Genomic DNA, 125441 nt, shown 5'->3' on the forward strand with positions numbered 1-125441 from the left:
ACTGCTTGAGATGGTGAAAAGCACACATGCATGGTCCGCTCACTATGCCGACAACCCGCAATGCCAATCGCCCGGTAGGGTTAGGGCGGGGGTAGGGTTAAAGGTTAGCCCTTCCCAGGACGCTGGTATGAATCCAGCCTGGATTCATAGCATCCTCTTATGCTTCTTATAGCAAACTACTAGTTTTTAGGCTCTGCTTCTCATAGCATCCTCTTATGCTTCTTATCCACCTTATTTTTGAATGCCCCACTGTAAAAAAAGAACCGTGGGTACAAGGTCCGGTTTAACGTGACTCATTGTTGCCGCTTGCCATTTCCTTTGTTATACTCTGGCTGCAGACCCGAATTATAAACCGGAAGCTGGAGTCCGTTATAAAAGTTATAAATATAGTCACGTTATAAACAACTAACCAACGCTGGAGGTCCGTATGGAAACTCGAAATGTGTGTTACTCGAAATGGTTAAAAGTTAAATCAATTTGGTGGCGTTTTACTGTCATGTAACATAGCTAGCTAGGCGCTAACATTAGCCACAGTAGTAGCCGAACGACACGGCTGTAGAGCAGAATGGCTCTGCTGTAAAAGGGTAAAATCCTCATAGACGCTTTTTTTGTCGGGGCTGGGGGGTTATCTAAATTGGTTACACCGGAAATAGAACCCATACTTAATGTAAGGCAAAATGGCTGCCAAAAATAAGGTGGATAGCAAACTACTATTTTTTAGGCTCTACTTCTCATAGCATCCTTTATGCTTCTAATAGCAAACTACTATTTTTTAGGCTCTGCTTCTCATAGCATCCTCTTATGCTTCTTATAGCAAACTACTATTTTTTAGGCTCTACTTCTCATAGCATCCTTTATGCTTCTAATAGCAAACTACTATTTTTTAGGCTCTACTTCTCATAGCATCCTCTTATGCTTCTAATAGCAAACTACTATTTTTTAGGCTCTGCTTCTCATAGCATCGTGTTATGCTTTATATAGCAAACTACTAGTTTTTAGGCTCTGCTTCTCATAGCATCCTTTATGCTTCTTATAGCAAGCTATTTTTTAGGCTCTGCTTCTCATAGCATCCTCTTATGCTTCTTATAGCAAACAACAAAAGATTATGAAACAGTGAAGTTTGTGTTCAGCAAGATAGTCTTCACCTTCACAAATGGGGACAACTTTTATGATGAAGCCTAAAGATAAACGTCATCCCTGCGGTACTCTATAGCATCCTAGCAACAACAATAACAATTTTTAAGCTCTGCTTATCATAGCATCATACAAGTATTACATTTCTTCCTTTTGATGTGAATGTTTATGTTAATCATTTTTCTTCTTCTGCAACATTATGCTGTTGTGACTGTTTGACATTGTGATGATGGCCCCCTACTGGGTTGTCATATACTGTACATGATGCAGACACATCTTTAAAATATTAACTGTATACATGTAAAGAACATGTGTTTAATTAATGTGTTATTATGTATGTATAATTTTTTAATGTACACATCTGTCATGAATGGCTCAAAATATGCAGCAAGTATGCATTTTATATTTGAAAATAAATTATGGAGTCACAAACTTCTTTCTTTGAATGTATTTCTTTGAAAGTATTTTCTGAATGCAATTTCTTTGAATGGATTTATGGATTATTTTATGAAAATTGTTAAATCATTCCCCGTTAAAGACACTCACAGTTAAAGCTAAAAGTGCACCATGGATTGATGCATCATTAATGAATGTCCCAGAGAGATGAGGCCAAAAACGTTGCTGTTATTTCTGGTTCTCCTGAAGACAAGTTAAGAAACCAGCTGACCAAAATGGAACAGATTGAATAGGCGAACATATCTACAGAGAATTTCTGACAGTGGTAACGACTGTAAAATACTATGGAATGTATTGAATTAAATTATGGGTAAGAAGAGGACCGACACTTCTTTTGTTGAAGCGGATGGTGTCTATCTGACTATAAGCCTCTTCAGATATCATTATTTTAATGATTATTTTGTCAACAAGTTTTCCAAACCTGGATAAAAACCTGGATAAAAATGTTAAATCTAACTGATGTGGTTATAAAAAAAATGCATTATGAATGATAAAACTTGTACCTCGGGTTGATGGTGGAAAGATTGTTGAGATCTCTGCCAGATGATAAGTCTGCTGGCACAGACCACCTTGATAACAAATTATTAAGAATATCTGCCGTACATGTTTCCAAACCAATCTGTCATATTTTAAATAAATGTCTGATTAGTGGTGTGTGTCCAAGATTATGGAAAGAGGGAAAGATATTCCACTTCCCAAAGATACAAAATCAACTTTCTGAGGTCCCAACAGGCCTATTAGCATTTTGCCTGTACTTAGCAAATTATTAGAAAAAATTGTTTGAGCAGGTCCAAATTTATTTTTCTGGTTCAACAGTTTAACTACTATATTGTGGGTACAGTAATGCTAGATTTCAGTGCTGCATTTGATGTGATCGATCACAACATTTTAATTTCCAAACTTATTAGTTATGGTTTTACCCTCAGCTATTCTGTGGTTTAGGAGCTATCTATCTCTAGGTGACCAGAAAAAGTTGATTTCAAGCCCTGCTGTATATAGTATATAAAATACTCACAATGTAGGCCTACTGCAATTTCTAGTGATCAGCAAATGTACCCTATATTTCTCCCATATACAATGCAATGTGATTGTGTTCACTGAAGGAGAAGAAGAGTGAGTCCAAAAATAATTTGATCATTCCTATAGTTCACGATAAACACATGGGGAATAATAGTGAGTGAATGAGTGAACCATTCTGAACATGGCTAACGAGATGCTAACGAGTGAGTGAGTGAATGAAGTACAGTGCAGTGCCCACTGTACTACACTGCACTATTGGGTGATTTGGTCTAATTAAACATATATCAAATCTATCAAATCGGCATATAGAAAATTCCCTCTTCCCACTTTGCAAGATCCGTTCACATATAATAATAATTTAAATTGCCTAAAGGTCTCATTATGCTTTCCGCATCAGCGAGGAACGCGAGTGTCCGCGCGGAAAAGTGACGTCAAATCAGCAGACGCGCCCCTCCGCAAGGCTCCGTGCGGACGGTTTTCGACCGTCCGTGCGCACGCCGAATTTTGTAACTACGCGGATGCGGACGGGCGGACAAAGTGGAGTTTTCAAGACTCGCGCTCAATTCCGCCTGCAGAAACCCACACAGAGTATACAAGCTCCACACGTTTCCTCGTCGGATTCCGTGTCTCTCATTTCCGTGCGGCCGGCCAAAGCGTCAAGCATATTCCAGGCTTAAGTGGGCGGGCGGTTAGTCTGGCAGTGTCTGTGTCATGATTTGTGACATCATCAGTGATGTCATAAATCAGTGAATTGTGGTGTCATCAGTGATGTGACTTGAGCAATTGTGATGTCATCAGTGATGCCACCGGTGATATGTCACTCATGAAATTGTGATGTCATCAGTGATGTCACTCCAGCAATTATGAAGTGCTGTAATATTCCTGGTTGAGGCTATATAAGTGATGGGAAGAGGACATGGGTGAGTGCTTAGTGTTGCAAAATATCCCAACCCCCGACAGTACTTGAACGCAACCAGCAAGAGGATACGTCACCGGGCAGTTGCGCACGCACCGCGGCGCACTTCCCATGAAGTTGAGCGAAACAATATCCGTGTTTACAACTGGCAGATCATAAAGTACTGAAGCAAGACACTACACCTGTCACATGGCTCGTCCCCAAAATGATTAAGACGGAGAAGATCTTACACCTGAAGAGTTCCCGCGGGCGGAAGGTTCGTGTTGTCCGGGAGCATTATCTGAGAGAGGAGGTTCCCTGCTACAGCTGTCTCTGTCAGGCGGGCTGTGCCAACGGTAAACAAAGACCCAAAACCCCATTCAAGCACTCACTGTTTTGCTTACCTGGCGAAATATCTAACTGTGTCTTTGTTAGCGGTAACGTTAGATGTGATGATAACTTTATACGTTAACGGAATTACAACAAAATAAAAAAGCCAAATTCGATAGCACACACTGCTGAAATTCACCGAATCGTGTGTAAATGTAAGAGGAATTACTGTAACGTTATTGTCTTTCAGTGGAATCATAACCTTGTCATGTTATATGGTGCTTTTCGGATAGGGATACACTGAGACAGTTCTGTTGTGACTGGTGATAACATGCACAATTGCAAATTTTATGTAAAATACTGACAAAATGTTGAAACATTTTAAGGAATATTTATCTATCTCACACACATACACCCCTAACATTACCATTCAGTCCAATGAGATGCTGGCTTTCTGATCAGGTGGCAAGGTGCTGTCAGGAGAGGCGACCCACTACGTGGTGCCGGATGTCGGGGTGGCCTCCGACTACCTGGAGATCCTGGAGTTCAGAGAGCTGCAGGGCATCGTCTTCACCCAGACCGCCTGCCAGGCCGTGCAGCACAGCAAGGGACGCAGGTAGGCTACAGGAGCATCTACACGGCACAGTGGTTCAGTGGTTAGCACTGTTGCAAAAAGTCCTGGGTTCGAACTTTGAACCCAGGACCGTCCCAGGTTCTTTCTGTGTGGAGTTTGCATGTTCTCCTCGTGTTTGTGTGGTTTACGCCACGTGCTCCAGTTTCCTCCCACCATCACAAAACACGTCTAATACTCCTGTCAGGATAGGTCAAATGCAGAGGATACATTTATAGTATACAAAAAAGGGTCTGTTACTTGGTGTGTATGAGGTCCACAGATAGCCCTTCAGCCCAGATTATGATATGTTCAAACAACTATCAACCTTAGAAAACGGCTGGCTACAGGCACCTTAAAAGCAACATTCTCTGTTCTTCTGTGGTCAAGACCTTTCTCTCTGAAAGCCTCTTTTGCATTTAACCTTGATTCAAAAACTTACCTGCACAAGTGGGTGAAGAGTGCAGTGTAGTCAACCTCATTAGATCAAAGATATGCTCGCTGATCAAGCTGAACGAGATCCAACCTGTGAATTTAAGAGTGTTTTTGACAAACTTGATGAATAGTGTAAATAAGGAGTCCCACAAGACCTTCGGTTAGGTAGGGAGCCTTCCAGTTATGTTTTATTTCTGCTTATGCTGCCGTTCTAAAATGTTGCGTCAGTAATATGAGGAGGCTTCACTTTTCATACTGTTAGGTAGATGTGGCTGGCAGGACAGCTGATGCCATACTGCGTTAGTCATTGCAGAGCTCCATTCACTTCAACTCACTGGGCGCCTGCAGGAAGAAGCACAGACGTGTGTGTGCTCGTGCATCCGCGCACGCGTGTGTGTGAGTGAGAGAGATGGTGACTATATTTCAGTTTACAAGTCTTCTTTACATCCTTAGGTGTCAAACCAACTTATAACTATCTTCACCATCTATCTATAGCAAAATATGTCCAGATATTTCCTGCAGCATCAAATGTTTTCATCAATCAAAAAACATCCACAGTCATGATGACACCTTCTTCTTCTTCTTCTTCTTCTTCTTCTTCTAATGGCGCCTTGCGGCACATTGCTGCCTCTCACAGTTGAATGGTCTCACTCTAGACCTGGTTCTGGTGTTTCTCACACCTCCTCGATCTTGGCTGTTACAGCGCCTCGTCTCATGTTCCTCCGCTCCTCATTCCTCCTGAGCAACGTGCCTTCACCTTCATGAAGGGGTCCTGCGTTAATAGAGATTTCAGCCCAGGGGCGGAAGCCATCGTCTGGTTCCCACAGTATGTTCAACAGTCACACAGGGAGAAGCCATCGTCTAGTTCCCACAGTATGTTCAACAGTCACACAGGGAGAAGCCATCGTCTAGTTCCCACAGTACGTTCAACAGTCACACAGGGAGAAGCCATCGTCTAGTTCCCACAGTACGTTCAACAGTCACACAGGGAGAAGCCATCGTCTAGTTCCCACAGTATGTTCAACAGTCACACAGGGAGAAGCCATCGTCTAGTTCCCACAGTACGTTCAACAGTCACACAGGGAGAAGCCATCGTCTAGTTCCCACAGTATGTTCAACAGTCACACAGGGAGAAGCCATCGTCTAGTTCCCACAGTATGTTCAACAGTCACACAGGGAGAAGCCATCGTCTAGTTCCCACAGTATGTTCAACAGTCACACAGGGAGAAGCCATCGTCTAGTTCCCACAGTATGTTCAACAGTCACACAGGGAGAAGCCATCGTCTAGTTCCCACAGTACGTTCAACAGTCACACAGGGAGAAGCCATCGTCTAGTTCCCACAGTACGTTCAACAGTCACACAGGGAGAAGTCCATCGTAGATAAGGCACGTAGACCAATTTCTCCACTGACAGAGGCCTCGATAGACCACAATGCATTGCAGCCACAAGACACACTGTGTTTTGACAGATGCCCCAATGTTCCTGAACTAGCCTCTAGTCTACTCTGATGGTTGTCGAAAGCATTCTGGTTCTGGTTCTGAGAAAGTCTACTTCTAACTGCAGGAGAAGTACACAATGTAGGCTGAGAGAAGGTGGGCTCACCAAATTACGACTCTTCAATAACCCCACCCCCCCAAAAAACAACAACAAACAAACAAACACAAACACAGAATGCATTTAACACCAGAAATGTATGACATCAAATACTGTGTAAAGAGTATTAAAGGGTGGATTTTTACTTTTAAACCCTGGCAACCAACTCGCCGGATGTGTGTATTTCTGAACAGGCAGTACAACCGCCTGCGCAGCCTCCTGAAAGACCCCCGCCATGACTGTGTGCTGTTTGCCAATGAATTCCAGGAGTATTCCTACTGTCCGCGTGAGAAGGGACAGAGCCAGGACAAGTGGCAGACCAGGTCAGTGCTCACTGCTCAGTCATTCCCCCCAACATCACTCAACTTTAGTTTGTTTTCCTTTTTGCCTTTTAAGATCTATGCATAGATACACTGCGGAGCGCGTCATCATTCAGAAACCACGCCCAAAACGTGGGCGTTCTCCTATGTCGCGTGCATGGTCGCGTGTTGCACACAAAGATCATATATACGGAAGATGACCACTCCAATTTACTTCCTTGACAGCTAGATCCACATTTTTCTTCTCGCCAATTCTCAATGGCTTCCTTGTTTTGCTCGGTTGCACAAAAACATTTAATTGTCGATTTTTTACATGTGTTGTCTGCGCAGCCCACCACACAACAGCTTTTAGCTATGTTTAATTCAAGGAAAATGACGCTGGTGTGTGGGAGTGAATGTAGAGCTTTCCCCCGTGATGGGGGTGGCCTATTTCATGCAGTGTCTCTATGTCAGTCATAATTTAGACTAATTGAATACAAGATATCTGAGCTTTAACAGGAAAGCGGTCTATAACCTGACGCTGCCAGATGGTTTGTTACACAGGCGCGTCCAAAAAATACCTGGCAGGTGATTGGTTGAACAGTCTGTCTATCACCGGCTCGCTTCTCGCTGTCGTCACACCTAAATCCCGCCCTGTAGCTGCCTCTGGACACTGATTGGTCCGGCCCACTGCTACTGTAGGAGTTAAACCAGAGACCTTTAATGTTAGAGCGACACACGCCAACTTTCAGTCACTTCCTGTATCTGTGCCCCGGTGGTCTCGCCACCGCCACGCCCACTTAGGAGACCGGTCAGCCAATGAAGTTTCATACCATTGACAGACAGCCAATCACAAGCTGATGACCACGCGAATGCAGCTGCCTCACAAGGTTACTCTGTGTACCTTGAACTGTGAATTACTTACTGTGTGTGTGTGTGTGTGTGTGCGTGCTTGCGTGCTTGCGTGCGTGTCTTAGGTGTGTGTACTACGCAGCAGTGTGGTACTATGACCACCTGGCAGGTATGAAGCCTGTGGTGATGATCACAGAGGACCAGGCTGCGGTGGCTCAGTACAGCAGCCTCAACTCTGGAGTGTACGTCATCTCTGTCCAGGTACCTCTCTCACACTCCACCGCTCCGTCTGTCTGTAGCTAGTCTACACTACCAGTCAAAAGTCTGGAGGCAACACATGTTTGCTGGTTTCCACATTTTAGAATCATATTAAAGACATTTTTTACAAGCATTTTACGAAATGACTCCTATGGGAAAATAAATGTCAGATGAAACCTCTTGGTGCGCATGCTGAAGCAGGAAGTGACGTCGACTTTGGCTTTCTATTAAGGTAAGACTATGACCCATAATCACACTTGTTATCTCAGCTTCTGACATATCTTCACCTGTGTGTCCCGGTTCTGGTCCAGGAGTATTTACAGAGCTTCTGGCCGGAGCTGCAGGCAGCCCACGAGCTGTACGCCTCCATTTCCCAGGCGCTACAAGAGAAGGAAAGCGAGGGCACAGAGCGAGAGTACACAGAACATCTTCCCGCCGAAGTCCTGGAGGCTGGTATCAAGTCAGGACGATACATTCAGGTATAAATCCATCAATCTGCTTTGTGTCCGGCGAGACTGGCCTAAGGCCTTAGGGAAGCACACTTGGTTTATGAAGTTAAAGAAACCAGGCTTTTTTTAAAATGTTGTGCAAAAAACACACTTGAAATCCACCAGACAATTGTCACTGAGTTTAAGAGCAAAGACCAATGTTTTCTGACTTCTAAAATTATTCACAATTGAAACTGGTTGTACGCCTAGTAATTAGCGGGAGGGAAAACTAGAGATTGAATAGATGAGGAGGGAGTCGAAGGGGGAACCGGAAACGTGCTCTGTCCGTTAACGTCCCTGTCATCAAAATAAATTGAAATTTTCTCTCTTCTCATTATCAGGGAACTCTGAACGTCAACAAGCACCGGGCACAGCATGAGGCTTTCGTCAGGATGGAGGGCTCCACTAACAAGAACACAGGTGCAAAACAGCAGGGACCACACTAACAAGAACACAGGTGCAAAAGAGCAGGGACCACACTAACAAGAACACAGGTGCAAAACAGCAGGGACCACACTAACAAGAACACAGGTGCAAAAGAGCAGGGACCACACTAACAAGAACACAGGTGCAAAACAGCAGGGACCACACTAACAAGAGCACAGGTGCAAAACGGCAGGGACCACACTAACAAGAACACAGGTGCAAAACAGCAGGGACCACACTAACAAGAACACAGGTGCAAAAGAGCAGGGACCACACTAACAAGAACACAGGTGCAAAACAGCAGGGACCACACTAACAAGAGCACAGGTGCAAAACGGCAGGGACCACACTAACAAGAACACAGGTGCAAAGGAGCAGGGACCACACTAACAAGAACACAGGTGCAAAACAGCAGGGACCACACTAACAAGAACACAGGTGCAAAACAGCAGGGACCACACTAACAAGAGCACAGGTGCAAAACAGCAGGGACCACACTAACGAGAACACAGGTGCAAAACAGCAGGGACCACACTAACAAGAACACAGGTGCAAAAGAGCAGGGACCACACTAACGAGAACACAGGTGCAAAACAGCAGGGACCACACTAACAAGAACACAGGTGCAAAACAGCAGGTACCACACTAACAAGAACACAGGTGCAAAAGAGCAGGGACCACACTAACAAGAACACAGGTGCAAAGGAGCAGGGACCACACTAACAAGAACACAGGTGCAAAACGGCAGGGACCACACTAACAAGAACACAGGTGCAAAAGAGCAGGGACCACACTAACAAGAACACAGGTGCAAAAGAGCAGGGACCACACTAACAAGAACACAGGTGCAAAAGAGCAGGGACCACACTAACAAGAACACAGGTGCAAAACAGCAGGGACCACACTAACAAGAGCACAGGTGCAAAACGGCAGGGACCACACTAACAAGAACACAGGTGCAAAGGAGCAGGGACCACACTAACAAGAACACAGGTGCAAAACAGCAGGGACCACACTAACAAGAACACAGGTGCAAAACAGCAGGGACCACACTAACAAGAGCACAGGTGCAAAACAGCAGGGACCACACTAACGAGAACACAGGTGCAAAACAGCAGGGACCACACTAACAAGAACACAGGTGCAAAAGAGCAGGGACCACACTAACGAGAACACAGGTGCAAAACAGCAGGGACCACACTAACAAGAACACAGGTGCAAAACAGCAGGTACCACACTAACAAGAACACAGGTGCAAAAGAGCAGGGACCACACTAACAAGAACACAGGTGCAAAGGAGCAGGGACCACACTAACAAGAACACAGGTGCAAAACGGCAGGGACCACACTAACAAGAACACAGGTGCAAAAGAGCAGGGACCACACTAACAAGAACACAGGTGCAAAAGAGCAGGGACCACACTAACAAGAACACAGGTGCAAAGGAGCAGGGACCACACTAACAAGAACACAGGTGCAAAAGAGCAGGGACCACACTAACAAGAACACAGGTGCAAAGGAGCAGGGACCACACTAACAAGAACACAGGTGCAAAACGGCAGGGACCACACTAACAAGAACACAGGTGCAAAAGAGCAGGGACCACACTAACAAGAACACACATGCAAAAGAGCAGGGACCACACTAACAAGAACACAGGTGCAAAAGAGCAGGGACCACACTAACAAGAGCAGAGGTGCAAAACAGCAGGGACCACACTAACAAGAGCACAGGTGCAAAGGAGCAGGGACCACACTAACAAGAACACAGGTGCAAAGGAGCAGGGACCACACTAACAAGAACACAGGTGCAAAAGAGCAGGGACCACACTAACAAGAGCAGAGGTGCAAAACAGCAGGGACCACACTAACAAGAGCACAGGTGCAAAGGAGCAGGGACCACACTAACAAGAACACATGTGCAAAGGAGCAGGGACCACACTAACAAGAACACAGGTGCAAAACAGCAGGGACCACACTAACAAGAACACAGGTGCAAAGGAGCAGGGACCACACTAACAAGAACACAGGTGCAAAGGAGCAGGGACCACACTAACAAGAACACAGGTGCAAAACAGCAGGGACCACACTAACAAGAACACAGGTGCAAAGGAGCAGGGACCACACTAACAAGAACACAGGTGCAAAACAGCAGGGACCACACTAACAAGAGCACAGGTGCAAAACAGCAGGGACCACACTAACAAGAACACAGGTGCAAAACAGCAGGGACCACACTAACAAGAACACAGGTGCAAAACAGCAGGGACCACACTAACAAGAACACAGGTGCAAAACAGCAGGGACCACACTAACAAGAACACAGGTGCAAAACAGCAGGGACCACACTAACAAGAACACAGGTGCAAAACAGCAGGGACCACACTAACAAGAGCAGAGGTGCAAAACAGCAGGGACCACACTAAAGCTTCTGGCATACTCTTCGCGCACGCGCTGGAGGCGGGGCTCCGAGGAGGGCGCGCGCACTCTGCGCGGGCCAAAACAGAACATACTCAGTGCGCAGCTCCAGGCTCCAGGCAGTCTGAATGAAATTGAATGTAACGTTCCCAATTCTATGTATTAAATTATAAAAAACGACCCTCAACATTTGGGAAGGCTAAGCCACACAACTAGTTCGTTATAATCGAACGCCATGCTTCAAAGGCAACTTTACGACGGTGAGGACTCAATCACAGCAGATATCCGCTGATAGCCTACCACGGAGATCTCACAGGCACAGGCAGCAAAACCGACGCGCTGATAGAAAAATCTCCATGGACGCGCCGCGCTGCGCTCAGGCCTCGCCCCCCGACACGCCCCGTGCGATGTCGTCATAATCGCCGTGCGCCCTATGCGCTTGGCTGGGCGCGAAGAGTATGCCACAAGCTTAACAAGTACACAGGTGCAAAACAGCAGGGCCCAGCACAACATTCTCTACCGTTCATGATGATTAAGGACCACAGACCGTAGACAGATTAGGCCGTTCCCTTCATCACGCCCCGCAAACCATTTAAGTCTAACTACATTTGCAGCTCTGTGACGGCATCTTGGTTTTTGTAACTGTTTGTGTTTGCTCTCTCTCTCTCTCTCTCTCTCTCTCTCTCTCGTTTCTCTTTCTTCTCCCACCGTCTGGCTTGCTCTCCCCCTGTTGCCCCCTCTCTCACCTCCTCTCAGCTCTGAACAGCGACGTGTTGCTGTGCGGTAGTAAGAATCGTAACAGAGCCGTGCATGCAGACGTGGTTGTAGTGGAGCTGCTGCCAAAGAGCGAGTGGAGAGGAAAGATCACAGCGCTGACTGAGGGACAGGCGGAGGAGAAGACTGGAGAGGACCCCCAGAGCCAGCCCATGCCTACAGGTGTGTGCGTGTGCATTTGCGTGCGTGCATGCGTGCGTGTGTGTGTGTGTGTGTGTTGGTGTTAATCCTGCCTAGGTATGGATTCCAAGACACACAACTCTGTTTGGGAACCAGTTCCAATTGACCAAAGTGTCAGACTGTTAATTAAGGCAATTTTTGAACATGTCATGTCATGTCTGAATACTACTGTTTAGGTAGAAGTTCAAGTTTGATTATTCATGTAGCCTTTATCACAAACATGTCTGAGATGACTGTATAGAGAATGAGCCTCACTAAATCGATCAAAAATAAAATATACATTTACAGATCTAAAGGGACGTTTAGGGACAAGATCCCCTCCAGTGGCAAGGGCAGAACATACTCGACTATATAGAGCTGCTCTCATATTGGTTTCTGGTGACACCGGTATTTATTAGCCCTGGACTAAAACAGTTCCCTGCCTGCAGGCCGTGTTGTGGGGATCCTGCAGAGGAACTGGAGGGACTATGTGGTGACCTTTCCTCCCAGGGAGGAGACTCAGTCCCAGAGCAGGAACTCCCAGAGGATCCTGGTGATGCCCTGGGACCAACGCATCCCCAAGATCCGAATCAGCACCCAGCAGGCCGAGGCTCTGCAGGTCCGTCATCTACTTTCCTCTGGCTACGGATTTCTTCACTCAACTTGCTTTCTCTTCCAGACACTCACTCACCTAACCTGACGCTGCTGCCCCCATCTGGCAGCGCCAGGTTATCACTCGCCTACCTGGAAGGAAACTGGCACATTTCCCAACAATTGTCCTTGTCTTGTTACGTGATATCCTGGTTATTTTCAAGAACCCTTAATTAATTCAACATTCAAAATTAGCATTGGGGCCAGACTTTGAGGCCAGTTCTGTTGAAGTAAATGGAGCGGGCATGAAAGTCCCTATAAACCATCATATCTGTGCCGTTTCACCTTGGATTGAAAAATGCTTCCATCAGATTAAAGAAAACATATTACATGTATCATGATGTAGTCACATAATCTAGCTCTATTTTGAGTTGGGCTATATGCAGCTGCTGGACAGAGCCACAAATGATCTGTTTGGAGACCAATAATAAGATTAGATATTAAAATTAGATAAAAACAAACAAAAAAAACATCAGTCAACATCACAGAATGTCTTTTCTTTAATCTGGTGGAAGAATTTTTCAATCGAATGTGAAACAACACAGATATGAACAGGATGGAGGTCATGTGATGGCCTCCTCTAGCACTGGTCATAAGATCTAGTTTTTAGGCCTGTCCCCGTCCTCTCTGAATACCATTTTTGGGGTTCGAAGCCTCAGTGAGAAATATTTGAGTAGATTCGAAGCTTCAACAGGACGAGAGGCGAGGACGAAAATCACACTTCAAGTATTTTCCTTTTTCTTGAAACAAAAATGGATACAGAGAGAGCGTGTGGGCCACAAAACTATCACTTCTGTTAAATGGCCTTGTCTGAGAGAATAATTAATAATAATTGATGTTGATGCATAATGAATAATGTTGGATTACTATTTAAAAATACATGTAAGAAAAAGACTAAGCAATCGAATACTGATCGATTACCAATGGTACCGATTGAAGCTTTGAAGCGTTTGCGTCAGCTCTAGTAGCTTGTATTTATTTAAAATCCCAGTGAGCAGTGTCGACTAACTCAACCCTCCCACCTTCCTCCCGCAGGACCACAGAGTGGTGGTGCGCCTTGACTCATGGGAAAGCACGTCGCTCTACCCAAACGGCCACAGTGTGCGGGTGCTGGGGCGGGCCGGGGAGCTGGAGACCGAGGTGCAGACCATCCTGATAGAGAACTGCATCCACGTGCTGCCCTTCTCAGAAGCCCAGGTCTGTGGTTGCTGGGGAAGCTTCTGAGTTTAGTCATACAAAAAAAAAAACGTTCTAAATTGATGTTCATCCTCAGCATTTCACCTTCTGAAATACTAAAGTATAATTATGTTCATCCTCAGCATTTCACCTTCTGAAATACTAAAGTACATGTTCATCCTCAGCATTTCACCTTCTGAAATACTAAAGTACATGTTCATCCTCAGCATTTCACCTTCTGAAATACTAAAGTACATGTTCATCCTCAGCATTTCACCTTCTGAAATACTAAAGTACATGTTCATCCTCAGCATTTCACCTTCTGAAATACTAACGTACATGTTCATCCTCAGCATTTCACCTTCTGAAATACTAAAGTACACGCTGGAAGACCAGACTCACTGGAAACCGTTGATTACAAAAGCAAAGTGGCCAGGTTGGAGTGGGCAGAACATAATCAAGTTGATAGACAGGGCTAATGCTGATAATGTGTAACAAAAAGTAAATGAGATAGACATGGAGTGATTAGGTTTACTTGTTCCTTGGCGGAGGACACACATAGATCCTAAATACTGGGAATGACAGTACTTGGAAACAAAATGCATAGAATTCCTCCCTTGTGAGTGACATCGTGTGTGACTGAAAATGTATTTATGTGGCAAGTTTGTTGAAAAACCAAATATGATTCATTTTGGCTACTTGGCCCAATAGTGTGACGACACTGCCACCCAGAGGAGCAGGTTTCAAGCCGTCAAGAACACAGTGTGTCCAGTATTAGAGAGTATTATGAGACTTTTAAGATAATCTTTTTTCTCCATATTTCCCAAGTATACCATTACCAGATTGAACATTTATTTAAAGGACTTTGCAGCTTTTCAACCAGCTTTGTATCATCACAATGTCAGTTGTAGCATATGAACAGTGTTTACCTTCCCGTCATGTTTCCTGCGCTGAGAAATCCCTGTTCGTCTGCTTGCAGAAACTCTGCCCCCGCCAACTGGTATGGGTCATTAACGCTCGTTAAGTCTCTCGATGCGCACCCATGCAGAAAAAATATAAACAAACAATCTGTAGTTCGAACAGCTGCCCTCGAGCAGAATATCTGTTCACTTCCATCTCCAAAATGACGTAAAATGAAAGTGCCTTGAATGAACTGCAGAGCTCTCTGCACAGGAAACAGGAAGTGAAGGTGAACACTGTTCATCTGCATATACTACCGACATTGTAATACATTCAAAGTGGGTTGAAAAGTGGCAAAGTCGTCCTTTAAGAAGGAAGTGTAAATGGTTGAATAGTTTGCAGTGTAACTTGTGGAATGACCGTGTTGAAACAGGTAGGTGAGTACTTGGGTGACTTGTTTTCCTCTCTAAGTTACACATCACGGTGTATTTTATTGGTCTACTTTCTTCAAATGAAAAATTAAATAAGTTGTAAATAAGTTCAGCTTATACACATGCTATAAAAAGGTTATTAATTTGTCTTCCTGACGTCATATAAATATTTAGCATTATCATCCAATCAAATGTATTATTTCCCACTAAATGTTGGTTATTTTTTCTTCTTTGTAATCAATGGCTTCCAGTTGGACTGGAGTCACAGCACAGAAGACAGAATATCTGATTGTGTCCTGTTCTGAACCCAAATGTAACCTCATGTGTCTGTTTGCATCCGTGATCGGGTCTGTCCACACATTCAGCTGAGAGAGATGCCGGTGAACTCCTCTGAGAAGCCGTGGAGCGTGGACCCCGGCCAGGCGGCGGTGCGCCGGGACCTCAGGGGCCACCTGGTGTTCAGCATCGACCCTGCGGGCTGCGAGGACGTGGACGACACGCTGTCGGTGCGCAGCCTGCCGGGCGGACAGCTGCTGGAGCTGGGGGTCCACATCGCTGATGTCACACACTTTGTCACCGAGGGCTCACTGACCGACTTGGAGGCACGAGCCCGGTGAGAAGAGTTGTTTCTCAACCACTGGGTCGAGTGCCCTCTAGTGGACCGCAAAATATTTTGAAGTTGACGCTCAGAAAATGAGTGGGCTGCGAGCAAAGCGTCTGGTATTGGCAGAAACTAGACATCCAGACGATTACGTAGGCCCCAGCCGTGTTATGCGAGCTTGCTGAGAAGCGGGGGTAAAACGGCTTCAAATTCGGCAAAGTTTTTGACAAAGGTAATTGGGCATGACTATTTTCAAATGCCTCGCTTTACCCCTCACATCAAGATATCTGAATGGAATTGGGCTCATTATTTTTTGCTCACTGCAAGAGCTTTACAAGCTTTACAGCCATGTCTGAGATGTCAGCTACATAGGGTTTAAGAGCTACTCTATTTTTATGCAGTAGGTACTTATATACATATGTTTACTTACATACGTATGTACAGTATACACCTACATACACACATAAGTGTGTATGTAGACACACACATACACACATAAGTAACTAACACACATACCGCTACCTATATATAAGGCAACGCTGGCTTATTTCCGGGCCTTCCTAATGGCGATATTGGGGGATCTCTGTGTAAAAGTGGTGTCCTTGCACACACATAGACACAGACACACACACGCACACGCACACACACAGCCCAGCCACACTGAAGAAAAAAACTGAAGAAATGAATGTCAACAGTTCATTTTTGGGACTGTAAACTTGGTTCAAAATTCTATATTGTGAACTATGAACGTTCGCTATTTAATTTTAATCTGTGTGAACTTTGAGCTAGCTCTTGTGAAGTGTGAACTTGCACAACACTGCCGATCCATAGCCCCCCCCCCTCCTCCTTTGGTGGGGGACAATGATATATAGATGACCGATGGACAAAAGCAAGCCATGGAACCAAACCTTGAACAAAGACAATGGTGACATCCACTGATGTCTAGCCATGACATTTTGTCATTATGATTTAGCACTTTGCTCTTTGATTCAAGTCAAGACACCACATTGTGTTTGTTTCTTCAAATACTCCATGTTAAAGTTGGGCTGTTCCACGGAACTTTGCGTTCATCAGTCACAGATGCTAAAACTATCCTTTCTCTCTTCACATTATTCTGTCTCTCTATCCTCGAAGGGGGACGACCTACTACCTGGCAGACCGCAGGTACGACATGTTGCCTGCTGTCCTCAGCGCCGACCTTTGCTCTCTGCTGGGCGGAGTGGACAGGTGAGTGGACTCGACAGCATGCGGGTGTGTGCATGTGTTCTGGAGGGTGTCATGCGTTGATTCCATACATAGGGATGTCACAATATATCGTCCCACAATATATCGCAATATCAAAACGTGACAATATGTATCGTTGAGATGAAATCTCATATCGCGAGAAAAATAAGCTGAACATGGTGGCACTGATCTGCATCTGATTGCATGCTCGCTCTCCTTTTCATAGCTTTGTTTGAACAGACGAGGGACGTTACAGACACGGAGGATGAAAATGGTGAGATTACTCAAATTAGCGTGGAGGAGGCCCCCTCAACTTACAAATCGCTCGCAAAAAAATATTGTTAAAATATCGTATCGTTATCGTTATCGTGAACCCAATATCGTGTATCGTATCTTGAACTGAGTGTATCGTGACACTCCTAATACATAGACCGGAAAAGAGATGGACCGAGTGTTTGTGACGTCACCCGTTGGTTTGTGGACTCACGTTTTGGTATGTCTCCGGTTGGCGTTTTGGCTGCTGCCATCTTGATTTTCATTAAAGTCCCTGGAAACCAAAAATATTTTATTATTATTTAGCATTTTGAGTTCATCACATCACAGGACCCTATGTTAATAAGCCACCAGCCAAATTTGAACGATGATGAACGTCGCAAAGTATATAAATTTAGGTTTGACAGGTGTGGCAAAACGCATGAAAATCGATTATTTTTTAGAGTGTATTATCTCCCGCGGAATGTGTGGGCGTGTCCCATCTACAGCAGGGAAATTTCTGTCTCGGAGAGCGCGAGAGAGAGGGGGGAGGGAAACGGAGAGAGAGAGAAAGAGAGATGAGTGCACACACCGTGTGTGTGTGTGTGTGTGTGTGTGTGTGTGTGTGTGTGTGTGTGTGTGTGTGTGTGTGTGTGTGTGTGTGTTCGCGCGTTGCTCCCCTGGTTGCTCCGTGGCTCTGAGAGGAAGAGATCTCTGTCCGTTCTCTCTCTCTCTCTCTCTCTCTCTCTCTCTCTCTCTCTCTCTCTCTCTCTCTCTCTCTCTCTCTCTCTCTCTCTAGTCCGAGAGAGAGAGAGAGAGAGAGAGAGAGAGAGAGAGAGAGAGAGAGAGAGAGAGAGAGAGAGAGAGAGAGAGAGAGAGAGAGAGAGAGAGAGAGGAGCACATGGCTTGAAACCCGACACCTTGCCAATCTCACACACAGGCACAGGGAGACGGACAGCGAGGGAGCGCTGTCACTGGGGGCAAAGAACAGACTTGCCATAGGTGGGTGCGGATTGCACGCGTGTACAAAGGTTATATAGAGCTTATGACGTCATAAGCTCCTACATTTTAGCACCTCACGCGCTGCTCTCTTCAATGAGGAAGTATCTTGTAGAATCTTGTAGAAAAGTGTCGATTTTAAGGCTTTGGGTTGAAAGTAATGCATAATAATTTCGGAGGCATATAATTAGTAACATAAGATCCTAAATAACATAGTTAGAACGTTTTTGTGGATTTTGGTTTCCAGGGACTTTAACCTCGCGTCACCAGGCTCTCTCCCCTCTGAGAGAGCCTGGTGACACCTGGCATGCGTTACTGAGGCAGGAAGACGGAAGTAGACCCGCCCCTGTCTTCCGGTGTGCCTGTGCTGCAGTGTTTTCGTACACAGCACGGTCTTCCGCCCATAGCCGGGAAAACTCGGAGCGAGGTTTTTCAATCCAGGCTAGGTTTTCATGCAGCTCGCGACCGTGGGTTTTCCCACAGAGCCCCAGCTCTGCCTGCTATTGGTCCGTGATCGGCGAGCTGCGCGATCACTGGACAGGCGACCTGTCAGTCACGCCAAAAACATAGTCTTTTCTATCGTCCGTTTTATTTTTAACCAGGTTGTAAACATGTTTATTTATTTTACAGTGTAAAGGCGGCCATTTTAACATGGGGGTGAATGGGGATTGACTCGCTCTTGCAGCCTGTCTCAAGTATCCATTCGAGGAATTACACATTTGGCAACTCCTCCTCCTGGCGTCGATGCAGAAGAAGATAGCTGTCCCCTCGGTTGATTAGCATGCACTTGTGCACGCATCTAAATATGCTATCTATGTGTGTGTTTGTGTGCATATGCCTTCAATCGATTCAATTCTCCAGTATATATATCCAGTGTTTCCCATAGAAATATTTTCAGGTCTGGAGGGATTTCGAAAAGTACCCCCACGACCGCAACGGTGGGGGCCCTTGTTAGCGACGCTAAACTTTTAGCTAACCTGTTCTCATCGATGTTCGCAATGGCATCCCAAATATCATCATACTATTATGGGATGCGATGCGAACAGTTGTATTATGGGATGTACGTTTCCCAGGCAACGACACACGTTGACACATTTTATTTTATTTATTTATTTTGCTTTTTTTTTCTGGCGCCGTTGGCCTGACGGGCCCATCCTTGCACAAGAGCTTATTTATTGCACAGGGAATCAATAAAGTGCAGTCTTAACATATTTTACCTGAATCCCAGGTACGCCATGAGTGTGCTGTGGGAGCTGGATGCTCGCACCCTGGCAGTCAACAAGGTGTGGTACGGCCGCACCCTCATCCGCTCCTCCTACCAGCTCCACTATGAGCTCGCCCAGGCCCTGCTCGACGGAGAGGAGGTGGAGGTAGCAGAGCTGGCCCAGCTCGGTGCTGAGGAGAGGGACGCTAAGCTAGCCCAGCTCACCCAGGCGCTGGAGACGCTGACACACATCGCCAGGCACCTCCGGGCGCAGAGGGACCGAGGGGGAGCGCTGGAGCTGGAAGGGGTGGAGGTAGGGGTTGTTTCCTCTTGGTCTGCGAAGACATAGAGCGAAAAATTTCAGCTTTATAGCCGCCATGAATCACGTTGGAGCATACAGTGTCTATCCGTTAATGGTAAATGGACTGCATTTATATGACTCTTTTCTAGTCTAGCGACCACTCAAGGCGCTAATTACAACACAAGTCAACATTCGCCATTCACACACACATTCATACACTGGCATGCTAGCTACCACGCAGGGTGCTGGCACAACCATTGGGAGAAATTTGGGGTTCAGTATCTTGCCCAAGGACACTTCGACATGCGGCCTGGAGGAGCTGGGGATCGAACCACCGACCTGATTAGTGGACGACCCGCTCTACCCCCTGAGCCACGGCTGCAGGTCTTCATACAATGTGATAATCCCTGAGTTATCACAAATGATGTCATCTATTTGGATTTGAAACCATGTACCCTTATTGCCAGCTACTGATCTTGGATTACAATTTCATGACTGACCTCATTGGCAAAGCAGCCCGCGAGGTTCCAATAGACCCTTCTCACGGGGGCCATTTTGTGTCAAAAAGGCAGGGTAAACACAGGTGCAAGCAAAACACTAATGAGGGTTTCCACCTTCCATGATTGGAATTTGGAAACCCTCATTAGTGTTTTGCTTGCACCTGTGTTTATTCTGTCTTTTCCACACAAAATGGCCCCCGTGAAAAGGGTCTATTTGCATCCGGTTCCCTTCAACGTTTGCCTAAATGCTATAATTCAGTCAAGCGCTCCAAATATCACTTCTGGGCCAGCAACACAGGTTAATCCCACTGAGTGTCATGTCAAACTTTCTGATCTCCAGTTTACCATCACATTTTCATGCCCTGCAATTATGAGTGGGAAATTGAGGGAACATCACATCAATCTGGCGAGGAATTGTGATAGTGCAATTTTTCTATCACAGAATATTTGAGAAAGCTGACTGAATCCGACTGTACCTCTGTCCCTCATTAGGTGCGCGCCCAGCTGGATGAAGAGAGGAACATCACAGCCCTGGTTCCCCGGCAGCCCCTGGAGGTCCACGAGACGGTGGCCGAGTGCATGATTCACGCCAACCACTGGGTGGCGCGCAAGATCCAGGAGAGCTTCGCCCAGCAGGCGCTGCTGCGCCACCACCCGCCCCCGCGCCAGGAGTTCTTCTGCCAGCTGGTGGACAGTGCCAAGGCCTGCGGCTTCAGCATCGATACCAGGTGACCGGCAGCAGCTGGCAGGAGCTTGTCAATGCTCTGTACGGTAGCCACTGTATAGGTTGAGGCCACGTCTCGTCATAGACTGGTCATAGGCTGGTTTAGCTGGCTCAGCCTGGCTGTGGGGCGTGGTCAGGGTGGGGTAAAAATCCCTGTTCTATCCATTCAGCAAAGTTAGAATTTAGCTGATAGCCCAGCCCAGGCAGACACGATCGGGGATTTAACCACCGCAGTAAACGCACATCTGAGCAGACGTCTTGTGTTCTGCTCTAGAACCCCCAAACATGTAGTCTAGAGCCACAGCACCGTCTTTTGGTGAGTCAGCCCATGAGATATATGGGCGGTTTTACCCCACTCGCGCGCCAGCCGTTTAACATTTTGTGGGGGCGTTCCCAGACATGCGGACTGTCTCTATAGTGTTTTTCTTTTTCTTTTCTTTTTTATCTAGTGTTTTCGGTTCATCCCCCCTGTTTTCCCCCCAATTCTACTTGGCCAATTCCCCCTGCTGTCCCGGTCACTGCTCCACCCCCTCTGCCGATCTGGGGAGTGTTGTAGACTAGCACAGTGATTCTCTCTCTTTTTCACGTCAAGGACCCCTCAACTGAAATTAGACCCCCACTTGAAATGTTTAGCTTTTAGATGTTTTATTACAGAAGGTGTATGAAACCTATGACCAAAATAGTCCTACATTCTGTTACTTATGGATGGCATTATACAGTAGAGGAAATAAATCATTCCCCTTTTAGCTGGGGACCCCCACTTAGAGAACCGCTGGACTAGCACATCCTTCCTCTAGTACATGTGCAGTAACCAGCCGCTTCTTTTCACCTGACAGCGAGGGGAGTTTCACCATCAGGACACAACACGTGGGAGGATTATGCTATCCCTCCCCGCCAGTTTCCCTCCCCTCCCCGAACAGGCCCCTCGACCAACCAGAGGAGGCACTAGTGCAGCGACAAGGACACATCCCCTTAATCCGGCTTCCCACCCGCAGACACGGCCAATTGTGCCTGTCTGGACGTCCGACCAAGCCGGAGGTAACATGAGGGCTCGAATCTGCGACCCTCATGTTGGTAGGTAGGCACTAGGCAGGGAATCTACCACTGCGCCACCCGGATGCCCATGTGTGTGATTTTTTTAATGTCTTATCGACTCTCGGGGGACACAGGCAGACCAAATGGCAGGTTAACCCATTGATACCTGATGCAGCATTTGTGTGTGTATCCCTTTAAGACCACGCGATTCACGGTCTTAAAGGGATACACACACAAATGAGGGATATGCACGCAAATGCTGCATCAGGTATCAATGGGTTAAGATGTGATGAAGGAAGGAAGGAAAGCTAAAACACTAGGCTAGAGTCAATAGAGTTATTGAATTCATTGACAGAGGGAGGGAGATCCTCTCAGAGGCAACTCTGTTACATTACCAACTGAAATACGTTGTTTTTCTCTGCATGTCAAATAATCTCCGTTTTTGGAGCTTTGCCGAGTCGTCATGATCCGTCAACCTCCAGAGTTGTAGTTGTCAGACAGCAGCACACACACACTTGGTCAGAGTGTAATTGAGTTGTAGTTGTCAGACAGCAGCACACACACACTTGGTCAGAGTGTAATTGAGAGAAGCCTGCGTTTGAACAGTGTCACTCTGTTTGTCCAGGTCCAACAAGGCTTTAGCTGACTCTCTGGACCGGGCGGTGGACCCCCGGGACCCGCTGGTGAACAGGCTGCTCAGAGTGATGGCCACCCAGGCAATGTCCAACGCTCTCTACTTCTCCAGCGGGGCCTGCGCCCAAGACCAGTACTACCACTACGGTACATCCTCGTCAGCTGTTCTTATTATCAGACCACTACGGTACAGCAGACTATCCTCATCAGCTGTTCTTGTTACTGTATCAGTGGAATTGCCTTTGTATGTATCTTCATTTTGTGTGTGCAAATGAAGGATGTGACTTTGATCAAAGTATTTTTTATTGTTATTTAAAGTCCTACGTAAGGGCAATCAATCAAAGATACAGTTGGATAAACACAATATACCCCCCAATATTTGATGGAAACAACATGTATACATGCAAACGGTTACATGTACAGTATATAAATAAACTCAAATGCATAGCTGAGATACAAAAAATTTAATAAAATACAATTAAATAATTAAATGATACGGTAAACAATAGAAAACGAAAAAATAACTGACTGGCAAGAAAAACATAAGTTGGCATCAATATCACAAAACTGCAATATCACTAGCATCCATTCTATATAGGCTAAAAAGGGTTGCCATATAACATACCATTTCTGAACACACCCTCTTGTAGAATAGCTAATTTTCCCCACTCTCAAATGATACATTCGCCTGATATCAAGCTGAATTGTCAACTCGTTAACCTCATTTAAGCAGCCAAACTCAACTCTGTGGAGTGGGCGGATTCCAAGTTCTGGACCCAAGCAAATGATGCATAAGAAGGGTGTGGATTTGATATACTATTCAAGAGAAATCATAAAAAAAATTAAAATGAGGATTTCCAAAAAAATATGATTTTCAGACTAAATTAAGTTTCAAAATAAATGCCAAGCTGAATACATTGCTAATGTGTAGGAAGCGCTGTGCTGATGTCCGTCTCTCTCTCTCTCTCTCTCTCTCTCTCTCTCTCTCTCAGGTCTGGCTCTGGACCGCTACACACACTTCACCTCACCCATCCGTCGCTACGCCGATATGGTGGTTCACCGCCTTCTTACCGCCGCCATCAACCTGGACCAGGGGGCGGGGCCTAGCAAAGCGTTGGCCAGTAACAAAGACCTGGAAGAAATGGCTCAGCACATCAACAACAAGAACAGGGTAGGCTGTGCGATTGACGTCTTATTAGATGAAATCTGTTTATCACAATAATTTATGGCACACCTGTCTCTCCACTGGCTCCCCATCAAACAATCACTCTCCACTTTCAAATCCTAAAAAACCTACCTGCTCTCCCAAGCATACAACCTCCCCTACCCATAACCACACCTACAGCCCATGCCTGCTCTCCCCTCCTGTCCATTCCCATATGCTCCCCCCCATGTATAAACGTATCCCTCTGTGTCTCACTCTCAACTAAACTAATCATGCATATCCTGCAGATATAAGCTGATTTGGCAACTTCCACTTTGGTTTAGTTTCTGCGTTTCAATCTTTCAAAATGCTGCACCATTCAATTGTGGGCAGGCTAAACAGACTAAACTATTTTAGCTGCAGTTTTATTTGGTTTCAAACATGAGAGTAAAACTTTTTTATTTGGTTTCTGAGGCTGAATGTAAAGTTATTTCCTCCTATGTAAAGTTCAGCTCTGACTTGTGTTGATCCCTCTCCTTTCTTCCCCGGCTGAGAACCAGAAGGTTCTCAGCCTCACTAACTTGTTGTACATCAGATCAGGCACGCACGAGTTGAGACGGAGGCTCAGTGAAGGGAAGACATCAAGGCAACACAACATGGTAATGTGGATGTGAATGCAGCTCTGGCCTCAGTGTGCTCTAACCTTTGACCCTCTGTGTGATGTCTGCAGGCGTCCCAGCAGGCCCAGCGGTTGTCCACGGAGTTGTTTCAATGCCTCTACTTTAAAGAGAAAGACCCTCAGACAGACCAGCGCTGCGTGGCTGACGCCGTCATCTACGCCATCCGGGCCAACGGCGTCCTGGTCTTTGTCCCGCAGTAAGAATTTCAAAACGTTGACCTGTGGTAGTTCTTTGTGCGATAAATGCATAATGTTTGAGAAGTTAAACATTGTTCATTAGCATACAGTATCTACGACCGATTTTGTAGTGATAATTAAAGCGGGTTGAAAATCAGCCAAGGGGCCCTTGACCAATAGAGAGGCAACGTGAACGTCACTTCCTGCTTCAGCACTGTACCAGAGATTTTCATCCGCCACTCATTTTCCCATAGACATTTTGTAAAATGCTTTTTTCGTAAAATTAGTTTTACTGGTTCAAACCAAACGGTTCAAATATTTTCTTCAAACCCAATTTTTTGTTATTACATTTTGGTCCGAGTGATCTCCTGTTTCTAAATATATCTGAACCATTTGGTTTGAACCAGTAAAACTATTTTTGTAAGCATTTTATGAAATGTCTATGGGAAAATAAATGGCGGATGAAAATCTCTGGTACAGTGCTGATGCGGGAAGTGACGTCCCACTTTGCCTCTCTATACTGACCGCACCTGTCGTCCGCAGGTACGGCCTGAAGGGGGCGGTGTACATGAAGAACCGCGAGGGCCAGGTGCTGAATGTGGGACAGGACGGCGGCTGCGAGTGGCAGAGCGGCTCCGTCCAGAGGCACCTGGACCACATCAGCACCAGCTGCAGCGCCGGCACCTCCACCTTCAGCCTCTTCGACCACATCACCGTGAGTCACTCCGGACACATGGACGTGATCGTTCATGTCCACAGGAACTTTGATTTGATCAGCAACATGACCCTTTTCACAAACATGGTTGACCTACTTCAGCTCGGTTCTCATTCTCGTCATTGCCAGTAATGTTAAGAAGCCTCCAACTCCGTGATCACTTTTGTGTGGTTTATAAACACAATACAGGTGTTGTTATTGACATGCTGTATCTTTCTGTTTCATGTTGTCAGACCACGGCACCAATAAACAAAAAGTGATTTGATCAAGGGTCACAATTTGCTAACAACCAGAAATGCCCGTTAGCATTTTGTGACCCTTGATAAAAATCACTTTTTTAATCATACAGTCATCTGACAACAGAAACCAAAAAAATGTCAATGACAACACCTGTAACTATACAACTATATCTATACCCTACTAAGAGGAAGTGGAAGTCATAGAAAAGGGTCTATTACCTGTGTCAGAAAACGTTGACTAAGGATGACAATGTTTTGGGTGCGTTCGTAAATAGTCACTCCCGAGCGCAGTTGGGAGCGCTGTTGGAATACAGCGTTGGCTGTTGGGAGGAGAGGAGCTGTGAGCAGAGAAGAGTGAGCTGTTTATATATGTGTAACAGTTGGCTAACTCCTTGTTCATAGCCTTCGTTTCTAAAGCTTATTTTCATAGGCATATTGTTACAGTAGTATGTCTCATCATCTGTAACATTGTCATCCTCTTCACTGTCGACACGCTCTTGCACAAGAGGCGCTACATGTTGTATCGTACGTGTCGATAGGAAAGTTTTTCTTTTATCCATTTCACGGATGGCACGGTGGCTCAGAACTCTGGTCCATCCCAGGTCCTTTCTGTGTGGAGTTTGCATGTTCTCCCCGTGTTCGTGTGGGTTTTCTCCCACCATCAAAGACATGTATGTTAGGGTTAATACTCCTGTCAGTGCCCCTGACCAAGGCACTGGCAATGGAACTGGAGTTGGTCCCCGGGCGCTGCACTGTGGCTGCCCACTGCTCCTAGTTCTCGGAAGGTTCCTAGTAGAGGATGGGTCAAAATGCAGAGGATGAATTTCCCCACGGGGATAAATAAAGTATAACTCATCTCAACTAACTGACAGTTGACACGTTAGTTAATTCATACAGAAGGAGCACATTTTACTTCTTTGAACAGCCGGGCTCTCCTTTTAGTTGTGGAGCGTCAGGTTGGATTTACGATTTACTTTGATGTTTCTGGTCTTCTTCATATTGCCTGACAGTGGAGTCCTCTGCTCTCCACAGGTCCGTATCTCCGTCCAGCCGTCGCGCTGCCACTCCGACGCTCTCCGCCTGGACGTGATCAGCAACAAGCCGCACCAGAGCGCCGAGCCCCGCCCCCCCCAGCAGCAGGGCCGCTGCCAGCTGGTCCAGGAGGTGGTGCGGCTGGCCGAGGAGGCGTCCCAGCAGAAGGCGGCCCGCGGCCCCAAACTCTCCAGAGAGGAGGGGGAGTTTCGCCAGAGCAAAAGCCCCAATCTGTATACGCTTCTGGAGGAAGTTAGAGAGCTGGCCTTGACGGACCTCTCCTCCTGCCTGGGGATGGTCTGTGCTACATCAGCCTAGAGCAGATCCACGATGGGCTGAGTGAGCATCCACACAGGACACTCCTTCAGCAAAGCCTGTCTGGTCTTTGTGTGTCATGGATACTGCTGCCAAATCCCATGGAAATATTAGTAAATATCATGAAGAATCAAGCACATGAACTTGTATTAGAGCAGACCTGTACAGCAGTGGTTCCAAAACTTTTTCACACCAAAGACCCCTAAACTGACGCAAATTAGACCACGGACCCCCATTTGTTAAGATTTTGTCCTAGGGTCCCCCATCTGATAAGAGTTTTGCTTTCCGATGCTTTATTACAGAAAGTGTCTGAAACCGACCAAAGTTGCCATACATTCTGTCATTGTTACGTCTGGTTGGAATTATAGTAAAAAATAAATAATTCCCCTTTTTGCTGGGGACCCCCCTTAAGGGCCCCTGGGGGTCCCCGGACCCAACTTTGAGAACCACTGCTGTACAGAAGCCCAATCCTTTTAAAATATACAGCAACATTTTTCAAATCATAGTGGCAAGTTTACAATATTATCATCATCTGTTCTGTACCCTTTAGCTACATGCCACGCTCATTTTCAGTATGACCCTGCTACACACTTACCTGACGCTGCCAGACGGGGGCAGTATTGTGTTCACAAGACATTGTGAGTTGTGCGGTTTGTGAAAACAATTCCACCCCCATCTGGCAGTGTCAGGTTAGCTACACCCTAGTCTCGCTGGCCAGCCTCCTCTCCCTTCCGTCCGAGGAGTCTGGCGCCGCAGGTCTCCATAACTGGGATAAACCCTCCCCTGCTCTACTCTGCTCTCTCATTGGAGCGACCGTTTCAGTCGCTGCCGGATGTCCGCTCCCGGCTTATTACAAGCTTTGTCATTGGCTCCGACCATGTCAATCAGAGCGGCTTCCGCTCCCTCCTCCCTGTGTGTCGCTGTAAATAGTGCCCTGCCGCCTCAGTGAAAACAACAACGCTAACTAGCTAGCAAGCTAACGGCAGAAACCTACACGCTAGCTCGTTGCTACATGCTGAAAACGGCAAATTGGATTGTTGGAAACTATTTTCCAAGGGCATTGCTGCTAAGCGCCGCCCATCGCAATCCCACTATGGAGACCTGCGGCGCCAGACTCCTCGGACGGAAGGGAGAGGAGGCTGGCCAGCGAGACTAGCTACACCCAGACATCATTAGAATACCGACTCCTGGGTTGTACTGTTGGCCACAGAGTAACTCACTACAATGGAGCAGATGAGTGTGAAGCTTTACTGAAGCACACACTCTCACATCAGTGACTTTACTGGAGAGGAGATGATATCTTTCCACACTCAAAACATTCTTGCAGCCGGTCCAAGAAGGAGTTTGACCCAGACTTTGGTTCATATGAAAATAGTCAAGGGGGGCCTAGGCCATTCATGTTGTGAGCAGAAGATCTCCAAAAGAAATAAACTCTTACTGATCATTAAATGCATAGACCAAAGGATAGTGTACACTGAGGTATGAGGTGAGATGAAGCACTGATGACATTGTATTATTTTAACAAAATCTATTTTTGTAACATGCTTGGTAATAAATATGGTGCATGAACAATATGATCAACATTTTTTTTTACCTTTATTTATACAGGGGGAGTCTCACTGAGAGCAATGCTCTCTTTTTCAGGAGTGCCCTGTTCACATTCACACATGCATTCATACCTGGAAGCTGACCAGTACAACCACAGTCTGATCTGCTGGCCACTGATCAGCTCCACTGGAGCAGTTGGGGTTAAGGGCCTTGCTCAAGGGCACCTCAGTGGTGGTAATGAGAATCTGTTTATTTTTACAGTAATCGTTAAAAGTCAAACACATGTACTGTAACATCTTAATATTCCCTTTGTGGTCTCAATAAGTATTGCTGCTGAAAGATTAGAGGTGTTTCTGTATCATGTGTGTCAAAGAAAAATAACTTAGGCTCACATCTGTTATCAGTTGTTTTCCAAGACATACAAATTGTAGGCCAGTAGAATAAACAAAGGCACACAAAGTTAAATCAAATGTAGGATTCACAGCTAAGAAAACAAGGCAATTTCAAAAACCTTGAAACTATGTCCCATAATTCAACAAGGATTGAATTAAACCTTCACACAGTTTGCATCCTCGCCCACTGCACAAAGCTAGTCATGACCACAACAAATCAGAACAGCACCTAGCACATCACTGCATCAATTAGGCCAATACTTTTTGACCGCATCCTCCCTGCCTGTAGGGGGCAGACTGCAGGCTAGTCTATCCCGCCAACCTGCAGAGTGAAGCAGGGCAGGAAGTACCATTCGTGAAATTCCTGCTCACTTTACGCTGGCTCATCGACGTTGGTAGTAGCAGCAGTAGCGTATTTTTTTTGCGCTCTTATACGTTTTCAGAGGCTTAATTTACAAACAGTAGACTCGTATGTGCGGATTATTATCTTGAATATATAAACTGGAACCGGGGCTCCATTTAACTCGGAGAGGAAGGACTTACATTAATGGTTTAGCTGTGAAGCTAACGTTAGCTGCGAAGCTATTGTAGCTTTGAATGATAACGTTTGTCAGTAAATAGTTCAGGAGGAAAAAAGTCCCTCTGTGGGAAGATGAAAATGCCCAAAGTCCAAAAGCTGAGAGCTGCCCTAACTGCGGCTGTTGAAGACATACTTGTGCTGTTTGAAAGAACGATAGCAGAGTACGAGAAGGAAGCTACTGGTTCAAAGGAGGAGAAAGACCGACAAGGAAAACTGCTGGACGCTGTGCGGTTACACAGAGAAGCCTTGCCTCCAGACCTCCAGCAGCTATTGGTCATTCAATCGGAGGTTCCCGCTGAGCAGCAGGAGTGGAGCTCCAGTCTGCACCAGGAGGATCCAGAGCACTCGCACATTAAAGAGGAACAGGAGGAACTCTGGATCAGTCAGGAGGGAGAGCAGCTTCAGGAGGAGTCCGAGCCACCACACTTTGAAGAGGAACTCTGGGAGGAACTCTGGACCAGGCAGGAGGGAGAGCAGCTTCAAGGGCCAGATGAGGCCCATATCAACAAGTTCCGATTCACTCATGTCTCTGTGAAGAGTGAAGATGATGAAGAGAAACCTCAGTCCTCACAGCTTCATCAAAGTCAAACTGAGGAGAACAGAGAGGCAGAGCCTCTAGCCAGCAGCTCAACTGAACAGTTGAAAACAGAAGCTGGTGGAGAGAACTGTGGAGTATCAGAACCAGCCAGGAACATAGATCTTATATATCCAGCTAGTAATTCACAACCAACTAGTGATTACAAGACTTCAAATTCTTCTGAACCTGAGATTGAAGACAGTGATGAACAAGAATGGATGGAAACTAGTGAACCTCAGTCAGGTTTAGACTCACAGAGAAACAGTGAAGTTCCTGGGAAGAAACACTTGAGTCACTCAGTTTGTAGTCAAAGCTTTAGTTATAAAGGGCACTTGAAGTCACACATGATAGTCCACACAGATGAGAAACAATTTGATTGCTCAGTCTGTGGTAAAGGTTTTGGTCATAAAGGAGACTTAAATAGACACATGATAGTCCACACAAGAGATAAACCATTTATTTGCTCAGTCTGTGGTAAAGGTTTTGGTCATAAAGGAGACTTAAATAGACACATGATAGTCCACACAGGAGATAAACAATTTAATTGCTCAGTCTGTGGTAAATGTTTTAGTCATAAAGCAGACTTGAAGAGACACATGATAGTCCACACAGGAGATAAACAGTTTAATTGCTCAGTCTGTGGTAAAGGTTTTTGTCAGGCAGGAAACTTGAAGACACACATGATAGTCCACACAGGAGAGAAACAATTTAATTGCTCAGTCTGTGGTAAAGGTTTTGGTCAGGCAGGAGACTTGAAGAGACACCTGATAGTCCACACAGGATATAAACAGTTTACTTGCTCAGTCTGTGGTAAAGGTTTTTGTCAGGCAGGAAACTTGAAGACACACATGATAGTCCACACAGGAGAGAAACAATTTAATTGCTCAGTCTGTGGTAAAGGTTTCGGTCAGGCAGGAGACTTGAAGAGACACATGATAGTCCACACAGGTGAGAAACACTTTAATTGCTCAGTCTGTGGTAAAGGTTTTGGTCATAAAGGAAACTTGAAGAGACACATGATACTCCACACAGGAGATAAACAGTTTAATTGCTCAGTCTGTGGTAAAGGTTTTGGTTGTGAAGGAGACTTGAAAAGACACATGATAATCCACACAGGAGAGAAACAATTTAATTAATCTCTCTGTGGTAAAGGTTTTGGTCGTAAAGTAAACTTGAAATCACACGATGGTCCACACAGGAGAGAAAAAGTTAATTGCTCAGTCTGTGGTAAAGGTTTTGGTGATAAAGGAGTATTGAAGAGGCACATGATAATCCACACAGGAGAGTAAACATTTAATTGCCATCTGTGGTGGAGGGGGGATTTGAGTGTTTATATATGTATGCATGCATGGAAGTATGTACTGTGTGTGTTTCTTTTGTTATCCAGTGTTTAAGATACTTCACACTACTGTATCACATTGCTACCTGTGGTAAAAGTGTGTTGTGTGTGTTTAAATTTTTCCTGGTCTCAGCTTGATTACGGTGACACCATTTTATAGATTTGCTTGCCCCACTGCCCTGGCCAAACTTGGCCCACTTGAACACGCTGCTCTGAGATATCTGTAACTCAACATTGTATTTTATATAGCCTACTCTGATTGGTTGGTACAGGATGCAGGTACAGGATGCAGCATCGGCACATTTTAATGTATAGAGCCATCTTAGGCAAGTTAACCCGCTACATCTGCTCCAAGTTTACGGCAGTACGCAACTCCTACAGCAGGGATACTCAACTTGCTTTGCCCGGGGGCCACTTTCGTGAAATGATAGAAGGCCAGGGGCCAGTTAATAAACAAACAATATACATTTTTCCATAGCAGATTGTAGGTTTTTGTGGTGTCAGCCGAAGTTTAGTCTGACAATGTTGCGCACACCGGATAGTTAGGTTTAGTTAGGTTAAGTACATACATAAGTGCCTGGGTAGCAAGCAGACGGCGGTATAAAAAAAAAAAAAAAACGATTTCAGACGGACAAGCCCGTCTTTTATTGTCACACGATCACATCAACACATGCACGGACGGCCACAAACACACACATGCTGACGGTGGCCGGTGAAATTTGTCCTCTGCATTTGACCCATCCTGGCTTGTCCTTTCCTCCGGGGGGCAGGCCAGGAGCAGTGGTCGCTTTCTCGTACAGCGCCCGGGGACCAACTTCGGGTGTTGTCGTCACTGGTCGGATGACGATGACGATCTGATCTTCTGCATGTTTTTAATGGGGGGGGTTATATACGGAGGAACCCCTGGGGGAGCACGGGGAGAACATGCAAACTCCACACAGACAGAAAGGCCCTTACGACGAGATAACCCACCTGGGCAGTGGGCACTGAAGATATGGGGGGGGACACAACCACAGCACCCAGTGTCCCAGGCGAGAATCGAACTCAGGACCTTCTGACTGTGAGGCGACAGCTCTACCACTGAGCCACCGTGCCCCTATTTGACGATTTAGCAGCTAAATCATAGATTATTGAAAGATTTGCCATATTCCAGACTGAAATGCTATAACAGAAGTGGAGTATTGGCCAGAATGACATGAACATTTGGACACTTATTCAGCGGGTATCTTGCATGTTGCGTTCAGGTGCACTGTAAAATAAAAATAAAAATTTTGTTTGTTTTTTTGCAATTCCATCGCGGGCCACACATGCGGCCGGCAAGTTGAGTATCACTGTCCTACAGGGTCAGATGATCCAGCAGCTGGCTTGTTTTGAGGTGCCAAGTTTGAGGACTGAGGCTGGAAAAAAAAGTCTTATTTTGGCCCTTGGTCCTGGAACGACCTGCAAGTGCCACTTAAACTGAACCCTCTCATTTCTTTGTCTAGTTTCAAACATGAGATCACAGAGGTCCTCGCCATTAGCTGCTCCTGTCCAAATGTCTCATTTAGAACGCTATATCTTCTGTAATGTGCTTTTGTTTTTTTTCCTGTTTTAATTGTTTTCCATGTTGTACATATTGTCTTTGTCATGCCCTGACGTGTAGTTTTTGCTTCTTTGCCAGGTCAGCATTGTAAGAGATTATTATCTCAATTGCTTTTTATCTGGTTAAAATAAATGTTAAATAAATACAGTCAAATGGAGTTTGTGGCCTATCAAATAAACCTTGGAATACAAACATGTAAGGAACTTTTTGAAACATGCATAGCAATGAATATCTGTGTGCCAGACTTTAACACCTTACTGCAGTCTTGAATCTTCAACATTTCCCTTGATTTGAAGTTAGGTACTGTATTACGAAGGACAGTGATCACAATCTCAAACGCATACGAGGGATTTTTTTTATTATTTTATTAAAGACTTTTCAATCAGTGACTGAAATGACTTTTTATCAAAAAAACAAATACTGACTGGAAATACAGTAAATTTGAACAAGGTCAGGTAACAGCAGTGAATTGTATGATAGCATTGTGTCGCTCTTCACTGAGGGCCCTTGAAGTAAATGACTCAATTGTGAAACATCCTTCAACCTGAGGGTCACATGACAAAAAGACAGGCTCCACCTCCCGTACTTGTTGACTGACTAAGTCTAAAGCCACATGCGTACCAAAACACACCCGACAAGGTAGGGACTGCCATCTATTCCTGAATCATTATTGTTTGAGCTATAAAACACCATGGAACAGGTTTTCCTGACAAGCTAGCTGCCATGAAAGGATGAGAATAGGAAACCTTGAATAAAAAAATTGTTTGGCTTTTGGTTGGTTTGGCTTTTTGAAGACTATGAAAATGCCATAAAGCTTACAGGGAACAGTTGGCTGTTAACTCAGACTGCTGCTGCCTAAAGTGTGCGACGTGTGTACTGCAGTCTGCACATGCATTACTTGCTATCCTGGCAGCCATTGCCGTGTGGTGGCACAGAGCAGAGGCTGGTCTCTCCTTTCTCACAGGGAGGGGAGTCCGGGGGACCGCACTGAGTCTTGGTCCGCACTGATGTCTCTCGCCTGATCTTCAGCCTCCTGGTCTTTGGACCGGCCGAGGGACTGGTCTGCACTGCTGCCTCTCTCCTGGTCCTCAGCCTCCTCCTGGTCCGCACTGCTGCCTCTCTCCTGGTCCTCAGCCTCCTCCTGGTCCACACTGCTGACTCTCTCCTGGTCCTCAGCCTCCCGCTGGTCCACACTGCTGCCTCTCTCTTAAGCACCTTGAATTGCCTTTGTGTATGAAAGGTGCTATATAAATAAAATTTGACTTGACTTGACTTGACTTCTCTCCTGGTCCTCAGCCTCCCGCTGGTCCACACTGCTGCCTCTCTCCTGGTCCTCAGCCTCCCGCTGGTCCACACTGCTGCCTCTCTCCTGGTCCTCAGCCTCCTTTTGGTCTGCACTGCTGCCTCTCTCCTGGTCCTCAGCCTCCTCCTGGGCCACACTGCTGACTCTCTCCTGGTCCTCAGCCTCCTCCTGGGCCGCACTGCTGCCTCTGTCCTGGTCCTCAGCCTCCTCCTGGTCCACACTGCTGACTCTCTCCTGGTCGACAGCCTCCTCCTGGGCCACACTGCTGCCTCTCTCCTGGTCCTCAGCCTCCTCCTGGTCTTTGGACGGGCAGAGGGGCTGTGACGAGGAGCTGGTCGAGGGCTGGTCCACTGAGACAGGCTGGGAGTCTGATGGATCTAGAAGGGCCGGGGGGAGGGATGTGCACAGTGACATTAGTGAGAACAGTTATGCTGTTGTACTAGCAGCGCTTCTTTGATTAAAGAACATACACTGGTATCTGCAAGCATTAAATAGTCATCCCACACGTTCAAATCTGATGACATTTGTAACAAACTTGAGCCGTTTCTAAACATGCAGTGAACTACTCATAACCGCACCTTAGTCAAATTGAGCGCACTCCCGCTTGTACATCGAGTGACAATAAAGATCTTGTATCTTGTACATCTTGTATTGTATCTTGTATCTTGAACACAGCTGTGTGCTCTGTGCATCATGCAGAACCACACCTTGTATATCCGGATCACTATGGAAGGTGCCGAACGAACAGCGTGTTCCTAACCTGTCTGCTGCTGCTGCTTGCGGGCCAGCCTCTTCTCAAGAGCCATCTGTCTGTTGAGCTCCATGCGTTTCCTCTGCTCCTCCGTCATGGAGGGGGCGGGTGGGGGAGCCGGGGTGGAGTGGGCGGGTGGAGGAGCCGGAGTGGAGTGGAGCGGAGGCTCGGGGACCTCAGGGAAACCGTCTCCGCCAAACGGTTCTGGGTCTCCGAAGATGTGCCGCTCAGGAGCTGCCTCTTCCTCACCTAGATTAAATGTCTGGAATTAACCTTTTGGCTCACTTTCCAAGAGGAAGTAAACTAGTAAAAACCTCCTGACAATAATATATTTCACTGAACAAAATAATGTTCTCAATGCTATTTTGTCTCTCGAATCAGGTACTGTGTGAAGCATTCGATATAGAGACAAGAGCAGATTTATTGATTATTCATTGTTAATTTTCAGAAGAAAATTGTGATTGCAAAATATATTTTAAACAAACTTGTTCTGGTTTGGATGAATTAAACAACTTGTGAAATAAAAAAGGGAATATCTGCGCGCTTCAGCTGACAAAACTTTGCAGAAGTGGTGCCTCAGAAAAGGGACTGAGTGATCAAAAATCAAAGATGGATTCTGGAGCACACAGTTGATTTAAGTAAGTGATTTATTGTGGTGCAAACAGACTGACGTTTAACACAAAAGTATCTGAATTAGGAAGACACTTTTCTGTCAAAACAGAATTCATCCTTTATTTTTGATGATCTTATGAAATCAGCCTGTACTCCCATAGAAAGATGAAAATGTAACTGGATAGCATTTTCCATTTTGCTGCTGATGTGGATAGTGGTTAGATAGTGGGTATTACTGGCATGTTTTGATCTCATACCTTCGTTACCGATGAAATCCTCATGCGTCAGTGGCATGTCCAGTCGTATTCGCTTGAGACAAGTCTGAGGTGGGAAAGGAAAAGGATTTCAAACAGTGCACCGTAAAAAATCTGACCTGTGTTGAATATTGACAAGAAGTGTACAAAGAGAACGCCATCTCCATCCCACCTGTACTTCCTTTTTGGCACCTAGCCTCTCAATTTTGTCAATGAAATCATCAAACTGCAGTTTGGGGTACAATCTGTGGGCCCAGTTCTCCATCTTCTGCATCAGGAGCCGTAGGTCCTCAGCCTGATTGGACACAGACACAGACGGCCATCTTTTCACGACGTCCAGAATAACCACAGTAACCAACTCTGTGCTGCACAATTCATCGCAATCGCAATGTCAGCCTGTGCAATATATCATCACAAAAGGCTGCAATTGAATTAAATACAAAAATTGCCAAAGTTTTTACTGGCCACTGAAAACATTACTGTACAGATTTTTATTTTTTATGCTAATGTAAGTTTGTATGTTTGAGTTGAGAAAAACATTTAAAAATCAGTAATTGTGCATTTTCCTCGATAACCAAGCAACTCATGATACCATTTGTTAATTATATCACGATCGCAATATTGTCCACAATAATCACAAAATGACTTTTTCACCAAAGTGTGCAGAACTATAACCAACTACTCAAAAGTTGCCCATTTCTGGTGACTGCGCTCAGAGATCTGTTGTCAGCTCTTACCTCGTGCCCTTTGCCTTTAAAATGCACATCATCAAACAGTGTGCGCAGAGCTGGAAGTCCTCTTTCTGAGATCAGCCTGGAAAGGAAAGACTCTCTCAGTGTCAAATGTTTAATATTTGAGCTGTCACGAAGCACTTTATCACAGCATTAATATGAGTTTTTATCTTACTGTATCTGTGTGTGTGTTTTTTTTTTATCAATCAATCAACTTTATTATCAGACACAAGGTCCATAGGAAGAAACTAACTAGGGATGTCACAATATATCGTCCCACAATACATGTATATCGCGATATCAAAACGTGACAATATGTATGGTTGAGATGAAATCTCATATCGCGTGAAAAAGAAGCTGAACATGGTGGCACTGATCTGCATCTGATTGCATGCTCGCTCTCCTTTTCATTGCTTTGTTTGAACAGACGAGGGACGTTACAGACACGGAGGATGAAAATGGTGAAATTACTCAAATTAGCGTGGAGGATGCCCCCTCAACTTACAAATCGATCGCAAAAAAAGATAGTTAAAATATCGTATCGTATCATTATCGTGAACCCAATATCGTGTATCGTATCGTGAACTGAGTGTATCGTGACACCCCTAGACATAACATTTAAATAATAATATTATTATTAATAATATTCTAATGATGCTTGTCTTGATGTCTTTGTGAATTCATATGTGAGGTCTTGTTTTTAACTTCTGGCCTACTGAAGTTCCCATCTGCATAACTATTTTACCTTCGGGTACCAAACCTTGAAGATTGTAACTTTGACCATCAATAATCACAGGTGTAAAAGTACCTCCACTATCAGTAGTAGCGTGTCCTTGTGGCTCAACTTTCTACTGCACATACCATGTACTACTCACAGTAGTAAATAGCACAATGTACTTTTTTAGCTGCATCGATTCATATTCTCTCCGATGATACAGTCTGAAGAAGGTCAAAGTACCTCTGAGAGGTACCTCTGAGAGGTAGAAGGTAGAGGTAGAAGGTACCTCTGAGAGTCCAGTTTGGGCTGTGGCCTCTTCACCCCTTTTCTTTTAGCCGCGGGGACATCAGCCAGCTTGGACTGCTCCCCGTCTTCCTCGCCTGAATCAGCCAAACCAGATAATACAGGCAGTCAATCATATCATTGTATTCACTATTTTCCCCGATTGTACTTGGCCAATCCCCCCTGCTCCCGTGGGTTGTTGCTCCGCCCCCTCTGCCGATCTGGGGAGAATAGAGCCACAGGAACGAGTCTGGAAAACATCGATGCTAACACTCCCGGCTCTTCACTGTTTTCGCCTATGAGATTTTTGAATGGGTTTTTGGCACGATGCTTCAAATGAGGTCTGTGCTTAACGCAAGCTTAATCAAACGCGAACCAGTGTTCAGCGGGATAATCTTCACGGGATCATGTCTATGTTCCCCGGGTTCTATGTTCCCGGGGTTCCATATTCCCCGTTTTTCACTAACCTCTCCCAGCCCCCACGCCAAACCTAACCTTCCCCCATGCCTAAACCTAACCTCCCCCAGACCCTAACCCAAAACCTAACCTCTCCCACCCCCACGCCTAAACCTAAGGTCGGCATTGCGGGTGGTCGGCATAGCGGGTGGACACCATTTGGGAAAAACGGGGAACATAGGACCCGGGGAACATAGGGATGACCCCATCTTCACACATGAGGACCACTTTTATGAGTTTTTAAGCTTTTACGGGCCGTTAAAAGGGCGGCTAGCTAGCAAACGGCTAAATGAGACTACACTGTTGAGTCGATGGGGATATTATACGTCAATAACGTCATCACTTCAAAGGACGAACACGGAAATGATCTTTCCCTCACCTGGTTCAGCCCATGGTTCAGCCCGGGGTAATCAGTGCACAGCAGCGCACACCTCAACAACACTCCAGGTTGAGTGGTGACGTGACGGGAAAGCCAATGCGACACTGTGTGTAGTTCTGGATTAGCTTAGCACGAGCTTTTTACTTCTAGGGCTCGCATTTACGCTTCAAAACTCATGAAAGTGGTCCTCATGTGTGAAGATTATCCCGCTGAACACTGGTTTGCGTTTGATTAAGCTTGCGTTGCCCAGAGACCTTATTTGAAGCATCGTGCCAAAAACCCATTCATAGGCCCATAGGCAGGAACAGTGAAGAACCATGAAGTCCGGGACTTCCGCGTTCCGACTACAAAAATACGTCATCCCTGCGGCTCTCTATTGTAGACTAGCACATGCTTCCTCCGATACATGCGCAGTTCCCCACCTGCTTCTTTTCATCTGACATCAAATAGTTTCACCGCCAGTAAATGTAGTGTATAGGAGGAGGATCATGCTATTCCACCCAGTTCCCTTCCGACCGACCGACCAGAGGAGGTGCTAGTGCAGCGACCAGGACACATACGCTTAAAGGAAGGCTTTGTCGATGTCCAACCCGCTTTGTATCATTACAATGTCGGTAATATATTCTAAATATAACTGATATTTCTCCATAATGGAAAACATAATATAGAAGTTAAGCACTGTCCATCTGCTTATTACCGAGATTATGATACAAAGTGGGTTGAAAATCGGCAAAGCCTCCCTTTAATCGGGCTTCCCAATCGGGCGCAGACACAGCCAATTGTGACTGTATTGGATGCCCAAGCAAGCCGAAGGTAACACCAGGGCTCGACCCTGCGACCCTTGTGTTGGTAGGCAGGGAATGTACCCGTACGCTGCACTCTCTTGTACAGGCTAATAACACAGGCTGAATGACAGAGAAGAGGCTGTGGAGACGGGGCACTGTATTATTGTAACAGTTGAACACACGTTTCATTCTGAGCATCCTCCTCACCGTTTGCAAACGGGTCGGCCTCCTCTCCTCCCCCCTGGCCGGGGGAGTGCGGTGGAGGGAGGGGAGGGAAGCTTTCATCTTCTATCTGGTCGTAGTCAGGAATGTCAAACGGGCCGTCTTCCATGGTGCTTCTGGAGAGGACAGGGAAAAGCAACTGCAACCGTCATGCACAGTTAAAGCCTACAACTCTGGACGATTATTTTCACGATCGATTAGTTGGTCTATAAAATGTCAGAAAATGGTGAAAAACGTCGTTCAGTGTTTCCCAAAGCCTAAGATGACGTCCTCAAATCTCAACGATACCCACAACCCAAAGATATTCAGGTTACTGTCTATAGAGGAGTAAAGAAACCAGAAACATTTAAGAAGCTGGAATCAGAGAGAATTGCCTTTTTTCCCTCACATAAAAAAACAAAACCATGAATTGATTATCAAAATAGCCGTTGATTAATTTTCTGTCGATCAACTAATCGATGAATCGTTGCAGCTCTACTTTGAACACTGTAAGGTGTTTTTGTTCCCACTGAGTTTAGTTTCAGTAAATCCAGGCCTCTTTCTATTTAGAGATCTAACCTTCAGGGACTCACCCCTCCTACTGACTGTCACTGACAAACCTACTACTGTCACCCTCACCTCATCACAACAAAAGCCGACGATTTATGAGGTCTTATTCATTGGCATTCATTCTTATTGATTCTTAAATCGTAATGGAATATAGCTGTCACCTAAGTTAAAGCAGGGTTTGGTCCACAAAGGAGGTTTCATCCAAGTCACCATGTTATCTGAGAGACTTGAAACACATGAAGGCGCTGCGGCTAAACTCAACAAAGTTGTTGGAAAGCAGCCAGGCATCATGGTTACATGGGGAGTGAAAATGGTAGACACAACAGCACCTTTTTTGGATCAAAAAGGTGACTGCCACCTAAAGGTAACTAGTTAAACATTGAGCTTCTGACGTTAACGTTAGTTAGCTGGCCTACCGTAGCAGGCAGCTGAGTTGACTGACAGAACAGATAGCGTTAGTTTGGTCAACTCTGGAGCTAACGTTAAACTAGAAGCAGGTCACCAAAACGAGATTCAACGTAAAACTCCACCATGATAGTAGCTGACAAGACACAACATTGTTATTAGCAAAACATTAACCTACGTAACGTTAAAAGCGTAAACCTTTCTGCGAGCTGTTGATGGGCAATAGCGCGGGCTCTGTAAACCTTCTTCTTCTTCTTCTCTTCTCTTCTTCTTCTTCTGCTTCTTCTTCTTCTTCGTTAGTTTTGAGCCATGGTTTTGAGGCGCGAGGAAAAGGTACATTACCGCCACCTACTGGACCCTAGCAACCGCACAGTACCTACATGTTAGTCTGGGCACCTTCCACCCCGCTTTTTGTCATGGGGCGTAAACCACGGAACCAGAATGAACACCGGAAGGCAGTGCGCCAAAAAACATCTGTGTTGCTGTTAGCTTGATGTCTCTTCCCTCGATTAATTGTCTGATGCAAAGCTTCTGTATTGGCTTAAAAATATGTGAGATTGTGAATCCGCAATGTAACTTCGGTACGTCCATCTTTTGTTTTGTTGTTTGCCGTTCTGATACTTGGGTCAAATTGTCAAGTTAACGTGAAAGTTGACGAGCTAGAAACGCTGCCATCCGGTCTAGGGCGGGCTCTAGGCCGGAACCAGTAGGGTGACAAAATCAATTGTGGGCGGGAGCCAGGCTCTTTCTCGCCGAGAAGAGCCTGGTGACGCGAGGTTACCTACATGTACACGCCCTGCTAACTACAACTACTCATCAATCTACTACTACTCAGTCTCGCAGTGCCAGCCATGGTGTCAGCCGTAGATGATATCTAGTCTTCCGTCGCTAGAGCTTGTTGACGTCGACGGTGGGTCTGACTACGTGAGACTATTTAGCGGTGTATCAGAAGAGGGCGCACTGTAGTAGTAGTAGTAGTAGTAGTAGTTAGCAGGGCGTGTAGGTACCAGCAGGTAGCGGTAATGCACATTCCCTTTGCACTCGCCACAAAATTAACGAAGAAGAAGCAAAGAGCATGGAAGGAAAGAGACGACACTCCGGCCATTTTTGGAAACAGAATGCGCCTCGCAGTGGTCAGCTGCGGTAGCGCTGGCCCCTATAATCAGCCTCTCTAAACAGTAACTCAACGGGAGTTGAACCTCGGGTCCTTTTCATTAGGTATTTATCTTGAAAAAACTAAACAAAGAAAACGAAAAATTTTGCTTAGTTTCCACAATATGGTTGTTGTTTTACATCCCTGCACTACCACTTCAATCAAGATTTGCAGTACGCCCGGAAAAGATGTGAATCCCCAAAGTTCAGAGTGTTCTCCCGTTGAGTTACTGTTTAGAGAGGCTGAGTATAGGGGCCAGCGCTACCGCAGCTGACCACTGCGAGCCTGTGCGAGGTTCTTTTGGCGCTGTCACGCTTCCAAAAATAAAAAATGGCGGAGGCTGCTGGGCGCTGATGTTGCAATGGGGCAATATGGAGCTGTCATTTCTTTCCATAAAAGTTCTTTGGAAGAAGAAGAAGAAGAAGAAGAAGAAGAAGAAGAAGAAGAAGAAGAAGAAGAAGAAGAAGAAGAAGAAGAAGAAGAAGAAGAAGAAGAAGAAGGAACAATTAAAAGATGATGATGACTGCTCTGTTCAGATACAGTGACATTCCATATTTATCATGCAGATTAGTTTAAAAAAAAATGCACGCACATTTCATGCTAACGTAGTAGGCTAAATGGTATTTCGAGTCCTCCAATGTTTCTGTTCCCTATTGGACTAGAACGTACCACGTGACGAGGAAGAGCCTAGAAGTTGCGTTCGCTAGCCCCTAATTTCTTATAAAATAACATTTTACTGAGGTTTTAAGGCATTTGACATGTTTAAGGTTAGCATACGTGTGTTCGTTGTTTCTTGAATGGTCTTAAAGTTATAATGTTAGTACAAAACCCGTCAGTCAAAGTGATGTCGCCGAGAATGCCCCCTTTAGTTTGCCAGTTATACGGGTATCGCTTCTCGGCCTTTTGGCTAAGATCAAGTGTAGTATCTGTTCTTATCAGTTTAATATCTGATACGTCCCCTACCCGGGGACCATATATTAAATTGATTTTTGGAACTGGGAGATGGAATAGGGGCTTGCTCCGTCCACTCCACGCATCGACCTGGTATTGCAGTACTTCCAGGAACGGTGCACCCCCTAATATGTTTAAAAGAAAACACTCGACTGCAGCGAAATCCATAATCCCGTGTGTTTCAGCTGTGTTTGAGTGGGCAAGAAAGTGACCGCCTACTTCCTGCTTCAGCATTGTACCAGAGATTTACATCTGCCATTTATATTCCATAGACATTTCGTAAAATGCTTATAAAAAACGAACCAAACAGGTTCAGATATATTTAGAAACAGGAGGGACCACATAACATTTCACTCAAATGCGGATTTAAAGAAAATATTTTTTCGATTTAGTTTTTTAAGTTTTGGTCCTAGTGGAATGTTCTATGGTCTCTCCCGATTCTAAATATAGCAGAACCGTTTGGTTTGACGAAGTAAAACTATTTTTATAAGCATTTTACGAAATGTCTATGGGAAAAAAAATGTCGGATAAAAATCTCTGGTGCAGTGCTGAAGCAGGAAGTAGGCGGTCACTTCTAAAAGTGTGACGAGATCCCACCCTAGTTACACTCTACGCTTTTACTCTTTCTGGACAGCAGAGGGCGCCGTGCTGTAGGGCTGTAGCCCATCGGCTATTGTTGATGACGTATCAAAGTGCGCCAGAGTTCTCCACATGTCAGAAATAAAGATGGATGAACGTCGTCGTATGGTTTAGCCAGTCAACCTGTCTGTTTATTTAGACAATTAGGCTTATATGTCAATACGAGGGATAAGCCAAGCAGCATTTTGGTAAACAAACCGCGTCACTGGGTGGCAACGGCAATGGAACCCTATGGAGCCCAAGTGGCGCGAGGCGTGAGTGTCTGCTCTAGCCGGCTTCACTCTGTTTACATTTAAAAAACTGCGACAGTTCACACAACTTTAACACGACATGCATATATTATACATCAAACTCTTGAGCTACTTCTGCTCTCACTCAGAATGTAAAAATATAAGCGATGTGGTTGCTGATTTCTCTTTTCTTGAATAGGCTACTGTCAAATGTCCCAAAAAGCTGTGGCTGCTCGAGACCAGACTCTACAACTAATATTCCTTGTCCCCGCCCCATTGAAGAAAATGAATTCACACACTGAACCCACTGGATTATGGATTTAGCTCATACAGTCTATGATTTAGCTCCACCCGAACGCTTTACTTTAAACATCATAGGGGGTGCACTTAGGTAGCCTACTGCAATAGATGTTCCAAAAATCAATTTAATATGGTCCCGGGTAGGGTACGTTACATATCAGATATTCAATTGATAAGAACTTAAATATATAGGCTATATATATTTGTATAAATCACAAGTGCATACCACGTTGTAAACATTGTATTTGTCAACAAAGTAGCCTACATAGGTAAATGCGAAAAAATAGAGGAGCTTCTCATTCAACTTAAAGGTGCAAAACTAAACTCACCATGGCAGATTCTCAATCTTGTAAACTTAAATAAAAAATGCCTCTTATGGAAGATAAATAAATAAAATACAATGACTGATAAGAACAGATTTTTTTTTAATGTAGGCTATTTGTATAAATCAACAATTAAAACAGTACAAAAATCACAAGTGCATATCACATTGTAAACATTGCATTGGTCAACAAAAGTACAAAAAGTAAATGCAAAACCTGAAGAAAGGGATACATTCTTACTCAACTTAAAGGTGCGAAACTAAACTCAGCATGGCAGATTCTCAAACTTGTAAACTGAAATAAATACCCCCCTTATGGAAAAAAAATAAATATAAATAAATGCAATGCTTGATACCAAAAAAAGCTGGTCCTGAACATTGTTATAAAGCCATTAGCAGGGTTTGGGGCCTTATTCCCACTGAGATTACACTTGCAACAACTGATTCAGAGATATAGAAACATGTAGAAACATACAGAGACTCTACAGATTTTTGCATCTAATTTAAGAGGTCTCTTCGTCTTCTATGCCCTGATAAACCATTTCTCTTTTTATATATTCATATCCTCCCCACCAAAAATTTAACATTGATTTAATCAGGGGTTTCCTTACAGAAAAGTGCATTGGGAACACATGAGAAGTCGACCAACAGGAAACACACAGGATAAATGTAGCAAGGTTGGAAGAATATCTGCCTTAATCGCCATTACCTTCCCAAGATACGTCATTTGTCGATTTCTCCATAGTCCAATTTTCTTATTGACCAGATTTAATTTTTGGAACCAGTTGTAGCATCTGTCACACTCCGGGTGTCCAGAACCTACGCCCAATACGTCCATGGGGCCTGTACATAAACTCAGCCCCCCCGATGAGAGCTCTCCTCCAACTCCATTTTCCCAAGAACATATATTTTGTTTTATTTTTATTTATTTTAGATCCAGAAGCAAGGGAGAAATCCTCCAACACCACGATGTCATCCATCAATTGTATCATCTGAATATTGTAACACCTTCAAAACACCCTGGGAGTGGTACCCCTCTAACCTCAACCCCCTGGGAGTGGCATCCCTCTATAACCTCACCCCCTGGGAGTGGTATCCCTCTAATAGTTGTACGCGCCCTGATCGCACATGCCAACGGTTGTTTTGCATATAAAACATAAAGCAAAGTGGATAAGGAACAACCTTGACGAAGGCCTCTCGGTTGTTCTTTTAAATATTGACAGATGATCGGGGAGAGGTTGGCTCGGTCGACAGCTTTTTGTTGATCTCTAGGCCGACGACACAAATGGCCGACGGGTTTCTGTTCTCTATGTAGGCCAGAATGTCTCCGTGTAGCTGGATGTTCCATGTGACTTTTCTCCCCTTAACCTTAACCCCACTTGTTTGATCCACTCCTACGATAAAGGGCATAGCTGTGGATAAACGGTTTAGTGATGACTTTACTCGAGATTTGACCATCCACGCGCAACATCGTAAGTGGCCGATAATTTGCTAGTAGCCTAATGTTGGGTCATCTTAGTTTTTTGTCTAACAAGGATACCGCTCCCTCACGGATGCTCCTGTTCATTCTGCCACATTTGTAGATTTCACTGTATGATTGACCGGATGATACACGGACCTACATCCCAAAATGACACACAGAACTCTGTGAGCCCATCTATCATCTGGTACCTTTTTGTCCGTCATAGTTTTTAGAGCGGCATATATCTTCTATTTTTAGTTATTTTGTCCAATTCCCGTCTTATTTCCTGTGCTATGCTTTTGTCTAAGCATTCTATCATTTTGTTTCCTTACAGAAAAATGCATAGGAAACACACAGTTTCCTTTTCCTGTCACTATCTTCCACTTGGAAGAGTTTGCCACAATGCTAGCCTAGCCATTCCCACTATCTCCTCTCTATCCACACATAAGTCACCATTCTCTTTCTTTAATCCCTGCATTACCCTCTTTTTCCCTTGTGCACGTGCTGTTTTAAAGAAGTATGCAGAGCATTTCTCATCTTCTTCACGTTTCTCCCTCTGCAATTTGAAAGCAAAAGTTTGGGCTCCCCGTTCAAACAGGTCCTGTTGTTTCTTTTGTAACGAGGTTAATATATCTCTATCTATCTTTGATCCCAATGTGTTGTATTGGGCATATACATTCTGAATCTCTTTTTGTAAGTTGTAAAAGGACTTATATTGATTTTTGGATCTTTCCTTACAAAAATCGGATATATGTACTGTTTTATTCTATTTTTTATGTCGTCCCACCACTCCGTGACCCAGTGATATAAACTCTTCAACTCAACACATCTTTCCCCCCAAAAATCGAAAATTATCTCTGAATCCTTTGTCTAATAATACGTCATTGTTTAGCTTCCAATAGCCTTTGCCATATTTTGGTGTTTTTAATTCTATCGTGACGGAAAGAAAATTGTGGTCTGAGAGTAAAACACAGGAGATATTTGAACTGATCATACTTTTGTGCAGTGGGATGAAAACATAGTCTATTCGACTCCTGTTCCCTCTGCTATTTTCCCACGTGAAGCCGCAGGTTCCTTTTTGGTAAGATTACATAGCAGGGATTTGCCTCTTCACCGAGGCAACACATTACTTGCTTTATCTAGTGCGGTATTGAAATCACCTGCAACATAATACAATTCTGTTTGTCATCAAACAAGTGTCCAGTGAATTCACTAGTTCCCTACGGGCTGCAGGTTGTGTGTGTGCATATACAGTGATTATTCTTATCTGTTCCCCTTTCCAGTTTAAGTCGGCCACAAAAACCCTGCCCTGGACAGGAGAAAAACTACTTTTTTATTTCCATGTCCTTCTTATTCCCACATAATATTCCCACCCCAGATGAATATACTCCCCCCCACGCTCCACCTGGAATCCGCGTTTACGCACTTTTTAGTGAAGTTAGAAATGCCATTTTCATTTCTCAAGTGGACTTCCTGGAGTAAACAAACTGCGAAATCAAGTGTGGCCAAATAGGAAAAAACTGTAGCTCTCTTAGTTCTTTTTTGAATCCTTCTGACATTCAGAGTGATTTCAACCCATTAGCCTACATTTATAAGGGGAGTATATGCATTGGAGTTAGCTTAATAACATCAGTGCTGCTGGGAATGATGGGCGGGGTCTTGGCAGTGCAGCTGGGAGTGGTGGGCGGGGTCTCGGCAGTGCTGCTGGGAGTGATGGGCGGGGTCTCGGCAGTGCAGCTGGGAGTGGTGGGCGGAGTCTCGGCAGTGCTGCTGGGAGTGATGGGCGGGGTCTCGGCAGTGCAGCTGGGAGTGGTGGGCGGAGTCTCGGCAGTGCAGCTGGGAGTGATGGGTGGTGTCTCGGCAGTGCTGCTGGGAGAGATGGTGGTTGTCTCACCAGTGCTGCTGGGAGTGGTGGGCGGGGTCTCGGCAGTGCTGCTGGGAATGATGGGCGGGGTCTCAGCAGTGCAGCTGGGAGTGATGGGCGGGGTCTCGGCAGTGCTGCTGGGAGTGATGGGCGGGGTCTAAGCAGTGCTGCTGGGAGTGATGGGCGGGGTCTCGGCAGTGCTGCTGGGAGTGATGGGCGGGGTCTCAGCAGTGCTGCTGGGAGTGATGGGCGGGGTCTCAGCAGTGCTGCTGGGAGTGATGGGCGGGGTCTCGGCAGTGCTGCTGGGAGTGATGGGCGGGGTCTCAGCAGTGCAGCTGGGAGTGATGGGCGGGGTCTCAGCAGTGCTGCTGGGAGTGATGGGCGGGGTCTCACCAGTGCTGCTGGGAGAGATGGTGGTTGTCTCACCAGTGCTGCTGGGAGAGATGGTGGTTGTCTCACCAGTGCTGCTGGGAGAGATGGTGGTTGTCTCACCAGTGCTGCTGGGAGTGGTGGGTGGGGTCTCGGCAGTGCTGCTGGGAATGATGCCCCCCCCCCCCCCCCCCCCCAGTAACGTCAGTTAGCTGTTAGCTAATTTAGAGGCCCCCACAAAACTCATATTATAACTTCGCTAACGTTACAACGGTTGCAAAAGACTTCCTTGCCGGGTCATGGTGTCAAGGCCGCTGCCAGTAAAAGCATGCAAACAGCTTCTGCGGTGATAAATGCACGTTATCACTCAAATATTGACTTAGCGACTTGTAATTCCAGCCGAAGTAAAGTCACGTTAATTGGCGTCACCGGCTCCAAACGTTTGGTTCTGCAGCTTCGGTGTAGTCAACGGTCATCTTATCGATCTCTGCCATCCATGTCCTGCAGACGAACGGAGAGACCCACCGTCACCAAACAACTTCTAAACATGCAACAGAACAGAAACTTGCCTCTCAATGGACGCACACACTCTGGTCCACCACTCCTCCACTGTCCAAACTGCCCAGCAAACGGCTATAAATCAACTAAACAGATCGCAGCAGCTCACCAATTGAACAGGTCGCATCTGACGGACTTCTGTCTGCATGAAGCTCTCCGTAGCAACTGAAGCCTGCGCGGAGGATTGATTGACAGTCTGACCGTCTAGACCATTCTCCCAATAGGAATCTGCAGGAGGCGGGACTTAGCAGTAAAGGCACTGGATAGAACTAAAACACAGATATATTCAAGCAATATAAAACTGAGATAGAAAACACTTAAAGGATACGATTCTTTTCATAGATCCCAACAGGGAATGGCAAGTCCTTCATCACATGTTGATCTGATGTCGTTGTTTGGGGTGAGCTGAGGTGGTGGGGCTTATTTTAGTCTTCTTTTCTTTCTCCTCCGTCCTGGTTCTTTTGGCAGGTTCAATTCCTCTTGAGAGGGGGTCACGGGACACGGGGGTGCAAAACTCGGCATGACACCGGCTCAGCATAAAAACATTTTCATAGGCTAACTCTTTCTCGCTGAAACGCAAACTCAAGTAGTGCTTATTGCTACTTGCCTTCCTGAAATGAAATGAGTAGGCTATCTGCACAGAACAGAATCTGTAGACCTGAGCTGCCTATCTGCTCAGTCTACTCTAGTCTAGACAGTGGTCTAGGGGGGCATCAATGCTGGGTGCTGGTCAGACATAGCCTACTGTAATTTTTTTTTTCACATTTTGAGTGAGCAGAAGTATCTCATTCTCAAGAGTCTGATGTAGCCTATAATATAGCCTATGTATTTCGTGTCAAAGTTAACTGTGCCGTTTTTAAAATGTAGGCTAAACAACATAGCCGGGCCTAGAGTGAGACATTCAAGGCTGGTTCCATAGCGTAGGGTCCCATGATTGTCATGTCCCTCCAGTGACGCGGTTTGTTTACCAAAATGATGCTCGGCTGATCCCTCGCATTCGTTTTAACCAGACTGTGTCTGTCCACATGATGGCGCTGTATGGCAGTTGTAAACCGAGCCGTTACATTATTGGACCCTGGCTCTGATTGGTCCGTCGTGCGTAATGCACTTTTCATCCTTCATATTTGGTAACTTTTGGCACAAGCAGCCAGACTTGTTCAGCTGTCGGCTCTTGGCAGTCTGCCTTCATTCCAACTTCTGAAATCTAGGCTAGCTATATGCCTACATAATACATAACTTTTGTGCAAAATATGTGGTCTTCTTGTGATTGTGCATAAAGTTATTTATTGGCAGTTGGCACATAAGAAAAACAAAAGGAGACAAAAAAAAATCGACCGCCCTTCAGTCATGCCGAGCAGTCTGTTGCTGAAAACTCTGGAGGACTTGAACCTGGACCTGGACCCGGGCTATGTGGCCGGGGACTCGTGCCCGTCCCTCAGCCCATCCTCCTCGGGCAAGTCGATGCAGTCTCCTCCTCAGCGGGGAGCCTGGTGGCAGCAAGCCGGCTCTCTGTGCAGCAGGCACGGCAGCTGGGACACGGTGAGCACGGTGCCGGAGGAGGAGGAGGACGTCCTGACCAGGTGTCCCTGCCTGCCGGAGCTGGAGGAGTACCCCTGGACTGAGCGGGAGCTGCAGGAAGTCGTGCGTAAAGTGGCCGGATCGGACGCGGCGTTCACCGCGGACGCTGTTCACCGGCTGTCGGTCCTCCTGCGCAGGTACGTAGTAACAAACAATTATGATAAAACTAGGTGTGATGCTGATGCAAATGCGTGTGAATTGAAAACAAGGGCGATGGGGAAAAGCATGAGATGCGAATGAGGGCTGGACGAATAAGATGTTTTCTCAATATACAATACAAACTCACGTTAAATAGCTATAGGCTAATCAAATTAATGTTCATCTAATTGAACGGAATGGTAGGCTAGAGAGAGCTTTTCAAATAATATACCACACCTAATTTGATTAGATTTTAAATAAAATTGGCTTGTCATCATCAATTTAGACACCATAAATGTGTCACAATATCTTCATATCATTCTAGGTTAATTCTAGTAGGCTACTGAAAGACACTTAAACAATAATAGCCTGTTGAATTGTCATTTGTCCAGCCATATGTGAATTGAAAAACTGAGTGATTTGATTAAAATGGTGGTAAACAGAACCATTTTCAGTTAAGGCAAGCCTCAGTGGATCTCACCTATAGGCTATATATGATGAAAGGGATGAAGTAACAAACTACTCAGGCAAATTATAATTAAATCACTCCAAAGCCTGACAATTTAGGCTATCAAGGCCTGTTTGAGTTCCTGCATTTATTCATTTCAGCACCTCTAACTTTAATTTCGGTTACTTCCCTTCTGAGGCTCACCTTAAATGATAGCCTACACATCAGGGGTTTTCAAAGTGTGAAACTGTGGGCCTCCCCCCAGACAAAGCTTGGAGAAATGCGCACCCATCGCTCAATTCCTCTATGCCTCTATGCCCATTGTTATTTTATCCCATAGACACTCAGCAGTTGTGCCAAGATGGTCGGATATTGACATACTTCAGACTACACCAAATACATGGGGGGAAAAGTCTGTCTGAAGGCATTTATTAGTTTCTAACTTTGGGAAAGTGGAACAAACTGTAAATTTGTTTCACTTCCATTCACGGAGCCTCCCCTGAAACTGCCTGGAGCTCCGCTGGGGAGAGCTCTGCCTCCCACTTTGAAAACCCTTGGCCGAAATGACAATGCTCAGTGATAGAGAAATGATAAAAAAAAATCTCTGTTTTTATCAGATCACCACAATTTTAATCAAATCACTTGCCAGTTCACTATTCTTTTCCAATTCACATGCATTTGCATCACATCTAGTTGTTTTATCATTTAATTGGCGTTACTTTGATTCGTAATTGATTTATTCTATTATGCAAACCCAATGAGTCCTCTATAAGTTTTTAGCTCTTTTTGTAACTGCTGCGCCTGTCGCTTAACTCATTCACCGCCAATGATGTCTTTGACGTGTTATCAGAAATAGCCCTCCCCGCCAATGACGTGTTTGACGTGTTTTTGTTTTTATGAGTGCAGCGCATAGTTGAAACACTTACCCAGCCTGTGACATAGTTTCGGGTCCCTAACCTCAAACTCAAGCCGACAGCACGTTATCAAACACATACCGCAGCTGTTGTTTGAAATTAGGAAGAAGGTGGAAAGGAAACGCGCTTCCTTGTTGCAGAGGAGAAACGCCATTTAAATGCCCCCTCGCCGCGCTGCAGAGCTGATCGACTTGCTGCACAGCAGCGGACATCGAAACCGCAGTAGTCAAACCCGTGACCAACATGATCGATCCTGGTCCGTCTGTCTGTCTGTCTGTCTGTCTGTCTGTCGGTGTGTCTGTCGGTGTGTCTGTCTGTCTGTCTGTCTGTCTGTCTGTGTGTCTGTCTGTACACTGTGTGCCAGCCCGAAAGAGACGAGACGGAGTCACAACTGTGTGGAGGAGGAGAAGCTGTTCTCCTCCTCCACACAGCCTCGCCACATAAATGGCTTTCCCTCCAGTGTTGCTCCTGGCCAATCCCAGCGCCACAGGGCGTGGTTATTGCTTATCCTAAGTGGGGTTAGAAATCTAAAAGGGGGATCGTGTGTGTGTGTGTGTGTGTGTGTGTGTGTGTGTGTGTGTGTGTGTCTGTCTGTCTGTCTGTCTGTCTGTCTGTCTGTCGGTGTGTCTGTCTGTCTGTCTGTCTGTCTGTCTGTCTGTCTGTCTGTGTGTCTGTCTGTACACTCACTCACACTGAGCAAACTGTATTGTTGAATGTAAAAAAAGCACTTCATATATATATATATATATATATATATTTTTTTTTTTTGTCATTTGTGTCATAATGAATAATATTTACATGTCTGATGTCAATACAGTTCAAAATAAAAGAATTGAGAGCGAGTTCTGCCTGATATTGTGTGCTGTGTACATAAATGCCATTTTCTGCAATTTCTTTTCTGACAGAGACTTTTTGGGTGAAAACAGGGTGTATATAAATGGCTATAAGTAGAGTACAGAACATGCTAAAAGCTCACTTTTTTTTTCCTGGTGAACCCAGAGACGTACATCTTCATTTTGAGGTATTGCAAATCACTCTGGTGCTAATAGATAATTTACTGTGGGTCTTGAAAGATGACCAACAATTATGAAAATCTTTGGCCTGTGCTAAATATTGGCAGTCCTAAACTGGCGGTGAATGAGTTAATGCACTCTTTATGCTCTTTCTTAAAGTTCTGTTGTGCTGCTTTTAAATGTCCATTTTATTCTCTTCTTTTATTCTTTTATATTCTTGTGTCAACCATTTTATGTGAAGCACTTTGAATTGCCTCTGTGTATGAAATGTGCTATACAAATATACTTGACTTGACTTGACTTCCACCACCCCTCCTGCTGCTGCAGGGCCTTGGTTCGGATCTCCAGAGAGACTCAGCGGTTGAGCGAGCTCCACAGGCGGTGCACACGCCAGGAGGTCCAGAGCGCAGTGAGCCTGGTGCTGAGCTGGAGCCTGGCGGAGATGTGAGTAGGCCTATTATGAGCAGAAATATCTGTCACTAAGAAACTGAATTTGAATGATTTATATTTGGATTTGAGTTGCTCAACCTGAATAATTGCATAAAAAAAACTAGAGAGCATCTAGCGATGCGATGGGAAGGCGACAGACGAATGTGAGCCAGGCGCGTAAAGTGGGTGGGTGGCCTAGAAGTCCGGCCGGGCTGCAGATATTCAGATATGGAGACGTCTCCATTGTTGGACTTCCTTTAACTTTGCTATGTGAAGACTGAGGGGCCCCAAGTCTTCTGAGGGCCACATCTCTTCTCAGCCAACAGGCCCATTCATTTCTCCAAATCCGTATAAAAAGAGTTTTATTTGGACAAAGCAGCGATTCAGCTATATTCAGAATCACAAGTGAACAACACTGACTAAATGTGGGTTACTTTTCTAGCCGATCAGCACGTGGGACACGGGTCAGAGTGAAGAGGAACGTTCTCAAGGCTGTTTATTTTGTCTTCGAATCCCGCGATGGTTGAAGTTGATGTTGAGAGATGATCAGATGATTTGTGTCTAGAACAGAAACAAATAATGATAAAAGGCTTAGATAAAGAACAAAGGGAAACAACAGCTTTAACTAAACAAAAGTAATTGAGAAATCTAAGTCAAATCAAAAATACTCATTCAATCAATGCACAGGGGAAACAATAATAATAACTAGAACAAAACTGCAACTCACTCAAATAATACATCTGCCATTGAACAGTCAACAAGGGAATGAGAAACCCCAAAAGCAGCTTTATCCGCTTTAACAGTCCAGTAGTCTAGGTCAGTGATTCCCAACCAGGGGTACGTGTACCCCTAGGGGTACTTGAGCAGCTTGCAGGGGGTACTTGGAATGATTGGGGAATACAATTTACTTCCAAAATGATAAATAAATATATATATTCCAAGTCATTTCATAAGCCCATTGTTAAAATGTGATGTGTGTGCCGCAACTAGTTCTGCTTTTAAGTGTCAACTGCTACACTGTTCTGCTACTGATAATGGCAAAAAACAACAACTAAAAAGCCCAAACACCGGCAGTTCAGTGAAACATATATTTTGTATAGATTTACTTGTATGTAATCATCAACACGCATGAGTGAGGGGTACTATTGTCATGGAAAAACAGCTCAAGGGGTACATAAGACAAAAAAGGTTGGGAACCACTGGTCTAGGTGACAACCAAGTATAGTTTGGTGACAAGCTGGAGAGACAGTTGACGATCGGAGAGACGGCACCCGGTACGGGATGGGTTTAGCACCCCAGCCTGGCTCTCTCGTGAGGGAGAAATCCACAAACGCTACGGATTAGCCTCCTGAAAAGCTGTGTAAAGATCGGCGCGGCCTGGGGTCCTTCAGGCTAGAGCGAGGTGTTCGGCGCAGGCGAATGACGTGCAGCGCACAGGCCCTCTTGAGGCATCCTCTTTGCCTATGGTGCGGCATAGTAGGATTGCCTTTTGGGAGGGTCTGGTGAGACGAAGGAGGAGCGCGGCCTGGATTCACCCACAGAGCCTTAGCCCTCCATGCACCGAAGGATCTTTCAATGCTGCGGTGTAGCACTAGCTCTATTGCAGCGGATTGGGCGTGATCAACCCTTCCGCGGGCAACGTTGCAGACAGAGTAGGAAGGCTGATCCGTGAGCGGCTGCTTCCGGGACGCGGGTCGGGGTCTTAATCGGCCTCGGCTGGGTCTACTGGGCGAGGGTGTATGATGTTCGAAAGACCCGAAACACCTTACGACCCCAGTTAACATCACTGATGACGCGTCCCAGCGCATGCTGTAGTATGTATTTTGAACTGTAGGGATGTAACGCTAACCGGTTTTAATGATAACCGTGATCAAATTCCTTACGATAACCGTACCGTTTAAAATTTTCATTATCATTAAAACCGTGGTACCGTGATTACCGTGGTACCGTGATTACAGTGCTTTGAAAAACATGGTAAATACTGTCCATCATCAACCAAAGTTGGCAACAGTCTCCCAGATGCAAACGTGCAGCCTTGGAGAAATGATTTCAGTGAGTGTATCAATCCTTTTTGGGTCTGAGTTTTCAATATAAAACTTATATATATTATTAATATAAATTATTTCAGTGAGTCTCAGTACTTTTTGAACATTTTCAGCATTTTTTTTACGAATACCGTGATAATGTGATAATACGATAACCGTGATCATTTTGGTCATGATAATCGTGATTATTTTTCATACCGTTGCATCTCTAATTTCAGAGATGTACAATGACAACCTTTTGTTCTGGCGACCAGGCTGTCTCGTAGTGACACATAATATTTCCGCCTGCAGGTGTGGCTCCTCGGCAGTGTCGGCGGTGTCCCTGCACTGCATGAGCTCCGGGGACACGGTGCGTCAGCGGGGCAAGTCTGCGCGCTGCGGCCTGAGGCTCTCCGTGGGCCGCTTCTTCAGCTGGATGGTGGAGACGCGCGTGTCGGTGCGCGTGCACGAGTACGCGGCCGTGTGCCTGACGGCGTGTGTGGAGAGGCTGGCCGAGGAGGTGGCAGGCCGGGCTCTGCAGCAGCAGCAGGCGCGCACGCTGCTGCTGCCCGGGGAGGAGGCAGCAGGCGGGGGCTGCCGCCCGGTGAGCGCCGAGCTGCTGGAGGGAACCGTGAGCCAGGACGCCGAGCTGTGGGGGCTGCTACATGGCTGCGAGCACCTGATCTGTGGCAGGAACGCCAATGGTGAGTTCAACTATCTCATGACGACAACAACTTTCCTCTCTTTTTACATCGAGGAAGGAACAGCTCACCCTAAAATCCAAAATGCATATATTCCCTCTCACCTGTAGTGCTATTTATCCATCTATATCGTTTTGTGTCAGTTGCCTGAGATATCGGCCGCAGAGTTTCTGCCTTCTCTCCAATACAATGGACCCGGATGGAACTTGGCTTGTGGTGCTCAAAGTGCCAAAGAAATACATTTGATAAACTCAACAGCAGTGTCTCTTTCCAGAAATCATGAGCCCGTTACTCAAGATAATCCACAGACCTTGTTATGAGCAGTTTCATGGAGGGACTATTTCCCTTTGACCGAACTACACCCGCTAGCTGCTAGCTAGTTGCTACATGAGACAGACTCAGCAGACTAAAGGCCATTTCATACAGATGCGGTGCGAATGCAGAGGCGAAATGTGGTACGAAATTCCGTGCGAATTTTCCGCATTGCAACCTATACACACAGGTCCGGTGCGAATTATTCGCAGTCCCACATTCATTTTCCGCAGCGGAAAAACAGTGTTCAGTGTAACCAGTAGTTAATGTCCCTCCCCGGCTCCCGTCTAGTAGGACGGCACCGCCTACTTGTGCAAGCTAGCTACCAGTCGGCTAACGTCAGACACAGACAGACAGACACAGCAGCGAGACGAGCCATGAAAAGCAACTGGAGGGAGGCAGTGAAATTGCCGTCCATTTCACTGAAATGGAGGCAGGAGCAGCGGACCCCAAATTTGATGCTAAACTGCTAGTTAGCACTTGGATACAAGTGGCTAACATTAGCTCCATCCATTTACAACAGTGGTTTACAACGTTAGCAAGTAGGAATTCGTTTCAGCAACATTACCATCTTCAGTGAATCCCAGCTGCTGGGCGATCTGAAGATCTATTGTCCTTAATTTCGGTGTTGATCGTCATGGTGTTTGTATAAAATTGGATGTTGATAAACCAAATTGATGAGGTTCGGCAAGAGTAGTGGAGGTATGACATCAGCTGTAAACAATGGATTTCATTGGTCAAACGTATTTTCCGCAGGCGGAAATCCGCGGCCGTCAATGTCTATCCGGAAAAATAAAATGCCGCACGAATGTTCGGCCGCGGTGTGCAAGCTTCAATTACAACTAATTAAAACATTTTTTTGCGAATGTCTGTGCCGATTATTCGCACGGAGATCCGCACCAGTGTGAAACGGCCTTTAGTCCTTCACGCAGCCGACCCCGGGTTCGAATCCGACCTGCGGTCGTTTGCTTGCATGTCTTCCCCTCTCTCCCTCCCTGCTTTCCTGTCGCTGTCTAGCACGTACTGTCCTATCAAATAAAGGCAAAACAAAAACAAAAACAACAACAGAAAATCAAGTTTGGACCGAGGCTAAAGATGGTATTGACAGCACTGCCCTTCGAGAGATCAAACTAGTGCAAGAGTTGCACCGCACAAAATGTCATTGGGCTCCTGGATGCCTTTGAACACAAATCCACCATCTGCCTTGTCTGGTTGTTTGATTTCATGGAGACAGATCTGGAGGTGATCATCAAAGACACCAGCCTAGTGCTGACTCCAGCCAACATCAAAGCCTACATCCCCATCACTCTACAGGGGATGCAATACATGCACTACAACCGGGTCCTTCCCACACAGGGATCTGAAACCCAAGAACCTGCTGTTAGATGGCAATGGAGTGTTGAAATTGGCTAATTTTTGGTTTGGCTATAGCATTGGCCACAGCCCTGACAGTCTACACACAGCTGTTACCAGGTGGTAGCGCTCCCCCCGAGCTCCTGTTTGGTGCCACGATGTACGGTATGGGTGTCGACATGTGGGGCAACGGGCTGCCATCTTGGCAGAGTTAGTCCTTTGGTTACCATTCATTATCTGACATTAACATATTAAACACTATTATCTGACATTAACATGATATAATATTACATTATTATCTGGCATTAACACATTATTATTATTATTAGTGGCCGGGCCAGCGAAGCGGCCAGGCCACTTCTTGTATTTGCCATTATTCTTCATCCTCCCGGGAAGTTTGACTTCCCATGGATGAAAACTAACCAAACTTTGCACAAAGGTCCAGTCCCATGCCAAACGTCTTTGACACAAATTTGGGGCCAATAGTCCTAACGGTGGCACGACAGCGACCGTCTAAAGTTTAAAACTTAAAAAAATTCATAAAAAATCAGGCATACGTGCTACGGCTTTGCAACTTTCACCGAAATGTGCGCCTAAATGAGGGGAAACCTTTGTACAATGCAACCTATGGCCAATTATGAAGTTTAAAGACCGCAAAACTGCAAAAACTGCAAAAACGATTAAACCCTACTCCTCCCACATTTTTTCTTCAAACGACACCAAACTTCAGTATCTGCATCGTTAGACTGTTCTACATAAAAGTATCGAACCAGATTTTTGATCGGTCAAAAATTGAGCCCACAGTGCATCAAAACGTTGAATTCTGGCCCCGTGTATAGCCTAATTACCTTAATTACCTTTGGCAATTAGGTTGTATTTGTGATGTCATCAGTCAGTCAAGCAATTGTGATGCCATCACTAATGTCACTCGAGCAATTGTGATGTCATAATATTTTTTTCCCCCATTGACTTGCATGGGGTTTCGAAAAATCTTGTTACATTTGGCAATTAGGTTGTATTTGTGATGTCATCAGTCAGTCAAGCAATTGTGATGCCATCACTGATGTCACTCGAGCAATTGTGATGTCATAATATTTTTTTTCCCCATTGACTTGCATGGGGTTTCGAAAAATCTTGCAGTAAATTAGCTGTAATTCAGAAACCATAACAGCTACAGCTACGAAACTTGGTAGGGAGGTGCACAGAGGGGCCTTTTATTCTACACGAAAGAATTACACAAATTGAGCAGATGGTGGAGCTATAACAGCCCTCTTTACATTCTGGTCCATAACTTCTGAACCTTATGGTCTATCATCAAAGCCTTGAGACTTGCCCGGCCACGACCCATTGCTGCGCAGCAGCTATAATTATTATTATTATACACTATTATATGACAACATTATACTAGTGCTGTGTCCAGTCATTCAGTGATTTATCATCACTGTCTGTGACATCAGCAGTGATTGATGAAATCATCAGTGTTATGACATCACTATAGTAGTAGTTGACATCAATGGAGTTCTAACGAAGGTTCAGTCAGGAAGACTATAATCTGCACTTTACGCTTCCTCAGTTCAATTCTTATTTTCTCCACCCCTTCAAATCCGCTCACACGCTCAAAATAAACCTGTCAACTTCCGGACTTCAATTGAATAATTAGCTGTTTGCCACCCGGTCTCTTTTATCCAATAGCATAGCGTCACATCACCTCTCACCCCATATACCTCCATTGTAAGCCAATCACATTGCTTTTCACCCCCCCCCCCCCCCCATTGTAAGCCAATCACATGGCTGTTGTCCTCTTAAACATGCTTTATTCTACCCCATTCAGCCTCCCAACTTTGCTGCTGACAGTCTTGCTCCCTCCACCTCACCTTCTCCACCCAGTCTTCACAGACCCATCAGATTCTTCAGTCTGAAGAGTCTCATCAGTCTCAGAAGGAGAGGCATCACCATCACCACCACCAGTATCTAGACTCTACAGGTGGATCTATCTGGCTGCTGCTCATGGCTGATGCAGCTCTATCTCAATATCTCCCTGTGGTGTCTAAGCACCAAAGACTATTAACAATACCTAATTCTCATCATATTTTCTGTAATTCATCATTCATTCACTATTGTAATAAATATTATCGTATTCATTCACTGGTCTCTAGTCTCTCCTGATTTAACTATAGTAGTTAAATCAGTGGAGCTGTCTAGTACTGTATGAGCTCATCAGTGATTTGTGACCTCATCACTGTCTGTGATATTGCCTGCAGGGGGCGGTGAGGAGCCTCATTTGTCTGCCTCCTGCCAACTGTTGTAGCTCTCCATAGCCACTTCTTAACATGCAGTGGAATCCGTATTATAACATGCTCCTAGCCGGTTGGCCTGCATGTTAAACAACAATTAGCCGGCCTACGCGCACTCCCGCGAGTCCGTATCTTATTCACCTCGACCGCCGGTATAAGATCCGCTTCCACGCAATTGCAGCTCATGTTAAACAGTGGCAGGTCATTATCCGCAGATCCGTCTGAGTGGGCGGGTGTGGCTCTTCGTGACTCACTTCACGTTCACTAGTTTATTAATTAATGAATCGTTCGGGCAATCGCTTATATCAACGAGCAAACTCACGGTTTCCTCAAGTGCTGCAAAAACGGCTTGAATTGTTTGGCCGTGTGATCCCAACGCGCTTCAGCTGCAGGCAGCCAGGTCCAGTGCATCAGGAGGGACGCTTACTGCTGCGCTGCTTGCTTGCTCCCATGTCAGAAAAAGCCTAACTTTTGTGGGGAGAAATACATTTAAAACTAGTCAGATATGACTTGAATGCCACTTGTAAAATAAATCACCCACAGTGATTGACGACAGTCCGACCACTATTTTGACTGGGCGGCTTTATGTAGCCTAACAAAGGCGAAGCGCTCATTTTTGGCACATTGCCACCCCTCATTGTCGGAATGGACTCCGTTAAAACGGCATGTTTTTTGAAGTCTCCAGATTTGTCGCTAACGTGATGCAGCCAATTCTATTGTGTGAGGCAGCCATTTGAGGCAGGCAGTGTTGTGTGACTGTGTGTCCCGACTGCGGAGAGGATAGGAGCTGACTTACTGATAGGCTGTCAAACTTTTGTGGGGAGAAATACATTTAAAACTAGTCAGATATGACTTGAATGCCACTTGTAAAATAAATCACCCACAGTGATTGACGACGGTGCGACCACTATTTTGACTGCCTCATTTTTGGCACAATGCCACCCCCTCGTTGTCGGAATGGACTCTGTTAAAACGGCATGTTTTTGAATGGAGTTTGGTTACAAATTCACTAAAGCTGTTTCCTATCACATTTCTTGTTTTCGATACATGCTACCGCGTTGCGTCTGCGACCATGTGCTGAGCGGCACTTTCTAATAAGTATAAATTAAGCTTTAGAGCTCCTCCCCCCCCCCCCCCTCCCCACTGTTACTGTTACATATGACATGGCATGGATGAAGAGCCAATCAAGGCAAAGCTACAGTCTATATATGCCGAGGTGCAGGACTGGTCTAAAGACAGGAGTATCCAGATGTTAGATGGCGATGGGTCAGGGGGAGTGAGGGGGCGAGGGGAGCATGGAGGGGAGCGCGTCAAGGGGAGCGGCGACTGGCTCCCCCTTGCCCCGCTCGCGCCTCGGGGCCCTGCCCGGCAGGGCGTCGCGAGGTGCCGCGTACTCAGCGATGTTGGGCAGCCCGTGTGCCACGCAGCAGTTGAGCGCGCTGCGCGAGATCCTCATGTTGTCGACCTCGTGCCACCTGTTGGTGTGCCTGTCGAAGCACTCCACGCTGTTGCAGGTGCTCCTGCCATCGTAGCCGCCGCACACCAGCAGCTGGTCGTCCACCACCTCGATGCCAAAGTTGCTGCGCGGACTCAGCATGGCGGGCATGGCGCTCCACGTGTTGGTCAGCGGGTTGTAGGCCTCGACGCTGGTCAGGCGGTTGGTGCCGTCGTAGCCGCCCACCGCGTAGACGCGCTGTCCGTAGGCGATGACGCCCAAGCCGCTGCGCTTGCTCTTCATGCGGGCGATCATCGTCCACTGGTTGGTGTCTGCGTTGTAGCACTCAGCTGTATCGACACAATCTTCCCCAGTGAAACCGCCACAGATGTACACCTTGCCGTGGAGCACCGTGGCGCTGGCGTCGCTCCTCCGCTCGTTCATGTGCTCGAGCAGAGTCCACTGGTTGGTCTGAGGATCATAGCGCTCGGCGTTGTGGTGCCGGGTGTGTCCGTCGTGGCCTCCCATGGCATAGATGTTGCCATTCAGTACTGCCACACTGACGTAGCAGCGTTTATCACGCATGGGCGCCACCTCCTGCCAGGTGCGGGTACAGAGGTCGAACTTATGCACAGTGCTGAACTGCTCAACGGAGTCGAAACCGCCAACACGGTACACAGCGCCATCGAGGAAAACGGTGCCGTGGTAAGCCCGGGGAGGGTCCCCAAGGTTTGCTACATCGACCCAGAGGTCGGCACGGGGATCATATACCTCAATTTCACTGGTTGGTTTGGGGCCGCTCCAGCCTCCGATAGCCAACAGGATGCAATGAGGCAGGCGCGGGCGAGTCAGATTGGCCACCTTAGCATCGATGTCTCTGTTGGCGGTGACATCATGCATGGCTCTCTCCGCCTCAATGATGACCGGCGTGCATGCCGCATTTTCCTTAACCAGACTGTTGTTCTTCACCTGGTTGATGAAGTAGTTGGTGTCCATCAAGGCCAGGCGGATCTTGGGCAGCAGCACGGAGATGTGACCTTTACGCTCCTCAGGCGAGTGGGCGATCCAGCGGAGCGTGGCCTCAAATGCCCTGCTCTCCTGCCTCACGTTCAGGTCGTCCCGCCCCAGGATGTCCGCCAGCTGCTCCAGAGAGAGTTCCAGGAACTCCTCGGAGACCGTGGCGATCTCCTCAAAGTTGGCCAGGATGAAGAGAAAGGCCTTGCCACTGAGGTCCGGGCAGTAGAGGTGCACCACCTTAAAGGTGTCAATGGAGTTCTCCGGGGAGAGCTGCGCCACCAGGAATTCACAGCAGGCGCGTATGACGCCCATGACACCTAGGTAGTGCGCTGCTTGCAACAGCTCCTTCACGTTGCCCTTGGTCACGTGGACAGTGCGGATATAGATGTATTTTATGATTAGTCGCACCATGTTGGCCGACACAGGGTGGGGGATGTCGTAGATGTTGTCCTTGGATGTCAAGCCTTGGGTGAAGAGAGAGCGGAAGTATTCGCTGCAGGTGCAGAGGATGTTCTTGTGCGTGTTGAATTCAACGCCATCGACTCTGATCACCGCGTCACACAGTGACCCCTCCACACGCAGCTCATTAAGGACTGAACTTGCTTTTTCTTCATACATATTGTTTGACATACCTGTCTCAGCTTAGCGATCCTACCCTTATATACTTATCACCGATGACATCGCTGCTGATGTGAGAATGTCCATGACATCATCGGTGTCTATGACAAATCAACTGCGGACAGAGAAGCGTGGTGATCATCAGTGAGATCATAAATCCTTCTCTACTTATGCACAGAGCCATTGTGACATAATCAGTGATGTCACAAATCCTCATCACCAATTATGTCACTGTTGAGTCACTGATGTTTCAATGTGTATGCTCTCTCTGACATCACCGGTTATTAAATCCTCATCACTATCGTGTCTATGCATAAGTTACATCTGTGATGCATAGGGGTCATCTGTGACATCACTGCAATGTCACAATGTCTATGACATCATCTGTCACAACCCCTTTACAGAGAATGTGCCTAGCTAAATCCAGAGCCACTGTGGCTAAATCTAGCTAAGCACTGGCCACCAGGCCGAGCTGTCTGCGACATCCTCTCTTTTTACATCGAGGAAGGAACAGCTCACTCTAAAATCCAAAATACATATATTCCCTCTCACCTGTAGTGCTATTTATCCATCTATATCGTTTTGTGTCAGTTGCCTGAGATATCGGCCGCAGAGTTTCTGCCTTCTCTCCAATACAATGGACCCGGATGGAACTTGGCTTGTGGTGCTCAAAGTGCCAAAGAAATACATTTGATAAACTCAACAGCAGTGTCTCTTTCCAGAAATCATGAGCCCGTTACTCAAGATAATCCACAGACCTTGTTATGAGCAGTTTCATGGAGGGACTATTTCCCTTTGACCGAACTACACCCGCTAGCTGCTAGCTAGTTGCTACACGAGACAGACTCAGCAGACTTAGTCCTTCACGCAGCCGACCAGGGTTCGAATCCGACCTGCGGCCGTTTGCTTGCATGTCTTCCCCTCTCTCCCTCCCTGCTTTCCTGTCGCTGTCTAGCACGTACTGTCCTATCAAATAAAGGCAAAACAAAAACAAAAACAACAACAGAAGATCAAGTTTGGACCGAGGCTAAAGATGGTATTGACAGCACTGCCCTTCGAGAGATCAAACTAGTGCAAGAGTTGCACCGCACAAAATGTCATTGGGCTCCTGGATGCCTTTGAACACAAATCCACCATCTGCCTTGTCTGGTTGTTTGATTTCATGGAGACAGATCTGGAGGTGATCATCAAAGACACCAGCCTAGTGCTGACTCCAGCCAACATCAAAGCCTACATCCCCATCACTCTACAGGGGATGCAATACATGCACTACAACCGGGTCCTTCCCACACAGGGATCTGAAACCAAAGAACCTGCTGTTAGATGGCAATGGAGTGTTGAAATTGGCTAATTTTTGGTTTGGCTATAGCATTGGCCACAGCCCTGACAGTCTACACACAGCTGTTACCAGGTGGTAGCGCTCCCCCCCCCCCCCCCCCCCCTCCCCGAGCTCCTGTTTGGTGCCACGATGTACGGTATGGGTGTCGACATGTGGGGCAACGGGCTGCCATCTTGGCAGAGTTAGTCCTTTGGTTACCATTCATTATCTGACATTAACATATTAAACACTATTATCTGACATTAACATGATATAATATTACATTATTATCTGGCATTAACACATTATTATTATTATTATTATTATTATTATTATTATTATTATTATTATTATTATTATACACTATTATATGACAACATTATACTAGTGCTGTGCCCAGTCATTCAGTGATTTATCATCACTGTCTGTGACATCAGCAGTGATTGATGAAATCATCAATCACTGCTGTAAAACCATTTACAGAGTTTCAATGCCGGAAAACTCTGTTCATGGTTTAGCCCGGCATCTCTCGGCCTGTCTCGGAGGGGAGTCCCCGGATGGGGGTCCGCCGCTGGGTCCACTGCCTGGGTGGGCCCGCGTGGCCTGCGTGGCCTGCTCTCCCAGTTCCCAGTCACTAGCTGGGGGCGGGTCTGGGAGCGGGTCGCGTGGGGGGTGGGCTTACCCAGGCGACCATTGCTGGGCCCCTGTAGCACAACGACCTCACAAGGTTCCTCCTCAGCCAAGCCAAGTCACTGGGGCAATCCATTTGGTGGAAAGGTTTTCTTGCGTTCACTGGGGGTGTGGGGACGCCGCTGTGTCCCGGCCCGGCCTTCTCTCCCACGCCTTATGTGGGGGGGGGGGGGGGCGGGGCGGGGGGCATCGGTGCTCTTCATCACTGGTCGAGGGCTGCCGGTTGGTTTAGAACAGTTTAGGTAGGCGATAGATTAGCTACAGCCTAAGGCTGACCTGTTAGTGTTCAGGCAAAGATCAGACTAGAGCAGAGTAGGATAGGCCAGATTAGGCTGTAGACTAGCTAGATACTATGTCCCAGTTAGCTCTGGTTAATGCTTAGAGTAGTCAGTTGTCTGATCTTCCCCCCCCCCCTCTCTTTCTCTTTCCCCCGCTCCTTTCCCTTCTTCCCCCTCCTGTTCCCCACTCTCCCACATTTCCCACTCCCCCCCCCCCCCCGCACCCTCTCCTTCCATGCTCTTCCCTCCCCCGCCGCCCCTTCCCACGTTCCCCCTGCTCTCCCTCCCCTGCACCCTCCCACCTCTCCTTCTCTGTTCTCTCCTCCTCCCTGTCCTCTCCCCTCTCTCACATTCCCCCTGCACTCCTTCCCCTGCACCCCCCCACCTCTCCTTCTCTGCTCTCTCCTCCCCTCTGTCCTCTCGGGGGGGGGGGGGGGGGGGGGGGGGGGGGGGGGGGAGGAGGGGGCGGAGAGGTCTGTTCCCTCCCCCGCCTCCTCCTCCCGCGTTCCCCCTGCACCCTCCCACCTCTCCTTCTCTGTTCTCTCCCCCTCTCCCCCTGCACTCCTTCCCCTGCACCCTCCCACCTTTCCTTCTCTGTTCTCTCCTCCGCTCTGTCCTCTCTGGGGGGGGGGGGGGGGATGTGGGACGCTCCCCCTGCTTCTCTACCCTGGCTCTCCCTCCCCTGTACCCCCATCTCTCCTTCTCTCCTCCTCCACATTCCTATCTTCTCCCCACCTCCCCCCTCTCCTCCGTCTATATTGCTCATTCTCTCCCCACCTCCTCCCTCCCCCTGCTCTCTTCTCCCCCACACCTCCCCTCCCTTCCCCTCTCCTGCTCTCTCCTCTTGCTCCTCCCCACCTCCTATACCCTCCCCACCCCATCACTCTCTCACATTCCCCCTGCTATTCTCCCTTCTCCTGCGCTCTCCTCTGCTCTCCCCTCATTCCTATATTTTCTATATTATCAACTGTGCAAATGTTATCTTTATTCTGTATATTCTTGTTACTGTGTGTTAGCTAGAATTAGCTAGACATACTTTCTGTGAAGCCCTCTGAGACATGCTTGTGAATTAGGGCTATATAAATAAACTTGACTTGACTTGACTTGAATCAGTGTTATGACATCACTATAGTAGTAGTTGACATCAATGGAGTTCTAACGAAGGTTCAGTCAGGAAGACTATAATCTGCACTTTACGCTTCCTCAGTTCAATTCTTATTTTCTCCACCCCTTCAAATCTGCTCACACGCTCAAAATAAACCTGTCAACTTCCGGACTTCAATTGAATAATTAGCTGTTTGCCACCCGGTCTCTTTTATCCAATAGCATAGCGTCACATCACCTCTCACCCCATATACCTCCATTGTAAGCCAATCACATTGCTTTTCACCCCCCCCCCCCCCCCCCACCCTCAGAAGGAGAGGCATCACCATCACCACCACCAGTATCTAGACTCTACAGGTGGATCTATCTGGCTGCTGCTCATGGCTGATGCAGCTCTGTCTCTATATCTCCCTGTGGTGTCTAAGCACCAAAGACTATTAACAATACCTAATTCTCATCATATTTTCTGTAATTCATCATTCATTCACTATTGTAATAAATATTATCGTATTCATTCACTGGTCTCTAGTCTCTCCTGATTTAACTATAGTAGTTAAATCAGTGGAGCTGTCTAGTACTGTATGAGCTCATCAGTGATTTGTGACCTCATCACTGTCTGTGATATTGCCTGCAGGGGGCGGCGAGGAGCCTCATTTGTCTGCCTCCTGCCAACTGTTGTAGCTCTCCATAGCCACTTCTTAACATGCAGTGGAATCCGTATTATAACCTGCTCCTAGCCGGTTGGCCTGCATGTTAAACAACAATTAGCCGGCCTACGCGCACTCCCGCGAGTCCGTATCTTATTCACCTCGACCGTCGGTATAAGATCCGCTTCCACGCAATCGCAGCTCATGTTAAACAGTGGCAGGTCATTATCCGCAGATCCGTCTGAGTGGGCGGGTGTGGCTCTTCGTGACTCACTTCACGTTCACTAGTTTATTAATTAATGAATCGTTCGGGCAATCGCTTATATCAACGAGCAAACTCACGGTTTCCTCAAGTGCTGCAAAAACGGCTTGAATTGTTTGGCCGTGTGATCCCAACGCGCTTCAGCTGCAGGCAGCCAGGTCCAGTGCATCAGGAGGGACGCTTACTGCTGCGCTGCTTGCTTGCTCCCATGTCAGAAAAAGCCTAACTTTTGTGGGGAGAAATACATTTAAAACTAGTCATATGACTTGAATGCCACTTGTAAAATAAATCACCCACAGTGATTGACGACAGTCCGACCACTATTTTGACTGGGCGGCTTTATGTAGCCTAACAAAGGCGAAGCGCTCATTTTTGGCACATTGCCACCCCTCGTTGTCGGAATGGACTCCGTTAAAACGGCATGTTTTTTGAAGTCTCCAGATTTGTCGCTAACGTGATGCAGCCAATTCTATTGTGTGAGGCAGCCATTTGAGGCAGGCAGTGTTGTGTGACTGTGCGTCCCCACTGCGGAGAGGATAGGAGCTGACTGACTGATAGGCTATCAAACTTTTGTGGGGAGAAATCATGGACAGTACAATATATGGACCAACTGAGCTATATGTTTTTGACACGGCAAAATTAAGCTCACTTCCCGATATTGTTTGATTTCGTTTGATTGGATGAATGGATTTTCCTGTTGCATTGTGGGAAATCTGTTCAAACCTGGAGCCGGGAAAACAGGAAAGGGCGTGAGCGTGGACGGGACTCGGGGGAGGGTTTCCTCCGCCACGGCATCCATCTTGTTCATGTTATTTTCCCTGCTAGCCGTTAGCTTGGCTAACAAATGTTGCTAACGTTAGTTGCTATTGCTAGCCTTGCTCCATTGCTGTCACAGTGAATACAATAGCCCGAAGAAAAACCAGAGTATTATTTCCTCCAGACCTCACGCGGCGTCACCAGCCTGCCGCTTGCATCTTCCACAAAATCGAGGTAATCTTATTTTCTAACGTAACGCTAATTGCATAGCATGACATTAACGCTAGCTACATGTCCATTTGTCATTACAGGAGGACGTTAGACTAGAGTAGCATAAGTTAACGTTATACAACGTTAAACAGTATTGCATGCTGCACAGATTCGGACGTAGACAGAAAACAAACGCAGTTCTGTTTACCTAGGTTACCTCTTTGAGATGAGGCAGACTCAAAGCATACTCATATGATCTACCAGCTATAGCGTTATATATCTAGCTAACGTTAGATGAGGGGGAACAAGCTGGGGGTTCAACTCCTCTGGATAGTTTATCCACCTCTGCATTTACAGTATTTACCAATCGCACGTAGTGTTGGGTAAGCAAACGTTAACGTTATACAGTGATTAACAGTGTCTAATTCGTTTCTTCCAGGGGTAGCTGCTGTCCAGTACCAGATGGGACACACAACAGAGGATCATGATTTGTGAAGATCAAAGCTATAATATTCTGTTCTCCTGAGATTAACGCTAAACTATACACGTTACTGCTGATCAGTTGTTTCAACATAGGAAATTGCAATAACATAGGAAATTGCAATAACACACAAGCCAAATGCTGACATGAGAGATTTGCTTTGAACAATTGTAGCTAGTATCTGCCAGTGACCGGAGAATATTGTTATATTTGCTTGTTTTAATGCTTTTGTCAATAAACATTGTCAACAAAGATAGCCTTGTTGTATATTATCATGTATAAGATTGTTGATGTCGAGTGAACACAAACCGAAGATTGGACCAGAGGACAGGACGACGGAGAAACTTAACCGACCAGCAGTCTGAGTCTGCTTCAATCAACGAATGCTTTATATTTATTGAAATGAAATATGGTGATATCTGGTGGTCTGAAATTACTCTCTCTAGCTAGGCTAACTGGCTCATATTATGTCATATTATTGTAACGTCTGAATCAGCGTTTCATAACAGCCTTACGTTTATAGCCTGGATGACGTTAGCTAATGCTACCCATCCTTCCATTGGTGTTACACGTTATATTTTTTAACTGAGCTTTGCGGAATTACCTCAACACAATTGTGTATCAGCTTTAAATGTCCAATATATACAGCGTTACACAAACGACCAGCAGCATTCAAATGTGCAAAAACGTTATATTTATTGAAATGTGGTGATCATGTCACAAGTCACATTACATAACGATATAGCGTTAGGTGTTCTTTTGATCAACAGACCTCGGGGGCTCTATACTGTTGCTACGTTGCTAGCTAGCTAGCCGCAGATCAGCTCTGAAGCCCCAACTTCAGAGCTGCCCGTCCACTAAAACCCGATTTTGATATAGCGTTTTAGGTGTTCTTTTGATCAACATACCTCATCACGGGGATGTTGGGGACGTTGCTAGCTAGCTAGCCGCAGATCAGCTCTGAAGCCCCAACTTCAGAGCTGCCCGTCCACTAAAACCCGATTTTGATATAGCGTTTTAGGTGTTCTTTTGATCAACATACCTCATCACGGGGATCTATACTGTTACGTGTGTCTACTAACATCATTAAAATATCATAAGGGTAACGCTGTTTCTGTTATTTTACTTTTAATATCTGGCTACGTTGCTAGCTAGCTAGCTAGCCTGCCTTGGCAACTGGTTGGAATCATCTGGTTTCCTGTGGCTGGTGTAAATCAAAGAAAATCCCGCCCCCAAAGTTATAATTTTTATCGGCTCTTTTACTCGAAATGGGACCATAATTTAGAAAACGGAGCCCAGGAGAGCATGAAAAAGTCGCTCCATGCTCCCACCGAGGGGAGTATGGAGGGGAGCTCCGAGGGGAGCTCCGAGGGGAGCATGGAGGGGAGCTCCGAGGGGAGCATGGAGGGGAGCTCCGAGGGGAGCTCCGAGGGGAGCATGGAGGGGAGCTCCGAGGGGAGCTCCGAGGGGAGCATGGAGGGGAGCTCCGAGGGGAGCATGGAGGGGAGCTCCGAGGGGAGCTCCGAGGGGAGCATGGAGGGGAGCATGGAGGGGAGCTCCGAGGGGAGCATGGAGGGGAGCTCCGAGGGGAGCTCCGAGGGGAGCATGGAGGGGAGCTCCGAGGGGAGCATGGAGGGGAGCTCCGTGGGGAGCATGGAGGGGAGCATGGAGGGGAGCTCCGAGGGGAGCATGGAGGGGAGCTCCGAGGGGAGCATGGAGGGGAGCTCCGAGGGGAGCATGGAGGGGAGCATGGAGGGGAGCTCCGAGGGGAGCATGGAGGGGAGCATGGAGGGGAGCATGGAGGGGAGCATGGAGGGGAGCTCCGAGGGGAGCATGGAGGGGAGCATGGAGGGGAGCTCCGAGGGGAGCGCGTCAAGGGGAGCGGCGACTGGCTCCCCCTTGCCCCGCTCGCGCCTCGGGGCCCTGCCCGCCAGGGCGTCGCGAGGTGCCGCGTACTCGGCGATGTTGGGCAGCCCGTGTGCCACGCAGCAGTTGAGCCCGCTGCGCGAGATCCTCATGTTGTCGACCTCGTGCCACCTGTTGGTGTGCCTGTCGAAGCACTCCACGCTGTTGCAGGTGCTCTTGCCGTCGTAGCCGCCGCACACCAGCAGCTGGTCCTCCACCACCTCGATGCCAAAGTTGCTGCGCGGACTCAGCATGGCGGGCATGGCGCTCCACGTGTTGGTCAGCGGGTTGTAGGCCTCGACGCTGGTCAGGCGGTTGGTGCCGTCGTTGCCGCCCACCGCGTAGACGCGCTGTCCGTAGGCGATGACGCCCAAGCCGCTGCGCTTGCTCTTCATGCGGGCGATCATCGTCCACTGGTTGGTGTCTGCGTTGTAGCACTCAGCTGTATCGACACAAACTTCCCCAGTGAAACCGCCACAGATGTACACCTTGCCGTGGAGCACCGTGGCGCTGGCGTCGCTCCTCCGCTCGTTCATGTGCTCGAGCAGAGTCCACTGGTTGGTCTGAGGATCATAGCGCTCGGCGTTGTGGTGCCGGTTGTGTCCGTCGTGGCCTCCCATGGCATAGATGTTGCCATTCAGTACCGCCACACTGACGTAGCAGCGTTTATCACGCATGGGCGCCACCTCCTGCCAGGTGCGGGTACAGAGGTCGAACTTATGCACAGTGCTGAACTGCTCAACGGAGTCGAAACCGCCAACACGGTACACAGCGCCATCGAGGAAAACGGTGCCGTGGTAAGCCCGGGGAGGGTCCTCAAGGTTTGCTACATCGACCCAGAGGTCGGCACGGGGATCATATACCTCAATTTCACTGGTTGGTTTGGGGCCGCTCCAGCCTCCGATAGCCAACAGGATGCAATGAGGCAGGCGCGGGCGAGTCAGATTGGCCACCTTAGCATCGATGTCTCTGTTGGCGGTGACATCATGCATGGCTCTCTCCGCCTCAATGATGACCGGCGTGCATGCCGCATTTTCCTTAACCAGACTGTTGTTCTTCACCTGGTTGATGAAGTAGTTGGTGTCCATCAAGGCCAGGCGGATCTTGGGCAGCAGCACGGAGATGTGACCTTTACGCTCCTCAGGCGAGTGGGCGATCCAGCGGAGCGTGGCCTCAAATGCCCTGCTCTCCTGCCTCACGTTCAGGTCGTCCCGCCCCAGGATGTCCGCCAGCTGCTCCAGAGAGAGTTCCAGGAACTCCTCGGAGACCGTGGCGATCTCCTCAAAGTTGGCCAGGATGAAGAGAAAGGCCTTGCCACTGAGGTCCGGGCAGTAGAGGTCCACCACCTTAAAGGTGTCAATGGAGTTCTCCGGGGAGAGCTGCGCCACCAGGAATTCACAGCAGGCGCGTATGACGCCCATGACACCGAGGTAGTGCGCTGCTTGCAACAGCTCCTTCACGTTGCCCTTGGTCACGTGGACAGTGCGGATATAGATGTATTTTATGATTAGTCGCACCATGTTGGCCGACACAGGGTGGGGGATGTCGTAGATGTTGTCCTTGGATGTCAAGCCTTGGGTGAAGAGAGAGCGGAAGTATTCGCTGCAGGTGCAGAGGATGATCTTGTGCGTGTTGAATTCAACGCCATCGACTCTGATCACCGCGTCACACAGTGACCCCTCCACACGCAGCTCATTAAGGACTGAACTTGCTTTTTCTTCATACATATTGTTTGACATACCTGTCTCAGCTTAGCGATCCTACCCTTATATACTTATCACCGATGACATCGCTGCTGATGTGAGAATGTCCATGACATCATCGGTGTCTATGACAAATCAACTGCGGACAGAGAGGCGTGGTGATCATCAGTGAGATCATAAATCCTTCTCTACTTATGCACAGAGCCATTGCGACATAATCAGTGATGTCACAAATCCTCATCACCAATTATGTCACTGTTGAGTCACTGATGTTTCAATGTGTATGCTCTCTCTGACATCACCGGTTATTAAATCCTCATCACTATCGTGTCTATGAATAAGTTACATCTGTGATGCATAGGTGTCATCTGGTTACATCGAAATCATGCCAGACCTCCCTGAGCAGTGTTTCTGCACATTTTGGAGGTGATCGGAGCAATGCATCGGAGGAGCGCCGTGCAACTCCGGACGGACGCGCCACCAATTATAGTAGTAATAATTATAGCTGCTGTGCAGCAATGGAAATCGTACGAATTGTTTAATCACTTTAAAACACTTAAAGTGTATCACAAACACTTTTGTTATTGCAAGATATAAACTTTGATTCGTCTTCTTCTGTGGTGCAGTTTCTCAAATGCATTTTGCTGCTCCTGGCTTTGCAGAGCGATGTAGCCTGGATGGCTTGACCTTAACGTTGACCCCCATTTTCTGCGGGCTTGACTTGACCCCCCCCCCCACACACACACACACACACACACACCATCGTGCCCCTCTATGGTTCTGTTGTCCCGACCAAACAGTTGCAGCATTATACCACACGGCAGAAAAGAGCTGTTGTGTCAGGCTTGGTGACTGTGCCTCTGTTTTCATCTGGACACACACACACACACACACACACACACACACACACACACACACACACACACACACACCTTCTCTTTCTCTTAGGATGGATGGAGGGTGTGTGTGTGTGTGTGTGTGTGTGTGTGTGTGCGTGTGTGGACTTTTGTTTTTATTCAGCCACACGTACACGCGAGCAGAGAGTCAAAGGAAACGACTTAATCACGTGTGATTATGAAAGTAAGCAGCGCAGTGTCGGACACAGTACCTGAGGTGAGGGGTGAGGGGTTACACTACACCAGGGATACTCAACTTGCTTTGCCCGGGGGCCACTTTTGTGAAATTATAGAAGGCCAGGGGCCAGTTAATAAACAAATAATATACATTTTTCTGTAGCGGATTGTAGGTTTTTGGGGTGTCAGCCGGAGTTTAGTCTGACAATGTTGTGCACACCGGATAGTTAGTTAGGTTAAGTACATACCTGCCTGGGTAGCGAGCAGACGGCGGTATTTGACAATTTAGCAGCTAAATCATAGATTATTGAAAGATATTCCATATTCCAGACTGAAATGCTATAACAGAAGTGGAGTATTGGCCAGAATGACATGAACATTTGGACACTTATTCAGCGGGTATCTTGCATGTTGCGTTCAGGTGCACTGTAAAAAAGAAAAAGAAAAAAAGAAATCTTTTTCTTTTTGCAATTCCATCGCGGGCCACACAGGGGGCGCCCGTTGTTGAGTATCACTGCACTACACAGTACCTGAGGTGAGGGGTGAGGGGTTACACTACACAGGTAGGGATTAAGAAGAAAACAGCCATTTGTGCTTTGTCCAGGCATCAGAGCAGACTGCCCTCTTGTTTTGTGTCATGAATACCATACTTGTTCCTCAGCAGCTTGGCTGATGATGATGATCAATACCAATGAACTGCTGAACCTGGAGTCTGGTCGCTCCCCGGGAACTGAAACATTTCTTTCCAGCCCAGGTTGCCAGAATAAAATGTGTGCATTGTTAATATTGTTAAGTTAAGTTAAGTTAAGTTAAGGTAAGTTTGTTGCATATCATGTTTCTAGATATGTGAATATTAACGTTTTTGATGTGTACCCAACAGTATAACGTTAATATTCATGTTAATGGCCCCTGTGGGTGTCGGGGGCGCCTGGTCGGCGCGGAAGGGAACTGGTGGGAATAGCGTGATCCTCCCCACGTGCTACGTCACGTCCTGCCGGTGAAGCGCTCCACTGACGGCACGGTGGCTCAGTGGTTAGCTCTAGTTGCCTGCCTCACAGCAAGAAGGTCCCGGGTTCGAACCCCGGTCCGTCCCAGGTCTTTTCTGTGTGGAGTTTGCATGCTCTCCCCGTGTTCGTGTGGGTTTGCTCTGGTTTCCTCCCACCATTAAAGACATGCATGTTAGGGTTAATACTCCTGTCAGTGCCCCTGACTAAGGCACTGGCAAAAAGAACTGGAGTTGGTCCCCGGGCGCTGCACTGCGGCTGCCCCACTGCTCCTAGTTCTAGGAAGGTTCCTACTAGAGGATGGGTCAAATGAAGAGGATGAATTTCCCCATGGGGATAAATAAAGGATAACTTAATCTTAAACATAACTAACTAACACTGTCAGGTGAAAAGAAGTGACTGGCAACTGCACATGTATCGGAGGAAGCGTGTCTTCTTCCTTCCCTCTTCCCCTAGCTAGGACTTGTTTGGCATAACAATTGTCAAATGCCAAAATGTTGAATATCAACACAAAATGTTGGCTATTGGCAGTCTCTTCCGTTAAAAATGTATCTTATCTGCCTTCAAATCATCAAACCCTAGAACAAAGATCCAGATAACTGTTTCTCCACACATGAGTAGTATTTTCTCACACGTGCGCTGAGCGGCTGAGTGAGTGTGAAGTAGCCTTGGTGTGTGCTGCCTGTGTGTGTGTGTGTGTGTGTGTGTGTGTGTGTGTGTGTGTGTGTGTGTGTGTGTGTGTGTGTGTGTGTGTGTGTGTGTGTGTGTGTGTTGATGGAAAGAATACTCGAATGTCCTAAAGTAAAACTACTATTACTTTGTTGATATTCTACTTAAGTAGAAGTAAAAGTACTATTGTAAAACTCTACTGCAGTAAAAGTAGGACTTTAACTCATTGAGTGCCAATGACGACTTTAGTCGTCAATTGCTTTAGTAACGTTGAGTGCCAAAGACGACTAAAGTCGTCAATTGCGTTTTTTGACGGTGGGACGTGGATCAAAGCCAGATCCATCTCATGTAAGATTTTGGGGCATGTTGAATGTGTATAACCTATTTTACCGATCCATTAGGTGGCGACAGTGCTCTCCAGATTAGAGAAAGGCCAGGAGAAAAGAGAGAAGAAGTCATGAGGAAACGGAAATCGCATCGATCGATATGCATGAAGCATAACGTTAGCTGTGCCTGTGAACAGCAGTCAATCTGCTGCCACAGCCCCTCCGTCTCCGCTGCAATAGCCCCTCCATATGATTTAGTTGTCGACACCAGCGTCTTTCTGAAAAGTTACATTATTCTCAGCTGAAAAAGCGGGGGGATGCAGCGCACTTTTCAGTGCAGAGTCAGAGCAAAAGCAGAGCGAGAGCAAACACAGCAGAGCCCCAGAGACACTCCCAAGGAGGAGGAGGAGGGGGGTGGGGCACGCAGGGCAGCAGAAAGCCCAGAAAGCCCAGAGTCGGACGCAGCTTCACAGCTCACAACCGAAACCCCAGAAACGAGCGAGCCCGATCCAGACTGCCCCGACGAGCGGCCGCCATCCAGGCAGCAGACTCGCCTGACACAAGCAGCACTCAGAGCGAGCAGCAACATCATGACACAGCCACGGAGGAGTAGTTTGCAGTAGAGGGGGGGTGGGGGTGCTGTTATATTGAAGGAAATTACTGTTCAGATGTTTCAGGTCAGAAAATATTAGTTTCAGAGTCAGTGATTTGCTTGAAATGCTATATTTCACAAAAGGCTCAATATCTCAGCTTCTAGATAGAAACGCCAATTTTTTCTGTTTTTGACCTATCTTCTCTGGCTGATAAGTAAAGAACGGAAAATGATATCAATAAACTTTTTTTTGCTGCTGATACAATAGAGTCTCATCGTTCTTTGTGCGTGTTCAGTGTTTACATAGTAATATCACACAATATTCTGTGGGCCTCGAGAAATCACTGAAAACGCTCTGAAACTCTGGCACTGGGAGCGTCCGTTCTCCAAAAGTGGCTGGCACTCAATGAGTTAAAGAGGTACAAAGTACACAAGAAAGCTACTCAGTAACCTGAATAAATATAATTAGTTACCCGTGTGTGTGTGTGTGTGTGTGTGTGTGTGTGTGTGTGTGTGTGTGTGTGTGTGTGTGTGGTTCATTCTCTGTCATTATGTTGATATTCTGTGCACTGCACTTCCCCCACACCTCACCTGTCAATTGAACAGTGTGGGCGGGGCTTAGCATTTCTGCTGATGCCAGTGTTGGGAGTAGCTAGTTATTAAGTAACTAGTTGGTGTACTTAACTACTTTTTGCAGTAACTAGTAATCTAATTTATTTTTCAAATTTTAGTAACTGTGATGTCATTAGTGACGTCATAAGTCATGAGTCATGAGGGGCACTAGAGGAGAGGTGTAGTAGACTAACAGTCAACTTGTGTCTGCCACTGGATCATCTTTTAGCTGCTCAGTGCCCCTTGATCATGGATCCATATCACAACACCAGAGGCCATCTGAATAACAGGAGAAATAACGGAACCAACAGCAACGGTACACAGAATGTATCTGGACCATGTTCTGGACATGGTCAGCTACCTGACAGTCCTGCTGGAAATGCACCTGAGAGCAGAAATCCAGCGACACACAAGCAGACTCAGCAGCAACACTCATATGGATTCTCCATGATCGCACCTAATCAGTCTCGGCGGCGCAAGCTGACCACGATGGCTCGGAAGGAAGAGCGGGATCTCCAGAGGTGGAGAGAGGAGCACCGCCCCGCTGCTGTCCACCTGAACCCAGAGAAGCTGGGCGGTCGTGTGTCTGAGGTTGAGGCCAGAGCGCGGCAGCTGAGAGAGTGGCGCCAGTCCAAAATGCAGAAAAAGCTGAAAAAGGAGGAGACGGCTAGAAAGGTGAGACAAGAAGAGGAGGAGGAGCTACAGAAGATGAAAGACAAACAGAGGGAAAAGGCCGTGCGCCTGGAGGAGAGGAGGCGATGGCAGGAGCAGAGGAGGGGGGAGCAGCTCAGAACGACCGAGGCTTTCCTGCAGAGGTTTGAGCCTGCGGGCCCGGCTCCGGTGGCATCCGGCAGTGCTGCTGTACACGCGTCATCCCGCCAGCCAGTGCGTGAGTCCCGGGACAGGCAGAGGCACGAGGAGGCCTCGGCCCTGCGGCTGATGGAGGAGGAGCAGCGGAGGAAGAGTGAGGCCTTGGAGAAGAACCAGAGGGAGGAAGAGGAACGGGAGCAAGAAGCACAGCTGGACCACAGGAGGGGGAACTCGGCGTTCCTGGACAAACACGAGCATCAAGGCACCCGGAGCGGGAGGGAGGCAGACAGGGAAGACTTTGAACAGCAGCTGTCCCAAAGCCCTGGAGCGCAGGACCCCCCCGCTCACCTGAAACCAGGCCCAGAACACTGCTCTTCTGGCTGGCCAGAGGAGGCTGAGCCAGACAGTGAGTGGGCCATGATGAAGCTGGAGAACAGATTCCCATACTGCAGCAGAGCCTTCCTAGAGGACGTCCTCACCCAGTGCAGCGGTGGTTACCAGCAGGCCTACACACTACTCAGGGATACGCTCAGTTGAATTTGGTGTATTCTTAATGGGAGGGCTGTCTTTCTATGTTGGACACCGTGATTGGTTAGATGAAACAGCATAGTCACTGTGATTGGTTAGATGAAATGGCATGGTCATCACTTGTACTGGTAAACGTTTCCTGGAAGCAAGGTACACTGCATCATACATCTGCATTAAATACTTATCTAACAATATTGCTCAACTGTGATGTCACTCGAGCAGTTGTGATGTCACAAGCGATGTCACTCGAGCAACTGTGATGTCATAAGTCATGTCACTCGCACAGTTGTGATGTCATTACTCCTAATTCTTCCATGCTGTGGCTCACCTGGTAGCACGCATGACGGAGGTTCGGTCCTTCGTGCGGCCGACGAGTGTTTGAATCCGACCTGAGGCCCGAGTGACCTGAGGCCCGAGTGGAGGTCTGGCGGGCGGGTGTGTGCCACTTTCTTTCATAGGGGTTGATGGATTAAACCCAGCCAAAATCAAGAGGAGAGGAGGGGGACGGGGAGGAGAGGAGTGATGTCATCAGACAGTTCTGATAGCTAAGTGGCTGGGCCTCAGTGACATCATCAGACAGTTGTGATGGCTAAGTGGCTGGGCCTCAGTGACATCATCAGACAGTTGTGATAGCTAAGTGGCTGGGCCTCAGTGACATCATCAGACAGTTGTGATGGCTAGGGCCTCAGTGACATCATCAGACAGTTGTGATGGCTAAGTGGCTGGGCCTCAGTGACATCATCAGACAGTTGTGATGGCTAAGTGGGTGGGCCTCAGTGACATCATCAGACAGTTGTGATGGCTAAGTGGGTGGGCCTCAGTGACATCATCAGACAGTTGTGATGGCTAAGTGGGTGGGCCTCAGTGACATCATCAGACAGTTGTGATGGCTAAGTGGGTGGGCCTCAGTGACATCATCAGACAGTTGTGATGGCTAAGTGGGTGGGTGGGCCTCAGTGACATCATCAGACAGTTGTGATGGCTAAGTGCCAGTGGGTGACATCACTTCCTGTGCGGCAGAGGATGCGGGACCAGACCAGCTGTGTAGAACAGACAGTGGAGAAGTCAAACTCAAAGTCAAAAGGACCCATTTTGAGTGTTTGGGGGCGTGTCCAAGTCTATTTTTGCTAGTTGCAGGATGCACAATCTGAGTGCAAAAGCGTCTGCAAGGTGTAAAGGGGTTGTATTAAGTTGAACCCTTGTACCCCGCTAGTCCATCTGATGGACTTTTCCTGCATTCGCGTATGGGCCGTTTCGACAGTTTTTGAGTAAATGGTTTTAAACTAAGGCTAGGTATTTTTTTGGGGGTATTTGACAAAAATCAATCATAGTTATCATTTTTATACGCTCCTAAGACCTATTTTCAAAAATACTCCTCAATTTACTACTGGTCCATCTGATGGACCCATTGACTTCCATTGAAACCACTCTATTGGTACTCCCAGCAAATTTTCACAAAATTAATTTATTTCATTTATTTCAGCGGGCATCCTGGACCAAATACTTTGAACTTTGACCTTAATATCTAACCTTGGAGTTGGTAGAAATTTTGGGGGAGTTACATGGTCTCAAAGTCCATTGCATAGTTGTCCCATTGATTTCAATGTTAATTTTGCACAAAAAGAACATTTTTTTTTGACTTCCAGCAAATTTTTCAAAAAAATCATTATTTCCTTGATGTTACACATCTCACCTTGACTCAAGGGGTTAAAATTGTAGTTTCTACTGTGTTTGCCTATTTCCCCATATTCCCCCAGTTTTGGCATAGCAATCAATTCCATACAGTTTACATGAAATGTAAAAAAAACTGATTCCTATGCCAAAAATGGGAAAATATTAGAAAACTGAATTTGACAGTCCACACTACTGATTTGAAGCCTTTAGACCAGGATAGATGCTGGACTAAAGCTCGTTTGTGTTTTTTGGGGAAAATGGCTGGAAGTCCAAAACATGCGCTTTTTGGATTTTTGGCTCAAAATATGAAAAAATACTATTTTTAAAAAAAATCACAAAAAATACAAAAACCCACTGATGATGTCACAATGTCTGTGACATCATCAGTAATGTCATCAGTGACATATTATTGACAAAAAAATCATCTCATGACATCACTGATGATGTCATAGGCTAGTGATGTCATAGCTATTGTGACATCATGCCTGCAAATCTTTGATACTAGGCATCTTGCAGTGGTGACTTTTGTAAAACACCCCAACCTGCCCATAATATCAGACCCAAAGCCAGTTTGTCTTTATGGAAATGGAAAAAAAATCACTTTTTTTTTTTTTATGTACTTTTTTTTTTTTTACTGTACTTACTGTACACTGGCATTTGAGGGGTTAAAATTCGAATAGGTATGAAATGTTGGTATGAGGTATTAGGGAAGAAGTTACCAATGAATTATAAACAGTAAAAAAATTTAAAATTTAAATTAATATTTATAAATTAGTACACGATACCTGTTAAGGTCCATCAGATGGACCAATAGTAAATTGAGGATTCCGCGGCAGTGGGGTACAAGGGTTAAGTAAAATGTATTTACATGAAAATGTTGATTATTAGTTTACGTATTTCCACTATATGTAACGGAAACTGATTCCTTTAAAAAAGACAAAAAAATTAATGGTTGGGGAAGTCATTGCATACCCACGACAATGCTTGTGTGTGTGTGTGTGTGTGTGTGTGTGTGTGTGTGTGTGTGTGCGTGTGTGTGTGTGTGTGTGTGTGTGTGTGTGTGTGTGTGTGTGTGTGTGTGTGCGCACGTGTAGGTGACCTGTTGCTGCCGACCCATGTCAGCCTGTACACAAAGGTTCCCGAGGAGCCAGTGGAGAGCAGGGAGGACGCTTACATCCAGCTGGAGCTACGCACCTTGGAACAGGCGCTACTGGCCACCTGTGTGGGCAGCATCGCAGAGCTCAGTAAGTGTGTGTGTGTGTGTGTGTGTGTGTGTGTGTGTGTGTGTGTGTGTGTGTGTGCGCGCGCGTGTACGTGTGCGTGTGTGTCATTATGACTGAGTCACAGTCAGCTACTGTTGGTGTGGTTTGTTTAAACTGTGACCGGGCGTCTGGCTCCTGGGACAGATCATTATAGGCTGCTGCAGCTCCCCTTGGTCACATAACAACCCTGGGGCTTGTGTCCCGAAAACAAGGGCACCTCACATCCTGCCCACGCTGCTGCACCCCCACCCCCACCCCCACACTGCATGCTGCACCCCCACCCCCCAAACCTGCTGCACCCCCACCCCCCACACTGCATGCTGCACCCCCACCCCCCAAACCTCATTATCTGGACACCTATTAGAAAAGGAAAATAACAGGCCTGAGTGCCTGTATTGTTGACAGCAGTTTATGTGCATGCACGGCCTTCTATGTGGCATTAATGGTGTCCCTCAACCTTGTTATAGTAGTGAGATTATCAGAATGGGTCAACTACATGAGTGTATGGGGGCGGCTGTGGTTCAGGAGGTAGATCGCGTCGTCCACCAACCAGCAGGTCGGTGGTTCGATCCCCGGCTCCTCCAGTCCGCACGGCAAAGTGTCCACGTCTTCAGGATTTTTCAAATTTCTTTAAATCCTCTGGATTTTTTAAAACTCTGAGTCTGACTGTTTGCCCTGCAGGTGACCTGGTGTCTCGGGCGATGCACCACATGCGGCGTCTGCGCAGCGCGAGCCCCTCCGGCAGCCCCACCCGCTCGGCCAATCGGCCGTCAGTATCCTGGGCGCCGGACGCCCTCCGCACGCTCTACTACTTCCTGTCCAGCCCGCAAATGGAGAACCCCAACCTGGAGCCTCCCGCCATGACGCTAAGCAAAGAGAGGTGTGTGTGTGTGTGTGTGTGTGTGTGTGTGTGTGTGTGTGTGTGTGTGTGTGTGTGTGTGTGTGTGTGTGTGTGTGTGTGTGTGTGTGTGTGTGTGTGTGTGTGTGTGTGTGTGTGTGTGTGTGTGTGTGTGTGTGTGTTTATGTCTATCTGCAACGTTTGTGTTCTTGGCAAAATAATGATTTGGGATAGATGTGATTAGGAGAAAAAGCAACAGGGTTTATGGGAAATGTAGCATTGTATGGAAATGTAGCAATTTAATGTAGCAAATGTAGAATCATTAGCACTAACAATACTACAGGTGTGAGATAGAGACTACAAATTGTATCCCTTATGGGTTCATTTGTTTACCATTATACCAAGGTATCAACAAATGTGATAATATATTGATGTTTAAAAACGCTACACATGGCACCTTTAACAAGCACAGACATACTGTATTGTTGACTACAAGCATTCAGAAACCATGCCCAAAACGGAGGAAAACAAAAACTCCCCCCCCAATCCTGGCGTTCTCCTTATGTCACGTGTTGCACACAAAGATCATATATACGGAAGATGAGCACTCCAACTTACTTCCTTGACAGCTAGATCCACATTTTTCTTCTCATCAATTCTCAATGGCTTCCTTGTTTTGCTCAGGAGTACAAAAAAACTTTATTTGGCGATTTTTTTATATTTGTTGTCTGCACAGCCCACCACACAACAGCTTTTAGCTATGTTTAATTCAAGGAAAATGACGCTGGTGTATGGAAGTGAATGGAGAGCATTCCCCCGTGATGGGCGTGGCCTATTTCATGCAGTGTCTCTACAGTATAGTGGCCAATTAGTGGTCAATTATAAGCCGGGTCTCCGATAATGGCTGGGGCATGGTCAACACGAACAAATAAAGGTAAATACAGGTCAGAGGAGGGGGGAGGGGTTTGGACAAAGGAAAAACAACAGTAAACTCCTGGTGGGAGGGGTTATGGCCACGGGATTTTTACACATTTACCTCTAATCTTCGCAGTGTTCTCATCATTCTTCAAAGTTCAGGTTGGCTACATTCTTCAAAGTTCAAGGTCAGTGTGACCTCACGAACACCATTGTCAAGCTCGTTAACGCGATCTCTCAGTAACGCCTTGACGGAATTTCTTCACATTTGGATCAAACGTCAAAGTCTGGACAGACATGGATGTCGACTGCTCACTTGTTGGCGGAGGCATATATCCGTGTAGGGATTTAATTTCAACGTTAAACATGTGTAGACCTCCACACCTCCAGACCCTCCCTGCTGCTCCCTCCTCTCAGCAGCCAGTTAGATTGTGTGTTGCCCCGCCTCCTCCAGACCCTCCCTGCTGCTCCCTCCTCTCAGCAGCCAGTTAGATTGTGTGTTGCCCCGCCTCCTCCAGACCCTACCTGCTGCTCCCTCCTCTCAGCAGCCAGTTAGATTGTGTGTTGCCCCGCCTCCTCCAGACTCTACCTGCTGCTCCCTCCTCTCAGCAGCCAGTTAGATTGTGTGTTGCCCCGCCTCCTCCAGACCCTACCTGCTGCTCCCTCCTCTCAGCAGCCAGTTAGATTGTGTGTTGCCCCGCCTCCTCCAGACTCTACCTGCTGCTCCCTCCTCTCATGGAATGGATCAGGGTTGCTGTGGTGCACGCCGAGCATCGCCGCAGCCTATTGGTGGACAGCGATGATGTCAGACAGACGGCCAGACAGCTCCTCCCAGGATTGGATTGTGAACCCAGACAGCTAAAGTAAGAAGCCTATTCACCTTATGTTCAGACGCGGGGGTGGGCCAAATTCTTCCGGGTCGTGTTAACACTTCCGGCGGTCACGGCGCCAAATACGAAAGAATGTCAGAAGAAGAGAGTTGTTTTTGTAGCGGACAGTGCAGGGGGTAAAACAAAGTACGTAGCCTACTACTTTGAGCTCGGTACACAGCAAGTAAGTGAGTATCCACTGTTAGTCAGGTCAGATAACGTTATCGTCGACAATGACGAACACTTTCTTGTAAAACATACCTGGACTCCAACAAAGAAAGCTTCAGATGGTTTTCTCTCCTCCGAGCGCTCGAGCCACTTACGTCTATAAGACCCGCAGACGTTAACGTAATTCCCTGGAATGCGAGACTTAACGAGCCAGTTACATGGCGTTGCATTCTTAGACATTGCCGTTTGCTTTTATTTGGTATGTTACGTACAATAGACTAAATTATTAGTTAATTCAGAGTTAGATGATATTGGAGCAGCACCACACAACTGGGTCAAATGGGCGTGGCTACATAAGGTGAATAGAGTGCCTAAGTCACGCCCTCTTCCGGTTCCCCATGGGGCCTAGGGAGTGAAATTCTCCACTCATTTCCCCATTAACATTTCGTAAAATCTTTATTACCCTTTTTTTACAGGTCCCTAACTACATGGTGTCTAATTACAAATAGTTCATATGCAGTTACATTATGAACTATTTGTAATTAGACATGAACACCGTGTGGTGTTCATAAGTAGTTGATATGTAGTTATGTTAGGGACCTGTTAATTAACTAGGCATCTCACAGAGATGCAGCAGCGATCATCGCGGTACACATGCAGCTTGTCAGTGGGTGAAGTTTTGTCAGTCAGAATAATTATTCCAGCTCTCTGTCTCCCCCTGCAGGTCGGAGTGCTGTTTCCACTCGTTCAAGTGTCTGGAGGCGGAGGCGGCTTCAGCCAAGTTCCAGCTGGACCTGGGCTTCAGGATGCTGTGCTGTGGCCGGGCGGACCTGCTGCTCCAGGCCGCTCAGCTGCTGGGGACCCAGGGGCTCGACACCATGGACGACCAGGTGATCCAGACAGCCTTTACTGTGTGTGTCAGTCAAGTGCAAGGTCATGATGCGACACAAGAAGTAGGGCTGTATGGTTATGACACAACGATAATCCCCATTATCTTGCTGATCGTCTATCGTCTATTTTACTCCAAACGGGCGAGTTTTATAAAGAATTACCCCATACAGTTGTTATTAAAAGGTGAAATTAGCTATATAGACCAAAACCGTGTTAAGGACTTCACTGTTACAAAGTGGGGCATTTGAACATGGGGGTGAACAGGAACAACGGGACTTCTGAGCCCTGCCTCAAGTGGCCATTCGAGGAATTACAGCTTTCTGGGTTACTTCCTGTAACTCGTGGGAAAACCTCGTGCCTTGCCCACTAGTTGGAACATAAATTTGCAGTTTTCGAATTAAGTGTGCAGCCCTAACAAGTCGTCTAATAAAAGCTTTGACGCTGCATGCTCCTCTCCTGTAGGGTATGACTCCTCTGATGTACGCCTCCTCAGCGGGAGACGAGGCGCTGGTCCAGATGCTGCTCGAGGCTGATGCTAACCTGGACCTCCAGGTTTGTAGCGCTCCCTGCATCGCAGCTGATGAGCGTCTTTGTGGCCCCGATGACTGGAGTGTAACCTGTGTCTCTGTGTTGCTCAGGTCCCAGGCTGCTCTCCCAAACACCCGTCGGTTCATCCCGGCAGTCGGCGCTGGGTGGCCCTGACGTTCGCTGTGCTGCACGGGCACCTGCCTGTGGTTCAGGTTAGATTTCTGTCTTTGTGGTTCAGGTTAGATCTCTGTGTCTGTGGTTCAGGTTAGATCCCTCTGTGGTTCAGGTTAGATTTCTGTCTTTGTGGTTCAGGTTAGATCTCTGTGTCTGTGGTTCAGGTTAGATCTCTCTGTGGTTCAGGTTAGATATCTCTGTGGTTCAGGTTAGATCTCTGTCTCTGTGGTTCAGGTTAGATCTCTCAGGGGTTCAGGTTAGATCCCTCTGTGGTTCAGGTTAGATCCCTCTGTGGTTCAGGTTAGATCCCTCGGTGGTTCAGGTTAGATCTCTCTGTTGTTCAGGTTAGATCTCTCTGTATTCAGGTTAGATCTCTCTGTATTCAGGTTAGATCTCTCTGTTGTTCAGGTTAGATCCCTCTGTTGTTCAGGTTAGATCTCTCTGTGGTTCAGGTTAGATCTCTCTGTGGTTCAGGTTAGATCTCTGTGGTTCAGGTTAGATATCTCTGTGGTTCAGGTTAGATATCTCTGTGGTTCAGGTTAGATCTCTCTGTTGTTCAAGATATATCTCTCTGTTGTTCAGGTTAGATCTCTCTGTTGTTCAGGTTAGATCCCTCTGTTGTTCAGGTTAGATCTCTCTGTATTCAGGTTAGATCTCTCTGTGGTTCAGGTTAGATCTCTCTGTGGTTCAGGTTAGATCCCTCTGTGGTTCAGGTTAGATCTCTCTGTGGTTCAGGTTAGATCTCTCTGTGGTTCAGGTTAGATCTCTCTGTGGTTCAGGTTAGATCTCTCTGTGGTTCAGGTTAGATCCCTCTGTGGTTCAGGTTAGATCTCTCTGTTGTTCAGGATAGATCTCTCTGTTGTTCAGGTTAGATCTCTCTGTTGTTCAGGTTAGATCCCTCTGTTGTTCAGGTTATATCTCTCTGTATTCAGGTTAGATCTCTCTGTGGTTCAGGTTAGATCTCTCTGTGGTTCAGGTTAGATCCCTCTGTGGTTCAGGTTAGATCTCTCTGTGGTTCAGGTTAGATCTCTCTGTGGTTCAGGTTAGATCCCTCTGTGGTTCAGGTTAGATCTCTCTGTGGTTCAGGTTAGATCTCTCTGTGGTTCAGGTTAGATCTCTGTGGTTCAGGTTAGATCTCTCTGTTGTTCAGGTTAGATCCCTCTGTGGTTCAGGTTAGATCCCTCTGTGGTTCAGGTTAGATCTCTCTGTGGTTCAGGTTAGATCTCTGTGTGGTTCAGGTTAGATCCCTCTGTGGTTCAGGTTAGATCTCTCTGTGGTTCAGGTTAGATCTCTCTGTGGTTCAGGTTAGATCTCTCTGTGGTTCAGGTTAGATCTATCTGTGGTTCAGGTTAGATCTCTCTGTGGTTCAGGTTAGATCCCTCTGTGGTTCAGGTTAGATCTCTCTGTGGTTCAGGTTAGATCTCTCTGTGGTTCAGGTTAGATCTCTGTGGTTCAGGTTAGATCTCTCTGTTGTTCAGGTTAGATCCCTCTGTGGTTCAGGTTAGATCCCTCTGTGGTTCAGGTTAGATCTCTCTGTGGTTCAGGTTAGATCTCTGTGTGGTTCAGGTTAGATCCCTCTGTGGTTCAGGTTAGATCTCTCTGTGGTTCAGGTTAGATCTCTCTGTGGTTCAGGTTAGATCTCTCTGTGGTTCAGGTTGGATCTCTGTCTCTGTAGTTCAGGTTAGATCTCTCTGTGGTTCAGGTTAGATCTCTCTGTGGTTCAGGTTAGATCTCTCTGTATTCAGGTTAGATCTCTCTGTATTCAGGTTAGATCTCTCTGTGGTTCAGGTTAGATCTCTCTGTGGTTCAGGTTAGATCCCTCTGTGGTTCAGGTTAGATCTCTCTGTGGTTCAGGTTAGATCTCTCTGTGGTTCAGGTTAGATCTCTCTGTGGTTCAGGTTAGATCTCTCTGTGGTTCAGGTTAGATCCCTCTGTGGTTCAGGTTAGATCTCTCTGTGGTTCAGGTTGGATCTCTGTCTCTGTAGTTCAGGTTAGATCTCTCTGTGGTTCAGGTTAGATCTCTCTGTGGTTCAGGTTAGATCTCTCTGTATTCAGGTTAGATCTCTCTGTGGTTCAGGTTAGATCTCTCTGTGGTTCAGGTTAGATCTCTGTGTTTCAGGTTAGATCCCTCTGTGGTTCTGGTTAGATCTCTGTGGTTCAGGTTAGATCTCTCTGTGGTTCAGGTTCGATCTCTCTGTGGATGCTGGCTTCCACGATCATTTAGGATACATTTCAGTGGACTGACCCTTTGTAGAAAGTAAGGGCATGTTCACACTATTCAGTTGTTACTGTAGCAAAATGCTGAAACTCCATTTTGAGCTGATAATAAAAAGCTGTTTGTTTCCATGAGGACTGTTATCAGCAAACACAACTCCCACAACACAGCCAGTGACTCTCAATTATCAGACGAACAACTACTACAACGTTTTCCACATCTGCTTTACTCTATTTTCCTTATTTTGTAATGTTGTTGGACGTCTTGAATTTCAAATAACGAGCCTGTGCATGTAAATGAGAACAATACATTCACCCCGCAGTAAAGGACCAAGTGGAGGAGACACAACTAGAAACTGGAAGTAGTTTCTTTAACCATGACCAAAACTTATAACTCTAATCTTAGCTCTAACATTGTTTTATTTGCTTAAACCTTACCGTTTCATCAACAAACAGGTGGAAATGTTATGTTTTGTCACATAATAATTTGACGAACGTAGTAATCTTTGTTGCTGTGTTGCATAAACCGCCCACATAATCTGAAACCCCACCCCTTCTTCCATACGATTGGTCAGCTGACAAAAACACAATCCACATCATGTGATCTCTAAGACATTTTCTCACCTCTAGAAAAATACAGACTGCTTAAAAAGACGGAAGACGCAGCACCTTTTCTCTATTGACTTTAGTTTAAAAAAGTTCCAGGTTTGAAACAGTGGAGTGATATATGAGAGAGTGACAACAGAGTGATATGAAAGGGTGAGAAACAGTAAGTCGCTTTGGATAAAAGCGTCTGCCAAATGACGTACTGTAATGTAATGTAAAAACAGAGTGATATGAGAGAGTGACAACAGAGTGATATGAAAGGGTGAGAAACAGAGTGATGTACACTGATGCACACTGACAGTCTCCCCTCTGCGCTGCAGCTACTGCTGGAGGCGGGAGCGGATGTGGAAGGAGGAGCGCTGACGGACGGCCAGGAGAGCTGGGCCGAGACGCCACTACAGCTGGCCTCTGCTGCAGGTGCATACCAGAACATCAGATGGCTTTTCTAACACAATACATTACATTACATTACATGTCATTTAGCACAGAGGTTCTCAAACGTTCTCACATCAAAGACCCATAAATGCCCATTTGATTAGAACTTGTCCCAGGGTTCCCCATCTGATAAGATGTTTTATGCCTCCGCCGGTGATAGCCAGGCCGGAGGCATTATGGTTTTCGGGTTGTCCGTCCATCCGTCCGATGTTCGTTAACGCGATATCTGAGGAACGCCTTGACGGAATTTGATCAAATTTGCCTCAAAAGTCGACCTGGGCACAAGGATGAACTGATTAGATTTTGGTGATCAAAGGTCAAGGCCACTGTGACCTCTCGAACGCCATTTTCAAGCTCGTTAACGAGATATCTCAGGAATGCCTTGATGGAATGTCTTTGAATTTGCCTCAAACGTCCACTTGCACTCAAGGATGAAGTGATTACATTTTGGTGGTCAAAGTGCAAGGTCACTGTGACCTCACGACCGCTCGTTTCATGCTCGTTAATGCAATATCTCGGGAACACCTTGACGGAATTTCATCCAATGTTCCTCAAACGTCCACTTGGACTCAAGGATGAACTGATTACATTTTGGTGATCAAAGGTCAAGGTCACTGTGACCTCATGAACAAATTTTCAAGATCGGTAACGCCACATTTTGTCTTTTCAGGTGACTATGAAATGGTGAGCCTGCTGCTTGCCCATGGGGCAGACCCTCTGCTCAGGGTGCATCATGGGAATTCTCTGACATCACCGCTGTACGAGGATATGAACTGCTTCAGCTATGCAGCAGCACATGGACACAGGTGGGCAGAGCTAGTATACAGTCGAGTTGGCTTGAACGTACCTTTCTACCTCCAACGATACTTTTAGATGATCATGTTGCTGCTGTGAAAACCTCATCTCTCAAAATGTCCAAACTGTGACGGTATTCAAAAACTTTCTTTTCTTTTCAGCTTCTCCACCGTGCATTTTTTAGTTTATCCAGTGAAGTTTTGAACAGGTTTTTAGAAAGACTGATTTTGTAATACACTGAAATCGGCCTTTGTTTATCATATAAAAAAACTGTTTTGACCCCTAAAGCACGATATCATTTTCCTCAGGTAGCCTACAGTATAATTCTAGCTTTTCATATGATTGGTCCCTTCTTCTACAGCTCCATTTCTGATTGGTCTACAGACGTGCTAGGAATACATTGAAAGTTTAGGGTCTGCACTTTCTGCAGCTTTTTTCTACTTCTTTCTACAAGCGTCAAGATCAAAATGCAAACGTTTGAATGTAAAACCAAACACGATTGTAGTATGGACAGATTTAATTTCGAAGTTAAAAGGTCTTCTGATTAGGTGATTACCGGTATTTTGATTTGATGTCTGCCTGTTTTTGTTTTTGTTTGTGTTTTTGTTTATATGGTCAGTTGCAATATCCGGATTGGTGGTAAGGGGTGGGGGGTGGGGGGTGGGGAGGGCATTGGGGGGGTAGAGGGATAAGTGGGTTTATAATAATTATTCATAATTGTATGGTAATCGTAGGATAATGTATGTAATGTATGTACGGTATGTATGTTTTGCCTACAAAATAAAAAATGAATGACAAAAAAAAATGCAAACGTTTGGGTTTCCTTTGGGAAAAAATATGATTTTTACATACAACAACACACACTTTTTCATGAACATCTCTGCTTCTGATTGGTCTACTCACAGAGACAATGCATGACAGAGAAAAGTGCTTACTCAGCATTCCTCCTCCTCCTCTGCCACAGGAACGTGCTGAGGAGGCTGCTGCTGCAGCCCCAGCAGAGGAGGGAGGATGTGCTGTCTCTGGAGGAGATCCTGGCTGAAGGAGTGGAGCAGCGGGCTGCCGCTCCCCCACCTGCAGGGCCGGTCCCCGGGCTGTGTAAGGCCAGGATGAAAGCCCTCCAACAGGCCGCCTACTACAGCGCCGAGCACGGCTACCTCGATGTGACCATGGAGCTCAGAGCGATGGGTAAGCTGTACCCAATACTGTAAGTAGCTGTACACTGTAACACCCTTAAATCTCGTGTTTATGTTTTCCTTCAAATGTTTAACCTTATGGGGAAGATTTAAGGGTGTTTTGTGCTGCCGATTCTATTTTATGGACACCTTAACTCTGACCCTAAGGGAAATCTTATCCTAAGGTGCTTTGTGCAACTGGGCCCCAGCTGGTGAATACTGCTGGAGGCCCGGGAGGTTACATCAGGGGAGTTTACCCAGCAAAGCCTTGTACACCAAAATATACAAATTAAGTTTTCTACGTAGATTTAGTAACAGCCAGTTAACCAAATCATAAAGTGTACAATGAACAGTATAATTAACATTTCCTCATTTTGAAAATGTAACTGATTTGTACAGAAAGTCATAGAGGAAAGCACTTTAAAAGCGGAGATATTTCAGTTCTAAAATTCAAAACAGCGGTTAATCGACCCCAGCTTGGCCTTTGTCATGTTGAAACACTGAAACACTACTGTTTGTTTAGGTGGGGTATTTTTCCACTGAGGAATCAAAACTGCTTTGTTGAATGCTTGAATCCAGTGCAAAAATGATCGAATCTTTCCGCTTCATACAGCAGACTCATTCTAAGACCTTGTTGCAGGAGTTCCCTGGAGGCTCCACGTGTGGCTGCAGTCTCTGCAGAGAGCGCAGCAGCTGTCCCGGGACGAGGTCACGGTCTCCCTCCTCAGCGAGTTCCCCTCCGTCAGGACCGAGGACTACAGCCAGGAGCTCGTCTCCACAGGCTTACCACTCATGTTCAGCATGCTGGTCACCAGCAAGGTACAGCTGGAGCCCAAAGCGCCTCGCTCTGCTTGTACTGTGTTGATGTGGCCTGGCGGTCTGTTACAGTGCCAAGTCCCACCTCCAATTAGACAACCTCATGAACACTTCTGTGAGGGCGTCCGGGTAGTGTAGCGGTAGATTACCTGCCTACCACCACGAGGGTCGCAGGTTCGCGCCCCCGTGTCACCTCCGGCTTGGTCGGGCATCCATACAGGCACAATTGGCTGTGTCTGTGGGTGGCAAGTCGGATTAAGGGGTATGTGTCCTGGTCGCTGCACTAGCGACTCCTCTGGTCGGTCTGGGTCCCTGTAGGAAGGTGCGGAAGGGAACTGGGGGGAATAGCGTGATCCTCCCACGTGCTACGTCCTGCCGGTGAAGCTCCCCGCTGTCAGGTGAAAAGAAGTGCATGTGTCGGAGGAAGCATGGTGCTAGTGTAGGGCTCTCCCCATATCGGCAGAGGTGGTGGAGCAGCGACCGGGGCAGCAGGGTGAAATTGGCCAAGTACAATTGGGGAGAAAATGGGGCGAAACAATCAGAAAAAAACCACTTCTGTGAGACTGAGGGTGTTTGGAGCGGTTTGTTTGAGCTTCGGAGCATTGATTGTTCATGAATCCACTTCTAGTTAAATCAAGTTGCAACTACGGTATGTTATGAACGTAAACAAGCTGCCCACAATTACTTGTTTGTCCTAAAAACATGCTAAATTTGGTTGAAATGTCTTTACAAACCTCCCTTCTATTTTAGGCAATAAACAACATTATGCCATTTTAATCAAAGATCGTCAATCAAATTGGACTGGATTTGGACTTGGTTATATTAGTAAGATGACTCGTGTCTGAACTCCTCCATGTCTCCTCCCTCTGCAGGACTATGTGATGACCAAGCGGCTGGCCTCGGTGTTCTCTCGCTGCTACGGCTGCACTCCTGTTCCCCCTGTTCCGCCCATGGATGTCACTCTGTCTACACAGCTAGGTAGCATACTGTAACTGCTGTTGTCATGTGGAAACCCAATGTAACTCCAGTTTCGTTGGTTTTAATGGTTCTCTCTGAGTTGAGAAAATCTCTGCTAGTTTCATAGTTATGGGAAAAAATATATAATATAAAAATACAATTGTCTAATGGTAGAAATCCAACATGCAGATCACCACCAGGGATATTCAGCTTTGTGATTCTCTCCTTTGCCAGATGAGCTGTAGCTGCAGCAGCAGCAATATCACAATCAGATACATCCATTTTGCTATGGCCAGCAGCAGTGTGAAATGAAACTGAGATTTATGAAGTAATGTGACAATGGGGATCATCATTATTATTAACACGTTAACTGCCAGCGACGTATGCATACGTCAAAAAAAATCCAGCGCTTGACTGCCAGCGACGTATGGATACGTCAAAAAAATCGTTTTTTTTTTTTTGACGGTGGGGCAATCCCTTTTACGTCTCCTATACAATTATTGGAGGTATTGAATGTGTATAATCTATTTTACCGACCCACTAAGTGTTGACAGTGCTCCCCCAGACGAGCGAAATCAAAGAAAAAGGGAGCAAGCCATTCAAGGAAATGGCGAGGCGATTTTACAGTATTACATTCTCATGAAAATGGTTGGGGGAAAACGCTCTCGTTTTCGCGCTGATTGCTGGCGATGCGGGATTGCAAATTTACATAATACATTACAGGTGGAACACACTTTGAAACACGCAGCATAAATATGACCAGAATCGCAAAAGCTTCTCTCAACCAAAACTCCCAAGAAGCGAGCGAGTCCATGCCGACTTCCTCAAACAGCAGCCTGCAGACAGGCACAGGAGCAGCAAAAGCACTGAGACTGTGACGGCCGCTCCAGCCAAGAAGAGGGAGGAGTTGAAGCAACTCTGCCTCTCGCTCTCTCCCTCTCTCTCTCTCTCTCTCTCTCGCTCTCTCTCTCTCCCTCCCTCCCTCTCTCTCTCTCTCTCTCTCTCTCCCTCTCCCCCTCTCACTAGGATTAAACCTAGTGCGTCTCCCTCCCGAGAGGGAGGGAGAGAGAGAGAGAGGGAGGGAGAGCGAGAGGGAGGGAGAGAGAGAGAGAGAGAGAGAGAGAGGGAGGGAGAGCGAGGGGAAGGGAGAGAGAGAGAGAGAGAGAGAGAGCGAGAGGGGGAGGGAGAGAGAGAGAGAGAGAGAGCCAAAAATGAATGGTTAAAGTGACAGCTCTATCGAATTTCACAAAAAGCCGTTTATCTCTGAATATTTTTTCTAATGCTAAAACCATGCTGTATTCAACTGCTAATGCTTACATAACTACTAACTCTACAAACTAACTCTTTTAGACAGAGAAAGTACACATTCTATTAGTACTTTTGAGATATTGTATGTTCACAAACTCCAAGCAGAAAATAATCCTCGGCGCTTGTAAAATGAGCCACAATCCTCAAAAAACGGCTTGGCAGAAGCTACCTACAGCAAGAAAAAAACGGCTGGCAGTCAATGTGTTAATAATAATAATAATAATAATAATAATAGATTGGATTTATATAGCACCTTTCTATAGACACTCAAAGTGCTTCACATATCAGGGGAGGGAGGGGGAGGGAACTCAACTCATCCACCATCGATGTGTAGCACCCACCTGGGTGATGCACGGCAGCCAGTTTGCGCCAGAACGCTCACCACACATCAGCCTATCACGGTGGAGAGTTGAGGACTGAATGTGCCAATGAAGTAACGAGGGATGATTAGGTGGCCATGATTGAAGGAAGGCCTGTTTGGGAATTTAGCCAGGGCACCGGGGTTACACCCCTACTGTTGTGAAGAGCGCCGATGGGCTCTTTAATGACCACAGAGAGTCAGGACCTCGGTTTAACATCTCATCCGAAGGACGGTGCTCACTCACAGGACAGAGTCCCTGTCTCTGCCCTGGGGCATCAGGGAGATGATTCATCAGATCAGATTATTCATCAGACCATTCGGACCAGAGCACCTCCTACTGGTCCTCCAACACCACTTCCAGCACCAGTCTCCCATCCAAGGAGTATCCTAGGATGGGGCCAGAGGCCAGTTAATAAACAATCAATATAAATTTTTCTGTAGCGGATTGTAGGTTTTTGGGGTGTCAGTCGAAGTTTAGTCTGACAATGTTGTGCACACCGGATAGTTAGTTAGGTTAAGTACATACATAAGTGCCTGGGTAGCGAGCAGACGGCGGTATTTGACAATTTAGTGGCTAAATCATAGATTATTGAAAGATATTCCATATTCCAGGCTGAAATGCTATAACAGAAGTGGAGTATTGGCCAGAATGACATGAAAATGTGGACACTTATTCAGCGGGTATCTTGCATGTTGTGTTCAGGTGCACTGTAAAAAAAAAAAAAAAAAATTGCAATTCCATCGCGGGCCGCATGTGGCCCGCGGGCCGCCAGTTGAGTATCACTGGTCTACAGCTGTCATGGCCAGTCTTGAGCGCACTTTCATTGAAATGACCACTGCACCAGTTTGGGCGCCCTAAATGCGGAAGTGACTCTGGGCCTATAAGTGAGCAGTCCCAATCATACCATGCTGTTTTCTTAGTGCCGTGTGCAAAAGAAAAATCTGAATTTACTCAGTGTACATTTAAAAGTACTTAAGCAGAATATCTACTATTTAAATTAAAAATACTTTAAATCCTCAAAAAACGATAAGTACTTTCCACCTCTGCTGACAGACAAACTAACAGGGGCGATAACAACCTCCTTGATGAGGTAACAAGACTGAAAATTCACACGGACATACTTAGCACCGACTAATAACGTTGCTGTCACCTCCCCAGCTCAACTCAGACGTTTGCTTCTCTCCTCAGATGTTCATTTCCTCAACAACCAGGAGATGTCGGACGTGACGTTCATGGTGGAAGGGCGTCCGTTCTTCGCTCACCGGGTTCTCCTGATGTCCGCTTCTGAGAGGTGAGCTCTCTGTTCTGTGCGTTATCTCAGACTGAAAACATGATCGCCTTCAAAGAATAACAGCCGTTTTGTTTCAAGTCAGCGCCAGTGTGTTCTAAGTTTAATTTAGGCGTCCTTGTTAACAGGCGAAGCCGTTCACACCAGCCGCGCGCATGTCACGCTGAAGCCGCGCTCACGCCTTGCTCACGCGATCGTTCAGGATTCAGTCCTATTTTCCAAGCGTGACGCGTGAAGCTTGAAGCTGCCAGGCACGAAGTCAATGGGAGTTGTGGGCGGGTTCAAGGCGCGCCCGAGGAGGCGCTGAGAGGAAAAGAGAAGGCTTCTTGTGTGAACGGTTAAGTGTCAGCTCAGCTTGAGCCTGCCTCAAGCTTAAACTCGGCTTACGTTAGGCATCCTGTGTGAACAAAGGCTAACCTGACTCTGCCAGACGGGGGCGCTATAGGTTAAGTGTGGTCAGCGGCAGACATTCTGTGTGGTCGTCTTCCTCCTTCAGTGGAAGCCATTTGCTGCTGTTCAATCAAAAACACAGTGAGAGAAGCCATCACAGGAAAGACGAATCCTTAAAGTCGAACTGAACCCGTTCGTCACGTCCATATGAGTCCGTTTCAGACTGAAAACATAGTTGTCTAAGATGACAGGTTGAGAGGCGGGTCATAGTTTCATGTCGATGATTTTATTTGACAATTCTGGGGACTGGCTTGGGCTTTGGCCAATCCTGGCGTGTTCCGCCTCCAAATCGAGTGGGATTCAGTGTGTTGTGGCGCTCCCCTCGGGAAGAGCCTTTTGACGGGAGGTTATTGGCTGAGTGGAGCTCAGCGCCTTCGTGTTGCTGAGCGGAGAGTGCAGCACGTCGGCCTGGAATCTCCGAAGTGCGACCCCTGACAACCAAGCTCTCGGATGCGCGCGCCATTATCGCTGCTGTAAATACGATATCCCTGAAATGCGCGTTTTAACGAGCCAGTTACATTTCTTTGCATTCATAGAGATTATAGTTTTTGTTTTTTGTTCATGTTTCTAACAATTGGCCAAGTTAGTAGTTAGTTTATGGGATAGGAATTCTGCCAGATGACAGGCACTAGGCGCCATTTTCTACTTCCATTTGGAAGAGAAGATTATCCTGAAATGAAGATTTGATTGACAGCTGCATGTCGTGATATGATTGGTTGAAATGGGGTACAAATTTGATAGTACTAGGTGATGTCAGCAAACTGTACATTACTGTTATCAATGAAATCTCTAAAAATGAACTTTTGATGTGAAAAACTAAATAAATTAGATTGTTGTGATTTTCTTTGCATACATTATTAAATAGGTGCACTGCATACCCAGGTATTTGAACTAAAAGAAAAGAAAAGTCATTTTTGGGTTCAGCTCGACTTTAAACGAATCTAATTAGTCTTGGATGGAGAATTCGAAAAGAATTGTAAACTAAATGTAGACAGTAAAAGCTATGACTCCAAATCACATTCAGATTCTCTTTGAAAATAACTTTAAATAAATAGTGCAGATTTTTTGAAGTGGGGTTGTATGAGGTATTATCGATAGTCAGTCTACTACCTACAGTAGATGGTGGTCGGCACGTCCACAGTTTGGAGAAACCGAGTAATACCAGCACAAAAGCAAAGCAATGTATGTCGTGCTGTGGATGGGGCCAGCAGCAAAACATATTTTTGCCAGCTAAAAGAAGGCCCACCTAAACAAATTAATATCAGTTTAAGTCACCTAAATAAATAAATACATTAAGTATTCATTAATTATGCTATACTGTATATGCTATTGTGTGTGTTTCCCCCATCAGGTTTCGGTGCATGCTCGGCGATTCCCCCGACAACATCATCCACATCAGTCACATGACCTACAGCACATTCCAGGTCAGTCACATGACCCTACATGCGACAGTGGAAACTGTCAAGACGTGTGACCAAAAAAAAATCATTTGACTTACTGTAATAATAAAACGTGTGCTGTGGCCTCATACCTTAATTGAACGACTTGATGTTTTTAAAATGGATTTGTGCTGAGCTCAGCTAGTAAGTGCTGTAAACAAATGAGACCATCAACTGTGGCCGTGAGGGCTACCACAGCGTGGACCGTTATAGTGACGCGTCACTGTATGCCTCCAGAGACATTTAAAGATAGAGACACCCCAACTTCCAGCCACTTCCTGTATCTGTGCCACAGAGGTTTCGCCACTGCCACGCCCATTTAGGAGACTGATCAACCAATGAAGTTTCATACCATTGACAGACAGCCAATCACAAGCTGATGACCACGCCCATTTAGGAGACCGGAAGAGTACATTTCTTATTATGGTCGAAGCCTGGAGTGGGGTGTCTCTATCTATTAAAGGTCTCTGATCCCTCTACACATTAAAGCGTGCATCTCTCTCCCTGCAGATGATGATGAAACCTCTGTACTGTGGGGGAACAGAGGGAGTGAACGTGTCCTACTCCGATGCCATGAAGGTAAAGTCACTGACCCCGCTGCTTTGCACGGCCGACACTAGGTGGCGTCTGTTGGAGTTACTGCTGACTGACTGGGACAAATCTGTTGTGGTGATTGTGTTGTAGTTGCTGCCGGTGGCCGCTTTCTTCCAGCTCTACGGGCTGCAGAGGTGCTGTGAGATGCGGCTTTCACAAAGTCTGACCCTGGACAACGCTGTGCACATCTACCACACTGCTAAGGTAAGAGGGCCACTCACATCTCTTCAGCCAGGGGGCAGAGTTCTCCGTTTCAGCCCGAGCCCGACGGGAGCCGACCCAGCCCGACGGGTCGGGTTTGAATTTTCAGGCCCGTTGAGAACTCTAAACTAGGGTCATGATAGGGTGGTGATGACTAGATGTAATTTTAGATATCATAATATTGTATGATAATATTGTGATATGGCACGAGTGTCATCTTTTGGCTGCATTACAGTAAAGTGATGTAATTTTCTGAACTTACCAGACTGTTCTATTATTTACCTTCACTCACTTTGTCATTATATTCACATTACTGATGATTATTTATCAAAAGTCGCATCGTGGAAATATTTAGTGAAAGCACCAATAGTCAGGGAAGGAAACCCTGTCTTTGCATTTTATTTTGATCAGTTTTGTTTGAATAAAAGTGCTTGTAACATCTCACATGTGGCTTTGACTACAACTGAACATTTAGTCCACTTCAACTGGTTACTACTGTAAACCTGCGCCTGAATCTTTGGTGAAGCCTGACACCTAATGGTGAAAAGTGGGGTACTGCACTGGTCATCTGCTATTTGGCCTGTCTTTGTGCCCTGATGACACCCTCTATAAAGTGCAACAGGTGGTGTACTGTACTCATCACCTGGCACAAAGACCAGCCAATAGGAGAACGCCAATGCAGTAACTACTTTTCATCATTAGGTGTCAGGTTTTACCAAAGATGTGGGTTTCCTTACTCTTTTATACCACATCATGATGATGCCTCCTTTCCTCCTGATCACTGGCTGCATCAGAGAAGTAACATTTCAACCAATGAATGATTTTCATTTGATCAATTATGAGAGGAAGAAGCCGAGAAGCTGTAATTACAGAAATCAGAAAAACATATAATACATTTGGATAGAGTAAATGAATGTTTAAATTGATAAATGATTTTCTTTTTCTGTGTTTTTTCTGTTTCTGAAAAGTTGACATTTTGGAGATTTTCATCTTCCTTTTTAAATCTATTTAAGTTTTTCAAGCCCTGATTTTGCTTTAGTAATAGACAGCATATTCAAATCTTGTGTGTGTGTGTGTAGCACCACGGAGCATCTGAACTCTGGAGGTTTTGTGAGGGATTCTTCCTCCAGAACATGGAGCAGCTCCTGGAACGAGAGGACTTCCACCGCCTGCTGCTGGGAGGGGCCGCTCAGGACCTGCTGTGCCACGGGACGGACACCCACGCTGGGCCAGGCCTGGTCCGGCTCCTCCCCCCCGCCCTCCTGACGGACCTGGAGGCTGCGCTGGTCCACAGACTGTACACGCTCTACTCCACGTGTCGAGAGTAAACACCACCCCTCGACTCGAGGTGTCACGGCTGTTAAGAAGAACTGAAAATGTATGGGAATATTAGCCATATACGCTTGCTCCACTTTAGTCTGATTAGTGAGATCATGTTAGTGTAGATGAAGAATACACTGCAAAAAATGTCCATCTTAATTACAGTACGGTAGTCATTCTTCTTAAAATCGTATTTTTCTTAGGACACAAGTGAAATGACCACAGTCCATTGGCAGGTTTTGTTAAAAAAACATTTCAAAACTCAACACTCAGTCTCTTATTAAGATGGATATTTTTTTGCAGTGCAGTTATGCAAGCCATTCTAGTATGTTATTCTCAGCAACTGTATGTAGATAATGAAGTCTGAATATGTAAAATATGTACATGTTTGTGAATAAATCCTCCTTTATATAAAAGGGAGCAAGTGGTCAATATGTGTTTTAATTTTGTCCCACTGATGATGTCACAATGTCTATATCATCAGTGACATCATTATTGACCACATCTTATGACATCACTGAAGACTGATGTCATAGGCACTAATGATGTCATAGGCATTTTGACATCATCAGTGTGACATCATCAGTGACAGTGACGTCATCAGTGATGCAAAGTCGATCAATTGTGTGCTGTGCATGCCAATAGGGCAGGCGAGCGTGCGGCGAGCCCGCGCTCTGAACAAAATGACTCGGAACACACACACACAGCGGGCCGACACGTCTCCACGCAGCTGCAAAGTCAACAGATTTATTTCCTTTAGCACTGAAGTTGTTCACAGTAACATCACGAGGGAATACATTGCCAGTGGTTATCCTGCTCCGTGCTCCAAGTCCATTCTGTGTGCTCTGGATTCCCACAGTAGAAAAGAGGAAAGCGGACAATGATAGGTATTGCTTTATTCTCTCTCCCATAACAAATCCCACCCAGCCGGGTTGCCAGGTCCCTCTTTGAGCCCGGCCGGGTTGCCAGGTCCCTCTTTGAGAGAATGAATAAGGAGGATGCATTGCACAGTAAACCAAAGGAGATCAAGGGCAAGAGGACGGCGTGGGGAAGAAAATCAAAAGGCAAAACAAAACAAATGCACAGAAAGAACAAAAATAGAAGAAAGTAATGATACCCCTTTCACACCAGGGGTCCAACCAGGGTTATTCCCAGGTTGATTTTGGGTATGAAACGGTTCACCCGGGTTGCCCGACCCTGGTTTGGCGACCCACCTCGAGGGGTGGGTTGTTGGATCAGGGTCAGATCAAGGCTTGATTTCAGTGTGAATGACATCACCCAGGTTGCTATTAGTTCTGCTAATTAGCCTATGCTAATTGTCTTATCTCGCTCAGGTTGACTCGGGTCTTATGTGAACGGGTCATCATGACCAGGGATTAACCCGTTGACTGACTTGGTGTGGACAGCGGTTAACCCTGGTCCGACCCCGGTCGTTGGTATGAAAGTGGTATAAGTGTGACGAAAGGAGGAGAGGAAAGAGGACGGGAGAACAATTCCAACGACGACATGCAAAGAAAAGACAAATGCTGAACATGCAAACAACCATACAAGGTCAAAGCTAAGAGTAGGAATCCCCTGGGGTTTTGTCAGTAAACTCGGCTTATCTACAAAATGAGTGCTTGGTGAGTTTTGAGTCATCGTACACACGGGGAGAAGGAACTGACAATTATCAACAAAGGGTTTGTTCCTCTCAAAGAGGCTAGTCTACATTCTTAAATTACGGTAAATCATTTTCCAAACGTATATTACAAGCTTTCTCGTCGGAAGCCGGGAGACGAGCCGACGCTCGCCAACATTTCGAGATTTCCGAACGATCAATAACTTAAACATGACAAAAATAGCCTTAAATAGTTTGACTTAAGAAACATTCTCTACATTGTTCATATAAATAACTGAGAATAAATTAATAACAAAATGACAAAATACAATAAAAGTACAAAAATATACACAGCAGTAATTATCGTCTGAATCCTGCAGAAACGTCAAAGGAACATGAAGAAAACAATAAAATGTGCCAACATGGTTACTTAGAACCCAACCCAAATATGACTCACTCATCAAAAGTGCAAAGGAACCAACCTGGTCTCACCGCAGTTTGTGTTAAATAAAGTTTGTGTTAAATAAAGGCAAAAAACAACAAAAAACACTCAGGACTGTCAAACTAAAACTAAATAACTAAACTAACTAAAAATGTCAAAACTTTTGTGCGACATTCAAATAACCCGAGCACCAGGTAGAGCTCACGGTTCGAGTATTTCCCCGTTCATATTCCCACTGACATTTTGATTGTTAGCCATAATGTTGTAACCAACCAATGTAGACTTACCATGGGTCTTCCATCTTCCTGTAGAAGCCACGAATCTGTAAGATATCATCCTTGTTTATTTTAAAACGTTTGTATTCGATGTCACGGAGAAGTACTACACTACCCACAATTTGACAATGTAATATCAACGTCTTTGAATGGTGGATCTCGCTGTATGGTCGTCTGTGATTGGTGGAGCACGCTGGGCCCTGCACTCATATCACTGCATTTGTGAAATATCTCTGGCTAGTAGGAATCTACGCTACAGTTTGCTGAGTAAAGCAAGCTAAAACCCGCCACTGAGTGACTGAAACTATATTAGGTTAACCATAATGAGTCACACTTTCAACGTCATATATATCGGTTTGAAATCCTCTTTCACACAGGAGAGCTGTGTCCCAGCGTGTCCATAGTCTACATCTCAACCATAAAGCGGCCTCACGTGCTAAGCGATCTTCTAGAGCGAGGTAGAGCGGAGAAAGGTCAGAGGTAAGTAGGTCAAAGGTGAAAGAATTTGAACTTTGAGCGCGGCGCAAGATGGCACATTCGAGCGGTGCGCCAAGGGTAGCACTGCCGCCTTGTTGGGAGGTCTGCCGCTGTGCAGTCAACGAACGGCACAGCGGGCACAGCGCTTTGTTTTACCGTGGATCATGTGTGGGCGCTTAATGACATTTAACATTTTGGTTATTTAACCATAAAGTCACTCATGATCTCTTCCGGGTTATGCATAACGCCCTAAGGAATTTCATCCAAAATTCATGTTTGAAACATGATGATGAAACATTGGTCAAACCACCCGGACAAAAGAAATAAAGTTTTAGCACCCCTTCCGTCCGTGAAGCGTTATCTCCTGATTCTAAATGTAGTTGCTATCGCTTGGTTTGACCAGGTAAAACTATTTTTTAGCATTTTACGAAACATCTATGGAAAAATGAATGGCGGATGAACGTACAGTATGCCGACCCCAGAAGAGGGCGTGACTTTAGCACTCTATAACCCTAAAAATCCAGGTTGTTTTAGTTCACGTTATTTTTTTTTAGACCGTGTTCACTTAGTCTGACTGCCTGGAAGCAGCTCTGCCATTGGCTCCAACCATTTCACTCAGAGGTAATTCCCTTCCGCTCCCTGCGTGTCGCTCACAAATGCCTCCGCCGCTGTGAAACAACAACGACGTTAGCTTGTTGCTACACGCTGAAAGTTTTGGCGAAGATTTGGATTGTGCAATAAAGCAGGCCTGCTTGGTACTTTCGGTGGATGGTTGTAAAGGAAACAGAGCCTCCCCCCCCCCCCCGCCCCGCTAGACCAGAGTGAGAGTAAGACCAGCCAGACTCTCTCCTGCGCGGGTACAGCGTGAAACGGAGTTAGCCGGTCAAGCGAGACTAGTGTTCACGTTTTCAAATTCTTGGTGGAGGCACTTTTTTTAAGTCGTGTTAATTTGACGGGATTTTTTTTTCAAAATCGTGTGTGTCCATGTGACCGCCGGCGCCAACACGAACTGCTGTGAGACCATGTTGAAGGAACATGAGACGTTTTGATACAGACGAGGACTTATCCAGGAACAGAACAAAACAAACAAATACAAGAAAATGTGGCAACACAACTCTGCTAAACATAACGCCACGACTACACTTCTGTACATACGCAACATTATTTAGTCTGTACAACAGAATAGATCATTCATTTATGTAATATCACCCCCCCCCCCCCGATGCAGCCTCTATGTGCAGAACCCATTTCATTGACAAAAAATGCCACAGAGCTCCAGTGTTTAAAATCAAAGAGTACATTAAAAAGAATTACAATCCAGCCAGCGTCCATCCGTCTGGACAGGAGCTCCCACCTTCCGTTTGTCAGTGTGTGCAAGTCAATACATCCCGCAAAGAAGTCGTGTTCGTGTGTGTGTGTGTGTGTTTGTGTGTGTGTGTGTGTGTGTGTGTGTGTTGTCGGGTTCCCACGGGTCCTTGAAATCCTTGAAAGTTTGTGAATTTGAGAGAGAGAAAAAACAAGGCCTTGAAAGTTTTGGAAAATGGTCACAGTAGACATGAAAATTAAATAGAAAATCTGTGTTGTAACAGTAATGGCCCTTGACCCGTGTCTAACACTATGCCGTGTTTCCTTGCATTTGAGGGAATTGGGCCTGGAAAATTGAATTTGATGTTTAAGGTGTGGGACCATTGTGTGTGTGTGTGTGTGTGTGCGCGTGCGTGTGTGTACATGTATGTGTGTTTTATGTACATGGCATGTGGAAGAAAGAGAAGAGGAGGAGAGGAGAGGGGACGTGTGTGTAGTGTAGAGGTGTGACAAACATCATTGTCTTAAGGCTTCTTCTTGTATGTGTCTCGTCTCTTCGATGCGATGTCTCTGATGTCTCTCATGTCTCTGATGTCTCTGGCCTGGCGGAGCGGACGGAGGCCGAGGTGAACTCTACTGTCTGTACTGTGGGGGTGGAGGGTGGAGGAGGAGAGAGGGGGTTGGGGGTGGGGGGGAGTCTCTCTCTCTCTCTCTCTCTCTCGTCTTCTGTTTGGGGCTCTCTGGGCGGGGCGGGCCGCGCTCAGCAGGTGGGCGTTAATAGTTTTTATGGATGATCCCTGGTGGCAGAGACAAGTCATAGCCATCACACACACACGTGACGAGCGCACACACACCCACGGCACGGACAGACGCCCTCCCCCCCCCCCCCTCCCCGACACAGAGAGGGACACGGGGGGGGGAGGGGCAGACAAAGCTACATTTTCTACTTATTGTAAAATACTGATCATCTTTTAAACTGCAATAGCCATTCCCATTATACAGTACAAAAGTTTCTAGGCAAAAAAGTAGATTTTTCTTTGTTTTCTTTGTGTGTAGAGCAACACTCCTAACTAAAAGGGCAACGTTAGCAGCTCTCCTTGGTTCATTCTCTGGTGTTTCTAATGACCCCCGGTAACTGCTCATCACCTAGTCATGCACGGCTACCACTCCTTTAAGGTTGCTCCTGTGTCCTGTTGCCGGCGGCCATCTTTGTTTTGTCTTTGCCAGGGGGGCATTTGGAGTCATTGGGCGGGGGGGGCGGGCTGGGCTTGCTGCCGGGGGGCGGGGCATGCTTGGCGGGGGGGCTAGGCGTGGCCGGGGGGGCGGCGCCGGCGGGGGGGTGGGACGCTTGGACGTTCTTCTCGTCTGAAAAAAGCTGTTTAATTACGTCAAAGAAGTTACTCAACGGGCTGCCTACACAGACGGGAAGAGAAGGGGGGAAAAGAGAGAGAGAGAGAGAGACACAAAACAACCAATGAGCAATGGGGTTAACGTGAGGAGAGGAGGAGAATGATGGAGGGATGAGAAGAGGACTGGAGCTGGAGAAAAGGAGACTCTGAAGCCGGGGGAACGACTGGACTGCAGGCTGTTTAGTCTAGGACTGTTAGTGATGTGCAACTCTTAGGTTGTGTATCTTGTGGTCTGTTTCTCCAGGAGAGAGATCACTTATAGGCTATCAGAATAAAGAAAGCAGATTCTGACAATATATAAAAAAAAAAAACTGCCATTTTTGTTTAAGTGATTTGCTTTCTTTATGTTCTTGATGTTTTTATTTATGTACGTTCATGTGGCTCCTGCATTACATCATTGGCTTGCTGGGAGAAGCTCAGCAGGTCTGACTGTGCTCAGGCCTTGGATGGGAGACCATCTGGCGCTGGAAGTGGAGTCGGAGGACCAGTAGCTGATCTTCCCTCTGGTCTAATGAATAATCTCCCAATGCCTCAGGGCGGAGACAGGGCCTCTGTCCTGTGAGATGAGCATCGTCCTTCGGATGAGACGTGAAACCGAGGTCCTGACTCTGTGGTCATAGGGATGTAACCCTGGTGTCCTGGGGGATGTAACCCTGGTGTCCTGGGGGATGTAACCCTGGAGCCGAGTGCACCAGCTGGGTGTAAAAAAGTAGGTCTTAACTGTTACGCCGGTCTTAGCTACGCCCGACGTTGTGATTTGAATTTACACCGGGTGCACCAAGCCTGAGTTACCATGGTCGTAGCTGCGCCTGGTCTTTAGGCTGCGGACGTGCGCTTCCACGTGAATACGTGCTTGTTGCCAAGCAACACACTTCTCTCAGACGAGCTCGAGACAGCTGACGGACAGCTCCAACTCAGCTCCAACTTATAGAGTTGTATTCAAAGCATAGAAACGTTCTCACAGTTCAATTTAACAGCGCCAACACAAACAAACAGAAACGAGATGCATGGAATTTGATCACAAGTGCAATCAGTACTGAATGCGATGACGGTCTGCGCACTGCGGGCAGTTGACGAAGTCAGGAAGAAATGGAAAGATCTTCAGACGCATCAGCTTTTAAAAACCCGCCGACGAGCGGAGGTCCTGCGCCCAAAACGTCCATTTACAGCACATATATATCGATCGATATTTTGGGAGAAGATTCCCCCACATCACAGGACTGAACGGCACTGACAGCACAGAGCTGTCAGTCCCGCTGTCAGTATGGGTACGCCTTGGGTGTAACTTTTACGCCTGCTCCATACCAGACGTAAAAGTTACACCCAGGCGCAGCGCATACAGGGCTTAAGACTACATGGTGCACTAGTCATAAAATTAAGTTAGTCGTAACTTTGAGTTCTACGTCGGACGTAGCGTTACACCTAGGCGTACGCCCAGCTGGTGCACTCGGCTCCTGGTGTCCTTCGCTAAATTCCCACACAGGCCATCATTTGACCTTTTTTTTTTTTTTTAATCATGTACGAAGAGACACAACACAAGATACTACCGAGTTTAGCATCACTTTACAACCAGAGGGGGAGCAGCCGATATGAGCCGATATTCAGATGTATTGAGATGGGTCAGTAGGGGCGATGGGCTGTAACAGCAGCTACCTCAGCAGTTTAAGATATCACTATATTTAACATGAGATCAGAGTTTGGCTTTAGAGTCTCGCTTTCACCTGGCTTGCGTTGGAGAGCCAATGGGAGCGCTGGAAGACAGGTCACATGTCCTTCAGTAAATCATAGTCGAACCTGCTCTCCTGAAAATCTCGTGAAATGAGCACCATGTCTCAAAAGGCAAATACGGAGTTCTGGACAGTTAGCGTCAACTCCGACGACGTTCTTTTTTTTACAGCCCCGTGACTCGTCAGTCTAGTAGTAGCCGCCAAGTAGCCACACGGTACACGGTACAACGACGAGTCATGGGGCTGTAAAAAAGAACGTCACATGTGACATGAGTCACATGATTTTAGATGGGTCAAAGTCATATTTCCGGTGTATCTTGCCCATTCTATGGCCAGACGAGTCGTAATATATTGTCATGTCATGGTGTTTTGGGGTCATTAATAAACGAGATTGATTGTTATTTTTCTATACTTTTTGGGGGTACATAGAAGTAAACGGGGAGAGGCTTGTGTTTTTTTCCCCCCGGGAACATGTGCCGCCTACAAAATGACGTATTGCTGATCTGATGTATTAATTACACCATATGAGACCTTTCATTTTTAGCATTTCTTTTTACATCTTTGTTTTATTAGTCTCCACAACATTGCATGCTCATTTCACGAAAAATCCTCTGATGCTGTTCTTCTTCTTCTTCTTCTGTGGTGTTTTATTGTAGTTGGCATCCTTTATGTTGCATTACCGCCTCCTTCTGGATTAATCCATCCACTGATTCCCTACTGTCAGTCCATTACCCTCTGACACTATGTTGCCTAGTTTCCTATGTAAATGTCTTCCAAAGCTCCCGTTAACTCTCAGCACACAACAGAGTCCATCCATTTAACACTGAGGGTCTTTGGTCAGTGCTTCAAAACCACCACGAGTGAATCAAAGCATGCAACCATACAGCACAGTACACACGTTAATACACAATGACGTATCATACCAGAGGTTAGGGGGCGTTCACAAATGTTTTCTTCACTTGATAAAACATCTTTTGTTATAATAGCATGGGTGCACTTCAGAGTCGGGCCTTGGGGGGAAGGGGCGTGTTACACTTGTGATAACTTACCATTCATTCTTCTTCTCCAGCAATAATTAAAGTACATTTCTGGTGTCTGATTTTTGTTCGAGTCATTTCAAATAGAGAGGCAAAGTGAACATCACTTCCTGCTTTTCTCCCTGTACCAAGCGCAGAAAAAATATGAATGGTGGTGAACGGAGAATAATGTTACTTTTTTGATCCCATTTGAATTGTGCCACGGGGTGCCAACGTTAATTTTGTCAATTTAAAACATAACTTTGCATGTCAAGAAAGTCACAGTTTGTCGCCAAACTGTTGCACTAGAAGTTATAAATCAGAAAGACTAAGTGACGTCACTTTCTCTACTGGCAAGGCTGAAAACCGGCGACATGCCACGAGCTTCCACGAGCTATGTCGTTTTTATACGAAACTAACCCCTACGTTTCAGTTTGGCGACAAACTGTGACTTTCTTGACATGCAAAGTTATGTTTTAAATTGACAAAATGAACGTTGGCACCCCGTGGCACAATTCAAACGGGATCAAAAAAGTAACGTTATTCTCCGCTCACCAGCATTCATATTTCTCCCAGCGGGAGAAAAGCAGGGAGAAAAGCAGGAAGTGACGTTCACTTTGCCTCTCTATATGGAAGGGTTGTGAGGAGCAGTTAAAACACCTCAAGCACCACCATGCAAAGGGTTACTGTGGTCATTTAAGAGCCACACACACACACACGCACACACACACACACACACACACGCGCACACACACAGCCGTGTTAGTGTCGGGTGTGTGTGTGTGTGTGTGTTGGCCTGCGGGAGGGAGGCTGCTGGCTGGCAGTGTGTTAGTAAGCCAGAGGTGAGCGAGGCGTTTGCTGTGGGCTGACTCCAGGTCAGCTCTCCGGGTCTTACCGCGCGCCTTGGAGGGCTTACTGGGCTGCGTGGCCGAGCGCTGCGAGCCGTCTGGCACAGCCGGGAGAGAGGACAGCGTCAAACACACCGAGCCCAGCCAGCATGGTCGGCCATGTCACAGCCAAGACTGCAGGCTCACTCAAGACTCTGGATCAGCTTAAAGGATCCTTCCAACTACTGTGAATCGTTAGCCCATTCTCCACAAGGTCCTTCATCACTCCTTTATCATTTCCTTTAATCATTTATTTATTTAGTTGTGGTAACCTGTAGCTAGAGGGATCTCATAAATGTGCACATTTGTTCTTCACATTTGCGCACGTCTACTTACTTTATTTTTCTGCTCTTATGTGTTTTTATTGTCCTTGCATTTTTATTGTTGTCACGTATAACCAATTTCTATACAAACCTGTTAATAAATAAACGTGAACCCCCCCCCCCCCCCCGATTTTGTATCCCATTTTTATCCCCCATTAGTGCTAATTTTAATTTATTTATCCTGGTTGCTGCTCCACCCTCTGTCGATCTGGGGAGAGCCGGAACTGGCTCCATGCTTCCTCCGAGACATGGGCAGTTAGCCAGCCGCTTCTTTTCACCTGACAGGGGAAGCTTCACCCGTAGGACATAGCACGTGGGCGGATCACGCTATTCCAACCAGTTCCCCTCCCTCCGAACAGGCGCCCAGAACGACCAGAGGAGGCACCACATCAGCGACTAGGATATTGCATGTTTTGGTGAAGGGGTTCCAATATGAAGGAACCCCCCAGGGCCCATGCGGAGAACATGCAAACTCCACACAGAAAGGCCCTTTTGACGACCCCACCCGGGCGGCGGGCACTCGAGGACATGCGGACGGGCACGCACTCCTTCAGCGCTCACAGCGTCCCAGGTGGGAATCGAACCCAGGACCTTCTAGCTGTGAGGCGACAGCGCTTACCACTGCGCCACCGAACCCCCTGATAAACGTGAACTTGAATGTCCTCAATTTGACCTATATATTTTCGGAGTTTAGAAAGGGATCTCATAGCAAATAAGAAAAAAAACGTATTATTATCATTGGATCTGGCTGATTTGTACATCTACAGTAGCCTACTACACAAGGGGCAACCTCCATGACTGAAAAATGAATCATCTCCTCCATGGATTATATTATTACAATTTGTTTGCAATCTCATTTCGGTTTTTAACAGTTGAACGAAAGCGAATGCTGTCTCGAGGAAGAGAAATACATCAAATCTGATTCATCAAAACAGTTTCTCTGCTAACAGCTTTTGTTTTTGTTTAGAGGACATGCGGAGAAATGGACTGAACATTCACTGTGGTCAGAATCACCCTTTAAAATCAATCTACCACTGCATCCCAATTACCCGTATTCACAAACTTACACACACACGCACACACACGCACACACACACCCATGCACGCACGCACACACACGCAGACACACACACGCACACACACACACACACACGCACGCACGCACACACCCACACACGCACACACACACACAGAGGCGGTCATCAGGTTCATATCGAGTGAGTGCTTAGCGAGTGTTTTGGGCTGTAGCCTCTGCACACATGCACTTGCTCTGCTTGGGTTCGGAGTGCAAAGAGATGGGCAAACACAAGTGCACGCGTTTGCTCTGCGGGTCATGCTTTCCTTTGCTTGAAAGATGTTATAGTCTCATACGTGGCGAGCACACACATCATCTCTGGGCGCTGGACCCAGAGCCGTGGACAGGCACAGAGTTTGGCATGAACGGACCTCTCCTGCGGCTCGTTCTGACGGCGGCACCGGCAACGATCCCACTGCTGTTCAATTCGCCGACTAATCCGCTGAGGGGGCGGACTCTCTGCCAAACACCAGCCAATCTCGGCTCCCAGCCAATTGGAGATCTCTGCCTACCAATCACCTGGGAACTTCTTGTCAAGAAATAGTAGTTTGTACGGCGGCGAAAACGGCCGCTAACAAACCTACTTTGTCAACTTACTGGAAATCTCATTATCCTCCATCGTGAAACAAATTGGAGATACAGAGAATCACTTTGTAACACGGAGAGAACTTTAAAAAAAAGGTTGAAGATGGACGTGCCGATCAACGTTACATTATTTAATTATATTTTATTCGTTTTAACAACGGAAGCCGGGGGAAAGTCCTCAGTCTCTAGTTGGATGCGGATCAAGAGTCCAGCCAAACAGGATGTCTGTACGCATGGCTCTGGGTGGCCATGATGTCTGTACGCATGGCTCTGGGTGGCCATGATGTCTGTACGCATGGCTCTGGGTGGCCATGATGTCTGTACGCATGGCTCTGGGTGGCCATGATGTCTGTACGCATGGCTCTGGGTGGCCATGATGTCTGTACGCATGGCTCTGGGTGGCCATGATGTCTGTACGCATGGCTCTGGGTGGCCATGATGTCTGTACGCATGGCTCTGGGTGGCCATGATGTCTGTACGCATGGCTCTGGGTGGCCATGATGTCTGTACGCATGGCTCTGGGTGGCCATGATGTCTGTACGCATGGCTCTGGGTGGCCATGATGTCTGTACGCATGGCTCTGGGTGGGCATTCCATTCAGCATGCTACATGTATTCAGTTCATTCGGTAAGCTGTGGATGACAAGTAGCAGGGTGGCATGGACTGGCAGGCCAGAGGAGGGAGGGATGGATGGATAGATAGATATAGATAGATAGATAGATAATAGATAGATAGATAATAGATAGATAGATAGATAATAGATAGATAGATAGATAATAGATAGATAGATAGATAATAGATAGATAGATAGATAATAGATAGATAGATAGATAGATATATAGATAGATAGATAGATAGATGATAGATAGATAGATAGATAGATAGATAGATAGATATATATATAGATAGATGATAGATAGATAGATAGATAGATAATAGATAGATAGATAGATAGATAGATAGATAGATAGATAGATAATAGATAGATATATATATAGATAGATGACAGATAGATAGATAGATATAGATGAGAGCGTGAGAGAGATGTGGGTTATTGGCACATCTGCATGGTGGTGACTGAGGTTGTGCATACAGTGCCTGATAACAGTTCCCATCTGTGGCAGTGACTGGTACTGCAGGCTATATATGTGCTACAATAGGAGCAGGTGAATGGCTCCCTCCCAGTAACACCTGTGTGTCCCGGAGGCAGCAGCGTGTGTGTGTGTGTGTGTGTGTGTGTGTGTTTGTGTGTGTGTGTGTGTGTGTGTGTGTGTGTGTCGCAGGCTTTGCGAGTGTGATGGCAGTGTGGGCCAGGGTGCAGTTCTCTGCTTCACCACCAGAGGGGACCATTATCAAGTAAATAACCACAGAGAGGAGAAACGGGAGCACTCGTGTACAGTACACACTAACAACAAACGGCACTAACGACGACAACTGGAGAACACAAAGTCACTCTTTCTTTTCTTCCACGTTTTCTCATCCCTCCGTCTATCCCTCCATCTCTCCATAGGCAGCCCAAAAATAGCCCGTCTGAAAAAGCTGAGGGGTTGTTTTCTGTCCTGGTCAGCTACTGATCGGGCACGGGACACGGGTTCAAACTGCCTCCAGCGACACATAGTTCAGCTTTATATACAGTTGCTAATTTGGCCTAAATACGGTGAGCATGTTACCAAACCTTCATACTGTTTTCCTTCTGTCTTTCAATGGACACAAAACTGCACGCACATAATGCAGTAAGACAAATCTCATTGGACAGCTAATCCACACATGGACAGTAGCTCCTCCCCCAAAAACAATATAAAAATAAAATAAAAACGTTACTGACTGTTAGGCTGTGTGTTTCTGCTGAGTCAATCTCCTGCCATTTATGTCATATAAATCACAGTATAATGGACAGGTATGTAGAAAACACTGTGTAGTGGATTACTATATGTGTGTGTGTGTGTGTGTGTGTATGGGTGTGTGTGCGTGTTGGTGCATGTGTGTGCGTGTGTGTGTGTGTGCATGCGCGCGCCATGGTCAAAGAGTGTCGAAGGCAAGAGACGAAGCTCTGGTGCTTTTTTGGCAACAGCGCTGCTGCCATTTTGGCCTGAAAACTCCTCCTTGTGCCAATGGGACATCGGGATAATGGCACAGAACCCACGACAGCCAATCAGACTCAGAGGCAGTGTAAGGCGAGTGTTGCCAAGAAATGTCGTGCTCCCCGCGTTGCAACGGAACGACCTATTAGCCTTCGGTTCTTATCGCTCTAAGCTCTTTGCCATGGCGTGCGCTCGTGGCAGGACATGCATAATGCGGAGATGGCGTGTGCTAAAAGCGTGTGGCGAGCTAAGCGGAGCGGGTCCGTGGGCTGCTGGTGCTGTGAGGAGTGCCAGGATGCCGGGGGTAGGGGGAGTGTCTGTGGGGGAGTTTGGAAGTGGGGGGGGGGGGGGCTGTGGGGGAGGTGGCGAGGGACTCTGCTTACCAGATATCTGCGGCTGGACACCCGGCTGGTCGTTGGAGCTGAGCAGCTGGGCCTGGATGGTCTCCACCACACGCTTAAAACGCCTGCTGGGACCTGAGGCGGAGAAACCACACACACACACACACACACACACACACACACACACACACACACACACACACACACACACACACACACACACACACACAGCCTCGTTACATCACGTCAAAACATGCTGCTTGGTCATTATCTGGAGCAGTGGAGAGTTTTTTACTCTCAAGAGTTCCAGGAAGTAAGGTCCTGGATTAAGCAGCACTGTCGAGTTACAGCAAAACTGAACTGAACTTTTTTTTTTTTTTTTTTTTTTTTAATCAAATTCTACATTATCAGCTTTATTTTAGCATTCAAAAATAGATATATAATAAATAGGGGAGACCCCTTCCTGGCTGTTCATTGGCTAATGAGTCACGCATTTTGGACCTCCGCTGACGCCACTCTCTCTCTAAATTGCTCTGGTCGGACATATTCCTGTGTGGGCATTTGTCCGTTTCTTTTTAGTTTTTTATTTATTTACTTGTACCTATACTGTTTATACTGTTTGATATGTTGTCTGCATAATTTAATTTGTTGTGTGTTTTGGGACTCTTACAATTCCAATGTGGTTCCTACTGCAAATGGTAAATAAACTGACTTTGATTTATTATTTATTTTTTGTTTCCCAATTCCCCCCTTTCCCCCCCATTATGCCAGCCCTAACGGATGTCGGTAGAGTGTTATTTGACAAATAAATAATTGGCAAAAAAAAAACATTCATTAATGTTTTATCATTCTCTTTTGTCGTGAGGATTTTACAGTCCATGGTGGTACTCCATGCTGTGTATAGCCTACTTGATGTTTGTTTGAGATGTCTGTTTATACAGAAAAACACTTCAATAAATAAATAAAAATAAACAAAACAGAATCAATATTAACGTAGTCAAGTGCAGTGCATATGTGGAAACCGCTTTTTCTGCAGAGCGACTTCTGTTTTGCAGCACTTCACAAATAAAAGCTGGGGTCAAACATGAGAGTCTAGGTGCTTAGGACTTGTTTGCTTTGCATAATATTAACATTTTCCAAAATGCAAATTGTAGCCCAGGGATTCTGCAGTGGACCAGACAACATTGTGTAGGTATCATTTGGTAGGTAAACTGATTTGGACTGTTTCTTCTTGTGATGTTGAACGTTGGCAGCCCGTGTTGTGTAGCTTCCTGGACACGATGTTACCTCCAACCAATATCCGGTCAGAGGAAAGAGTGAGAGAAAGGAGAAACGTTATATTGGCAGAATCTGCATCGTCAAAGTCCCGTCTCCTGCATTTTTTTACTCTATTCACAATTATTGTCTGTGGGGTGTACCTGTGTGTCTGTGGGGTGTACCTCTGTGTCTGTGGGGTGTACCTGTGTGTCTGTGGGGTGTACCTGTGTGTCTGTGGGGTGTACCTGTGTGTCTGTGGGGTGTACCTGTGTGTCTGTGGGGTGTACCTGTGTGTCTGTGGGGTGTACCTGTGTGTCTGTGGGGTGTACCTGTGTGTCTGTGAGGTGTACCTCTGTGTCTGTGGGGTGTACCTGTGTGTCTGCAGGGTGTACCTGTGTGTCTGTGAGGTTTACCTGTGTGTCTGTGGGGTGTACCTGTGTGTCTGTGGGGTGTACCTGTGTGTCTGTGGGGTGTACCTGTGTGTCTGCGGGGTGTACCTGTGTGTCTGTGGGGTGTACCTGTGTGTCTGTGAGGTTTACCTGTGTGTCTGTGGGGTGTACCTGTGTGTCTGTGAGGTGTACCTGTGTGTCTGTGGGGTGTACCTGTGTGTCTGTGGGGTGTACCTGTGTGTCTGTGAGGTGTACCTGTGTGTCTGTGGGGTGTACCTGTGTGTCTGTGGGGTGTACCTGTGTGTCTGTGAGGTTTACCTGTGTGTCTGTACCTGTGTGTCTGCAGGGTGTACCTGTGTGTCTGTGGGGTGTACCTGTGTGTCTGTGAGGTGTACCTGTGTGTCTGCAGGGTGTACCTGTGTGTCTGTGAGGTTTACCTGTGTGTCTGCGGGGTGTACCTGTGTGTCTGTGGGGTGTACCTGTGTGTCTGTGGGGTGTACCTGTGTGTCTGTGGGGTGTACCTGTGTGTCTGTACCTGTGTGTCTGTGGGGTGTACCTAAGTGTCTGTGAGGTTTACCTGTGTGTCTGTGGGGTGTACCTGTGTGTCTGTGGGGTGTACCTGACAGCAGGGTGAAGGTGACGGAGTAGATCCCGTTCTCCTTGGTGGCCCCGGTGCTCTCGGTGTAGGTGATGTCCACCTGGAACTTCACCGGCTTCTGGAACACCGTCGGGCCGGCCGTCGACTTGTACTCTGCCCGGAAACTGGTCTGAGAGATCACACTGTGGCTCAGACTGGGGATCTGAGGGAGAGAGAGAGACACAGACACACAGAGAGAGAGAGAGAGAGAGAGAGAGAGAGCGGGGAGGGAGAGGATAGAGAGACACAGACACACAGAGAGAGAGAGAGAGAGAGAGAGAGAGAGAGAGACAGACACAGAGAGAGAGAGAGAGATAGAGAGAGGGGAGGGAGAGAGAATAGAGAGAGACAGAAGGGGGAGAGAGACACACAGACAGAGAGAGAGAGAGAGGGGAGGGAGAGAGGATAGAGAGAGACAGAAGGGGGGAGAGAGAGATCATTTTGAATTAAAAAAAGACAAAACATTATTTGCACCACAAACAAATTTCACATAAATTATTAGAACACAGAATAAGCAGCTGCATAACAAGGTTGATTTATTGTTTTGCTGATAGAAATTGAATAGGGTTTCACACTTGGCAGGTCATCATCGCCCATTCTTATCTATAGTATTAGCTGAGTTGAATGACGGATATCGTCAAATTGACATTTCAGGATGCTCTTTTGTCTTCTGCGCTGTTCAGACACTAGAGGGAGTGAGGCCAGCACAACTCCATAGCAGCCTTCTGCAAAACAACTGAAGTCAGTGTGGACCAGGTCTTCAGAGTTCCAAAAAGATGCTCCCGTGTTGGTTTGTGGAACTCAAGGGGACGGGCCAAGAGCTAACCGTTGCTAGCAAAAGGTCAAGAGAGAAGGAGTCTACCCAAGTCTACCCAGGTCGCTGCATAAGCAAAGCGTGAGGTTTCTGGCTATTGGCACGGACGTGACGTGGCGGTCACGGGGGCGTTGCCAAGATGCCTTCAGGCGTAATGGGTGGTTTTATAGTGGTCCTTTTTTTTAAGGAAAATGGACATTTATCCAGTAGGATCGGTGCGAGGAGCAGCTTGGCATAGTGTGACAATCCGAAGTTCGAAACGAAGGACAAGTCTTTTTAGCTGCGGCCAGCATGGCCAGCAGCTCTATAAGTCGCTCTGTTGGTCGGTCGGTCCACAACAGGTTCACCACGCTTTAGCGGGCACAGTTCTCACCCTAGGAGGCTGAGATTTGCTGGAAGATGGGAAAAAAAGAGGAGAGAGGGAGAGAAAAAAGATGGCAATGCAACAGTAGTGTGATGTCTAGCTCTAAATGTCCCATGTTTGGAGACCTCTGTTTGTTCGTCATCCGTTAATCAAAGAGGAGAGACAGAGAGTCAAACAGACAGAAATAGCCGAGACACACTCACAGAGAGACAGTATGATCGGAGTGGAGATGTTTTGGAGACTTACAGAGAGGAAGGCGTGGACGATGTCCGCCTTGATGGAGCTGAGCGGCTTGTCTCTGATCACTATGAAGATCTGCTCCTCCTTCTCCAGGTTGATGAAGTTACCAAACCACGACTTCTTGGCCAATCTGCACGGAGGAACAAGGCTGCATGAGGCACCATCACCACTCACAGCACAAAGAGACCAGAAGCCCGTGTTTCTGTCAGGCAAGCTGCAAATACATCTCTGAATTCATCACGTGCCTAAAACCCACCCGACCATCAGGAAGGAAGATGCAATTAGCAGTAGGGCTGGGAATCACCAGATACCCCACGATACGATATTATCTCGATGCTTAAAAGTCACGACACGATAGTATTGCGATATGTCACATAGACTGCCAACAGACTGTGACACAAACACATAAACTGTGTGTGTGTGTGCAGTTGTGTGTGTACTGTACACACATGGGTGGCGTGCTGGTGTGTGTGTACGTGATGATCTGGAGTCAGTTTGGTAGGATTTGGGTATAAATAAATTATTTCATTCAAAATATGGATTTTTATTCATTATTCATGTCATTTGTGTGCAAAATACCTTTGGTCTACTCAAACCAGCGGAGAGAAATATTCAACCCGCGGCAACACAGTAGCTCAATTAAGGAGGGAAAACCCCAGACCTGGCAACAGTGACCTAAGGTCAAGATTATGTTTTCAATAAGCATGCTTATGTAGTATTTTTGTGCAAAATTAAATTAAGAAAATGATCAAATAAAGCTACGCCCTATGCAAGACACTTCCAGTATCATCGTTTCTATATCGCTGACTGTATTTGTATTGAATAAAGACAGGCACACAGCCTGGTGAGGCTCACTCACTCTGGAGACGAGTCTGGGGTGAGACTGGACATGTCCTCCTGGGTGGGAACTGTGGAGGCAGACAGAGGTTAAAGGTCAAGAGGGGAAAGGGTCATGCAGCTCAGGTCCAAAGTGACGTCACACACACCTCCTGTGCTCCACACAACGCTAACTTCACTCACAATAACTGTGGTCATGAATATGCTTATATAATCGCCATTTCAGTTTGTATAAATATACAATGCGTCACTGTAAATGAGATTTGCCTCATTATGGCTTGATTCCAAATTGTCGAGGGGGATTTTAGAGCTCTTTCAAAGCGCCTATGGGAAAACTAAAGCCAGGAGGAAGCATTTTCTGCTCCCTGTAATGAGAGTGTTATCTTCTATATGATGTGGCCACAGGTGGGTGATGTTTCTGCTGATAAGCTACCAGCAGGTGGACCATACAGCTAAATACACTGATTACGAGTGCAGGGATTATCTACACCTTTTCCCCAGGGCCAGAAGAAGAATGCCATGCTTCTGCCTAAATGTTCCGCTGCGTCGATGATCATACAGATAGGAATAAGATTATATCATAAACGCTGGTGGATTAAAGAAGTAGTTCGCCCAAAAATGATAATTCTGTCATCATGTACTCACCCTCATGCCAGATGAAACACAGGTGTAATGTGTTAGTGCATAAAACACACAGGGAGGTTGCCAGCACAACTCCATAGCGGCCTTCTTCAAAACAACTGAAGACAGTAGGATACATTTATTCCAGAAATACCTATATTTACAGCATCATTTTTTAGTGCAAATCTAAACTACAGTTGATTGATTTGCAACAAATAATGGTGTATACTGTACATATATACATATACATATACATATACATATATATAATACTAAGTACTTAGTACTATGTACTTACTGTATATATAAGTATGTATATATTATATATGGACTAACACATTTCACCTGTGTTTCCTTTGGCATGAGGGGGAGGAGATGATGACATCATTTACATTTTTGAGTGAACTATTCCTTGAATGGTCTCCGGCGCGTACCATACTGTACAGACATCAGGAAGCAAAAACACTAATAATATACAAAGACAACAATATTAAGATTGCACTAAATCATGAATAGAACTTTCACTGTGCTCGATCGATCGCTAGTCTGAAACGACGCCCCGCCCTGTCCGGTCGGTCGGCCGTCTCCCCGCATGGACACGGTAGGTACCTTGCATTTTCCTGCGGTGGAAGCGTGGCGAGCCCAGGAAGCTGTTCTTGATGGAGTTGAGGCGCGTCCTCCAGGGCAGGCCCCCGATGGAGGGGCTGGGCGGCGGCGTGGGGCTGGGCGTTCCCGCCGGGCTGTCCCTGGGCGTGTGCACCGGCGTGCCTTTGGGGGTGGGGAGGGGGCTGCCTCTGGGGGAGGGGTGGGGGGTCACCTGCGTGATGGGGACACATTTGCCGTTGTGGTCAGGGTGGAGGCGGGGGCGGCGGAGGGGCGTCATCGGCGGCACGGGGGACAGGGGGATGGACAGCTTGGGCGGGACGGTGAGCGGCGGGTGGCGCCTCACCCGGGGGCTACAGGGGGGGAGGAGACACGGGGCCAGCGACTGGCAGGGGGTCGACGGCTCCGACTTGGGAGCCGTCGGGCTCTTGGCCGTGTTGGGGAGGGGGTTGGACCTGGTGGTCTGGAGGGGCTTCTCCGACATCCTGGGCTTGGCCGGGAGGGTCTGAGTGCGGGGGTGCATGAGGGGGGACCCCATCTTTGGCTGGTAGGAGTTGGGCGTGCGCGGCCCCACCCCGTTAAGGCGGCCCTCAACGGGGGAGTGGGTGGGGCTGCAGTTGGGGGACTGACAGAGGTCCGGGGACTGGGGCGGGATGAAAAACCGCCGGACGGGCTGCGATTGGTCATGCACCGTTAGGATGTACAGGACGGCCAGCCAATGAGAAAGCACGGCCGCAGCCAAACGGAATGTCCATACAAAACGCACCGGGAAAGGAAGAGGAATGTGAGGGAGATGAGAGGTGGAGCGAGTGACACACAGGCAGGCAGGGAGTGGTGAGAGTGCAAGGAAGACAGAAAACAAAAGAACATGCGATTAGCACAGTGAGCCAATCAGGAGGCAGCACAGTGAGCCAATCAGGAGGCAGCGGTGGAAACCGAACAGCAAGTGAACCAGCTTGAAAGCTAACCGGCTTAGCTTCACCCGTCCCCCTGGGAGAGCGGCCAGAACGCATGCACAATGCTGTGGGATGAATGGCCCAAACCGACAGGACAGGTCATAACAGTCTGCTAACCGTTACGCCTAGAACATGAGAACCTGAATCTGGGTTCAAGTACAGCAGACCTCAGTGGAGAGAGTAGGCCTGCAACTAACGGTTATTTTCATTCTCGATTGATCCTTCGATTATTTTTCGATTCGATTTCGATTAATCGATTAGTTGTTTGGTCTACAAAAATGTCCGACAATTGTGAAGTCGATCAGTGTTTCTTTTTTCTTAAAATAAATCAATAAATCAAACGATGAATCGATTATTAAAATATTTGGCGAGTAATGTATAAGTAATGAACTGATTAATGGTTGCAGCTCTAATCTAAGTCTTTGATGAACCAGTAAGGCTAGTGAACCTGTTATGACCTGTCATTCCATTCTCATGACAGCATTATAAAGCACATATGAAGGCTGCTTTACATGAAGTGATTATCCCTCCTCCCCCTTTTTTTTTAAATCAATTTAACAAGAACATATTTCATTGGTAGAGAAACAGCGACAACAATGGAGGACAACAATGGAAATAAACACGTATTTTTAACTTGATTGTGTTCAATTCTATCAATCTGTCAAATAAAACCAATCAACACAATAATGTGCACATCCTTAGTTCTTCATTCCATACACGTCTCTTTTTGTGCACATGCTCTACCGGATGACATAAGGACTCATTCATTTCTTACAGTGCATAAAGACGTATCGTAAGACTATAAAATGTGGCCCTCCTTCAGTCATATGGTGAATATCATCTGCCTCTTGAGAAAGGATAAAACAATGACTTTCATAACGTTTGTGCCTGCCTTTGCAGGAGAAGGAATATTTGATGACACACAGCCCGTGTCCTTGCTGAGGGGTGCCTTTAAAAATGCATGGCTTTGCTCAAAAATAAATGCTACATGGAAGCTAGGCTAATAAATGCTACATGGAAGCTAGGCTAATAAATGCTACATGGAAACTAGGCTAATAAATACTACATGGAAGCTAGGCTAGGGGCTGCAAGTTGATTTGCACACATAACCTTTCCACTTTGTCTTTTCCACAGCATTTTCCACACATTCTTTCTGTTTCTGAGTTTTTTTTTTGGACCCCCCCCCCCCCCACCCCCCAATTGTACTTGGCTAATCCCCCCTGCTGTCCTGGTCGTTGCTCCACCGCCTCTGCTGACCTGGGGAGAGTTGTAGACTAGTACATGCTTCCTCCGATACATGTGCAGTCGTCGCCAGTCGTTTCTTTTCACCTGTCAGCGAGGAGTTTCCGGCAGGACATGGCACGCTATTCCCGCCAATCCCCCTCTCCGCCAGAACAGGCGCCCCGACCGACCAGAGGAGGCACTAGTGCAGCGACCGGGGACGCGTACCCTTAATCCGGTTTCCCCACCCGCAGACACGGCCAATTGTGCCTGTATGGATGCTCGACCAAGCCGGAGGAAACACGGGGGCTCGAACCAGGGAATCTACAACTGCACTACCCAGACTTTTTTTTCTCCCCCCAGGTTCTGAGAATGATAGATCTCTTCTCGATTTGATCCCTGGGTGTGTGAGGATCTGTTATGTATGGACCTGAATCAGCGGATCTCCTCTGCAGCTCATTGAACGGATCTGGTCCCACTTCATCTAAAGCCCTGTGATACACAGCCTGCCTTAAAGCGCCCGGCTTTAAGTGTGACAGAACAAGTCGTGACAATGAAGCCTCTCATAATGACTGTGTCATCTAATGGGCCATTATACACAGCGATTAAAGGGAAGATCCACCCCTCCATTTATAATGATATATCAGCAAATCTGTGTTGATCACTGCATTCTAGCGGGTTCTTTTGTGATCAAGTGGCGCAATTACTTTTTTTGGCGAACCCCCTTTCCCTCAATCTGCCTCGACCACTGCAGTTCGTGATTTCCTACGTTTCCCAGAATGCATTTCAACAATCACCAGAGGAGCAGCCATTATGGAACAGCATACACGCGTTGCACGCAGCATAAATGGAGAGAGAGATACAGCATAGTCATATCACAAAATGTCTGCATCACATGCTGGTCTCTCTCCTGCTCCTGTGGGTGGAGAAACTGCTCTCTCTCCTCTTCTACGATGGATTTCTCCCTGTGTGATTGTTGAATGTCTCTCGGTGTAAAATGGCGGCTCTGGAAAGAAGCCCTCGCTCTTTGATATCTGAGGGACTGACACCAAAACCTGATGTTCACCAAAGATGTTTTACATCCTGAAACATCTTCTCAGATCAAACTCCACTGGAGCTGCTGGAAACATCTGGAGGTGACGTCACCTCATCTATAATTGGTCACCACTTGTCTTATACGATTGGCCACTTATGTTAGAGTGGATTTTCCCTTTAACGTCCTCCTGAAACGTCAGCACACAGTTCTCCAGGACTGTGGCATTGATCAGATCTTGAACAGTCTTATGTAGGCTCTAAGTCAAGCAGGCTTAGTAGGCTCATGAGTGGCTGAGTGGATGATATGTGTGTGTTGAGTCGCAGCAGAGCAGAGTTGGCAGTGATTATGGATCCCACAGCATTTCCAGTGAGGTGGGTCAGTGTGTGACAGTAAGGTGGGTCAGTATGTGGCAGTAAGGTGGGTCAGTGTGTGACAGTAAGGTGGGTCAGTATGTGACAGTAAGGTGGGTCAGTATGTGACAGTAAGGTGGGTCAGTGTGTGACAGTAAGGTGGGTCAGTATGTGACAGTAAGGTGGGTCAGTGTGTGACAGTAAGGTGGGTCAGTGTGTGGCAGTAAGGTGGGTCAGTGTGTGACAGTAAGGTGGGTCAGTATGTGACAGTAAGGTGGGTCAGTATGTGGCAGTAAGGTGGGTCAGTAAGGTGGGTCAGTATGTGGCAGTGAGGTGGGTCAGTGTGTGGCAGTAAGGTGGGTCAGTGTGTGACAGTAAGGTGGGTCAGTATGTGACAGTGAGGTGGGTCAGTATGTGACAGTAAGGTGGGTCAGTGTGTGACAGTAAGGTGGGTCAGTAAGGTGGGTCAGTAAGGTGGGTCAGTAAGGTGGGTCAGTAAGGTGGGTCAGTGTGTGGCAGTAAGGTGGGTCAGTGTGTGGCAGTGAGGTGGGTCAGTATGTGGCAGTGAGGTGGGTCAGTGTGTGACAGTAAGGTGGGTCAGTGTGTGGCAGTGAGGTGGGTCAGTATGTGACAGTAAGGTGGGTCAGTATGTGACAGTAAGGTGGGTCAGTATGTGACAGTAAGGTGGGTCAGTATGTGGCAGTAAGGTGGGTCAGTGTGTGGCAGTAAGGTGGGTCAGTGTGTGGTAGTAAGGTGGGTCAGTATGTGGCAGTAAGGTGGGTCAGTATGTGGCAGTAAGGTGGGTCAGTATGTGACAGTAAGGTGGGTCAGTGTGTGACAGTAAGGTGGGTCAGTGTGTGACAGTAAGGTGGGTCAGTGTGTGACAGTAAGGTGGGTCAGTGTGTGGCAGTAAGGTGGGTCAGTGTGTGACAGTGAGGTGGGTCAGTATGTGACAGTAAGGTGGGTCAGTATGTGGCAGTAAGGTGGGTCAGTGTGTGACAGTAAGGTGGGTCAGTGTGTGGCAGTAAGGTGGGTCAGTGTGTGGCAGTAAGGTGGGTCAGTGTGTGACAGTAAGGTGGGTCAGTGTGTGACAGTAAGGTGGGTCAGTGTGTGACAGTAAGGTGGGTCAGTGTGTGGCAGTAAGGTGGGTCAGTGTGTGACAGTAAGGTGGGTCAGTGTGTGGCAGTAAGGTGGGTCAGTGTGTGACAGTAAGGTGGGTCAGTATGTGACAGTAAGGTGGGTCAGTGTGTGACAGTAAGGTGGGTCAGTGTGTGACAGTAAGGTGGGTCAGTGTGTGACAGTAAGGTGGGTCAGTGTGTGACAGTAAGGTGGGTCAGTATGTGGCAGTAAGGTGGGTCAGTATGTGACAGTAAGGTGGGTCAGTGTGTGGCAGTAAGGTGGGTCAGTGTGTGGCAGTAAGGTGGGTCAGTGTGTGGTAGTAAGGTGGGTCAGTATGTGACAGTAAGGTGGGTCAGTGTGTGACAGTAAGGTGGGTCAGTATGTGGTAGTAAGGTGGGTCAGTATGTGACAGTAAGGTGGGTCAGTATGTGACAGTAAGGTGGGTCAGTATGTGACAGTAAGGTGGGTCAGTATGTGGCAGTAAGGTGGGTCAGTGTGTGACAGTAAGGTGGGTCAGTATGTGGTAGTAAGGTGGGTCAGTGTGTGACAGTAAGGTGGGTCAGTATGTGACAGTAAGGTGGGTCAGTGTGTGACAGTAAGGTGGGTCAGTGTGTGACAGTAAGGTGGGTCAGTATGTGGTAGTAAGGTGGGTCAGTATGTGACAGTAAGGTGGGTCAGTGTGTGACAGTAAGGTGGGTCAGTATGTGGTAGTAAGGTGGGTCAGTGTGTGACAGTAAGGTGGGTCAGTATGTGACAGTAAGGTGGGTCAGTGTGTGACAGTAAGGTGGGTCAGTATGTGGTAGTAAGGTGGGTCAGTATGTGACAGTAAGGTGGGTCAGTGTGTGACAGTAAGGTGGGTCAGTATGTGGTAGTAAGGTGGGTCAGTGTGTGGTAGTAAGGTGGGTCAGTATGTGGTAGTAAGGTGGGTCAGTATGTGACAGTAAGGTGGGTCAGTGTGTGACAGTAAGGTGGGTCAGTGTGTGACAGTAAGGTGGGTCAGTGTGTGACAATAAGGTGGGTCAGTATGTGACAGTAAGGTGGGTCAGTGTGTGGCAGTAAGGTGGGTCAGTATGTGGCAGTAAGGTGGGTCAGTGCGTGGGACAGACAGGCACTTACCCTGGGACTGCTGAGGGGACTGGTGGACAGACCGGAGGACGCTCCACTGATGGACCGTGATCTACACACACACAAATACACACACACACAGACACACACAGACACACACACACACAGTGTTACGTGCAATATGGACATACTGTACATTTCAAAACATCTACTAGATGACAAAATGGGAAATATAGCAGACACTGCACAACCAAGCTATTCCACACGCACACACACACACGCACGCGCGCGCACACACACACACACACACACACACACACACACACACACACACACACACACACACACACACACACGTCACACACGCACACTTCTTTCTGCAGTTGCTGGTCCTTTCCGCAGCAGCTCCAGCAGTTAGCAGCAGATTAAATCCCGGGCAGAGTGACTGAAACGAGGACAGATCGCCGGCACTAAACTCATTCTTCCAGTCGCTGCTGCTGCTCTGCGCTTTTCACAAACACTTTGATGAAGGCCTTTCTCTCTGTCCTTCAGCTCCACACCCCTCACTCTCTTCTCCTCTCTCACTCTCTCTCTCTCTCTCTCTGTCCTTCAGCTCCACACACCCCTCACTCTATTCTCCTCTCTCTCTCTCTCTCTCTCTCTCTCTGTCCTTCAGCTCCACACACCCCTCGCTCTCTTCTCCTCTCTCTCTTCTCCTCTCTCTCTCTCTGTCTTTTTTTAAATCTGTGTCTCTGAGTTCACATGATGGCAGCTCAGCTTCCCAGCACTCCTGTGAAAACGTGATACAAACATCGGAGCCATCTGACCAGAAACAAGCGCAAACCTTTCAGCCCACACGGCGCGGTGGCGATTACACTTCATGGCATCCGCTCCCCCCACCCACATCCCCCCTAGCCACTCCCCCTATCCACCCCTCAAATCCCGACTCTCTACGACCTTCCCAGAGCAATTTAGAGAGAGAGAGTGGCGTCAGCGGCGGACCAAAATGCGCGACTCATTAGCCAATGAACAGCCAGGAAGGGGTCTCGCGCTACTTTTGAATGCTAAAATAAAGCTGATAATGTATATTTGATAAAAAATAATAATAATAATAATTCAAAGTACAACACAAACTGTCCATTTTGCTGCAACTCGACAGTGCTGCTTAATCCAGGACCTTACTTCCTGGAACTCTTGATAGTAAAAAAAAAAGGTCCATTGGAGTGAATGGAGATGTCGCGACTCTTCTATATACACGGCTCTGGACCTTCCTATCCCTAGACCCGCCCCTTCACTAAACGTCCATGAGTGAGTGAGTGAGTGAGTGAGTGAGTGAGTGAGTGAGTGAGTGAGTGAGTGAGTGAGTGAGTGAGTGAGTGAGTAAAGTGAGAAACATGCTTCAATGTAGCCTCGAGTTTAAGACGTGGTCGGTGGCAGTTAGACATAAATACTCGAACGTCAGCTTGACGAAGGGGTCCA

General features: G+C 46.7%; 6 protein-coding genes and 1 pseudogene across 8 annotated transcripts in view; 3 read left to right on the forward strand and 4 right to left on the reverse strand.

Annotated features, from left to right (window-relative positions):
- Window positions 1-3669: 3669 nt before the first annotated feature.
- Window positions 3670-27773, forward strand: dis3l (DIS3 like exosome 3'-5' exoribonuclease). Its single transcript, XM_083653306.1, has 18 exons — window positions 3670-3861; window positions 4298-4451; window positions 6669-6797; window positions 7751-7886; window positions 8195-8362; window positions 8713-8791; window positions 11971-12150; window positions 12597-12766; window positions 13834-13995; window positions 15671-15918; window positions 17041-17133; window positions 19610-19898; window positions 20879-21114; window positions 22771-22925; window positions 23771-23949; window positions 24653-24798; window positions 25322-25493; window positions 26765-27773. The coding sequence occupies exons 1-18, from the start codon at window positions 3732-3734 to the stop codon at window positions 27080-27082; spliced, it is 3144 nt and encodes a 1047-aa protein (XP_083509432.1). The 5' UTR covers window positions 3670-3731; the 3' UTR covers window positions 27083-27773.
- A 5738-nt stretch (window positions 27774-33511) lies between these two features.
- Window positions 33512-40803, reverse strand: tipin (timeless interacting protein). Of its 2 annotated transcripts, none has more exons than XM_083652686.1 (8): window positions 40743-40803; window positions 39576-39706; window positions 37753-37846; window positions 36755-36830; window positions 36190-36312; window positions 36021-36084; window positions 35161-35400; window positions 33512-34777 (listed from the first exon to the last, which is right to left on the reverse strand). In XM_083652686.1, exons 2-8 carry the CDS (start codon window positions 39697-39699, stop codon window positions 34341-34343), a joined length of 1158 nt encoding a protein of 385 aa, XP_083508812.1. In that variant the 5' UTR covers window positions 39700-39706; window positions 40743-40803; the 3' UTR covers window positions 33512-34340. The 2 variants fall into 2 exon arrangements, with proteins under 2 accessions (XP_083508812.1, XP_083508813.1); XM_083652687.1 differs by having other exon boundaries at window positions 40723-40787.
- An 8936-nt stretch (window positions 40804-49739) lies between these two features.
- LOC310791460 (ankyrin repeat and BTB/POZ domain-containing protein 2-like) lies at window positions 49740-98921 on the forward strand (the record flags this gene model as incomplete). The annotated part of the gene is made up of 19 exons (XM_083653150.1): window positions 49740-50107; window positions 52811-52927; window positions 55249-55640; window positions 80403-80552; window positions 81252-81450; window positions 83034-83186; window positions 84085-84250; window positions 84714-84803; window positions 84890-84991; window positions 88094-88190; window positions 88879-89014; window positions 89968-90191; window positions 90819-90997; window positions 91867-91972; window positions 94810-94912; window positions 96711-96783; window positions 97309-97377; window positions 97483-97596; window positions 98673-98921. The coding sequence occupies 19 exons, from the start codon at window positions 49740-49742 to the stop codon at window positions 98919-98921; spliced, it is 3087 nt and encodes a 1028-aa protein (XP_083509276.1).
- LOC310791086 (cyclin-dependent kinase 7 pseudogene) lies at window positions 55837-57543 on the forward strand (annotated as a pseudogene). The gene is made up of 2 exons: window positions 55837-55846; window positions 56967-57543. The product of its transcript is annotated as a cyclin-dependent kinase 7 pseudogene (transcript).
- Window positions 60864-62666, reverse strand: LOC310791087 (kelch-like protein 10; the record flags this gene model as incomplete). Its single annotated transcript, XM_083652792.1, has 1 exon — window positions 60864-62666. One exon carries the CDS (start codon window positions 62664-62666, stop codon window positions 60864-60866), a length of 1803 nt encoding a protein of 600 aa, XP_083508918.1.
- LOC310791088 (uncharacterized protein) lies at window positions 63730-72044 on the reverse strand (the record flags this gene model as incomplete). The annotated part of the gene is made up of 2 exons (XM_083652793.1): window positions 63730-63840; window positions 69744-72044. 2 exons carry the CDS (start codon window positions 72042-72044, stop codon window positions 63730-63732), a joined length of 2412 nt encoding a protein of 803 aa, XP_083508919.1.
- A 5259-nt stretch (window positions 98922-104180) lies between the features above and the next one.
- Window positions 104181-125441, reverse strand: part of LOC310791019 (serine/threonine-protein kinase BRSK2-like) — a gene marked incomplete at both ends in the record, with an annotated part of 186091 nt that continues 164830 nt past the window's right edge. The window contains 7 exons of the mRNA XM_083652735.1: window positions 104181-104422; window positions 112496-112588; window positions 114719-114899; window positions 116161-116284; window positions 117014-117062; window positions 118222-118429; window positions 124014-124074. Of these exons, the coding sequence (XP_083508861.1) occupies window positions 104181-104422; window positions 112496-112588; window positions 114719-114899; window positions 116161-116284; window positions 117014-117062; window positions 118222-118429; window positions 124014-124074 (958 nt within the window). The remainder of the gene's footprint in view (window positions 104423-112495; window positions 112589-114718; window positions 114900-116160; window positions 116285-117013; window positions 117063-118221; window positions 118430-124013; window positions 124075-125441) is intronic.

Source organism: Poromitra crassiceps, assembly GCF_964638095.1.
Source record: "Poromitra crassiceps genome assembly, chromosome: 16".
NCBI lineage: Eukaryota > Metazoa > Chordata > Actinopteri > Beryciformes > Melamphaidae > Poromitra > Poromitra crassiceps.

Coding starts and splice junctions, on each gene's coding strand:
- dis3l (XM_083653306.1), top strand. CDS start 3,732: ATGATTAAGACGGAGAAGATCTTACACCTGAAGAGTTCCCGCGGGCGG. Junction 3,862..4,297: donor TCAGGCGGGCTGTGCCAACG/GTAAACAAAGAC, acceptor CTTTCTGATCAG/GTGGCAAGGTGCTGTCAGGA. Junction 25,494..26,764: donor GCCTCTTCGACCACATCACC/GTGAGTCACTCC, acceptor TGCTCTCCACAG/GTCCGTATCTCCGTCCAGCC.
- tipin (XM_083652686.1), bottom strand. CDS start 39,699: ATGGAAGACGGCCCGTTTGACATTCCTGACTACGACCAGATAGAAGAT. Junction 37,847..39,575: donor GGCCGACCCGTTTGCAAACG/GTGAGGAGGATG, acceptor TGGCTGATTCAG/GCGAGGAAGACGGGGAGCAG. Junction 36,085..36,189: donor GTGCCAAAAAGGAAGTACAG/GTGGGATGGAGA, acceptor TTCCCACCTCAG/ACTTGTCTCAAGCGAATACG.